At 39.2% G+C, this 139,049-nt stretch overlaps 2 protein-coding genes and 1 long non-coding RNA gene across 5 annotated transcripts; 2 read left to right on the forward strand and 1 right to left on the reverse strand.

Moving 5' to 3' along the window:
* The first annotated feature begins 1,724 nt into the window (after positions 1-1,724).
* On the forward strand, positions 1,725-3,444 carry LRAT (lecithin retinol acyltransferase). Its single transcript, XM_064652301.1, has 2 exons — positions 1,725-2,387; positions 2,857-3,444. The coding sequence occupies exons 1-2, from the start codon at positions 1,842-1,844 to the stop codon at positions 3,007-3,009; spliced, it is 699 nt and encodes a 232-aa protein (XP_064508371.1). The 5' UTR covers positions 1,725-1,841; the 3' UTR covers positions 3,010-3,444.
* Positions 3,445-10,437: 6,993 nt separating this feature from the next.
* Positions 10,438-17,930, reverse strand: LOC135413103 (uncharacterized). Its single transcript, XR_010430089.1, has 2 exons — positions 17,736-17,930; positions 10,438-10,612 (listed from the first exon to the last, which is right to left on the reverse strand). It is a non-coding gene; the product is annotated as an uncharacterized LOC135413103 (long non-coding RNA).
* A 171-nt stretch (positions 17,931-18,101) lies between these two features.
* On the forward strand, positions 18,102-61,651 carry RBM46 (RNA binding motif protein 46). Of its 3 annotated transcripts, XM_064652299.1 has the most exons (6): positions 18,102-18,265; positions 20,461-20,622; positions 24,273-24,740; positions 26,249-27,031; positions 33,738-33,797; positions 35,155-35,406. In XM_064652299.1, exons 1-6 carry the CDS (start codon positions 18,235-18,237, stop codon positions 35,178-35,180), a joined length of 1,530 nt encoding a protein of 509 aa, XP_064508369.1. In that variant the 5' UTR covers positions 18,102-18,234; the 3' UTR covers positions 35,181-35,406. The 3 variants fall into 3 exon arrangements, with proteins under 3 accessions (XP_064508369.1, XP_064508368.1, XP_064508370.1); XM_064652298.1 differs by lacking the exons at positions 33,738-33,797; positions 35,155-35,406 and adding an exon at positions 59,305-61,651; XM_064652300.1 differs by lacking the exon at positions 33,738-33,797.
* The last annotated feature ends 77,398 nt before the right edge of the window (positions 61,652-139,049 follow it).

Raw genomic sequence — 139,049 nt, forward strand, 5'->3', positions numbered from 1 at the left:
CCAGCATCATAAGCCACATCTATAAGGTATTTTCTCTTTTGTAAGTGAAGTCGGGGGCTTGAGAAGGGTAAGCCTCTGTTGCGTAAAAATTTGGCTGAGACTCTCCAGACAAAATCCCAAATGCCTGATCACTCTGTTAAGTAGTGCTGGGGCTCTGGCCTGTAATCAGCAATGGAACAAGAGGTTATGGTAGGCCTCCCTCTTTGCAGATGAAGCAAGGTGAGGATTATATTCAGTTTCCCAGGAAGCTGCTCTCTGCTTCAAGCAGGAGGAAATGGGAAGGCACCAGCCATCATTTTTGTTTACAAGCAGTGAGGTAACCCACTCCCCTGAAATATTTTCTTCACCAAGGAAGTGAAAAACTTGGGTTGGGTCATTGATAAGCTTCACCTTTCCTGGGCATAAGATCCTGAACCTTGGTTCTGTATCTATGGTGGTAGAAGGCTCTTGCCTGATGAGTACTTTGCATCCCCTTTGCCTTCCTAGTCATACCAGAGCCATTTGCTAATGGAAAGAAAAAGGAATGGTGAACTTTTTTTTTTTTTTTTTTTTTTTTTTTTTTTTTTTTTTTTTTGTGGTGTGACCAAAGGGGTTCTACAGCTCGAGGGTGGTCTAGGGATCTCATTAGTGATCCACAGGCTCTCGGATTTAAAGTGACGGAGGAGAGAAAAATAACCTACTGTTCAAAGGCAGTTTTCCTGTGGAGAGCCGCCAAGCTGTTGCACACCAGCAGATATCGCTTCCCTGTTTCCCACTTGGCATCTCGTGTTTGCGATGTTTTCCTGAGTTTAAGGGAAGATGCTCCAACAAACTTTTCTAGCATTCTCACACGCATATCCCCTCACTCCTGCGCCCGCTCCGCGTTTCTCACGGAGGCGAAAGCTCCCCCCTGCAGCCGGAGCGGCAGGAGCGGGGCAGGAGCGGCTGCGACACGAACAAAGGTCCCGGCGGCGGGGACTCGGGGAAAGGCTGCAACCACGGCGGCGGGGGGGCGGCCCCCTCCTCTGCCACTCTCCGGGCCCTGTCATCTTCCAGGTAAGATGAATGCCTGTCCCATCCATCATTCCGCCGTCCCCGAGGGGGCGGGAACCTCTTGGCTACTGAAAGTTCCGAGCCTCGTCCGGGGCGGCATTGTTGACCTGACAGGGCTGCTCTTTTGTGGGCTCCGTTGCCAGGATTTGGCCATTTGCATAACGGATTAGCATGAAACTGAGCGGACGGGAATGCCGCTCCGCCGATTCACACTCTTTCTTAGCTGGCGGACCCTTCGAGCAAGTTAATTTATAAATGTGACTTCCCGCTCTCTCTCGGAGACCTGTTTTCTTTCCAGGAAGAAAGACGCTCCGCTCCCTTCTCCCGCCCCCCTGTGAGCACTGTGCCAGCCCGCCCGCCCCGATCCCACCCGGGTGCCGCTTGGACCCCGCGGCTGCCGGGGCGGCCCCCGGAGCCCCTGGGGTTCCACGGGAGGGGGAAGGTGAACGAAGCAACTGCGGCCCCGGGCGGGGCTCTCTGTTCCCTGCTCTCCCTAGGGCGGGAGAAGGGCTTCGCACGCACTTTTCCTTGCACTTCTACCTGGGCAGCGCCGAGGGAAGGCGGGGCGGGAGCTGAGGGTGGCTCCCGGCCCCGGAGTGCGGGCTGTGGGCACTGTGGCGTCGCCCCGGACAGGCCAGGGGACAGCGGGACGGCTCGGGGGCCCGCCGCGCTCCCCAATAAAGCGCAGCCGGTCCGGGGCAGGCGGTCCCCGCACGCCGCTCAGCCGGTGGGCCGGCCCCGGTGCCTGCCCCGCCCCACCGGGAGCCTAGAAAAGCGGAGCTGGGCGCCGAGGGCTTTGCCAGCCGACCATGAAGAACCCGGTGCAGCAAGCAGCGTCGCTGCTGCTGGAGAAGCTTATGATGCTCCTCGTCCACGTCCGGCCCTTGCTCGTGGGCTCCGGCGGGGAGACAACGCCACCGCCCCCCGGCGACTACGACACCAGCTGCTTCAAGCGGGGCGACCTTCTGGAGGTGCCCCGCACCCTCTTTATTCACTTCGGCATCTACCTGGGCGAGAACCGCGTCGCCCACTTGATGCCCGACATCCTGCCCTCCTTCACCGACGACCTCCGGCAGATCCAGCAGGTGGTGACCAACAAGCGGCTTATCCTGGGTGTCATCGCCAGGACAGCCAGCGTCCGCGTGGACACGGTGGAGAACTTCGCCTACGGCGGCAGCATCCTGGTCAACCACATGGACCGGCTCTTCGAGGACCAGGTGCTGAGCAGCGAGGAGGCGGCGCGCCGGGCGGAGAAGCTGATGGGCACCACGGCCTACAGCCTGCTCTGGAACAACTGCGAGCACTTCGTCACCTACTGCCGATACGGAGCCCCGGTCAGCTTTCAGACCGACAAGGTACGGCCCGGCCCGCGGGGCGGCCGGGACAGGCGGGGGGCGGCGCTGCCCTTCCTGCCGTTCCCCGAAACTGGGTCAGCCGCGGCCCCGGGGCGGGGGTTCCCCGCCCGGAGCTGACGCCGCTGTGCCCGCGGCAGGCAGTGCCGCCGGCGCGGAGCTGCCCGGGGCGGTGCGGAGCCGGGCCCCGCCGCCTTCGAGCGGCGAGGAGAGCGAAGCTGAATTCGTAGTTCGATTAGTACTCTTCTAAAATGCTCCGAAACTACTGGCTTCAGCCCGAGCCGCAGGCAGCACTGGGGCTAATGCTGGGGGTGATGCGGTGCCAGCCCTTGTGCTGGGCTCCGGAGAGCCCGTGTGAGACTTGGGAGAGCAGCTGCTGGTCTGTCCCGAGGGAGTGGGCATCGCCAGCTCTCAAGCCACAGCTTTCCTCTTCAACTCTCATCTTTTGCCCTTTTTTTTTTTTTTTTTCCAGTTCTGTGAGACTGTGAAGATGATTATTCGGGACCAGAGGAGCGTGCTCGCGTCAGTGCTTGTGGGACTAGCATCAATAGTCTGCCTAGGTTTGGCACCCTCCACCACGCTCCCCACTATCTTTATTCCCTTCTTCCTATGGATGGCTGGCTGACAGCCTTCCTGGAGGCGTGCAACTGGCATCTGTATATAGGATGTACACTACTGTATTTATGAAAGCACAGATTACTCATTGATGTCGTGTAAAGTTTCTTAACCTTGTGCACCATTTTAAAATACAACTCTGTCTAGAACACAGTGCACAAGGCATAGCTTACTGTGTAAGCCAAGTAACAGATTTCCTGAAAATCTTGGTATATTTTAACACACCTTTAAATCGTGAAAAAAAGTAGGTTTGCAATGCAGTTCTGTTCCTTGTCTTTAGCCATAAGTGATTCTGACTACATCCTTCAGATTCTTCAATTTCTTAGCTGCATACCTGGGTGCCATAACTATTAACAAAAATGGATGATGGAGTTCCACAAAGTGATGGAAATGGGAAACAAGCTGCTTACCTCTTTCTTTTATAAATATAGTATATATTCAGAAATTACTGTGTCTTAAAATACTCTTTAGTGGAAATGCAAGTAAGTAAACTGACTCTTTTTGATAGCAAAGAAGGAAAACCAACCCCTGTGCTGCAGGAGCACATCTGGCTAGACTGGCTAAAGTAATTTCCCTTCTGAGAAATGTTCACAAATCTGTCAGTTGTATTAATTGTGTAAATGCTTGCTACAGTATTGAACAACTTTTTAATTGGGTTAGTGGTAAGGAAAGATGGCAACTCCTTGCCAGTTTCCTTGCTACTGATAGTGGCTAGTACGGCTAATATAAATGGGGACAGAGGGATTTAGGAGATACAGGAAGAAACTGTCTTGCCATATGACAGCTAGTGACCTACAGATGTTGGACATTCCCAGTGTTCCAGAAAACATGGCAGTGAGGAGGAGGACAGACACCAATTTAATTCCTGCCTTCCCTCAGCAGTGGAACCTGTGTGAGTGCCATGAAGTATCAGGGATTATCGGAGCAGTTTCTGTGGTGGCTATATTGTGATTTTGTATATTGCCTTAAAACAAGATGCTTCTCAGTAAAAGATAAGGTGTCTTTCTATACTCATTTCTTGTGAGTAAGTATTCACTTGCAAGCCAACAGATGGTGCTAAAAATGTTTCATCTTCAGTGTTGTGGCTTTTTGGTTTATCAAGAATGTGTAAAGTTGGATTTGAAATCAAGTTCATGTAGCCAATTGTTTAAATGCCAAAAACCTTTGCTATTTTTTTTTCTTAACAAGGTCTTTTATGTATGCAGAGAAATTGTTCAGCTCCTGGAATGTCTTGTGTGCATACATGCACTTACTTGTTCACACACTGTGCTTGCCTTCCTTTCTTGTCAAGAGCCAATACGACGGTGTCTTGACCAAGGACTGAACTTCAGATATACTTGTTTCTCTAAGTGGTATGCAGTGTCCTGTTATCAACTCTGTTACTGAAATGGCCACTTCCCAAATTTTTACAGAGACTCATTTTAACTGTGCTATAAACCCCCTCCTCCTCCCCCTAGACCTTACAGATGCTTGAAGATTATATTTTTGAACTGTGAGTCTACTTGGCTGCTCTTTAATCATTGTCTTCTGGCTGCTTCACTATAAGCGACAAAGAATGTAAAGACTGGGGTGAAATTCCAGCTCATAGGAAACAGCAGCATGACTGCTGCTGCCATCAAGTGAGAGGGGATTTCAGCCCAGCTTTCAGTACATGTTCAATCTGCAGCCCAGCTCCAAGCAGCTGGATATCAATTACTGCTGGATCCTTGTAAACAACTTCTGTTCTGCTTTCAAAGATTACAATGCTCAGTGTAACTGTTTCTGGTAAACTTTTGAAATTAAGGTGTTTTTTAATTAACAGGAATTACTTTTTCATAGTGTGCATTAGTGACATTTACATAAACTCTAGTTTGTTGTTTTTTTTACTTGCTGTGCATACGGTATGAACTGTAGTCATTACTGTAATTATATGAATAGATTTTATTCAGTTACAAAGTCTACTAGCCTCTTGATATTTAGTATAGGGCTGTAGCATTACTGTAAGATATCCCAGTAGGGCACTGAACAGGCCATTAACATGCAGTTACATGGTGTCTGATTACAGGTGGGCTTTTCTTTACCCTTTATTTAATTGGGATTTATAAAAATTCCAGTAATTCTTACGATTTACATATACAATAAACCACGGGGTCATGACCAGTAACCAAACTACAAGTGGGACTGTTGGAAGGCAGAGAAATGTTCCTGCTCTAGCTTCAGTATCAAAGGACCAGTGCTCCTCCACTGCTAATGCTGTTGAGCAAAAATCATCCAGAGTGACTAAACTGGGATTTTCATAGGTGTCTATGAAATAAAGGAAAGCAGTTCCTTGCAGGCTTACAGCTGTATAATAGAGAATGTTCCTTCAACGTGTAAAGTTTTAAACTTATGAAATGCTATGAAATAGTCTAGAATGTCTTGCGGTATCCTTTCATCAAAGACAAATAATAATGTGGGCATAGGAACAGAAATTCAGCTGCATGTTTAGGCATTTTTCCTACCAACTATAATTCTAGCAAAGATCTGGAAATTTTGTTAAAGTCAGGCATGAGTCAAATCAGTCATATTCTGAGGGGAAAAACAAGACTAGCAGGCATGAATTGTCCTGTCCAGCTCAGTGGGTGGTGGTTGTGCTCTGAAATATTTTGGTAAATGTCAGTATCAACTTTTTTCTGTAATTACTTGAGTAAAAATAAGCACTTGCCCTAGCTGGAGCATTGCATTTCAGACTTGAGCTCAACTGTGATGCAATTGAAATGAAGGGGCCAGTTACAATAAAAACACAGAAAACTGTGAAGTAGTTCAGCTGTTGGGGAAATGTGTGCGATTAGACGTGAAATTGTTCATTGGTAACTGTAAGTGATGACGATGGGGAGTGTAAATCTAGAGCTGCAGCTCATTTTAGTGGTGGGGCTGTTTTGACAAGCTGTGTGGTTAAACCAGAATACGTAATGGAGGAGTATAACCATCACCCTTGTGCCACTGGGAAAGGCAAGTAGCGAAGACATGCAGTTTAAAGGATAGATGTCTCACTTCAGGCTTTCCAAAGAAAACAAAAACAAAGTGAGCATTCACAAGGCTCAAAATGTTTTTACAAAACTTGTTTTTAAAAGAAAAAAAAAAAGTAAGTTGCTAAATGAAGGCATTAGAACAGTGTGCTTTCTCTTTTTCTGTTTGCATTTATTTTAGCTTGGAACATAAATGATTACTCGAATTTTGGTGAACAATCATCTGCTGCTTGATTTCACCTTTCCATCCTCCTGTGCTGAAGGAGAATGCTACATATAAATGCCATTGAGGCTTTTAATCAAAACAAAATCATAGCAATACTTGTTAAAGTCTGAGGGGGTGGGGAACACGGAATTAAACTGCTGTGTGACTTGACATCATCCAGACAGGTTTTAGAAAGCAAACTGCAGCAACAAGAAACATCATAACTGTGATCTCTACAAATGATATGGTGCTGTATTATTTATTGCATGTTCTCACATTAAATAAAGCATCACACATGATACAGAATGATACAGAATGATACAGAACTGTGTTAGACAGTCATTAGTTGGCATCTCCTTTATCCACAGAAATGAAAAAAAAAGTTTTTTAGTCACCTCGGGTGACTCTAGGAGCCATTTGCTCACTATGCTTTGTAATAGCTTCGGACCTGATTCATCCGAGTACTTAACTGCCGTGAATGGGCTTACTGATGGGAAGTGAAGATATAAAAGCTAAGTAGTTTTGGGGCTCTTTGCTGTAGTGCATGGCAGTCTTCTGTCAGCCTTACAGAAATCTTTCAGAGCACTGTGCTAGTAGAATAAACAATCTCCTCTGCTATAGAAATAGATCATTAAAAGGATTTGAGGCTATTTTGGCATAATTTCCTAAAAAATTATTCTTACATGATCTATGATTTAGCTTCACTTCTGAAGTCAAGAGAACATTTAGGATGTGGTCCAGAGTGCTCAGATACTGTGGGAGAAGGGGAGCAAGTGGTGAGATCTTTAGGTAGTTTAAATCAGAATTACATAGATTGCAGTACCACAGTTCTGTCTGTCACAAAACTGGGGATTTACGTTTACTGTTTCCATGTCTCACAGGGTAGAAAACTTCCCTTAGATGTTCTGTAGCTTTCCCCATTTACAAGGGAACTTCACTTAGTGCTGTGGCTTTGTTTCAGTAGTTGCCTCTTCTGTATAGTTTATCTGTGAACTGGAAAACAGTCGGTGGATGCTCTGTGCAATTTGGAACAAATTAGCTGCATAGTCTCCTACAACTACATCACAACACCTACAAGTAGATGCTTGGTCTGAACAAAGCAGTGGAAGTATGGGAGGCAGACAGCATGGGTTTATTTTACTTGCAAGGGCAGGGTATATTAAGTGTGGTGTAGTGGGTTTCTGTGGCTAGGTTTGGTAGCAGAGGGGCCATAGGGGTGGCTTCTGTTAGAAGCTGCTAGAAGCTTCCCCTGCCTGGTGGAGCCAATGCCAGCCAGCTCCAGGATGGACTTCCTGCTGCTGGCCAAGGCCGAGCCAGTCAGGAGCGATAGTAACGCCTCTGTGATCACATATTTAAGAACAGACAGTTATTGCTCAGAGAAAATTTCAGCCAGGAAAGAGTGGAGTGAGAATAAGTGAACAACTATGTGGACACCAAGGTGAGTGCAGAAGGAGGGGCAGGAGGTGCTCCAGGCGCCGGAGCTGAGGCCCTGCAGCCCGTGGTGCAGACCATGGTGGAGCAGCTGTGTCCCTGCAGCCCATGGAGGACCATCGGGGTGCAGAGACCCCCCTGCAGCCCATGGAGGAGCCCATGCTGGAGCAGGTGGATATCTGAAGGAGGTTGTGACCCCATGGGAGGTCCATGATGGAGCAGGGTCCTGCTGGAAACCTGCAGCCTGTGGAGGGGAAAGCCCACGCTGGAGCAGATTTTTCCCAGGTAGGACTTGTGGCCCCTGTGGGGGACCCATGTCGGTACAGCTCATTCATGAAGGACTGCACCCCATGGAGGAGTGACCCACGGGACAGCAGTTTGGGAAGAGCTGCTGCCCAAGGGATGGACTCATGCAGGAGGGACCCCACAGGAGCAGGGAAAGGACTCCTCTCCCTGATCAGCAGTAGAAACAACGACTGACCATAACCCCCATTCCCTGTCTCCCTGCACTGCTGTGGGGGAGGAGGTAGAGTTTGGAAGGAAGGAGAGGTGGGGGGAAGGTGTTTTTAAGATTATTTTACTTCTTGCTCTTTTGCTCTGATCCCGTTTGTAATAAATTCAGTTAATATCCCCACTTTGAGTCTGTTTTACCCTTGATGGTGATCAGTAAGTTACCTCTCCCAGCTCTTAACTTGTGAATCCTTCACTGTTTTTGCTCTCCTCTGTCCAGTTGCAGAGGGGATGGAGAGAGTGGCTTTAGTGGGTACCTGGTGTCCAGCCAGAGTCAACCCAGTACATGTGGTGAAGGACCAGTCAGTGAATGCAGAGGTGTGTGACTGAGACCCAAATGCTACTTAGTTGGATATGCAGGGCACAGGGATGTGTCTGCTCTCCTGTCCCCATTTGATTTTGGAGGCTTGCATGTTACCACAGACATAAAAGGATTAACTTGTCTTCTCATAAATTGAGAAGTGTGCCACAGGCTGTAATCTAACCTAGTAAATAGAATGGGCTGTGGTCCATCTTCTGACTCTGTGGTGGTGCCCTGTGACTCATGTCTGTATAGCTGAACTACCTCACTGCTGCAGGGTAGCTTTACCTCTAGTGGTTATTAGTAGCACTCCCTGCCCTGCCTTGACTCAAGGCATGTGCCAAGAGAGCACTAGTTACCAGAGGCTGCAACTGGCATCATGCAAACAGCATCCCTGCAAACATGGATGCACATGTACAAATGTTCAAACCTATTCTGTGACCTTGTTTAGCTGATTAGGCTGGTCAGAATTTTAAGGTAGATCCCCATTTGTTACCCAAAACCTCGAGCCCCTTCCTGACTGAGCAGCACTTCAAATGGAAACAGCAGTGCCATTTTATAAAGAATGCAAAAATGTGGTGGTTAGAGCATTTCTGGGGATTTGGGAGACCTCTTCATAGGACCTTCTCAGTCCATCCTGCAGGAGTTTACTAGACTTTGGACAAGGCTATGAGGTGGCTACTCTTCACCTTTTCTATTTTTAATCTCATAGTTAGGACAGTGATTATTGAATTTATTTTTTTTTAATCAAGTCAGGCAACACCCATGACTTTGAGTTAGAAGAAAATAGCTCTCTGGCCATTTAGAGAACAGGCTTTGTTTGGGCTCTGTGTATTTGCTCCCTCCAAGAAGGGTGTCACTTCTCATGGCCTATAGGCCCCAGTGAGGTTCTGAATGCGAACCAGATCCATAGACGTAGTCAGGAACTGTTAAGATTGGGCCATTTCTGACTTTGAGACAACACAAACTGCAGTCATTCAGAAAACTTTCAGGTAGAAATAAAGGAGAGACTATCAGGTTAGATCAAATGTCTGCTGCTTTGCTGCACTGTTGTTTTCATTAGAACAAACACTTAGATAAAGCAGATACCTGATGTACCTTCCAAACTATTGCCTGAAGCGTCTCCTTTTTAATTCTTTCCCTTTTCTATAATCAGAATAATAATCATCTCTTTGATTTCTGGCCAGCTCCAAGACTCGGTTAATATTTGCATAGGGTTGTGGGTTTCTTGCACTGGACATACCAAATAAATAAAATACATGGTTCCTCCTCAGAAGGCATCTTCTCTGCCTGTGAAACCAGAGTTTTCTGTGAGGCTAAGGAGGCATACTATATTATGTAGTTAAGAATACGTACAAATGAAGAGTCATGCTCTCCTAAACTTGCCAAGCCACCTTATCTTCTGCTTCTGCACAATCTGAGACCTAACTCAAATTTGCATCCATTTTCCTTGCAGTTTTGCAGAAACTACCTGCACGTTTCCATTGAGTACTGTAGGAAAACAGAGGGAGTGGTAGGTCTGCTACTGCTAAACAGTAGATAAAAAGTTAGTGATTACTTCTAATCAAAAGTGAAGAAATGTGAATATGAAGATAATGAGGGCTCTCCCCCACTCCTACTGGAAAGATTATAGTTAGATATTAAAGAGAGTAACTTTTGCTACTTCTGTGTGCAGACTAGATTACAGGTAGCTCCAAGTGAATGTTCAAGGGAAGGGAGACACCTGGTTTCAACCACTTCTTTTAGTGTCATTTGCACTACAGCCTAGAGCCAAGGATGACTTGGTTGCCTCCAGAACCAGAAACAGCATAGTTGTGAAAAACGTAGCAGAGCATTTAGCCCAAGGGGAAGGCGGCTGTTTGGTTCAGCATCGTGCTATCCCAGCTCTGTCTCTTTTGGAGCCTGAACAGACTGAACCTCATCACCCTGTCTTGTATTGCAGTCCCGTCAAATCACCTGAAGCAAGAGATCTGAATCATGCAGATACACTCCAGACTGTTCAAATTCCATCCCAAGCTTCGTTTTATTCATGGTTGACTTTTCACAGGTTCCAGCTCTGACAGTATCTCAGGAGTCCCTTCCACAGTATCTGACTCTTCCCACTTTGGAAGAGGAGCCTGAAGGTCTCATTTAGAGCTGAGAATCACCTCAGACTGACAAGTGTGTAAGGCTGCAAATCCTGAAGTATACATGAAGATATAGCTGGTGATATCCACAGTCATGTTACCACATCCCATTCCTCAGTTTTTCATCAAGCTCAGGATGTACACAAACCTCAGCTCCTCTGGAAATCTACATGTGTAATAAGCTAGGACGTGGCCTTAACAAATAGGTAAAAATAACATTTCTTCATCCAGTACATCAGCCATTTAGCACAGATGACTGCATGGTAAAGACAGCTTCCTGTATTCTTTTAGTTATTACTCCCAATTTCTGACAGCATGTATGTTTGATCACACTGTAGTTAAGAAAGAATCACTCCATTGTAACCACTCCACAAGTAACTATTTTAGAAAGACGATTTGATCATGTATTGACAGACAGGGTGTAGGCTGGGAATAATGTCTTTTCAAAAACTTGCCCAGAGAAAGCAGTAATTCTGCTTGGCCAATTAACTGAAATTCCAGTAGGAACAGAGTGTTTCTATTTCTGATGTCTTTGAGCAATTCCAGTAACTAATACTGTTAAAGCATTGAGAATTGCACAGGCAGTAGAGCTGATGCATAGTCATGAAACATTTTTCAAAATTATAGTGAGGCTTTTATGACTTGCAAATAGATTTTTACAAGCAAACTGAAAATATCTACCCAAACCAGTTACAGAAGTTACTTTCCCTCAGTGAATTTCTAGTTTGCATTTTTCATTCTGCATTACAAGCTCTCTAACAGACAGGACTCAATCCTGCAATTAAATACAAAATTGCGCTTGCAACAATAGTCTGTTCTTATGGGAAAGAGAGTGGATTTGTGACATTAATTGTGAGCTCACTGTATAATTGAGTAGGAAGGGAACATGGGAAGTGAGCAAAATGTCTATTTATACAAGAAACATTTGATCCTAATTTAAAAAAATAGTAAGAGAAGTTACTTAAAAAAACCCAACTTATCCCATTTCGTCTGTCATTCAGTAAGCAGTACTCCAGGCTTCTTAATTACAACAGCATCACTGGGTTATGTGTCTTTCAGCTGAAAGCAACAGGAGCTTTGTTTCTGTCTTCATAGAGAGCAAGAGGAAGTATGAAGTATTCCCACCAATTCCCTGACCTCCCCAAAAACTTGTACCTGTGAAAATTTAATAACGATGTTCAGAAACGAGCCCCCGATGACTGAACACAGAGTTACACAGAATTAGGATTTGAAGAATCCTACAGGTCATAAACTGTGCAGCTTTTTTTTTTTTTAATGTAGATTTTCAAATCTATTCAGGCAGCTGCCAACAGATGGTTGCTTTTGTGCTGCCACTTCTGTTTCTACCACCTTTTTGCTCGTCTCGGCAATGCACTGTTCATCTGGCTTCTGAGATCTGTTTCTGTGAACAAAACTACTCCCATTAATCTTTAGGAAAACTGGACTCTCAGTCCAGAGCTGCAGAAAGACAAGCAGACACTGTTAGTAACTTTACTACCTTTGAGCACCCTGAGCTTATAGATGAGGGCCAAATTTTTCATCATCACAGGAAATCAGTAATGAATTTGGCAATATCCAAGGAGTTTAGCCCCGTATCATTCTCCACCAAGAAGCAACAGTGAGCACTCTGGGACAGGGTACGGGTACAGATGGAGTATTGATATGTTCTCAAAAGTTTATGTAAGCAACAATTCACAAACTTCCAGCTTTAAAGCTTGCATTCATTTAATCTTGTTTAATATTCTTACCCTACGTGAACTTATAGTACTCCTATTTTAGTTGCAGAGCTCCTTCAAAATAACCACTGCCGGGGCTGACCAAGCGTCTTTTAAGATAACATACTCCCACCTAGTGGCTCTCTTACAGTCAGGAAAACGCACCATCTCCAACAGAGAAGTTCACTGTGGAACCCACATTTAAAGAACAAGCCAGATATTTACAAAGTCGGTGTAACTGCTCAGTAGGTTTAGAAATGTTGATTTTGAATTCCTGTTTCACTGTTTTAACATCTAACCAGAAATCAGGAAGGAATAGTTAAGCTGCATAACACTGATTTTGTATATATATATAGTTGCCCACAATGTAGTTTAGTTTTTCACCGTAGTTTTGGTTGTGTCACTAGACTTTGTAGGAAAGACAATAGCTAGATACAGAAAAGCATTTAAAAACCATTCTGTTAGGTGTAGTAAGGAACACCATAAGAAACCTCAAAGAGAAGTCATGGGATTCTGTGTGTGTATAAGACACAAATATATAAAAATATGGGTGTATGTGTATCAATGAAACACACAAAACAACAGGTAACATTGCTTCAGACTTTCCTAATTGTTTCTCCAAGCAAATCACTATATCCTTAAAGCCTCAGGAAAAATATAAAGAAAATTACATTGAAGCATTGTAAATTGTTTAGCTATAATTGGCATTGAGAGTCCAGAGTTTCCTAATTTAAAAGCTAGTTAGCAGCTTACAGCAGCTGGATTAAAAATTAAGAGGATGTGATCCTGATACATTGATGACTTTTGAGATTCTCAGAATCAGGAGGAATTCAAAGCCAAGTATGAGCAACCTAAAGAAAGAGTTGACACTCTCCATTTTTCAAACTACTCAAAAGGTAATTTAGATATTTAAATCTAGGAAAAGTATAATGAAATCTTGTTCTCTACTGTTTCACTCAATTTAATTTATTTCCAGAATTATAAAATATTCAAAAGCTAACGTGATATAAAAGTATTTAGCCTCCCTAATAAACTTCCATTTAATATCTAGGTCAGATCAGGTATAACCAAAGACTTTACAGTCTGACATCTGATGTCTGGTTCCAATACTGAGACATGCTCTAAGACTTTCACAGAAACCACCACAAATTCAAATATTTTTTGGCAATATTTGTACAGAAATAAAAAACTGAGCAGTGACTGAGTGAAGACTGTCTCTGATCTTTCCAAACCTCCCAGCTGAGGACTGAGACACCAGTGGTGTGACAAAGGAAGCCTGCTTTGTAGTTTTTTGTGCTTCACATACTTGTGTAAAGAAAACTCTGGTTTCAAGGTTGTTGGGGCAGTAGCCATTTTCTCAGCAATCCTCTTTAATTCCTATTGCACAGAGGTGAGGAGGATATACCTCTGTTTCAGAATGCATTTAAAACATCTGCCTAAAAAGCAGACTGGAAAGCATTCTGCAATGGTGGAGCATCAAAAGGCTGCAGCACTATAGGACAAGATTCCTTGTCTTCCTTGGCCCTTCCCTCTTTCCTGTCCTTTCATCACTTCTGTTTCCTGACATCCACCTCTTCTTCCACCAACCCTTGGTGGTGTTACTTTTTCCAGCACTTTCCACCTGCTCCTTCCCTTTGGGAGTTAGCTTTATTGCCAGAAAACTGCCATTTCACTCAGTGGTAAAAGGTATGGCTTTGTCGTGAAGGGCCCAGGTTTTTAGAGGGAACAGAAAGCAATAGTTCTGGAGGTAATGGGGTAAAAAACATTAAAAGGTATTTTATACAATCTTAATGCACATTTTGCACTTGGTAATATTGGCTTAAAGTTGATTTGATTCAATTTACATCAGTGCAATTGTTGCTATTCATACTTATCAAACCGAAGACAGAACATGCTTCAGGATCCATTTTTCCATATTCATTGCATATGTGCGTGTTAAAATCGTGTGGCATGTCTCTTAAAGTGGTTTACAAAATAATGGAATTCTGTATGATGTTTTTTCTACAAGTAATAGTCTGTACCTCCAAATGCTTATTCCAGCAATATCAGATCTTGTAATTTTATAATTAAAAAATATTTCAACTCTTTAAGGCAGAAAGCTGAACAAGAGCAAACTGCACCTTTCAAGAAAAAAGTCCCTTTAGGCACTACAGGCTAGGATCCTCCTAACAAACAAGCATTGCAGTATTTGATAAAATGAAATCCAAAATAAAATGGACTGATTGACTGAAACGAAGTCTTTCCAGACAGCTTACTATAATTAGATTTACAATCATATTATGTCTAGGTTTTCTGCAGAGACCTTTGTCTAAACTTCAAAGGATGTCTGCTTCCTTTTAAAGTATTTCTACTACCTACATATCAAACCTGTCAGAGTGCAGAGAAATACTACATGCCCTCTTTTCCTGCTCCAGGCCATAGTAAAATTTACACTGACCAAAAAAAAAGCTAATGCTTCTATTAAAGTATATTACAACTGCAGTAATAGCCCACTCCAGGAATATATATGCTGGGGCTTGCTAGCATTCCAATAAAACAGAAGTTAAACATCAAGGACTTCTATGTTACAGCTACCTAAAATAACTTAGAAGGAAAAGCACTGTCTGGTGCAGTGCTATAAAATAAAATGTGTAAGAAAAAGACCTCTTTCACATTTTCAAATCTAGCCAAAAGAATATGTGCATAATTTTGGCAAGACTCTGCCCGCATTCCTCATCCATTAGATTTGTGAGAGTTTCAACTAGACATTAGTGAGGAAACTAACTCAGTGTTAATAGTTTAAAGCTTTAGGGCAAATAGTACATTATTTGCAGTTTTAAGTAATTTCCTAACCAGAACTGGTGCCAAATGCTTTTTGGTAAATCATGCTGTAATTCTCGTAAAATAATCCTAAAAAGGTTTCTGTTTATCAGGTTTGAAAGCTGAACAGCTATGTACTAAGGTACTAATTCAATAAAGCAATAAAAAACCTAAATACCGTGATAAATACCAAAACATTGTTTGGGGCCTGGTCTTCTTTCCCATCCTTTAGCAAAAGTTCATTATAAACAAGTGAATTAAAGCTTTCATGTGTGTAAAATCTCTTCTGAAAATATGAAAATTATCTACTATACTGCTTGATTTAATAAAAAATATTGCATCTTCCTGTAAATCTTGTCTTATCAGAAAAAAAAAATACAAATATTCAGCTCAGAGTTTATTACGGGTCACAGCAAAATCCAAGAAAAATACAGGATGGAAACAGTTGTTCTTAGTAAAACCTAATTATACTGAACAGACTGTCAGAGAAGAAAAGCAGCTAGCACCTGTGGGCAAGGGTGTACTGAGAACTCCAATACCCAATTACCACATGGGGAGCAGAGGAAGAAACGGATCATTAATTTCTTCTAGAAAGGCAGGGGTCACCAAGAAAACCAAATGTGTTTGGTCCCTATAGTTCCTATGTCTGTCTTTGATGCTTAATAAGAGGTAGTAAACATTGAATACTTTTTGGGTTTTTTGGATATTCTCTTTTGTTCATGCCAAAAAGTGAAAAATCTGATTGCAAATCTGTATGTTTTCCTTAAGACTGTCTGCTAGAGCAACACATTGTACTCCAGAAATGGCTGTACATGCAAAATATCCAGCAAGATGTCCCTTACATGACATACAAAGAAAATGCTGAGGAGTTGTGGGTTTGGGTGTTTTTTTCTTTTTTGATGTAAAAGAGATTGCCTGCATTCTTTCAGTATTTCCCACCAGCAATAACAACTGAGACATGTGGAGTTTTCTGCCAGGGAGTGAGCAGTCTCCAAGGTAACAGGGACACAAAGCCGCAGTCAAAATGTCACAAACTTAATTTGATGTAATATACCCAAAATTAATTCCTGTGAAAGCCTTCGTGGCTGATTTGGACAGGGGTGAGGGGGAGAGAAGGTGGGAGAGAAGAAGGCACCTGAAATGAAAAGGTGGTGAAATTTAATCTTATTTTGCTAAAAACAACTTGAAGTACTCACTAACTAATCCCACACTCCTTATTAGCCCTGGTACGCTTGATGTGTGTCTACTCACATGAGCCCTAAGGAGTTGTGATGGGAGTTCAGGAGCAGTGCCAGAACTGCAGGGCCTCCGACCCAACCGGCTTTATAAGCGTCTGTAGTTGTTATGAAGTTCACGGGGTTCATTTCCAAAAGACTGAAGTATTAACTAAGCCAGCAGAGATTGAAAACAGACATATCTTCTCCCAGGCAACCAGTGATAGCACAAGAGGACATGCAATCATAGAATGTGCTGAGTTGGAAGGGACCCACAAGGATCGAGTCCACCCCTCAGCCCTGCACAGGACCATCCCCAAGAATCACACCATGTGCCTGAGAGCATTGTCCAAATGCTTCTTGAACTCTGTCAGGCTCGGTGCTGTGACCACTTCCCTGGGGAGCCTGTTCCAGTGCCCAATTACCCTCTGGGTGAAGAACCTTTTCATAGCATCCAACCTAAACCCCCCCAACACAACTTCAGGCCATTCCCTAAGCTGCATCAGGGAAGGTTTAAGTTGGACATCGGGAGGAATTTCTTCATGGAAAGAGTGATTAGACACTGAAGTGGGCTGCCCAGGGAGGTGGTGGAGTCACCATCCCAGGGGGTGCTTAAGGAAAGACTGGACATAGTTGACAAGGTGGCGTTTGGTCATCATCATCATGGCTAGGCTTCACAAATGAAGATTTAGGAAGGCTCTATCCACATTTGTTACAAGCACGCTGGTGGCTAACGAGGCTAATATGAGATAGACATATCTGATTGCAAAAGGCACAGCAGAAAGATTCCTTAGGTGGTGTATTCTGCAAGGCACGATTCTTTCTGCACTGTCTTTTCTCCTCAAGAGTGATCCTGCGTGCTTTCTCAAGGGCATCAGCAGCGTTATAGATGGTGTGTCTCCAGACCTCCCGATTGGAGGCCTGAGTAGACCAGTTATGTTGGTCAATATGGCCAAGGCTGAGATGTTGTTTCAGGGAGTCCTTGTATCTTCTCTTTGAGGCTCCTCTCGTGCAGCAGCCGGTGGCAAGTTCACCATAAAGCAAGATCTTAGGGAGGCGGTGGTCCTTCATCCTTGAGATGTGCCCTGCCCAAGGCAGCTGTGTTCTCAGTAACATGGCCTCAATACTTGTGACTGCTGCTTGTTCTAGAACAGATGTACTGGTCACATAATCTGACCAGTGGATGTTTAGGATTGTACAAAGACAGCATTGATGGAAGCGTTTTAGGAGACACAGGTGGTGGTTTGGTCATAAGTTGGACTCAATGATCTGAGAGGTCTTTTCCAACATAACTGATTCTGTGATATTTCACTTAGATATTACTGGTCAACATGGACCTGCGCAACACTAAATGCTCCCTAGGGCACAGATGTGCACCAGACAACATCCTAAAGGCCCAAACACACCTTTTCAGAGCAGATATAAGCAAAAGGACACAAAAAAATTACCAGCCAAATTCTGAAAAAGCGAACGGTGCCCTAAACAGCTGACACTCCTTTTGGAATGGAGGGGAAGATCGGGCATTGGGAGCGGGATGGGAGCTGCTGAGGCAACGCCGCGTGCGCGCCTCGAGGGCGGGCGGGGGCAGCGCGCGCCGCCCCAACCGCCACAGCGGCCGCCGCGCACGCGGCGGTCAGACCCCTTCGCCCAACCGTCGCCGCTTTTAAGAAGCGCTCGCGTGCCGGGCACGTTTACCTCGTCGCGATTGGCTGACGCTGCCTGTCGATCGCTCCTGTGCCCGCCCCCCGCGCCCGCAGATTGGCCGGGCGGGCCCGAGCGAGGGAAAGCTGTGCCTGCGGGCCGGGCGCGTGAGGCGTTGGGTGGAGGGGCCGCCGCTGCCGCTGCCCGGGGAAGGGGAGGGGAGGGGACGCGGAGTTTGCTGCAGTGTGTCCGCCGTCCCGGGCAGCGCTTTGAGGTGTACGGCTCCCGACGGGACAACGGGCAGTCATGCCGTGGCCTCGTCTCCCTGGGGATAGCGGTGGGTTCGGGTCCTTGTCATGCCGTGGGGAGAGGCGGAGGTAGCGCGGTGAGGGACGAGGCGCAGTGGAGAAGGGGCCTTGCCATGCGAGTCGCGGGAGGAGCGCTGGGTGATTCCGGGGATGTTGGGCTTCTCTTCCCTCCCTGCCCCACATGCTGCCGTGCCTCCTGGCGTGACGCTGGTGCCCTCGGGCCCGCCCGAGGTTGGCTCGCTTCCTCCATGGGCCTGCTGTGGCTCCTCAGGGCTTCTTCGCCCCTGTGGGCGTCAGCTCCCTTCATTCCAATCTGGTGTCCCCTTGCTGTGCGTACTGAAAACGGCGTTCTTTCACGTGTGTTTGAACTCAACGAGACAGAGGGAAAAGCAGTTTGCCTCTCCCTTGCTCCAACTCTGTTGTTATTTCCGTACCTTGTTAGGCCTGAAGCTGCCAAAAGATTTCCTAATTACGGAATTATGTTTGACAAGGTGTCTCTTCCGTGCAGCTGTGAAAAAAGTCTAATTCACTTGCTGGAAGGAGATGGGACATTTTCTGCAGCAGAAAGGAGTAGTGCTGTTACAGCTGTTTCCTACTGGGGAATTTTTTGCGCTCTTCCCTGCTTCATTTCTGGAATCTCATTTTGATGTAGCCAGGAGTTGTTAGGGGTTTGGTTTTTTTAGTGTCCGGTGACAGATGTCATATAAAGTTCTCCAGAGTGGTTGTTTGCATGGATTCCTGTCCCAAAATGAATACCAGCTTTATAGAAAAGACAAAATAGATCTATTCCCACCAAAAGTTGTTTTTTTCTAGGATGGGAAAAATCACAGTTCTCTTTATTGCCATTCTGATGAAGAGGTTTGTGGAGTCTGTTGTAATGTCATAAGAAGGCTGTCGTGAAAAGAATGCACTGAAGAACAGTTATTACTTTCATTCAAAGCACATTTGAAATGACAAAGCTGGGTCATGATGGGGGGAGGCCACTTCTGGACAGTAACGTTGCATAGCGTGCGTAAATGCGGCAGGGGAGCAGTCACTGCATCACTGCGGAAACCTGGTGTATAATATTTTGAAAACTTCAGCTTATGCAAAATCATTTTAACTTGAGATACTGGGGTAGTTTTCAGTGGAATGTGTAAGTGAAGAATAAAAGCAGTAGTAAGCATAGGTGTGGTTACTGTTTTGTGTGTGGAGGCAAAAGCTTGCTTAGGGTGACCAGCAATCATCTGACAATGTATTATATATAAGGATGGGTGTGATAACATTTGGTATATTAGCTACTAATACTTTTGCTGGTTTATTTGGCTTTATTTTTACTAGGTCTTCTTTCTGCTACTGGTAAGGGGTTAAATAGTTAGCTATCAGGTAAAATAAATAATCTGCGTAGATAATTTTTTTCATTTGAATAATTGAGCTCAAAGTAGTAACTTGAAAGTTAATTTTTTAGGGGCTTGACTAGTAAAGTTGGTAATTACCAAATGGTGTGATTGTTTCCCATCACCTGGATGATAGAAACCTAAAGCTGTTGTGTGAGATCTTGGCATGCCAGAGGAATAATGGACAGAGCAGCAGCAATCATATTGATACACTTGTTTAGTTTTTGGAATTGTGAAAATGGATAAAGCCATGAAAATAGGGACTCCAGAGGTGGGATTATTTCAAACCCGTAGTTTTGCAAGAGAGTTCTGCTAAATTTTATTACATATTGGTATTAATTAATTTACTTTTGTTAATTAATTCTTTGAGTTCTTTAAATTAATAAGGCATGTGTTTCTTTATATTTTTGTACTAAAATACAGTTGTGAAATAATTGATATTTTTATGGAATGTATTAATAAGAAAATATCACTCTGAGTAGTTTCTCTCTTACACAACTGCGATAACATGGTTGATGGAAGAATTTATTCTTCTACTTAAGGGCAGCATTCTTAAAAAGTAGCTATGATACTTATGTTGTGATAGCTGTGATACTACTTGTGAGAATTGGAATATAGAATATATAGTTGCTGGTTAAAGTTCAAGATTATCACAGCTACAGAACAATGTCTGAAAGCAAATACCTAAAATTATAGTGATTGGATTTAGGATTGAAACCTTATGCTAAACAAAGTAACAGTAAATAAGCAGTATAGCCTGAATTGTTTTTCTGTGTTTTGGTAGCTTCTGTGTGCATATAACAACTTAGCATTAGCTGAATTGGAATGTCTGCAATGTTCTGTTAAAGCTGTTGCAGATATGCATGAAGAAAATAAAACTGCAGCAAATGGATGTGGCAAAATCCGAAGTGGTGCTCAGAATGGGGCTGCTTTACTTGCCCTGATGGAGAAGACTGGATACAGCATGGTTCAACAAAATGGGCAAAGAAAATTTGGTGGTCCTCCACCAGGTAAGCATTTCTTTCGAGATTATGAAGTTTACTTTCTGTAAGGAGAGCTGTACTAAATCAAACTGAAAATTTGTGTAGCCTCAGGTTGCGTATCTTGACAGTGACCAGTAGTAGAAGCTTAAGGAAACTGTAAGAAACACAACATGTGCAGGGTCCTCATACGCTTTACTGTTTAGAGCAGTTCAAGATCTCTTGAGCTAGACTACGTTGAATGTTTGCTTTTGGTGGATTTAAGAAGTCACAGCTTTAAAAGCAGCTAAAGTGGACAGGTAACAGAACAAATGTGGAGCTGAAAATGCAAAGCATGTTCTGTATGACTGACAATACACTTGAAAATGTTTAGTGGCACAGAAGGGAAAAACAAGTTGGTGATGGAAGCGTAACCTACTTTATTTCTTGTCTTACCCCTTACCACTTCCATTGGCCAAAGCATTTTTGTTTTAAATCTGTGCTCTGAGAGAACACCACTGAAGATAATCTAACTCATTTTGTTTTCAGAGTTGACTATGAAACCTTTATTTTAAATAATTTTTGCAGTGTCCTTGTTGACATAAGCAATGTACAGGAATTTTGCTATTGCCATTAATCCTGGTCCTATGAAATGCAATACAGTAACTCTTCTTTTGGAATCAGATTATGCACTTAAACAGAAGGCAGACAAATTATTTGTGCTGCTATTTCAGTTCATTCTCACTTGTGGCCTGTGATCCCATGTCTTTATAAGTCATGCTCATAAGCATGAACTGCATTACTTATTGCTATAGTTTAAGATATGGCTGCATCAAAATTATTTCTCTCTGAAAGTTTTTTCCACCTAAGATTTTGTATATACTTTTACTTAGCCTATGTAAAATAGCAAAAGGAAGCCTTGTGAAACTGTCACCGGGAAAAGAACTGCAGGGCATCACTAGCTACTTCCTGAGGGTTCAGCCTGTTCTTAAATTATTTATACATTTTTTACATTATAATTTTGACTTTTAATTAGAATATTAGACAGTGTCACATGTATTTGTTTAGCAAAGCAACTTTTATTAATCTGTTAATCTTTTCTGAAAGTAGATGTGTTTGACAAGGTATCTCTTCCATAAATCTACTCATTGACATTAGTTAGATATCTTTCCTTAAAATCTTCATGTATTTTCATACTTGCTTAGGTTGGAAATTGCCCTAAGTTACTAGAAATGGTTTTAGGCGAGATGAGACTTGAATGTTTGAGACAGCTTGTAAGTAACTACAATAACCTTGTAAATTAAGAGCTTCACTATGAATTTTGCCTGTTTAAGATGTGGTTTCTAAAAGCTTGTATTGCTGCCAAGGGATAGACCCAATGTCAGCTCTTTTTTCAGCAGATTTGCCTGAAAATTGTTGTAAAGAATTACAGGTTTTATTCCACCTGGCAGTAGCACACTTCTTGTTCAGTTTATGCTGATTGTGGGAAATGTATCTGTGTTTAAAAAAAAAAAAAAAGTGTGTTTAAAAAAAAAAAAAAGACAAAATTGAATTTTCATTGTTTTGTTTGGGTCCACTGTTTTGTTTGGGATGGCTGCAGAGATAATGATGTCATTAGGTGTGTAAATCATTAGATTACATGGAAGTTTAAGATGGCATGGATCTCACTAACAGTGAGAGGATTATAACTGTAATGTTGATTGAAGTTTGATTACTTGAACTGTTGCAAAAATAGGAGTCCTATTTTCTATCATCCAGTGATGAATCAAATACCCAGTCAAGGAAACTCTCTGGTCAACTACTTGAGGATTGCTTTTGATTAATTTTCCATGTTTGCTCTGCTAAGTACATGACACTCTTTGGCAAAAGAGGCACAGACCAGTTTTCTTTATGTCAAGAGTCCCAGCTTGCTCCAGTTGGCTGTAATGTGCTGTAATGCTAAGTTAGTATGCAGCTTTAAAATTAGAAAGGGAGCTTTTTATATGGTAGATGGCTTTTACTTGCTGAGAATCACTGCTACTAGGCTGAGAATGATGTTGAAATTTGTGTAATTAATGAATGAGGATTGTTATTTAATTTCATGGCTTGTCTGCACAATCAAGCATAGCCTCCTCCCTTTTTTCCCCGACTGAGGTGTGCAGTTGCTTTTGTCTTTGGAGCTCCTAAGTGGTGTACAATTGGTTTATTCTTTTTAAGTGGGAACCGACTGGCACGATGTGAGTGATGGCAGTACTGGCCTGCAAATATTGTTAGTTTTTGTGTCTGGTCAGACCTCAGGTGAAGTGGTTTATAAAGCTAAAAATGGTAAAGATGTTGAATGCTGTGTGGAACAGAGGACAGGTTTTTTCCTAGGTAAGTCATGGCGGTGTGGCTCCAAAGGCATATCAGTTCTGATGCCTTGGTAGCTTCCCTGTATACCAGGTAGTTCTTAGTGTACAGTTAGTGTACAGTTTATAGATAAAAAATTGTTCTGTGAGAAGGCAAAATTTTCCCAATTCTGTTAATTTTTTTTTTTCACAAGTAAATTACAGGCTCTTTGACAATACTTAAGGAAAAAGTGTTAATTACAAAATTGTCTAAATATATTTTATTCTGAACTTCAAACCAAAGTAAGTTATTTAATTAGCTTCTTGTTTTAACTTGTCATCAGTAATTATTTTTTCACCTTGCTTCCCTTTGCTTTGTGATTCCTTACTAGTACTTACTAGTACTTACTGAGTTTTGTGGGTTTTATTTTTTTGAACCTTCTACCTGATTTGTTTGTCTAATTTAAAAAAAGAAACCAACAAAACCAAACAAAATTTTTAAGATTTTTTTTAATTATTTTGGGAAAATGAAGTGCTGTTATTTTGCAGACCATAACTCCATATTTTTAAATTCATGAATTCATTTTTACATTATCTGTTGAACATATCCTTTAGCATATATGACAGAGATATAAAAGAATGTGTGAATGTCCTTGGCTTAAGGAGAGAGGCATGGATGTTCTTGTTTTCAGATGTCAGCCTGAGACTGACTTGTTCTGTGGATTTTTTTTAATTTATTTCCTTTTTTCCTACACTCCAGCCTGTGAAAACTGTGGTCTGTTTTTAGATGATAACTGTTCAGTCTTTTTGGCTGTTGAGGAAAGGATGGCTCCATATCCCACCTTCCTTAAGGAGTCCTGTTTTATTGGATGAATGAAAAAGGTGGAAGCAAAATGTTTGGACTTTTTGAATGATGTCAAGGATGAAAAAAATATGCTGCACTTGGGACCCTTACCAAAATGTCTAAAAATATGGGCAAGAAATGCAGAGAAACTTTGTGCAACTTTAAAATGTTGCAGTAGAAAATACAACTGAAGTTCTTTCTCAGTTGTCTCTGTCAGTTTCATTAATAACTGACATAAAATTATAAGGGACAAAAAATGATTGAAAGGTAGACTCTTAGTAAACCTGTCAGTATTTTAAAATACCCTAGTTCACTGTGTTGTCACTCAGATTCCATTGGGAAAAAAACCCAGAAGATGAAATTAAGAGAAATACAGTCTGTGGGCTTCTGGTATTTTTTTATTTAAACATAATAAAAATAAGAAAGAATGGATGAAAATGTGCTAGTTTTCAGTTGAGATTAAAAATAACTTACATCTTCAAATTGGGTGTGGGGGAAGTGTGCCTATCTGGGATTTGTACTAAGATTGCTGTTGGACAATTTTTTTTAAGGTTGGGAAGGTCCTCCACCACCTCGTGGATGTGAAGTTTTTGTGGGTAAGATTCCTCGTGATATGTATGAAGATGAATTAGTTCCTGTTTTTGAGAGAGCTGGGAAGATCTATGAGCTCAGACTGATGATGGAATTCAGTGGTGAGAATCGAGGCTATGCTTTTGTGATGTACACCACTAAAGAGGAAGCCCAGCTAGCCATCAAGATTCTTAATAATTATGAAATTCGTCCAGGGAAGTTTATTGGTGTCTGCGTAAGCTTGGACAACTGCAGGCTATTTATTGGAGCAATTCCTAAAGATAAGAAGAAAGAAGAAATACTGAATGAAATGAAGAAAGTTACAGAAGGAGTGGTGGATGTCATTGTTTATCCAAATGCCACTGACAAAACTAAAAATCGTGGCTTTGCTTTTGTAGAATATGAATCTCACAGAGCAGCTGCCATGGCTAGAAGACGACTAATCCCAGGTAAAACTGTAATTCAACTGAGTTTTTGTGGGGAGTATCTGTCTCCAAATTGTGGGGAGCGAGGTGGTGGATCATCCCCGTTTTCCATTTTTAAGACATTTTCAGAAGTACAAAACTGCAGTAGTGCCTTTTGGCTAAGGAGGATTTTTTTTTAATTACTATTTTTTATGTTTTGTGGTTTGGTTTTTTTTTTTTTTACTTTTTTTTGTAAGAAACTGAAATTGAAGCAATTCTAACTATCAAAAAATAGACATCAATTTTATAAACACAAGCTACTGTAATTTACACCGATATGTATTTGCATGGGCACACATGCGGTTTTCATTTACATGCACGAGGCCTTGCACACAAATTCTCTTAAAACTGAGCTTAAAAATTATAATGCTTTGCATGTGTCCCTTATTTGGGTGTCATGAGTGGTGTTATTGGTGTTTTATTTAAGCATATTGGAAAGGTCTTTAATCTTTTACTAGAAAATAATTTTAAGAGTTTAGCAAGTAGAAGATACCTTTTTCTTTGCACCTTATTTTATACATTTTGAGGGAGGGAAAGTAAAAGGAATTGAACGTGCTGAAAAAGGAGGGAATAGGTAGAGTTAAAAAGCAAAATTCTGGAAGAGAAATTAAATAGACGGGAGATGAAACAAAACAATAGAGTTGAAGAAGCAAAGTCATGAAAACAGATAATACAGCATCGGCCTTGCTGAAATGAATGGCAAAACTCCCTGTATTTATTAAGGCCAAGATGTGGGCAAGTCTTGTGTTGACTGCTGACAGAGTGTTAGGAAGACGTGTTACCTAAGATTATATAATATGTATATTATATATATGCAAATATAAAATGTGCAATGTATAATATGTAATATTTGCAATAGGTAATAATAAAATATATAGTATAACACATAGAATTACATGTAGAATGTGTATGCATATATAATTATTTATACATACATAGATACATACATATATATATACATATGCAAAGTAGTGGGAGAAATACCTCCAGATCACTGAATATAAAATAAACTAGTTGTGTGATATGGAAAATGATGGGTTGATATGAGTATCAAAGTGGGTTTGGTTTTGGATTTTTTTTTTTTTTTTTTTTAGTTTAGGTTCTGGCATCTGCTATAAGATGGAGTAAGGGTTGTGCTAGTGATATATATTTAGATTACTTTTTCCAGGTGTTGACTATACTTTTTAAAGTGGTAATATTATTGAAGAGGCTGTGTTTACTAGCTGGTAAAATACACTACTTTTAGTCTCTTTATGTATGTGTGAATATGCACGTCACAAAGTCTTTGTTTTGACAGCTTATGGTGCTTAATGAGCCCTAAGGGTACAGATAGAACACGTAGGGTTTTTGAAAAATCTCATTAACATTTCCAAGTTGCTTAAGCAGATGCAGGCAACAAACCCCAGTTTCATGTGGTATACATCATGTTTGCTTTTTGTAGAGGTAGTTTTCCTTTACGTGTTTCTTATTTACATAATGCTTCTTTGCTGTAGGAACGTTCCAGCCCTGGGGTCATACTATTCAAGTAGACTGGGCAGATCCTGAGAAAGTAGTTGATGAAGAAACTATGCAGAGAGTTAAAGTATTGTATGTAAGAAATTTAATGATATCTACTACAGAGGACAAAATTAAAGCTGAATTCAACAAGTTCAAGCCAGGAGTAGTTGAACGTGTAAAGAAGTTGAGAGACTATGCTTTTGTTCATTTTTTCCACCGAGAAGATGCAGTTGCTGCTATGTCTGTAATGAATGGAAAGTGCATTGATGGAGCCAGTATTGAGGTAACACTGGCAAAGCCAGTTAACAAAGAAAGTTCTTGGAAGCAACATTTTAATGGTCAGATAAGTCCCAGTTCTGAAAATCTCTTAGGGTTTCCTAACAAAGAAGATGGTACTCAAAAATCCTTGGGGAAACCGGCAAGTCTTTCAGTTCGTCTTAATGGCCAGCACAGTCCAGGCTCCCCTGAAGTTGAAAGAAGTACATACCCTTTTTTTCCAGGAATAAAGCTTACTCCAATTAGCATGTATTCTTTGAAGCTGAATCACTTCAGTTCTGCAGTAATGCATCTGGATTACTTTTGTCATAAAAATAGCTGGGCACCGCCAGAGTACTGCTTGTATTCAACAACAAGTCAGGATGGGAAAATACTCTTGGTGTACAGGGTGCTTATTTCTAGTATTGCAGATGATTCCCAGAGTTATTTCATGCCAGAAAAACTCTGTACAACGGTAGAAGATGCAAAGGAATTGGCAGCACAGTTCACACTTTTACATCTAGGTAAGCATTAACAGTTTTGATTAGTTCTGAAGAACTGAAGCTATTGCTTTAAAGTTGTTCTTTGTGTATATATCTTGGCATGTGGGTGTATTTTCATGTAAAGTATAAGCTAGTCTGCAGAAGCATTGGTTCTTGGATCAGTTGACTCTAGACCATCAGATGAGAGCACTGAAGAAACACTGTAAATGTCTGAACAGTCCAATGCCAGGGTCATTTTTGATTGCATTTGTCTACTGTAATGATGTATAAGGGAAAACTAGATGACACTTAAGTGACTTAAGTCATCTGTGTGATGATTATGGTGCTGAAAATTTATTTGAAAGTCTGTCTGTGTTTTACCGTCTTCATTTATGTATATTGCATTTTTTAAAATTAGTATGCAACTATTAGAAAAGGGAAGTTTTTATCTGATAAAAAGGTATGTTAAAATCTGTTCTTTTCATAGCTAGGAAGACAGATCACTGCGGTTCTGACAGTGTTATCCCTGTTGCTCTATAAAGTAAAATACATAAATAATACAAAATATAAAAGTTTTGCTATATAGTTCCTGCCTACCATTTTTCAGAACATGCAACACACATAAAAATCCATTCAGATTGCAGAACTAATTTCTACAGCCACGTTGTTTATTAATAATTGTAGTCATCATCTGATTAAATTTCGTGCTCAAATCAGAATTTTATATCTGTTACTTGGATTTGAAGGCTTTTACAGAGCCATACCATAATGGTTTGATAAATCATACTCTCAGGCACAACTGTGTATATACCACTTGTTATTTTGAATAGTTTCTCTTCTTAGTTCTTTTTCTGGCCTTTACATTCTCTAATATTTGAAGATGAAATAGGACTGATCTTTATAGTTTTGCAAGTTTTATGAACCATCATGTAATTTCTTTGATTTGCTGAGTAATGTTCTTGTGCATTTGTTGCACAGTTTCTTACAGCATGTCTACATCAGTAAATGCTGTATCATGAAATGAATGCTCACTAGTCTTTTTCCAACAAGGTATTTTTCTGTAATTACAAAAAGAAGTTTCTCATGAATCCTAGAATCAGGTGTGTTTTCCTTGCCCTGCCCCTCCTTGATAGCCCTTCCCCTGTCCCCCATTTTTTGCCCCTTCCCTGTTCCCCTTTTTGCCCCTTCCCTATCCCCTCTTCCTTATACCCTTTTCTTCGCCCTTTGACACTTTCCTGTCCCTCCTTCTGTGCCTTTTCCCTATCTCCCCTTCACTATCCCCCCTTCTTTGCCCTTTCCATGTTCCCTTCCCCCTTTATTTACCCCTTCCTGGTCCACCCTTTTCTTGGCCCTTCTCTGTCCCCCTTCCCTGTCCCCCCTTCTTATTCTTTGACCTTCTCTGCCTGACGTTGCCAGTCTCCACCTTTCTTCAGCCTTTTCTGCCTTTCCCTTTTGCCCTTTTTCTCTGCCCTTCTTCACCTTCTTTGACTGGTCAGACCTACTTAGCCTGTCTTACCTTCTCCCTCAAGTTCTCTGCCCTTCTTCAATGTTTATTGCTCTTCTGCTCTTCTCTGCCGTTCTCTGTCCCCTCTCCACCCCTTTTTCGTAGGGGTCCCCCCTCCAACCACCAGTGTTTGCCCTTCTCTGCCTATCGCTGTCAGTATTTGCCCTTCTCGTTTGGCCTCTCTGTTCCTTTCTGCTTGTCTCTGCCCTTCGCTGCCACTTTCCACTGGTCTCTACTGTACTTTATCCTTGCTTTTCACCTTGCTTGTCTGTCTTGCTCTCCCTATCCTTCAAACTTCTTTTCTTTACCCTTTATGTCTTTCTCTCTTTGTGTTTCTACTTTGACTTCTTTATCTTCCTGTCTTCTTGTCCCATCTTCTCAGCCCATTTTTTCACCTTTTCTGCCCTTCTTAACCCTTCTGCTCTGCCCTTCTGCTCTGCTGACTCCCTTTCCCTTTGACTTTCTTTGCCCATCTTCCCCTTCAGCCCTTGTCTGCTCTTTCTCATTCCACTCTATTGCCCATCTGTCTTCACCCTTCTCCTTCACCCATCTTCTCTGCCCTTCTCTGCCTTTATTTCTACACCACCCTTCTTTTTCCTTCTGCTCTGCCCTTCTTTTTTGCCTATCTCTGCCCATCTTTGTGAATCTCTTCTTTTGTGTGCCCTGCTCTGGCCTTCTTCTTTGACCTTCTCTGTCCTTTTCCTTTGCCCTTCTATGCCCTTCTGCCCTTCATTCTCTGCACATCTCCACTTGTCTTAGTCCATCTCTATCTTCTCTGTCCCCCTTTCCCCGTTCTTCTTTCTTCTTTGGAATTCTTTTAGTGAAGAATTATGTTGAAGAAGATAGGCTTGTTCAGGTAATACAAACCAGTTTCTTGTCTAAGTGTGTGTCAGAAGTTGACTGGATTTTTTTTATTATTACTATTATTTTACTTCAGAATTGGAGCAGTGCCAAAGTTTTTGGATTTTAAGTGTTTTAGTTTTTCAGTGGTGGTAGACAAATTTTTTCTGAGTTTCTTATAATATCAAGGTAATACAAACAGGTTTGACTTCAATTACTGTTATTTCCATTTATTATTATGCCAGGCAGTGTCTGAGGCATCAGACTTGGTCATCCTGTATAGTGCAGCTCTGGATAGAAACATAATGAAATCATACAATACAGGAAATAATGGTTTTCTGATTGGCTGTGCATGCATACAGGGCTCAGGACTGCATCCACAAGTTTAGTTTGAGTCTGCTTTAGGAATGCAAGGAGGAGAAAGGAGAACAGATAAAGAAGTTTATATTAGAATACATTTAATTCATAATTTTGGCCCAGTGAAACAAAATTTTCAGGGAAATGGAAGCAGAAATAGTAACTAAAAAGTTACATGAAGTCCAGTTCTATTGGTGACTGCTTCACTGCTGTTCCTGAGAGGTAGTTTAAGAAAGACTTCTCTGTTCCCTTCTGTTCCCCCTTCTTTCCCCCCATTTCTTTGGGTTTGGGTTTTTTTGGTTTGGGTTTTTTCCCTCACGTGTTGTAGTTTTGGTTAATTGGAAAAGCTGTTGCTGATAGCAAACTGTTAAAAGTAGTGTTGCCATCCTTCTCATCCTCATACTGCTACTTAAACTTGTTCTGGAAGTCTCTTGATATGTAGGCTGTGGTGAGATTTCTTCTTTGGATGAATTTATAGCAGACTTACTGCAGCCTTAACTATGATACCTTTTTTTTTTTTTTCCCAATGCATGGCTAAAATGTAAATAAGCTTTTTCTTTTTGCTTGAGTCCTTGCTTCTCCTCATTTTTTATTTGGCGTGCCCAAAGGGTCTTGGAGGAAGAAGAACCTCCAAAGGGCAAAAATTTATACATTGTCTCCAGCAGTGGTGTCTTTGGTTTGCATTAGTAGAAGGTGGTGCTTTCAGATGGTCAAAGTGATGAGATTATTTTCAATAATAAAATAGTAAGTATTTCTGACTGGTTTCGTACACAATGTGAGCAGCACTTTGCTGGTTGAGCATCTGTTTCCCTATTTTTCTAGCTATTAGGGGCCACACTTTTATAACCCAGATAATCCTGAATACAAAAGATAATAAGGGTGCTAAACTCAAAATAGTTGTGTGAGGCTTTCCTTAAAAGAGGAATGAAGACAGTTTCAGGTTTTATGCTTGACCATACATGCCTGCCTATTTTGTGTCTTACAGATAGTGTTGTCTGAAGATAATATTTTCTCTCCTATACTTCTCTGGGGAGGAATCACCAGAACAATTAAAAATGTTAGATTAAGAATGATTATTCACAGTTGTGGGCAAATCCTGAATGCAACACAAGTTTAAACAAATGAAGAAAGTATGTGTTGAGATTCTTCTCTCTTCAGTTATAATTAGAAGTGCTGTAGGGAAAAGATTTTAAGGTGGATTTAAATTATCAGCATTTTAAAGCTTTTTAGCCCTTCAGTGTGCCATACAATCACAATTAATGTGAATTGTTATTTAGCAGAATTCCCAAATATCAGGATTGGTTTTTGACAGCTGTCTACGTAATGGCCCAGTGCTAGTAATGCTTTCTTGTTATCTTTAACTATACTTTTTTTTTTCCTTCTTTTTATGGCCTCTGTGCATTCTTGTTTGTGAGGATTTGGCCTTGCAAAGAGCATACAGAGCCCTGTTTTGAAACAAACATACAAGGCTGACTTTTGAAAGATTCACATCTTTCATGTTGGTAAAAGGCCTCTTTTTGATGTTGGCACTGAAACAACTTATTTTGCTTATCTAATCTACAGCAGTAGTTTTTGTTCCAACTTTATATATATATATATATATACACTATGTTGAAAGAAACATCTGCAGCTCAAGAAGAGTTGATGCTAGATGTGACAGAGGATCCCTCCTCACTGAAGTGTCTGTTGCATGCTTTGATGTGTTGATTGAAGCTGCACCGATCCATGTGTTGTGGTTTTTCTTTGGGCTTTGGCGGCTTTGTTTGGTTGGTTTGGTTTTTTTGATAAGTAGCAGTGATTTGAGGAAAGTCTGACTGTGCTTCTTCATGCATGTACAAAAATGACACAGGGAGTAGTTCTTTCTGGTAAGTAACTTCTTTTACAGGAACCTAATTTTTTGGCCACTTAATTTTTGCTAATGTGTACAGGTTAGTTTTGTTGGTGGTTTTTTTTTTTTCTGTTTTTTTTTTTTCCTGTTTTTTTTTTTTTTTTTAAATTTATTTTATTTATTTTTTAAAGCATATAGGCAGACTAAGGTAAGTAAATGAGAAAGGGCTGCTTTGATGGAACTTTAAGATTGGACTGCTATGATTAATGATCTCAAGGCATTCTGGTTTTTGTGGTGTGTCTTTCTGTATTTCCTATCACATAATAGAATACTTGTTTTTTACACAGTATATACAGTACTGTTATACAGCAGTCTTGAGCAGACAGCAGTACAACAATTAACCACTTGGTGTCACCTGAATATTTTGGAAAGGATGCTTCTTAGAAAGTACAGGAACCTATGGTTTCACTGAAAGATGAATAAGCTGTATTTTAATGTTGCTAGATAAAATCATTAGCAAATTAAGGGAGTGAAAACAGTCAGGTTTGCTTAAACCTACAGAAATTGCATGTCTGCATGTCCATTTGTGAGAAGGAGAGCAGAGTTACATGTTGAAGTTCCAGAAGGTGAATGTAGGTGGGGTAGGGCAAGAGGGGAGCAGAATAGAAGAAACCCCTGAATGCCCCGTAGAAGTAGTTGATACATCTTCCATTCTTTCGGTTCTCATTTCTACACAAGTAAGTCTGTGCCTTTAGAAGTTACACAACTCCTTAGTGTCATTTGCAGAATGGTGCTTGACTGTTAAATGTGGCATCCAGTTAGAAAAGCATGGAAGACTTCCTATTCTTGCCTGTCCTGGAGGCTGACTAAATTTGGCTGGAGGCTGACTAAATCTCAAGTTTGGAGACTGTATAGGTGTGTAATTAGCATACACTGTATATTCCGCCTCTGGTTCAGCAGCAGTGTTAGTGCAAATCCCAAAACAGGAAGTGTTAGTTATCATTCAGGTCCTTTGCATCAGTAATGTAGATTTGTAGCTTATGGAATCAATCTGGCTCGTCCATATGACTTTGAAGAACAGGCAGAAAAGAACTTGAAGTTCCAGAGATGTGCTCTGAATTACACAACTTTCACCTCTCTTTCTTTAGTAAGAGCAAGCATCTGAACCCTGGAAAAGCAGAACAATCTTTAGAAAATTATGTTTTGTTCGTTTGCATGTTTTAATTGCTGCTGGTGGAATTCCACTGATTTAAGAAAATACTGGAACATGTCAGAATCTCTTTCTGCTAGAAATAAATAGGTTAAGATAACACCCTCTGAAGCAAAGGCTGAGTTCTGAGAAGTTCTCTTACCTCCTGAGTTTTACTTAAGGGTGATGGGGAAGAATGGAAGAAGTTTTGGTAAAGCTTCCTTGGTTTCAGGGATCTGCCAGGCTTTAAATGGGTATTCCACTAGAGAGTATTGTTTGTTCTTTCACACATGCTATTTTGTGTGATGTCTCACTTTGACACAATTTATGGAGTTAATTTTTAGGTAGAAGAGAGTATTTAAAAGTGTTTAATACAAAGCAATTAAAAGAAAAATATACTGGTAAAACTCTAAATCTCTAATAAATCTCAAGAAAAAGCATTTTAATAACTAACTATAACACATAAATAAGTTTTATTCCAGTTAATCATATAGAATTTATATAGTAAATGGTAGTGAAATAGGTGGAGCAAACACTGTATCTTACTACTATGACTTCACATCTTAAATATTGCATGCAGTAGCAATTTGCAAGTCAAGGATAAAACTTGTATAAACTAGTTCAAAAGTCTGTACTCAGCATCTGTGTCTCAGAACAAATGTATCTGTAGGCTGCTGCCCTAGATTTTCGACATTATACTTAAAGTTCAAATGAAGTGTTTTTACTTTAATGTTTTGTTGTAGGGATTTTCTTTATTTAAACATTGCCTTGGTTTGCTTATCAAAATTAATTATGTTGCTGTTGGAACAGTCAACAGCCTGGTACAAATTGTAAGATGTTTCAAAGAAACCCCCAGAAATTGCTGGCTTTTTTTAGCAAATACAGATGATAAGTGGTGATTTAGTGGGTTTGGGTTTTTTTAGTGATTTTTAGAAAGGCTCAGAATGTCGTATAAGAACTTTCTTAACAGTAGAATTTAGAAGTCTTAAATATTTATCAGATGACTTACACATAATGGTTTTTATCACAGCCCCCGAGCAAGCATATATAACTTTGCTGTCCCTGAATGCAGCATGGTGGGATAGTAAAGGTGAGTAAACCTCCCAGGATTGTTTATTGCAGGTTTTTGCCCCCTCGAAGACGTCGTCTTAGCTGTATTGTTTGCACTGTTTGTTAGAGAAGTTGTTCTTTCCCCCACATACACAGCTCTAAGAAAGCTTGTAGAGATTTTCTGTCTAGTTGTTTTTTTCAAAAGAGACCATAGCTCTTCGGCTGTGGACCTGCTGTTGGATCACCCAATCTGATATTCTTGTCGATTGTGCAGCACAGAAGAAGGTTATAGTTTTTACTCCTAAAATGATTCTGAGTCATTTTTCAGTCATTTCTCAGTTATTTGCTGTTCCAGGTTGGGTTTAAATTTATGTTCAGGAGTGGGAGTTACTCCTCTGGGTACTTGGACTATTTCTTTGGGCAGTCAGTTTCATGGGAGAGACTCACGTTTCCTTCTTTGTTTTTTTCCGAATATGCTATTGTGGATGAATTTAAGTGTGTATATCTGTCACTAATGAGGCCTCTTTCATTTTTTTAAAATTAGGATTACCATTTTTGAGTGTCATGAGAATGGTTTTTAAAAGCTTAAAGGGCAGTTGGAAAACAGTATTAAATCTGTGCTCGGTGTTAACTTTACTGCTGGAAGCTTCTATTCTGAGGCACACTGAATTTTTCCTGCAGATTCAGTTATTTTTCTAATGCTGCTGCTTATGGACAGGGAACATAAATTTGTAAATTTTGGCCTCTGTAGGAGAGCTTGGAGAAAATAAGTAAGAAAGATACAACAATGTTGGACTATATTTATCTGTGAAATAACTTGACTGCCTTCAGTAGTAGAGTCAGTCACTTCAAAACAGGATGGAATTTAGTGCCCTTTTTTTTACTCCACTGATGATCACAATGAAGTTGGGTTTTGTTTATGCAGTGTACATCAGGCAGAGCTTGGCACTTAGCTGATAGTACACTGATCTAAAGTGTTACATATGCAATGTGAGAGACTACTGCTATGATACGTATGATATATGTAACTTGTCTATGTTAATATTCTGTGTTTAGTGAAGGTGAAACAAAGGGTCATTACAAACTTTGGTTAAAATTATATATATATAGGATGAGGAAATACTTATGTTCAGTACCAAAGAATGGGTTTTTTTTAAAAGTATAAGGCTCTTAGGAGAAAAAAACAACCTTGAACTGTTGACTAAACAGTTTCTTAATCATTTGAAGTAGTGCTGCAGAGGAAAGGGAAGGACACAGCACTGGCATAAGACTGTGAATGCCTTCATTATACCATTATCTTAAGTTCCTTAATAGTTAAGTTCGTCTTGAAATGGGTAATGCAGTATGTTTGTTGAAATCAAGTCTCTCTCATCTCCCGTCCACCCCTTTTTCCACAGCCAACTGTACACCCTACTTGGCTTGAATTTCCCTGAAGAAGAAAAGTTTGGAATTTATTGCTTTGGATCTTGTCATGAAAGAAAAAAGAATACCACGCGGATATATAATTACCGGAAATTCACGTTCCATGTTTAACGATGAATAATTCTTCGAAGTGCATGTGTGTATTAAGCATTTCAATATGAAGATTAGTGAAATTGAATGTTAAATTGTTTTGGTTAGTTTGATTAAATTTGGGTTTTAAAAGATAATTTGTTTAAAAGATTTTTATTACCTGTAACATACACTAGTAACTTATATTCAGAGTTAAAATAATTTGCCACAATTCCTTGTATTTCAAGTGTCACACAGAATTTTTACAGCTTCTGTTGTAAGTAATGAATCTTAAGCAAACATTAAAAAAACCAACAAACCCAAACCACAACATCCTGGCAACCTTGCCTTTTCATACATGAACATACATAATATGAAATGAATACCACACTCAAATTTGTTTCCATAATTTGATGCAAAATTTTATTGGAAGAACATGTCCAATAAAATCTTTGCTTCTGGTATAGCAGTACATCAATGGAGGAGTGATATTTTGAAGGACTTTAGGTACCATCAGGCTACATGAGATTGCTGTAGTCATAACATTGAGGTTCAATACCTTAGTTATTCTTTGAAACAAAGGCAAATATCCTGACACATACAAGTTACATGTATTTTTAAGTACAGCTCACTAGGTTGCATTTCCTGTTGTTAGCACCTCTCTGTTGGGACATGTGTGCTTTCATATTCACAGAGGCCTTACTTTTATCCAGGATATCCCTTGAAACCAGCACTTGTGCTTGCCTGTGGCAGCCATGTGAACAGCAGCTTGCTCACTTTCTAATCAGGCCATGTTCTTCTTAAAAAACATTGTTTAGCATTAAACTGAAAATAGTTTTCGATTTTTAAAATCAGATATATGTAATTCACTTTGAGCCATCTTTATTTTTATTGTGACTATTTAGCATTTCTCAGTCAAGTGCTTTATTTATTGAATGACAAAAAAAATAACGGCCTTTTTTTTCCTTTTTAAAAATCTGAAACAAATACTGTAGACCATCCTTATTTTTGGAATTTTATATATAATTTCAGTTCCTTGTCGAGGAGTGGGCCAAATGGCATAGTTAAAGCGTCTGAGGGCCTCACCTATGCAAGCAATGTTTGTAAGCTGTTGTGTCTGAAAATTGTTTGTCCAAAAGGAGTATTATGTAGACAGAAAACAATGCAATGGAAAGATTCAAAGTTGAATAATTTTTCTGAAAAGCAATCAACTATTGTGGTCCACTACACATTTTGGTTAGGTTTATTTCATCACCATATTAAATTGTCCTTCTTGCTGTTAATTTAGGTGCAGTTATAGCAGTTTCATTTTATTTGCATTTGATATTAGCTAAATAATAATTGTTTTAAATGTTGCAATTTTTAATGTTGAAATAATGTGTTTGACTTCTGTACTTGAATTAACATTTATATTAAATTTATGCTGTTCATATTCAGTGTGTGTAAACGAAAAATAAATTATTATTTTACACGTGGTACCTTCAAGACTCACTTTGCAGGGTTCACTTCGCTTTGTCTAGCAGCAAGCTTTGGCCAGAGGCTCCAGTGCTCCAGTGCTTTGCTGAACAAGAGGAAGTGTATTTAAGTGGCTTCATGAAGCCTTGAAAAAAGAAAAGTAGTTCTTAAAAAGCAAGTTGCTTAGTAGCTTCTGTCACATTTGAAAGTTGTTTAACTGTTGGGATTTCCTAAGAAACTCAGTTGGGAGGAAAGAAGAGGGGACTTGTTTAGTCCATGTTTAAATTAAGTGGTTTTAAGGCCAAGACAAAAATCAGTGTTTGAGATAGAATAATACAGTATCATGCCAATAAGATATGGGTATGATAATTTAGAAGTATTTGTAACTGTTAGGATGAGAATTCTAGTCTACAGAGTGCTGAAATAAGCTTAATTTTTATTTTTCAGGTATCTGGATTAAGACTCAGTTTTTTGTTTAATTTCTAATGGAAATCTGGGCCAATTCTACCTGGGTAGGATTGGTATTGTTAGCTACATAAGGGAGCTGTGGGACAAGGTGCACAGAAGTTGCATAACGATAAAATGAAAGACAGTATAAGAGCTGTGAATAAAAGTTCCCCCAGTGCTCACTGACCAGTACTGTAGAAAGCCATGGGATTGTATTTTTCAGGTGTGTAACATCCTTCTTGATCAGATTTCTAACTGTGCTCCCTTCTTTGAAGTAGTCTGGTGCAAAAAACCCCACCAGTTTTCTACAAACTAGCAGCTCCTGTGATTATTAACAACTAGCCTGGATCTTGGCAATTATTTTCAGTATTCCCAACACATATGACTGTACAAAACCATTATGAAGTGTTTGAGCATAATGAGTACTGGGTTCATGTCAGCCAATTAAAACCCTTAGGCAGAACTTGCCTTTGTTTTGCAGATAAGAGCAAAGGTGTAAGGAATAAGCAGCTGAAGCAGCAGTAGCACTCGGTGTAATTCAGGGTTTTTGAAGTTTATTTAGAACACATCATTAGAAATCTCTAATCAGTGTGCAAAATTGCAAGCATATTTTTCATATTTATAAAAATCTCACTGGAGCTTATTAACCTTTGAAAAATAAACCACCATGTATTTCCTGTATAAAGGTTTTAGCAGAGAGGACATGGTGTTGCACAGTTTTTACATTACTGTTGCATAATTGATAAAAAGTAAATTGGTGTACCATCCTGTTCTGTAATTGGTGTAGAAACTAGAAGTCCCTCTGAAAATAGAGGTCGCTGACTTCAGTGAAGCAAAATTTTGTTACTTTGTGCTAAACCCACCGCATTAAAAACTTGCCCTAAATAAGAAAAGGAGGTCCTTATTCTTAGTTTCATCTTGCCTTTTCTTTTTGTTTACTATTACTGCCATGTGATTGGTGATAGATAAGAAAGCCTGTGCTGCGGAGAAAGCATATTAAGAGTCAACAGCCTCTATCTTCCAACCCCCCTTTTTTCATAGGGAAAAACAGTAGGTGGGCTGGGGGAACCGAGGCTGCTTTTCACCCGGAGTTAGCATCCTAGATAATAATATGAATAAGAGTTACTAAATTAATGGAAATTTCTTTTAAATAGGAAACAGCATTAAAGAGCAAGTCGCCTGGGAGATGTTGGGTTAACGCACACTCTTGAGGTAAAAGTAATCCCTGAGAAGTCAGTTGTTCCAAGTCTTCAGTGAATTTCTTAACACAGTTGCAGTAACAATGAATGACCAGTTTCGCATCTCTTCACATTATTTAGTGTTGGGCAACCACAGGAAGGAAAACAAGTAATGATCCAGCAGTCTTAAGTATAACATTCCCGACACTAGAAAGAGCCCTAATAGGCCTCGAAACAGCCAGGAAAAGGGAAGGTTTAAAGCAGTCATTCAGAGCTCCACTTTCTACCTGTCATAGTTGTTCACCATGCTAACAAGGAGCCACCACGACTAGAAATCATTCCACCTTGTCTGTGTCTAAAACTGTTCAGTTTAAGAGACAGAGTAAAATGGTTTACCCTGCTCACTACATCACAGGCTGCATCAGTAATAAAATTACACCCTTAACCTTCTCAGGAGACAGAACCTGTGCTGCCATGAAAGGGCAACTGAAGCCACCAGGATGGCACCTGGTATCAGGAATGGCACCAGGCGTGTGGGATTCAGCTAGAGGCAGGCCTTTTCCAAAGATACAGACACTGCAGAACTACCATGAGAAGCATTTAACAATGCAACTGCTGTCAAACCAGGTGGAATTTTTAGGATTCTACAATGAAAATAGCTGCTCATGGGAATTGAAAAAATCTTAGGTACTGCGTGAAGGTGAAATTTCAAGAAGTATAAGAACATTTAAATATCTTCCAAAAGATCCCACTTCAGGCCTTGAACATTTTTTCTACTGACAGAAGCTGTGGCTGCTATTGACTTAGATTTTCCTGCAGAGGGAAGTATTCGCTAGTGTATGAAAATGAAATCCATGCAAATACATATTGGTCCCTGCAGCAGTAGGGCCCTTCTGTCCCAAATCCGGATGTCTCCCTTGCTCTGCTCTACAGATTAAACAGCAACGGAGGGGAAGAACAATTTTTCCCATTTCCCAGTACCTTTTCACAGGCAGAACTTAGTATTTGCAACACGTTCCTAGGGAAGACAAAAGTAGTAGGCTGGATTCAGACTGATGAGGAAAGAGACCTTTAACTCTCCCCTACTCTCTTTTTTTTTTTTCTGTGACAACCATCATTGTGTTGTCTGTCAGAATAACATCCATTGGGAAGGTGTATCTGGTTTCAGTGCAGGAAGCTACCATGATCAGTCTTTGAGGAATGAAGTGTTTCTGACTGAGGAGAAACTTCAGCCTCGGAAACTTCAGTAGCGAAGGAGAGCTTGGGTGCATGCAAAAAACCAACAAACCAGGATGCCTACAAGATGACACAGATTTGGAATACCATACAACAAGGTCTAAGTGCCGAATCTAAGTTCTCCTTGTAGAAAACTGAAGGTCAAATTCTTTATGGAATCCAAGGAGGTGTTTGGGTTTTAATGTATTATTTTTAAACCAGGGGTGGAGGTGTGTCAGAAAATGGTTAACAGCTGGTTTGTAGCACTAGCTTTCTAAGGATGGGTGGTGAGCAGCTTTCACTCATGAAGTCTTAGGGTGAAAGCTGATCACAGGAAGACAGATTAAAGGATTTGGTTTTTTTTCTTCAAACTAGACAAAAATGTAAAAAAGACAACCTCCCATGCCCCCAAAACTCACCTTCACTAACTAAAGCAACAGTCATGACAGAAAGCTACCTGAACTTCTAACACTACAGCATGTATTTTGATGAAACTTTCACTACATATTTGTCCTTAAACCCATGCAGTTCTCAGCTATCATGAAATCATATTTATTTTATCCATTCATCCTAGTCAAGGAGGTAAGCTATGAAAGTGGTACATTAAGGCCAGAGAAAACAGTCAAATCACCCAGGCTGTCCAGCACTCCAAGCACATCACCCAATTTCATTATATGCCCTTGGAGCAAGCCCAATAACAGCTGATAAAAGCACATCTTCCAGAAAGGCATCGAAGTCCGCAAGGAGCCAAATCTCGCAACATAAATTGGATCAGGGTGTCCTAGCTTTAATCAGACACAGTACTTCATTGCAAAAATACTTGATTTCTCCCACATAAAGAAGGTATTTCCTAAGCTCTTAACATCCGCTCTTGCTTTGAGCTTAATATACCAAATTACCTACCAGCTCTGCATACTGGTAATAGCTATCAGCTGTATTTTGCTGCTTTTCCTTCACCACCTTGTGACACTTTTCTTAATATTTGAGTAACTAGTGAATAACTGTGAATAACACTATAGGGAGACACCAGCAGGCTGTGAAGCAGGTGAAGTTCAACTCTATTCAGCTCTGGTGAACTTGCACAAACAGAGCTCACAAGCTGGTCCTGTTCCACAGCTGGAGAGAGCTGGGTGTTAGCACAGCTCCACTGTTTTTGGTTTATCTGATCTGAGGGAGGGACATGGCCTCCAATTTACGAGGCCCCAGGGGCTGAGCTGCTGGTCTCGAGTTTCTAGGAGGAGTGGAGCCAGGTGCTCTCACTGGAAAGTTCGGGATAAATATGGATACAAGGATTCCCAGTACAGTATGTCTTTCTGCCTGAGAAAGTCTTTCAAGGATCATCTGGACAAATATATGTAGTATAAAATCTAAGAAATGAAGTATTTTCATCCCAATGTAGAACAGGAATTCTTTAAGAGGATCAGATGTTGTCATTTGTGTAAACAATTCTCATTTGGGCTCTTCTAATACTAGGAGTAAGGGACATATGATGATACTGTACCAGTTAGGGCAAGCATTTAGTGAACTCTCAGACCTAGCTTTTCTGTACAGAGCTAGCTAATGGATTAACTCTACAGTCTTCAGAAAGCTCAGCTTCCAGTTTCCTTCCCCCATATTTCCAAGCATGATAAAATCAAGTAGACATAGCTGCTTTTAGGGTTGGTCAAAAGGTCAGCAGAAGATTCCTACTGTAGTAGAGTCTGCTGAACTTTCAGTGTCCTACTCTAGAATTCTTTGCCAGAAAAGTAAATCTTTCTGTATTTGTGCTTGTTAAATCCATTTCAATTGCATGCTATACCAGTATTTCATAATGGAAAGAAGCCACTCTCCTGTATAGATATGATTTCACTTTTTCTAAGCTATTCTTCCTTAAATTTTATTCCTTAAATATTCTTCCTTAAATTTTCAGCAATCCACTGAGATAGGGAGAATACTGTATTATTGGATGAAAACTGGAAAAAAAAATTGTATATTTTAAGCATTACTTTGGTGCTAAGCCTTCCACATCACTTCCTCACTCTGTACTAGTTCTACAGCTTGTCTGCTTCAGGAAGAAGTGAATACATGTTGAACTTCCGAGATGCCAAAAAATTCTGGATAGCCTTCAGTGCAGAGGACAACCTCAGACACCCCCCAGGGTTTTAAAAGCCTCATTAATTAATACAAGCAAACCAGCAATAATTTAAAAGCCTTTTTTTTTTCTTTGTTAGAGTAGAAAGATTCCTATTCTATGTATTCACATCCTAGTATACTGTTTGTTAAACAGGAGTCAGCAGAGATAAGAGAGGCATCTGACTAAGGGAAAATGTACATACTAGCAGCCTGAAAAGGAGAACCAACATAACTCAAGGAAACTTCATGTCATGTTTAAAACTTTGTGACAGAAACATTTTTAAAATTCCACTTTAAATGAAATTTACTTATACTCTTGGCAGTTCAGCAGTTCATTAAAAAAAAAAAAAGGCAATTTAATTGCATGGGAGGGAGTTGCAGAGAATATGAGAAAAGTAGGGATAAAGATCTGAGTACCAGTAGGCATTTTTAATTGCATTACATGGACAACTGTTTCATAACTGTTGAAAACTTGTTGGATTATTAGGATTCATAATGCTTGGATAAGCAGATGTTTGACTATAAATGAGAATATCCTACCCAAACAATCTAAGTCAGTGTAGATAAGACTCAGATATATTACTACTGAAATTGAACTATGATCAGCTTTTTCACTGTATTGCATGTTTGCTCTTTTTGGCCTAATTTCCGTGATGGTTCAGCAGGCTGTATCTCACACCGTACTGCCTTTCTCATCAGCTTTCTCTAAATTCTCACTTCATTGCTGCTTCATTATTTCGTGGGCCTTGCTTGGCATTTCTCTCCCCTCAGATGTTTTTCTGTGTCGTAGATGTATTGAATATCTTGGTTTGGAAGGGACCTTTCAAACATCATGTAGTCCACCCTGCCCCACACTGAGCAGGGACTTCTTCAACTAGATGAGGTTGCTCAGTGCCCCATCCAGCCTGACCTTGGTCATCAATTATTCTTCAACAATAGGCTTCGGTCTACTACTGTATTTAAGTGAAAACTATTTAATGTTTTTTCTTTGTCAGCTCACATTGTTTTTTCTTTAAAAAGAAATCCCAAACCTAGCACAGTCCTCAACCAAATCTATTGTGATTCTTTTAATTTAACCAGTGCTGACTTCTCTTAGTTACACTGTTTTGTATCAAAATATTCTCTTGTGTTTCCAGACTATTTCCAAATTGACTATGTCCATCTTTAAGGGTGCTTTTGAGATAAGGTGCCAGAATATCCCTTTGAATATAAGTTCAGCATCACTAGCACGTGGGCTCCTGCCAGCTCAGCTGCATCTGTCACTGGTTATGTTTTCTCATATCCTTAGCAAAGCCTGCAACAGAGTGCTGTTGGAAGCTTACATTACAAACTTCTGGTAGGTATCAAATGTAATCTTGGTTCTTTTCATCGTGAGTAATCTTTTACAGATGTGGTTTTACAAAGGAGGAATTTGATGAATCTACCACTTCTCTAATTCTTTGGCAAGAAGATACCTACTTAGTGGAAAAATGGTCCCATGTGATCATTGCCTGTATTTTATAGTAATATATGTTATAAACAGGTATTGTGGTAGTAAAGTGTCTTCGTAGAATTATATTGAGTGTGCAAACACCATTGACTAAGTACCAAATGAACTTTCAGCATTCATTATCTTATCAGTTCTGGGAGATGCAGGGAGTGGAGGATGTATAAAATAAACTCAGGCCGAGGCAGCCAAAATCTCTACTGAAAATGGAGTGTTGCAAGAAGTTAGAAGTAAAGTACAGAGGAAGTATATGAAAGTTCACAGTTCAGTTGGTCTCCAGGTGGCAGAAGTATATGGGATAAAAATCTCCAAAGTGAAGAACAGTTTTCTAAAGTGAGATTTTGAGCAGAAAGATGCAGACTGTGCATGGCCAGTTCACTACTAACACTCCCAGGCTGCATTCTCTAACCCAGGATACTCCCAAATTTCCACAATGTCCATCTTAACTACTCTCATCAAAAAGCACTCTCTGCACAACAGGAATCCCTTCTCCAGAGAACTAATTTTATGAAGGACTGTCAATCATAGCAGAATTTGTAATGGCAAGAAATGGCTATTTAGTTTTAGTATTGTAAACTCCTTTCATGTATAATCACTCTGTAAGTGGTAGCCATTAAAGTTTTTAAAGAGTAGATGCAGAGTTATGACAGTAGGGCAAGATCTCTTGGTTATGGAAGAGAGGAAGTGTAATAGTGATCTCCCTTCACTGCAGATGTCCCTTCCATCCTGCAGCGCTTCATCTACCTGAGCTGTCCCCACCACATTGTCAATGCCTCTGCCAGTCTCTTGCTGAGCCTGGGGGAGAGCAGCAGCACTCTCTTATCTTCTTGCTATTTCACATACTTTCTTGTGTGATGTCCAATTAGTCAGAGTTGGATTTTTGGTTTTAGTGTACAAATTGGGAAGTCAATACATATGCGGTTTTTTGCCTCTATTTTTTCATTTATTTTTAGTTTCCAGTCTTTTTGGGTATGCCTGATGCTCCCCCATGTTCAAAGGCATTACGGTAGGCTACCCAGACCTGGTTAAACACAGTCCTTGATGCACCACAGAGTTCAGAGAAAGGAAGGGAGAGGTTTCAAGTATCTGACTGCAGGAAAGGCAGGGTGTTGAGGAGTTGGGATAATTCCAGATCCCCTGCTGAATAAGATTAACAGAGGACCCGAAAAGCCCTTGCCAGCCCTCAAGGTAGATCAGCCTCTCTAATTGTTCTGCTAAGTTAGCAGTGGAGAGGAAAAAGGGCTGTAAACAAGTAACATTTAAAGCAAACACCAACCCAAACCAGAAGCAAGTATTTGGTACATGTATTTGCCAACACACATTTCTAAAGTCCTGACCTATATGGGAAAATAAATGCATTATTAGGGCTAAAAAGTGTCCTCAACCTGGAAATGCTCCAGCTGTCAATGAGAAAAATTTACAGTTCCAGGGCAGACAGTAAAATGATATTTTGGCTTGAAAATATGAAAGTATTACCTCTGAGGAGAAATGACCTAAAACAAAGACGTTCGCAGAGAGTTCAGAAAAATGTCTAAGGGATCGTGATTCCAGAGGGACAAGTGCTGGAGAAAAGATTGTGAAAGCTAAACATGAATATTTGGCTAAGCAATAATTTAATAAGGGATAAAGAGGTAAATCTACAACTATTTAATTCACAGAATATTAATGTTATTGGTGAAGCAGACCTTTTTTTTTTTTCTTAAAAAAAAAGCACTGAAAAGTTTATTTTCCAGGAGATAAACATCACAATTTTGGAAAGCAAAATAAAGACACTGATTTCTTACATATACCACTGAAACATTAAAGCCAGTTCTTAACCAAGTTCTATCTGAACCAAATATTAAAGTCTTGTTAAACTATAACATGGACAAAAAGAAAAGCAGAGGCTTGCTTGTGACTTCTATGTTAGGTTCTTCTAGAAATTTCTGTTAGGTTTTTTTGGAACTAGAAGTTTTACCCCACATGCTGACTTGTGCTGGAAAGGCACGTTACACCTCAGCTGGGAAAAATGTGAGTGCAAGCCTGACAAGGGAAAAGCCCATCTTCTACTTTTTTCAACCAGCACAGCTTTCAAAACCTTGTTACCATTAAACTGAATTTCTGATATGACTCCACTATCCCTATCGAACTAAATCCTGATGGAAATCAAGGGAAAAAAGTCAGTAGCTCAAGTTAAACTTTGAAGGGAGCCGAGCCCAGTAATAGCATTAAAAGCAGCAGTTATGTGAGATATGAAACATGGTATCATAATTCATCTTTGTACGTGCAAGGTACCAGACCGAGTGCCATGTGTAACATCATTATGAGTACCAGCCAATGATGACAAGATGGCAAATGGTAATTTAAATGACAGAAACAATGAAGGCTCTGATTATTCAATTAACTTGCAGCTTTATGAAATGAAAGATAGTCTGATTTTTCTAATGCTGCTTACTTTTATCTCCAACTTTGCAATACCTGATACTAAGTGAAGAATTTTAGAGGCTTTCAAGAAACAGGTTCTCATGAGACTATGAGCTTATTTAATATTTATTTTTTTTTACAAAGTACTTATTCATACTATCATAATCAAAGACACTCCCTGTGATAAATTTTCAGAATAGATTTTCACTGAACAAAGCCTCTGTTCAGCAACTAATTCATCAGTTTTTACAACTGAATGTCTGTCACAGAAGGACGACAAGATCAGTCTCAAGTTTGCCTTGGCTTTGTTCATATGTGATGGACCAGAGCCTGCATTCAGTAGAACACCTCCAGAGCCAAAACTCAGGATCAAATGTTTAAAATGACAGCTGATTTTGAAAGATGTGCACTCCTAATAAACCTCAGACGTGCTTATATTTCCTTACCCTGAAATATCCAGGCAGAGGGGAAAAAGTGGGGCTTGGCTGAAATTTTTTTTTTTCTTGCTGTTGAAGACAAGTTTAGTGGAGAAAGCTGAGGGACAGGACAGTGCCACCAATATCCTAACCTATGCAGTTGAAACCCAGGGCATGGAGAAGGGTGCTGCTCTCCCAAGAGGGGAGAGCTATTGCTGAGGGTGCTGCTATTGCCGGGTCTCCAAGGCAGCCAAGGGCAGTTCCACAGAAATACCTGCCTTAGTGGGAACCTCAGGGGGAAAAAAGGGCTGTAAATATGCAAAAATTCCCAGCCACACAGTGAATTTCAGCATGCTTTAAAGGTAGGGATTTGGCTAACTTCCAGTTTTAAAAGAAATTAAAACTGCCTTTCAAGGCACTAAGGCAGCTAGATCCTATCAGTTCTCACTACATTTTGAATAACTCCCTTGCTTCTCTCCAGCGGGAACAACTTGTTACACTGCTGTTATTTTGAACCATGGTCTCAACACACAGGCACAGAAAATGAGTTTTTAAAAGATTAATATAAAAAGTAATAATTCTAACACTATGGCTAAGAGATTCATCTGACTGAAAAAAAAAAAAAGCCATTCTAATTGTCAGACTTAACTGGCAACTAGTCCTACAGCATCAGCATTGTCTCCTGCATCTCTTCCCTCTCAGATTTTATCAGGAATACTTGCGCAAGCCAGAAGGATTTGATTGATACATTTTAGCACAGATACTGCAAATTCAGGCTTCACATGTAGATAATCTTGGCAAGTCCTAGCTCAGTGGCCTTAATAATTTACCTCCCCTCCTACATTTTTAGTCTGCTGTAAATGGATTACCAAAGACCTATCCAAGCTGTTGTACTCTGAGGGACAAAGCCTATCCCTGCTTCTTTTTCTTTCCCCAATTCTCAGTCCAGTGTTCTCAGGCTTGAAGTATGTCTAGTTGTGGAAGAAGACAGCCACTGCCATAGCAGAGAGCAGTTTACTCATAAGATTCAAGAGTCAAGGAAAAAGGCGTAAGGCTGCTTTCTGTGGCAGTGTCCATTCTGTGGTACTTCTCTACTTCCTCCCAAGTCCCCCCTAACTCATTAAGGGAATTGGAAAAGATCCTCCCAACCTGATGGATTGTCACCCAGTAGTGACAGGTGTGTTTACTGGTGGAAGCATCCTACATCCTAATATGGAGGCATTTCTCTGGTATCACACTTGCATAGTTTCAGATCATTTATGCAACTAAAATAGACTAAAAAATGGGTCCAAAACAGGAGGCAAGACAGAGAGAGACTTGTTCTGTCTCAGGGAAGAATTTCATTGAATTACATTGCTTTCCCCATAGGCAACACATATTTCTGACTGATTCAACCTTCTTTCAGCAGAATAAGAGTGTAAAAGAAGTGCAGCAACAAAATTGCTAGCATTGACTTCAGTGAGCTGGTATTTCAGTGCTGAAATTTTATTACTGGCATTGGATTAGAAATATGGTCTTTGGTAGGGTTTTTTTCCCCCAAAAAAGGAAAGAGACTGTTTTAAACTTCTTCCCTCCTTACTTCATGAAAAAAAAAGTTTTAGGAGAGACCTACTGGAGAGTATTTTAAAATACAGTATTATTTTTTTCATTAGTCACCATGAGTTCAGAACTAAGTAGTAAAACAATGAGTAAAACTTTAAACAGTACTCAGCTTCAGCAGCTGTAATTTGTCAGATGTTGGCTACATTAAATTAAATCACAGCCTTTTGATCTACTGAGGGAACATCATCAAGCCAGTGTATACAAGAATGCTAAGTCAAATTTACACTTAGAATGCCAACAAGAGGATGGCAGAGCTCAGTCATTCCAAATCACCCAGTTATCACTCCAAAGTACTTATTTACTGTCAAGTGTCATGCTTAGGGGCACGGAGGCACTAACATACACAGCACAGTAGTGTGTGACTGAGGAAAATGTGGTTCGTGCAAAATGGGATTCAGCATATGGGGAAGAGGATTATGTGTAAACTGGAAGACAAACTGTCCTGCTGAGTAGCTGCAGCATGCTGGCTGCACACACAGCACAGGATTTTCTGGGAACCAGCTCTGCAGAAGAGCACAGGCAGGCAGACAGGTCAGTGGTGATGAATGCTAGCTATGAATGGGCTTAGGTAAGAATTGGCCAACAGGTCAAGGGAAGTGTTTTTCCCCTGCTACATATCACTCAAAGCTGCACCTAGAACAGTGTCTGGCTGTGTTTCCCCCAGCACAGGGGAGAGGGAGCTCAATGGAGAGTTACTGTGACAGCTGAGTGCAGGAGCACAAAAGGCACAAAGAGCTGCAGGAGGAGCTGGATGGGAACTAGGAACTAGGATGGAGAGGTCTGGACAGAAGACAGACAATTCCTCCTCAAAGATGCACTGTAAAAACACAAGAATAAATGGTCATTGGTAGGAGCAAGGGAAATTCCAATTAACTTTTCTTTCCCCTCTGTCCAAATGAAGATGGTTTAGCACTGCAAAAAGATGCCTGAAGAGTATGTCTAATCCATCCTTGCAGATACTCAAGACTGCCCTGGACAAGATCCCAAGTGCCTGATTTGACTTAGATGTTGAAGCAAGGGTTGGACTAGAGACCTCCCCATCCGACTTGAATGAGGACACGAAACTAGAAAGCATGCAGGATAAGCCAAACGAAGTCCATTGGTTGCCTGGATGGAAGATGACAAAGGCTGGCCATGCTCAATATCATCAGCATTTCCAGAAGGTAACTGAGTTGGGAAAGAAAACATTTGTGAGAGCAGGAAGACCGGAGAGTGAAGGACATCCTTGCATCCTTCTCTCCCATGAAGCCATGAACCAGAGGCATGGGAAACTATCAGGCATCCCCTTGCCCCTGTTCAGGCATACAAAATTACAACTGTGTGCTCCTCCTTTGTGCTCCAAAAAAGTACAAATTGCATCTCTACCTAGCTGCTCCACAGGGTGAGGAGTTGGTAACATGGTAGTGCTGGTGTTTGTGTGGAAGACTGTGTAGAATTTTCCAGTGAAGGACATAATGTAGAAAGCTGCAAGGGTGTCCTTGCAGTAGGCTGACATGGCAGCAAGCAGTGCACATCAACCCTGAAGGTCTGGAGACCTGCACCATTTTTTGTAATAACTTGTTATAGCTTGGTGACAACTTGGGGTGAGGAGAAATCAGCTCATGTTTTTCATTTTACTATGCACAGCACATATATCAGCTTTTCAGAGCAGTACATTTTTGAGAGCAAGCCTGTGAGGTCACTTTTGAGTCACATCACAATATTAATTGCATTTTATTACACTATAATTTGAGGCAAAGTATTGTACAAGTCTTCATTTAGAGGGCATGACTCAAATCCAGTTTCTTTTTTCACAAGGTATATCAATAATATTTGTCTGAGATGACCAAAAAAAGAAGGAAAACTTTGAAATGCTTAATGATTTAAAAAAAGATTTAAACACAGAACAGCAGCAGAGCCACAAGCTAGAATTAAACAAGTTAGAATAATTTTTCTTTGGTCCTTCTTACATCTCCTGAAACCATGCCTGGCCAGCATGATCTGAGAGATGCTAAGAAAAGACTCAATCTAACATATATAACTGTGTCTTTTATTAGATACATAGTTAAGTATTGTATAGATCATTATTGGTTTGCACCTCAAAGAAAATTTCAGTCTCTTACTGTGGAGATAAAATGAGACAGTTAAAACATATTGGACTTGATTTAGCAGCGTCAGGGAGCTGCCACAGTAGATTTCTCTTTTTAGGAAGACCAGGAAACCTCTAAAGATGCTCACAGAAGAAGCGCGTTCCCTCTATGACCCAAGTCACCTTCCTCTTAGAAGACAATCACCACTGCTCCAGTTACTGTGATAAGCATTTATCCCAGAGCTTAGCTCTTCTCAGTTAGGACTTTCTCACATTTTGCAACCAAGGTTTACTCCTGGCCAATTTTACTCCTGTGCTCTTCCTGAGACCACTCACCAGGTAACATAGCTGTTTATTCACTCACATTCACAGGAAGTAATCTTGCCCCTTCCTCTTTACTAAAAGAAAGAAGTACCCATTCTGTTTTCTAATACATTCATCACTGATTCAAACCCCAACACCACCTGATTTCATCAATTTGTTGAAACTTTTTGTCATGGGGTTTACTTTGAGCTCTGACTGCTGGAGCTAAAAAAAAGCCCCTCTCTAACCAATTAAGTAATGTTTTCCTACTGACACTAGTTACAAAGGAAACTTGTAAATATGGCTCAGAGGAACTCTGGCATCTCAAAAGTCAGAAGACGAATAATAAATTTTTATCAAGCATGTTGTATATTAGTGCGATTTGAGGTGTCATCTCAGGAGTTTGTAATATTGCAGTAAGTGCATTTTTTAAGGGTTAGTGCAAGCGTCAATGTTCTCTTTCAGGTGGTTGTTAAAAAGTTATAAATTGCATGAATTTGATGAACACAGGACTCGCTGGGTATTTTTCATTCATTTAGTTTTCCTCCCACCTTTCTAAGACCGTCTCTATTTGCCTTTACAAGTTGTCTGATCAGAGCCATCTGTCAAATGCAGCAGCAGGGTCACATGAACACAGAGAAGTTCCCAGGCTTGACCTGCCTTGGTCAACAAGGGCACTGCTTCAGACTTACCAAGTCCATGACTACCTTCAGTCTGTTCCCAAGGAGGAGCTGTTGGCCACCACCAGGCCTGCTTAAGCAATGCTGTTCATCTCATCTCAAGCAGTGGCTCCCACTTTCTTAGGGAAAACCTTGAGAGGAGACTGAGGGTAGTGGTGTATCAGGTTAGCTGTTCTTCAGTGCAAACAGCTTCCAGTCATTCTCCTCCTTCATGACTTCTCCAGTTTCCCTGCTCTACAACTGGATGTGCTCCTGTCTTTGTACAGTCAGACAGCCCTCAGGATCTGGAGTATACTGCTGCTCCAAAGCTGTCACCTGTGGCTCATAGCTTGTTCGTGGTGGGCCCAGGAAAACTGGCAAGCTATCCTGGATAATTGCTGAGGCACCTTTGTTTCTGGAGACCTGCTATCAATCTCATTTATTGGTGCAGCGCTGCACTGTAGTGCTGTAAAAAGCAATAAAAGGAAAACTACTTGGATGGAGTTACCTGAAATATGTTTTTCAGCTTGTACTTCTATTCACTGCACAAATGTATCACAGAGGCAGCAGTAGCAATTTCATGCCATCACTGTCCCATTTGCACTAGGTGCCCTCAATATAATGTCCCCTTCCTCTGTTTCCCCATCCACATCTATTTCAAGTCTCGCCTCATAGCAGAATTTTTAGTAATGCTTTGCAAAACCCTATGACAAATGCAAAAGCAGAATCCTTACCAATTTCACCAACATTCCATATTATCAAATGAGAGGAGCTGATGATACCTCAAGTGGACAAATTTTAGCTGTAGTTACATTGCATGACTCACTCAGCACTGGTATTAAAATCCCAGATTCTTCTCCTGTGCGTGCAAGTGTTCCCTCCTCCCCACCCATGACTGCCAGCATAAACCACAGCAAGACACAAACACCTGCAATTTTTATCTTACTTCATGTTATATAATGCCTCCTGAGCCACACAGTTACTTGTGCTTATCTAAGGCCTGGTGGAATACACAAAGTAGAAACCTAAGTACAGGGATGCCTCCACAGACTTGATGTCCTGTGAAATCTGCTGCAGCTACACCCTCCTTTTGCAGTGCAGACATCAAAAGGATTGCAATATGCTGGAGACCTGCTAGGAAGGAACACTGCTTGCATGTAAGCAAAGCCAAGACAACAGAGGACAGAACAGCTCTGGCTAAAGCAGGTGGCAGAGAAAGCAGGAGTCGTGCTGGAGCAGGACATTGATGGCCATCCTCATGGATCCAGATACACATCATCTCTTGGGATCAGGGGCATGGTGAGCGTGACATAATTCGAATGAGTATTTATAGTTAATTAGTAAAGCAGATGAAATGGAATGAGAATTAGAAGATCCCAACTAATCCTCTTTGCAAATAACTTTTTTTAAGATGTAAAACTTGTATATGATTTCTCACATTCAGAATTAAAGACAGTTATTTCTGACGAAGTTTTATTGGTACACTCAAAATGAACTTAGTCATGATGAATTTTTTTGTACTAAAAAGATATAAAAGTGCAAATCCAGGGGAATTCTTCAGCTTCTTAGCATTAGTGGCCAACTATGAATTCAAATAAGTTAAAATTGAGTTAAGGGTCACTCTTTTAGGAAAAAGATGTGTCTATTTTTCAGTAGCACAAAAACTGTTATAACTGTCCTGGCTAGTGCAGCTGTCGTTTGAGATGAAAAAAACTATCATCTCAACAGTCATCTTCAAGGAAAGAAAGGCTGCACATGGAAACAGCTAAAAGACCTTAGCTTTAAAAATATATATTTATTGAAGTTTGTTAAATTCTGTTAAACTTATAGTGATTATAATATATCTGTCACTAAGATAGAGCTTAAATGGCAAGGTTAACATTAATTCCCATTTTCACACTGGCCAGCATCTGCTATAAAACAGAAAGTGGGTTGGACTCCCACTGTCTAGTGGGAGTCCAACCTGCAGCAAAACCTCTTATTTCAGGTTTGTATTTTCTCACACGTTGCTCAGTAGCAGTGAGGCTGAGGTGAGGCCATAGAGAGACACAAAATACTGTAGCTTGCTCATCCACAGTTCATCTTATGACATTATCAGAAATACCAGTAAGTGATATTAATTTTCAAGTTTTCCTTCAAGAAAACAAAATCAACACACTTTCTTGGTGTCTGATTGGTCTTTTAGGGTTTTAAAATTGTGTTTACTGAGCAGTGAGTTACAAATTAAGCTTAGCTTAGTTTGCAGAGGTGAGTCATACAGACTTCCAGGAACCAGCCAAATTCAGCATTTGACTGTGTTCTTTGCTTCTCTTGGGCTCTGGAGAAAAGCGATGGTGACCAAAAAAATAATAAAATAGAAGTCTTCATAGAGTGGCAGAGCTGAGGACCCCACATTTTGTCCTTTTCTCTGCCTATTCCATGCCATCAGTTTGAACAGCTGCATAAATAAATGCTTTACACAGACATTCACACAAGCTCTTTTATTGAGAAGCAGAAAAGGCTTAAATGAAAACCTAAACACTCAGGTTTGAGGCAAGGGGTGTGATGTTACTGAAAACTTCCACTGTTGGACTAGGTTTCTGCCATAGCAGGTCTTTGTTATTAAAAGTTCCATACAGAACCTGAATGCAAAGCATTTACCATCACCCCTTTGATAAAAGCATTATGAAATTGTTCAAAACCACTGACTTTCTTCCTTGCTTGTAAAGAAACTTCGCATTCACCAACAAATTAACTTCCCACTTTGTAAGACTTGTGTTTAGTTATGGCCAGATAAATTTCACTTATAAACTGAAAGAAATGCCCAAACAGTGCCACCTTTAATCATAAAAACTGCTGTGCAGAAGCTAATGAAGAAAGCCAGACACTGGCCTACTATAAATGAGTCCCCTGGTCCAAAACACAATCCATCACAAAGTTGAGCCTCATTTCCAAATAAAGCAGAAGAGACATGTGAACATACCTTGCTATAAACATTTCCCTCTCCAGCATTTCCCAGAAACTGTAATTCAAACAGGGACCAGATCTAGCAGACCAGATTCAGGCAAAACAAAATTTGCATTTAAATCAGCAAGAGCTACTGGTGACTAGCATGCAGCATGTACTTATTAGCATCCTAACAGAAATGTGTATTTTAAAGCAGATGGTAGGAGCTGAAAGAAAATTGAATCACAAAATAAGATCATTAACATAAGTGCTTCCTCTTCTAATCAGCTACCACTGTGTTACTATCAACTAGGGTGTTGGGGAATATCATTCATTTCCTCATCTCAGAATGTAAATATGTGAATTGTTTCACTCCCCGTTTCCCCCCTCACCCCCATACCCACTTTGCACTTTCTTTCCCCTCAGTGTTTCCCCCAGTTTGACAAAAAATTAGAGTGGACCATTTTCTTGTCTTCTCTCCTTCCCATCAGTAGAGTTCTCTGCATCTACTGAAAAAACCTCTAGATTTTGACAGAAGGGGGTATTCTGGGACAACATTTCACACTTATTTCTCCACATAGCTGCTTCCCACACCAGAGCAAAACCTTTCAGGTGCAAGCATAGTAGCTTGGGAAAACAGCTTGAAAAGTACAATCATGAAACAAAAAAACCAGAGCATAGTCATTCTATCTCTCTCAGTTACATTAATATTTCTCAGTTCACATAGCAAGTAAACTACCAGTACTTTGGGCTTAAGCCACTCAGCTACAAACAAGCTGGTTTTTCTCCCCTTCCCCATCACCTTCCTCAACAAAATTTCTGCAACCAGAATTTAACCACCAGAATATTGGTTAAAATGCTCTTCACTGGCAATGGCTGTGAGAACTGACTTGCTGGTCAGTTCTAGATAGGAACTAGAGCACCAGTAAAACCCAGTCATTACAAGAATCGAGGATGCTTAAAATATACTACAAGAATCGTCAAAGCTACCTCAAAAAAAAGTCATAGAAAAATGGTATTTCCTTACCTGACAGAGCTTTCAAAGGCACTCATCCATCAAAAATACATCCATAGGAAATACACTTCTATGGCTTCTTTTCCTTGAGGAACACAACAGCTCAGTGCAGGATCCTGCCTACCCTTTTACTCAGCTGTAAGGTGTTAGACCTACCAGATCCTTACCCAAGCCCCAGCTGACAGCAATGGGTAACTTGTCCTGTAGGACCCTCAGGGAAGTAAAATTTCTTTGGTGCTGAGGACCTGGCATGGTGCTTTTTTATTCTTGGAAAAGTAGCACACTCCTGAGATTATCACAAAATTCCTGAAAGGGCTTTGTGCAAGAGGGCTGCTGGGCCACAGCTGCATGAACACCAGGGGCATAATTTCATTTTAAGCATGCCTGAGCCAAAACACTGTAGAACTGTTACAGGCATTACTTTGAATTTCTAGGCAAGGCAATCACTGATTTTGCTCATTTCCAGTGTAATTCACAGTGGCTACATAGGATTTTGATCTGCAGTAGTTTAAATACACTGCAACAGGGCATGGAATTTTAGCTCCAAGCTTTTGTTTTTCTTTCTAACATCAGGTGCTGCAAATATTGCAGCAACCTAGAAATAAGATTCCAGATAAAAATTCTCACTATATTGTCACTTTTCTGCTCTTTCTAGGTTGAAGGAGGCCAAAAGATTAAGCATACAATGCTGCAGGTGCAGGGCTGAGTTGCAAAATCATTACCACCTTGCCCTACATCAAGTTATCACTAATTATTTATACACAAAAGAAATCGCTACCATTTGACATAGAAATATCCATGTACTTGCTCTCCCACATATAAAGGAACAAAACTTCTACCTATTATTTTCCCAGCTGGAAGCTAATCTGCGCTAAATTTTGCGGCAGTGCTGAAGATTTCTGAAAAAGCTTCACAGATAATTGAGTTGCAGCTTCAATACATAGGATCCCTCAGTAAGCAAAAGAGTATCATCCTCTGTTTGTCATAAGCCTTTTTAAAGCAGGAAGAAGATCAAGAAAAGAACAGATGAACCTGTTGAGAGGTTCTGACAACGTTACTTCTCCCAGAAGCGTTACTAACTACCCTACAATTTTCCACGGTTATTTCAAGGCCTTAAGCATCAGGCAAGAGTGGTGTCATGCTATAAACGCAAGTAAAATTGAGTACTTCCATTTCCACTGCAAGCCTGTTTCTGTGGAGCTGTTGGTTTCTCCATGCAGCTATTTCCAATGACACCTGATCTTCAAGGTGGGCTAACAGGCTTTCCGTGTTGCGGGACCTACAAGGCAGCTGCCCACTTAATAAGAACCTGCACTAATTGCTTGGGCAAGCTCTCATCAGGCTCAGTATGGATATAAAGTGAGTCTAGAATGGATTTAGGTTTCTTCTGGGACTTTTTAGCACAGTTTTGAGCCTTTTGTCCTACCGAAGTACTGATCAACAGAACAGAATGACACATTTGCAGCATAATTGTACAATCTGCTTTTCTGTATTGTTTTCAAGTTCACCTGAGCTTCTGAACTGGTATCTTTTCCATTCTTTTTTTCCTGTTAGCTTAAGTGACTGTTTCATGGCACAGCGATTTGGAAAATGCTCATTTTATAAAGGCTAGTGTTTCAGTCATCTTTCAGCCCCCAGAGACAATTATAACACCAAATGTTATAAGCTAAGGCTGCTCCCATACAGATGGCAAAAACTGTTGGTGCAGCAGGAAAGGAATGGTAAGTATTTAATCCTACCCACTGCTCTGAATCCTGTGCATGTGCAGGGGCAAGAAAACACATCAAAACCTTCTTCTTGCACAAGACTAGCTGTGAGCTTCTTGTTGAAGAAAGTTCAGCAAATATCCTTCCAACTGCCTTGCAGACAGATATAAGGCTAAAACAGTCCAGTCTCACCTTTAATCTCTCTCGATGCCTTCTGACAAGGGATCTCTGCTTTTAGAACTGCAGTTTGAAGCTTTCTCTAAGACTGGAAAGGTGATAGAATGATCTTGTGCTCTGTGAGGAGAGCAGCTACCTCCCCAGGACAGATGTTGCAGTTCACTGCCTGGGACTTTCGCTGTGCTCGCCTTTGCCAGCACTAGATGACCTCTAAGAGCTCTGTCTCTGGAAGGCTATAGCTCTGGAAACCAAACATCCAACCAACAAAAATCACCTTAAAAATCTGCCTCCTGCTTTTAATAAAGTAATACAAAGGATGGAACAGAATGGAACATCTGCTGATCAAAACTGATTGGAGCCATGATTAATTGGTTTTAAAATCAGAAATGGCAGGTTCATTTTTGGCTAAACCAAGAAAGTAAAACAGTTGGCTCTCTCCTCCCAAACAATTATAATTGTAAGTTTGACATGATATTCCATTTCTAAGTGTTTTGCTTCCCCAACGTCCTAAGCTGACACAATAAAAATAACTTACACTGCACAGGAAATATGACTGGACACAGCCTGAATCCTGTGCAGCTCAGGTCAGAAGTCTTTACTTTCCTGAGCACCTTGCTCCAACTGTATTTACCTGAAGTACCACTGCAGTTCAGTCTTTGGGGTAAGGCACTAAGGAGAAATGAAGCATCTAAAACTGGGTAACAGATTTGTTGCATTGTACATTTTCCTAGTGAATTGCTTTTTACTGATGTATTACTACTTTCACTTTTCTGAGCTTATGAAGTGTGACTGCCATTTAGCAGCACCTTGTTGTCCCAAAGAGACAGGCTGATAGAGGAATTTGTTGCAGTAAGATGACAGGCTTTGTGAAAAAAGATTGTCCTTGTTCACTTTCATGGGACATTTCAGATAGGGACCATTCAGGGGCATTTTTTGTCACACAGGGATGCTTGGAGTTGAGATTGGTCTGAAAACCTTCCTGCATTGTACGATGTCACTGCACACATCATTGCCATTATTATAATTACTGCAGTTATTAGATTATTCTTCCCATGAAATATAGAGCTGTGAACTATACGTGTGTTCCCAGTGCAGCCATGGCTACTGCTCTTCTCCCTTCTGCTGCAAAGCAAGCTGTGTGTACTGCAGGCTGCCACCTCCTTTGTGGTGAAAATGTTATCAAGACAAAACAAATTAATAAACCCCTTTCTTCTGGTAAGGCAGAGCCAACAAGGCTGTCAAGAGCATGGTGGAAAATTATAGTAATAGGATAATGGAAAAATTACAGTTTGTGGAGAATGAAGTCTATTACTTCTACATTTAACAGCCCTGTGGAGAATAAAAACAGCTTTTCTGCAGAAAGATTTGATTTAGTGCCAAAAATTTGAGTTTACACCTTAAAATAAACTGCTAAGGGAGAGTGAAAAATAACCTTTCTTCTTTAAATCCTGTAGCGGAATTAGCTCAAATTAGTACATTTTAGCCCAGAGGTATGGGTTGGGGAAAGAGTGACTTTTAACTGTGGATTTTGGTCCAAGTTAATGGAAAAGCTGGAGAGTTATTTAGGAAGGATAGCTGTTCTAGGTAATTCGTCTGGAAATTTTAAAATACTGACAAAAAAACCCCATAAACTTCTGCTCACATGGGGAGAATTTCACCTTCTTCAAACAGATAAATGAAATCTGATTATTCTGTACAAGAACTTTTTGAGAAATTCTGAAAGGGTACTTCTTATTTTGCATGTATTAAGGCTGTTCTTTTAAGTTATATTTCTGAAAAATAAAGATGAAACAATGCGTCAGTTTCTTAATGTCTGAACTAGTCTTATAGATTTTGATGCTTAGCCCTGAGATACTTAAAACAGCATCAATACATTTGCATTTGATTTCTTTCCAATAAAGACTCATATTTATGTTTTTAATATTGACAACAATGCTGAGTGTATATTTCTTCACAGTGCAACTAAAAGTAGCAATTAGAATTACACAGGTTGCCTTTGCATTCAGCTCATTTGCTTTAGTTTGAAGAAAAGTCTGTAAAAGAAGTAGCTGCAGACATAGGAATTAAAATCAAGCTGTTAAGATGCATCAACATCTGTGTTTTCGAACAAATACAAATCTGTAAAGAAGTACCATCCAAGTCTGATGAGGACTGAGCAGGTAAGTGGATCTGTAGTCTTTGAATAAGGAAAAACAAGATCTTTTGCTGTGCAGGTCGTGCCTACCAGTATTCATACAGAGAGTTTATCTTCCTGGTATTTTTTACAGAGGAACATATTTACTTAACACGGGGTCTTAATCCACTGGGATCCAGGAAAATTGAGAAATCTATAAATGCAAAATTCAGAAAGAAATTAATTCTGGAAAAGTTCTGTGACTACAAGCTGTTTGCCAGTTTTGCCATGAATGCTCCCAGCTCTCCCCACCCTGCTCAGGGAAGCAGACTGAGAAACATCTTCAGGATGTGTCCAGGATTGTGACATCTCTGCTGGTGGCTGCAGGAGTTTTGATAGCTCTACACTGTGTTTGAAAGGTCTTCCAGGACAAGAGGAAAGATCCCAGCTGCCCCATGCAGCCAGACTGTGAGCATTTGTTGGCTGCTGCAGTCTGCTGAGGTACAGGTGTCAAAGCTTCACCTCAGGAGAACAGGTCTGAGGAAGAGCCAAGGCTGCACTTTGGTACAGTCACTTATGGGAGATATCTGAAAGCTGTTTGTGATTGACCAGCAAGATTTACTTCCGTGATGGTTTCTTACGTTCAGTTGAAATGAAAATCTTGGAGAGGCCATGAGTGGCACTGAGTATAAACAGAGGTTAGTTGTAGAGTGTTGTGCGTCTTCGCTGAAAGAAGCCAGTTTTGAACAATATTCCCTTTTTCTTTTTTACAACAGGGCTCCTGTTTTCTTGCCATGAATTGATCACACATCCACATCAGATATCAAAAATCAGTAAATCTGATGCTGGAGAACAGAGTGGCTCAAGAACGGATCCTGGATTTTCAAAAGATGCTTCATGTCCTGACACCTGACTTGAGACCCATCACAAAGCCTCCTCAGCACTTCAGAAAATGTACTGCCTGATATAAAATGTGCAACAGCCAAACATCTTTATTGCTATATGTTGGTTACAATTAGAAAATCTTTGGCAGTTGCTATCACTTTAATATCTGTGTAGCTACAAAATCTAATCTTTTGGCAAGAAACTAATATGACTAATTACATTTTGTGATCTGCATTTCCCCCGAGGTCTCAGTATTTTGTGCTTCCTTCCCAAATTGTAACATAAAGCAACTTCTACTAGTTATGTAATTTGTTATTAATTTAAATAACATGCAAGCTATATTTTGGTTTCTCCAGGGGACAAAGCATCACCATCTTCTTTGACATAATGGAAAAACCCCAAATTTAAAAAATTTAAATTTTAAATCATGTGTTTATAGAAAATCAGCATCAATGCACAAGTTAGACTAGTTTTCACAAGTTTGGTGAAAATGTTTCAGATGTAAAGTTTTAATTGTGTTTGTGTGGTAAGGTTTTGGTAGCTGAGGGGGGCAGGCTACAGGGGTAACTTCTGTGAGAAGCTGCCAGAAGCTTCCCCCATGTCCAATGAAGCCTGTGCCAGATGGTTCCATGACAGACCCACCTCTGGCCAAGGTGAAGCCCATCAGTGATGGTGGTAGCACCTCTGAGACAAGGTACTTAATAAAGGGAAAAAACCACCAAAATATTGATGAGGGAAACATTGGGATTGACCCCAAATGCATTTTTGTCTCTTTTTATTTTGCCTTAGGAACCCAAAATCGATTCCACAAGCCAGAGCTCTGCCAAAAAATTGCAGGTCTGTGCCTCACACCACAGTGCCCACTGTCACCCCTCGTCTTGGGCTGCACTCTCTCACTGTATGTGCACAGCTAAAATTACACAGAAGGGTTTGCTGGAATCCAGAGGGGTCTGACATCTCCTCTGAAAAACCTGCTGATGATTTTAAGATAACAAAAAGCTTTGGCAGCTCAGCTGTTATTAATGGAAGAGGCTCCCTGATGTGCAAGGAGGCAGTTGCTTCCTTGAGTGACTCAGCTGAGGCAAATTCACCTCAACAGCAGCCCTGACCCCAAAATTTTAGCGACCAGAGAAATTGCTTGTGGGTTTTGCCTAACTGCTAGAACTGCCTAACTGAGCTAAAATGCAAGTTACTAAAGTCAGATGAGAGGAAGTCTTCAACAGAGGTTGCCTTTGGTGAATATCTCCATCCACAACATACAAAATCTGAAAAGTTTTGGCTGTTGTCTATCTTCTTAATGTGTGGTGTCTATTTGTTAAGGTCCATTGTTGGGGGAGACCTAAGGACCACCTAGTGTTGAGCATCCCTCTGTAATGAAAGGTTTGATTTCTTTCAAAGTACCACGGTCTTGAAATGAACTACTGATACATGTGGGAGACCATTAAGCCTTGTAACATCATGAATATTTATATTCAAATATCTGAAAGTGACTTATTTGGAGTATATATTATATGAATTAATGTTCCATTTTCAAAGATTTGCTGCTTTTGCCATGTGTATAGTTGTGTCTGTGATCACATAGTGCTTATAGTCATGATCGCATACTATGGCATGTTCATTGCCATAAAATTACTGTATCTTTAGCATGGTAAGTGCACCGAACTCTTGTGTTTGTAGCACTTCGAAGATTATTTACAATTTATTCATTCCAGAACTGGGAGAAGAAAATACAGAGGAAGCATACATTTGTTTCCTGTAGCCTCCCAGAATTTAATATATTTGAAAAGCAGAGTATCTTGCAGCCTGAGGGAAGGCTGGCTCCTCTCAGGTCTAGGTCCCTGTTGATCGTTTTTGTAGAGCACTGGATTGCCTTTTCAGGGGTACTGTAAGTTCTTTGGATTCTGTTGCGGAAAATCTAAAAGTGCTACTATTTTTAAAAGGTACTATACAAATAATATAAATACTATATAAATATGAAAATGTAGTGTTATCATTCATCATCCTGCAACCATTTAATTCATACTGCCACGTCAAATGACTTTTGCACGTATTACCTTCCTGCTAAGCTCCATGAGAGGTCCTATGAAAATGCATTTAATTCTGACAAATCAAACAATCTGTTGCCAAGAAACACAGAGAGCTCTTTTAATAAGCCTTTTTCTATCTTTATGCAATTTAGACAAGAATGGCTTAAATATTTGGTTGAAATAGGTGATTAATAAACAGTTCTGTTGAAAAGTGGTCTCTGTCTTTGGTAAAGGGGTTTAATTTCAAGCATTTTTTGAATCCACAGAAGTTAACTCTCAACAAATTTCTTGTCTTATAGAAAGCCTTTTACACCACATTCTGTAAGAAAGCAAAGGGCTTTAGAGTCTTAGTCCAAGGTATAGGCAAAGCCCAAGCCCCTTTGTTTGCCTCCTGCTAGCTGTAAATAATTTTCATCAATATAACAACAGGTCTTACGTGAGCAGTAATCATAAACCAAACTAAAATGTGGATCTACAGTGCTCTAATGGTTCCCTGGTAACTGCTTGAGTATGCTCTTCTACCCAGCAGTGTGTGCAAGGCATGCAGCCTACTCCTTACTCTTTTTCTCTCCTGAATCTCAAATTTCTGCAGGGTAGGAATGGGTGAGTTCATATGGTCATTCATATAGTCACTCTTGCCAGTCATAAACAGTTGTATGGGGAGTTCATGTTCTTTGCCCTTAAGGTTATATCACTGCCTATCATTTAGTTTGTCTGAGCCCTTCCAGTTATCAGATTCGCAACATGAAACCAGTGAGAGGGTTAACTCACTCTTGCATGGACCTGTGGATGCATGAGTGGATGGATGGCTGGGTGGATGGATTCTGTGGCACTGTGTTGCAGGAAGGGACTGCATGGTCACTCGCATGTTTTGCTTTAATTATGACAGAAAATGTGAAACAAAATGGCATAGTTTTCATTGCAGCTCAGACATACTAGGGTATTTTGCCTTATACTAAATAAATATACTAAATAATATGGATTAAATATATACAGTTTAAAAATACTAATGTTTAAATAAGTATAAATATATTATTTAAGTAAAACCCAACTTCATTAAATACACTAAATACTAAGGTTTTGTGTCAATCACAGTTGGACTCATGAATCTGAGGACAGCTTGTCTCCTGCTTTCATGCTTTTTCTACTGGAATTTCTTTTTTTCTCTTTTAAGTGTGTTTATTTTGGTTTTTCGTCAGAGGAAGAGGTGGTAAGTCAATTCTCTTATAACAGCTGATTTAATAGATCTTACTTTGAAAGTTCTTATACGCTAAACTGATCATTCAAAAAGCTGTGTCAGAAACTTGCAGTGCTCCTGGATAAACTCAGATTCAGATGCCAGTCACAGGAAAAATTAGTATGTACTATCCTATAAAGGACAGTTGAACTGGTATTTATAATGACAGTATCTGCAAATGAACTTTTTCAAACCATTTCTTCCATGATTCTTCCAACATTTCTGTGAAAAAGGATTATCAACAAAAAAAATCATGTTTTTGGTACCTGTAGTGCAAAGCATGCCATTATCATAGAATCATAGAATGGCTTGGATTGGGAGGGACCTTAAGGATCACCTAGTTCCAATGCCCTTACCATGGACAGGGACCCCTTCCGCTAGACCAGGTTGCTCAGAGCCCCATCCAACCTGGCCTTGAATACTTCCAGGGATAGGGCATCCAGAACTTCTCTGGGCAATCTGTTCCAGTGCTTCACCACCCTCACAGTAAAGAATATATTCCTAACTTCTAGTCTAAACCTACTTTCTTTCAGTTTGAAGCCTATTTCCCTTGTTCTGTCCCTACGTGCCCTTGTAAACATTTTCTTTCCTTCTTTCATGTAGCCTCCCTTCAGGTACTGAAAGGCTGCAATTCAGTCACCCCAAAGCCTTCTCTTTTGCAGGCTGAACAAATTCAATTCTCTTAGCCTTTTCTTGTAGGAGAGGTGCTTCATCCCTCTAGTCAACTTGGTGGCCCTCCTCTGGACTCATTCCAACAGGTCAATGCCCTTCCTGTGTTGGGGAACCCAGAGCCGGACACAGCACTCCAGGTGGGGTCTCACCAGAACTATGTTTTTTGTAAGAACATAATAACTTCTTGAAATGTTCCCTTAAAACATTTAGAATTCCCATACAAAGTTTAAATCTTTCTTTGTGCTAGACATGGCATTCAATTATTTTAATTCTTCAAAATCTGTACTGGTTCTAGAACAAGTATTCCAAAAAAGCCAGTGGTGTAACTGCGGAGTGAACTCAGGAACAAACTTAAGGCAACATAGATTTTATGTAATATTCTCTTTGTAAAATATCTTAGCCTCTAGGGTTGTGTATTGGGCCTGGCTGAGATGGAGTTAATTTTTCCACAGCAGCCCTCACAGAGCTGTGCTTTGCATTGGTAGCTATAAAAGGTGTTGATAACACCTGATGGCACAGCATCAGCACTGTCTCTCAACATTCCTTCCCCCCACAAAGGGGCTTGGGGTGAGCAAGATCCAAGAGGGGTCACAAGTAGGCCAGCTGACCCAAACTAACCAAAGGAATATTCCATACCTTATGACATCAGTTCAGATAGAAAAGCTAAGGAAAGGCAGAGGATGGGGGAGCATTCCTTGTTTACAATGCTTGCCTTTCAGAGCAACCATCACGTGAGCTGAAGCCCTGCTTCCTGGGCAATGGCTGAACATCACTTGCTGATGGGAAATAGATAATAAACCTTTTTTTTCCTTTTGTTTGTGCATGTGCAAACTTTCACTTTTGATTCGGTAAACTGCCTTATCTCAGCCTACAAGTTGTTTTCCATCTTATTTTCTCTTCCCTCTCCAGCTGGGAAGGGGAGTGGGCACTTGGTGTTCAGCCAAGGTCAACCCACGGCAGGTCGCCTTAGGCTTTTGTTGCTGTTAAGAAGTGCTGTGGTCTCAGGCACTAGATGGCAAAGTTAGGTAATCTGTACTCATACTATCAGGTCAAAATAAAGGATTTAAAAATAATCTGCAATTAGTCGGGGAAAAAAACAAACAAGCAAAAAAAACCCAACAGCAAATGTCCTCAGTATCCCTGGGATGCAGAAAAGTGCCTGGACGTCCTAGTGGCAGCCCTTCCTTCTCCACAGCCTCTCTAAAAGGTTAAAAGTGTGTTAGCTGTGCACCCCTTTACTCCAAAGGCACAGTACTCCAGCAGAGCTTCTGTGCAGAAAAGCAGCCATCAAGTAACTCTCAGTGGTGGTTTTCAGCCTGTCTCCTGTGGAGTTTACAGTCCTTCTTAGTAGCAGCCAGGGAAAGCACTGTTGTGATGGAGCAAAAGAGGTTATTTAGTGAAATAATCTTAATGCACTAATTGTATTTCCATTGCAAATTACTGCTGGACTTCATTTTTCCTGCTGCCTCAGAGGTTTTGAAACTTTGTCAGGAGCCAGAATGGAAAGGACTCTTCATTGCATCAGTCCTAGTTGTGCCAGTGCCCTGCTCTCCCTTTCCTCTCCTCTTGCTGGTATCCCACTGCCTCTAGCACTGTCTGTTAGTGAATAACAGGACATATAAACTCAGTGTGGACTTATCAGCCATGGAAAACTTGGAGAAAAATTGCACTTTGGTCAGTAACTCTTCCTTGCCCTGTTGCTTCTGGACAGAATCCAGCCTTCACATCAGGTGTTTTTGAGGGAAGGCAAGTGTGTGTGAATTGCAGAGATGGAGAAGAAGGAGAAAACATGATTCTGCCAAATCGGGTTTTTGGAAGGGATGGGAGCTGCTAGAATTAGTTGAGTGGTTTGAAATTCTTAGTGGTGTCTATGGCAGACGAGTCAGGGACTTCAGTGCAGGTATGGGGGTGAGTTGAGCAGCAAATTACACCTATCTAATATTATCGCAAGGCTTTGCAGTCTATACCAAAGATACAAGCATCGGAAATTTGGATGATGTATCTGTATTTGTGCATATATCTATAGATACATGATAAACTTCTCAATATCTCCAATCATTATTGAGAGCAGTGATGAGATCTTTTGTCAGAGGCCTTGGGCAAAACCCATGGAAAACATCCTAATTAAGTGTTGGTCCCATAGTAAGAAGCCCTCAGAAAAGCACATCAGATGTTGCTCTGAGCACTGCTCTTTGGCCAGGCAGTGAAGCAATATCAAGCACAAGATGCTTCTGGAACATCCCAGAAACCATTTTGTAAATCATGCGATCCTGATATTCTGGCAGTTGCAGTTCTATTTCATCTGGATGTGGCTCACTGCTGTCAAAAGCTTAACACATCTTGAGCTTTCAATGGATTTCTTGGAAACATCCTTAGGACTTTTTTATCATTTTAGCACCATGCTTTTTTTCTTCCTGTTTTTGGACCTCCTTGAGATATACCTTGAGGTATGGCCAGGCCTGGTATTATGTTTCTACTGGAGATATGGGGACAGGAGAGATTCCTGAGGGCCAGTTATTCGATGGCATGTGAATGTGAAAGATGTTGCTATGTCTTTCTATGTCTGGAGTTAAGTGCTGTAGTGCCTTTCATGAGGGGTCTGTTATCTGCCTTGGCAGTGCACCGAGCAGAGAGAAACCCTCTAGAAGAATACTCTAGAGGCAGTTTCTTGCTCAAAATTTTTCCTGTGGGACTTTCCACAGCTGGAAAGTTTTCTCTGGTGCATGACAATAATTGCTCTGATTATAGAACAAAACAGAGTGGAAAAAAAATAGGAAGAAATTCTTGCCCCGTTTCCCACACCGAGCATTAACTGTACTGTCTGGCCTTGAACCAAGGGCCAAGAAATAACACGTTACCATGTAACATGTTCAGCTGGGGAAAGTGCTCTGACATTTAAAAGAGATGTTTTAAAATCATCTCATACAAAATTCTGTAGCGGAGCAGCGTGAGCTGGGCTCCTCCCCAGGGGAAGGCAAGCTGGGATATGAGGGCAGCCAGGAAGGGGCCGGCAGGGCCAGGCATTGCTGCCATAGCAGTGTGGTCCCATGGCACCAGAGGCAGCCAAGAGCCCTGACAAATCCCTTCCAAACTCCTGTACTAGATTTTTAAGCATCCAGATAGATCCCCAGGCTACATGTTTAGTACTCTGCTATTACATCTTTTGTTGGGCTTCACATGGTGGCAATCGATAAATGTACTGTCTGTCAGTAAAAATCCTCAGCCAGAAATTGCCTGCCACTGGGATCTGTAATGCATTTCTCCACCAGGAGAAACACAAGGGTATCGTAAGCATTGTATTTTCCTCTTCTCACACCTGACTTCGCGTTGTTTTTAACTGGGAAGATTGATTTCAGCAGCAGGCTCTCACTGCGGTTCATGTTAGAAAGCTTATTCTTGATGTAAAATACACAAAAGAAACTCTAGCAACAATTGCTACTGTCAGTGTTGCTATTTATGACATTAATCAAAAGTTAATGTAATTAAGCTGCTTCTAGAAAGAGGAGTGATCAGCCAGTTTTTGCTATCTGCTTGTTTGGGTTTTTTTCTTAGGGGAGTGAAGTGTCAATATTTATGAAATGTTTCAAAGGGGTGGCTTTTGTTCTGGCTTGTCTGACTTTTCCCAAGATTGCATTAGGGATAGCTAATGTTACTGGTTTGTCTGCACTGATCATTCTGAGGTACTTAATTTGGTCTGTGGTTGACCTGTCCTATGTTTATTGTAAGTTTTTTTAAGTGACTGCTTTTATGACGTGGGACTGATGTTTGTTTCCTTTTTGGGAGTCATTACTGTAGACTGTTAATTGCGGCAATTCTAATCACTTAACTGTTACAGGGAGAAATACATACATATAGACATACATGGTTTAGTAATTGTCTAAAAATGTAGCAAAGGACGTTAAGGGCCAAGATTCTGGATATAAGAACTTAATAAAAATTACTAGTTTAATCAATGCAGTATTGTAATTAGCAGTTGAGTGGTCTTGTTGTTTACTAATACATGGTATTGATTCTTACTTAGACAAACTTTTTTCAATAAAAAAATCATTATGTAAGAATTAGCAGTATTAAGATAAATATCTTTGAAGCAATCGAAAAGGTACTGTGATTATTTTGTAATTCTGAAGGAAGTTACCAGTACCTATGAAGTATATATGGCCTCCAAAGGATCTCTCTCTTTTGAAAATCGTACATGCATGTTCAGATATTATTGGTGACACTACGATGTCAGCGTAAGTATTTTACTGCCCTTGCTGCATTTCTTTCCCATGTTAGATCAAGAGGATCTCTCAGGAGCTCAGATACTTAAGATATTGCATCTGCTGTATTAGGGTCACTACAGGCTTCTATTGGAGGTACAAGCATGCAAGGAGGGTCTGCTTCCATGGCTAATCTAGGGTAGGGCTTGCTCCAGCTATGGGTGAAGTTAAGGAAAGGCTGAATTAAATTTCTGTGATTCCTCTTTTGCCCAGAATTATTTTACAAATGAGCTTGACTCTCTGTCCCCTTATTTTACAAATGAGTCTGACTCTCTGACTCCTCCATGGAAATGAAAGAGTAGAAAAAGGTTTCAGGTTAATCTTTAAAATAAAATAATTCTTCTCCTGGATAAAATGTCACGTTTTATTAAAATACCCTGAATTCTCACTTATAAAACTAACAGTCAAAGACAAATACCAGAATCCACTGATCATATAAGGAAAATTAAACTTCTGTACATGTAAATTAATCTATTATATTTGAAAAGATGTTCTAGGGAGAATGGAATAACTTGAAATCATATGGCCTTATTTAATGGTGTAACCATCGCACCACTTTTTTTCGAATTTCAATTACATTGCTTCTTTAGTCCAACTATCTTACATATTGTTGCAAAACTAAATTGCTAACAGGGCCATTCCCTGTGCAGTGATTGAAAGGAGGATGTTACTGCTGCTCATTCTTACCATAGGATGCAGATCATAGGAAATGATTTGCAGAATCCTTTGAAACATCCTCGTACCTTCTCTGGGGAGTATGGGTATCTTGGGTTTGCAGGGGCTAGGTTTCAGCATTCCTTTATTTACGTGTACAAGTCAGAGATGCTAGTCCACAGATCTGAAATGGTGTATGGCTCCTGGAGAGCGCAAATGAAGGTCCTAATCTTGGGTATGTATGTCAGTCCTCTCATGGGCATCAGGGACCAAGCTGGCAGAGTGGCTGGGTATCCAAATGTTTATGTGTGTGAGATGGCAAGCCAGCAGGCTGGGGAATGATACAGATAAGTTGTTCCAACACATTTCAAACTGGTGATGGAGCAGGGAAATGTTAGTCATCTTTTGCCAGGAAATGTAAGAGCCAGAAACCTCCTCAGCTCTTGGCACAGACAGAGGTGTAAAAATGCCCAGTCTCTTCTCTAGAGTTCTCCAACCAATTATGAATAATTCACACCAGATCAGGAGGGGAGCAGAATTTTGTTCTCAAATACCAAAATTTCAGAAAACTCAGAGAGGAAAAAACCTGAGTATAAATCTCAAGCATGGACTGAGCTCTTCATAAAGCATGTTTCACTCCCAAGTCACAAAGCTGAAAGATTTATTTTTCTACCCAAAACACCACTTGCTGCTGCCATAGAAAAATTGATGACTTCTGCAACGGACTCTGGGGAAGCTGATGGACATCGTTCATTGCTTCCTTCGTAGGTACTGCTAGAGTATGTAAACACTCACCCGGGGGCTGTGCACATTCTTCACATCCACACAGATCCCATGAATCACATAAGAATAGAGGGCACAGAGTTCAGAAGGAAAAAATAATGTCAGCGAAACCATTTTGCCTAACAGTACAGTAAAAGTCAGTTAGCAAAAGTCGTTCCTTTGTAAAGCCTCAGAATAAAGATGACTTTCATGTTTTTGAGATGTTTTTTGGTAAACTTTTTTTTTTAAAAAAGTATTTACTATTTACAAGAACTAGTCTTAATTTTTAGTTGGCTGAAAAGAAATGGTAATATTTGCAGGTAAAAAACAAGATATTTGAAGTAACATAAGGGAGATAACAAACTGATCCAGGGAGGCATTGCTTCTATTGAGGCAAATGTTACCATCTTTATAACAGCACCACTCAGCCCTGAATGTTCTTAGAATTACTTTTTCTTTCTCTGGTAAAGCTGGGCTTACCGAAATTTTTCATTTTTTCACAGCAAATGAGCTCTGTGATTATAAGGGTGGTGGTTTTCACGCTGCACTGAGCATATACTGCTCTGCCTGCTGAGGATTTGACCTTAAATCATTTCACACTTGCCGAAGTTGGAGAAGCGGCAGGGAGAAATGTCAGGAGTTTTACTTACTGTGATTCTGAATTTTGCATCTCTCTTTTTAGAATTGTCTCTTCAGAAGCTAAGTATTATGATTCACTGTGCCAGACTGTGTTTGCTCCTTCATAGCTGTAAGATCAATAGGGGAATTTTATCCCATGATTCATTAACAGAAACAGTTTAAAATCGAGATTTGTGGGAAATCTGTTGGGACCAAATAGGAAAACATGTGCACATACAGAAACAACATAATCTTAAACATTGTCTGCTTTCTTGGTCTTTACAGAATTTACGAGTCTGTGTACTTGACAAAAATGGGAAGATGTCATTTGGATTAGCTATTTTCACAGTTTGTATTGCATGTATATTTGCATGGTACTGCCAATAGAGCTAACTGTTTACATCTAACAGTTCTGAAGAATTCCTAAAAGACATGCTGAATAGCAAAAAACCCCTATTTGTCAGAAAAGGTTGGAGGTATTTTGGTTTTAACCTTCCCTCTGCTAGATATGCAAATATATATGCTGTGTGGTTTTTTATTTGCACTCATAAATTCTTATCCATTACATTTTTTCCTCTGTCATAGAGGATGCCTATTTTTGCTGCTACATCTTATTCTCATTTAGAAGTATGGTATTTTGAAAATCTCATTTTAGAAGGTTAATGCAGGTACCAGAATAGCACAGACAGATACTTTTTCCTCTTATTTTACTGGACATGGAAATACTTTCAAGGACAGACCTTGTTCAGCTGCAAGGACTTTCATTCAACAAGTGAAAATGGACTCCCTCGCCCAAGCCATCTACCACTCCACTTTTTATTTTCCCACCATCTTTACCTGCTACCCACCTCTGGTATAGCTGCACCATGTACCTACACGTTTTCTTATGTATTTTTGGTTGTTTGGTTTTGGTGTTTGTTTTTGTTTGTTTGTGGTTTTTTGTTTGTTTGTTGTTTGTTTTTTTTTGGGGGAGGGAGAGAGGAGGAGAGAGGATAGGCAGTGAAGTGGGGTGGGGTTTTTGTTTGTTTTTTTTTCCCCTCCTCCTTTAATTGCTGACTACATTCCAATTTGGTTGTTACAAAAATTTGCTTTAATCTGACCCAGATTCAATGTCATAAATAGTGCAATGAATATCTGTAAGAGACCACACTACGAAGTGAAGTGGTCAACAAGGACTCCACCAAGGGAAAAAGTCCCAGGAGTCCCTGTGGCAGCTTCCCAAGGAATATTGGATATGAGATGTAGCTTCGGGGGAAAACATGCAAACCCTTCAAAGAACAAAGGTCCTATAGAAAGCTGAGTAAAGTGCTATGCATTGCATGTTGCTACACCACCTACAAGTGCTCTCACAAGGAAAGACAACAGAATTTCAGCCAGTGTGAGCAAAGAGTCTGTCGTTGTGGAAAATATCACTGAGAGGGTTACAAATTGTGCGCTGAATATGAGAGGTACAAAAATAACAGAGGATTGGGATATTTTGATGTATATTTTAACTATTCTTGAATAGAAAATACTACATAACAAAAAATGCTTATATTGCTTAGAAAAACAATTCTTTGATAATTGAGCAGTGACTTGCCTCACAGCAAGAGTCATTTCATCTGTGAAGTCTCAGAGAGACTAACATACAAAAGATGCAGTAAAGAAACACTGTAAGCTGAAGCCTAAGTATGAATGAGGAAAACAGTGTTATTTCTGATTATATAGGAAATATATTCCCTATTAACAATTGAAAAACTCTTTCAAATGAAGGATTAGATTATTCAGTCATGTGCAAGAATAAATTACCCACCAGTACCACACATTTTCTGAAATTAACTGTGAAGCTGTCAGCAGGCAAAGTAAAATTGCTTTGAATATTAAGATATTATTTATAAGACACTATCTGTCTGCTAAAATAACTACATAAACTAATATGGTCCTTTGCCTCCAGGAACCAGTATCAGCATCAGGCAAGACATGATGTTGAGCACATTTGCCCTCAACTGGCCCTACCTGGAACAGTGGTGGCAGACCTGAGGACAGATAGCTAGACAGAAATCAGTTGAGTGCATAAACAGAACTGCTGCTCAGCCTCCACTCTTTGGATCAAAGTCTGGAAAGACCTTTGTTAATGTTGTGCCGAGTAGAGAACAGTCTGTATTCATGCATCTTGCATAGTACATGAGAAAATTGGAGCATAAAATTGAAGAAAATTCACATACCTGACAAAGTAGCATGTGCCTGTTAGACTGATGTCTGAAGACTTCTGACAGACCTACCAAGTATTTGGAGTGTGAAGATGTTTTGTTTCCTTGGTTACTTGACGGTTTTGTTTGTTTATTTTTGATTTTTTTTTCCCAAATATCCTAAGTTAGGTGCCCTAACAGGGAGCTCAGCGTTCAAGAGACCTGTCTGATCTTGGGCGGATATGATACTGCCATGAGATCCTTTCCAACTAGACAGAGTTGCCTTGATGACAGTTTTGTTCCTAAATGCAATGACTGTTTTCAGTGAGTTCCAGGATCTGTTTTCCATGTCAAAAGGTTCATCAAGTTTTAGGAAATATGAAGCATTAATTTGGAGAAGATCCTTCAATGTAAGTCCACTGTGCAACTGCGCAAGGTCAGGAAGCTGTGGCTGATCACAGAATCATAGCGTACACCAAGTTGAAAGGGACCCACAAGGATCATTGAGTCCAAAGCTTAGTCTTGGACAGGACCATCCCCAGGAGTCACACCATGTGCCTGGGAGTATCATCCAAATGCTTCTTGAACTCTGTCAGGCTTGGTGCTGTGACCACTTCCCTGGGGAGCCCATTCCAGTGCCTGACCACCCTGTGGGTGAAGAACCTTTTTTTAATACCCAACCTAAACGCCCCCTAACGCATCTTCAAGCCATTCTCTCAGGTTTTGTCACTGGTCACCAGCGAGAAGAGGTGCAACCTAGATGGGCAAACTGGTCATAAAAGGAAATCAGGTTCAACGAGCAGGACTTCCGTTTCTGCTGGCTGTGACCGATGACTGCATTGTCTTTCAAGTGTTCTTCAAGACTTCCCAGAATAATCTCCTCTATAACTTTACCAAGCACTGAAGTGAGACTGACAGTCTTGTAGTTTCTGGAGTCCTTCTTCTTGGCCTTCTTTAAAATCGGAACAACATTTGAGAGCCTCCAGTCAGCTGGGACCTCTCCCAGCTCTTTGACGATTCTGGGATGAATCCCATCAAGCCCCGTAAATTTGTAGGGATCCAAATGGAGCAGCAGATGTCAACAGGAACTGGGACATTTGATGGGTGACTGGATCAGCAGTGCCCAAAGCTATCTCATATGAGAAAGGCAACCAATTGTTTCTGTCTGACCCATGGGTCTTAGGAGTTTTTTGGACAAAGTGATTTAGGGTTTTTACAGTCCAGAAGATGTAAGGAGTGGATGTAACCATATAAACAATGATGATTCTAATACAAATTATTATCATAAACCTTCACTGTTTTATTAGATTAACATTTCTATGGAAAGAAGGGAAGGAAAAAGCTTCTGTTAGAGAAATAATATACTGGGAAGAGAGGGACAGGTATGGTCAGCACATGCAGGGTCAGAGAAGGACATAAGCAGGGTCTATATGTTGGTAGTAAATGTTCTGTGGAAAGAATTAAACCACCTAGACTAGGTTAAAGGTGGATTCTTGACACTGAAGAGAGGACTTGGAGGCATGCAGGTAAGGAGTAGGATTTCATCCACAGAGATAAAATCTAATGTGGTAGATGAAAGAAAGCCAGTGAAAGGATTTGAAGAGGCATTTGAAGTTTTTAAGACAGCTGAAAATGTATTTTGTTAGATTTAGGCAAATAGGTTTAAACAAGGACAATCTCAAATAAATCCTTCTTAAAAAAAAAAAGTCAGCTGTTTTTTCAGAATAGTCTCATCCTCCTTTGGTTGGAGCAAAAGCTATTGTATGACTTTTGCCAATGAGAAGCTCTCCTTGTATTTTTCCTTCTACATTCCAGATTAAGAAAAGCCTTTGAAAGTATATCATCCCAGTTGCATTATATATTTTATTTTTGACATGTTCAAAGACATTCCAATAAAATAGGAAGCTGGCTGGTGGTAGCTAATTGCATCATAATTTTATTCATAACCACAATGTTGATACCATAATTCTATTTTTTAACTACAGTGTATAATAAAATTTCAATGTAAATGGCCTCATTTGCTCTACTAAATTATACATTAAAGTTCAATGTTAAAAGCTTTAAAGATATTTTTGCATTTATTTTCCTGTCTAAACTGAAGGGTTGACTTAGAATATTTTTCAATTTATTTTCCTGCGGACAAGAGTCCTGATTAAATGCTAGAACACCAGACAATTCCACACATGCCTGTGATGAATTAGGCTCACTCTGAATTACCAGTTTTCCTTTTATTTCCTCCGTAGAGCTTGTACAGTTTGTGTTCCCCTACTTAGCAAGTTGCAGATAAGACAGTAATTTATGCTTTCCACTTCACTTTTAATTTTAATTTATGGTACTGTAGTTGATAACTATAAATCGAAATATCCATCTGATATATATCAATTAAGGACAGAAAAATGTGAAGCACACACAAACCATTCAAGAATAATGATTCCACTTTTATACTGCTACACTTTTTAAAACTTGATTTTTGCAGTGAAGGAGGGCTGCTCAACCCTGGAGCAGAGTACAGTGCTTGGAGCTACCAGCAGTATTACTTGTCTCTTTCTGGTGTTTACTGCAACAGGCAAGAAACCATTGGAACAGATCACTGAGCTAAAGCCTACACTGTAAGAGACCTGGAAGTGCTTTTGGGGTCAGGGTCCATGTTGCAACCACACACCAGGGCATGGCCCAGACCTGTCTCATCCTTACCACACTCAGTATCCAGAGAGAAAAGCTGGGCATTTGAGCCAGATGGATGCAGTGGCCAGATTATCAGTCTTGAGGACCTGAATGAGGAATGTTTGTTGTGGCAATGTGCTCTCCCATACCTTCTGAACCCTTTCCCCAGGGCAGGTGTGATGGTGCACACCACGCAGCAGGGAGTTCCTCTCTCCAGGAAGACCTCTGTTTTAATCCTGAGTGGCGACAGCTCAGTCATTCACCTTCCTGCCTGATAAAATCCACGCTGGAAAAAAGGACTCAGGGCATGACAGCAGGTCTTTGTCCCACATTTTCCATTGGAACAAAGTATGTTAGAGATGGTTTGGAGTCAGAACAGCCATTTTACTACTCCCACAGCTTTCAGGAAAAAGGAACACCAGATCAGGACATCTGAGTAGCAGGAAAGTAGAGGTCTGCAACACTATCCTTAAAAAAAGATTCACTAATATGTATATATATGTCTATCTATCTATCTATCTATCTATCTATCTATCTATCTATCTATCTATCTATCTATCTATCTATCTATCTATCTATCTATCTATCTATCTATCCACCCAAATAAAGTATCTTCTGCCCATCTCTGGATTTGTTCTAGGACTAAAAATTTGACATTAATTTGGCATTAAACCTCCTATATAAAGCATGGTCACAGAGAGAAGTTGCATGAAAAGCAGGAGCCAGAATATTCTTTAACAACTAAACTCAAGTATGTGAAAATTCTGCAAGATTTCAAACCACACAAAACCTTTGGAGTGGATACCACACTTGCAGTGCTGTTCCTTTGTTGATTAGGGTGATGGTCTTGTACATGGAAAGAATGACTGGCACTAAACCTGGAGGTTGATAATAACTATAGTAAAGCAGATGTTTTTATTTTTAATGTTTTACAGAAGGATATTATGAGTTTCTTGCCATTCAGTTGCTGGACTTAGTCCTTTGAATAAATTGCTTTTTGTTCCTTCTATGGTGCTTAATTTCCAGCAGTGGGATTTAGTTTTGTATTTAAATCACTTCTTTTCCCGTCTGTTACTTTATATAATGTTACTCAGTTTAATTTTGAATTTTTGGCATTTTCAGTCTAGGCTAAGGCTGCTATGGGTTTTAAATGAATTAACAAAAGCAAACACAAAGCAGTTCTTCAGAAACTGAATTAAATATCTGGATAAATATTTATATCTTTGATTAAATGTTGTTTCTGTATCTGCAATACAGGATTTGTTTTCATTTAGTTATTACGCAGAAAAGTTGTTTTATGCTTACCCTGGACTCTATGAGTGAAATGGATTCTTTAAACTGAAAAGACTGAAAATATGTCTATCTTGAAGAAGATATCGTGTTGATCCTTAGTTCTGCCTATAGCACAGACTTGATTGGATTCCAAATCAGCATCATTTCATGCTGATGAATTAAAACAAAAACAACCAAAAAATAATTTATTCCTTCTGGCTGGTTAATTTTTTTCTATATTGCAACTTCCATTTCGCTGTTTACATACGATGGAAGGTGAAGAACTTTAGTTGGCAACATTTTAACTCTTGCTTCTCTAAAAAGAAAGGGCATTCTTGAGGCAGAATCTGGGACTTAGCTTTAATTAATGCTGGAAAATCGGCTTTCATTTTAATTATTAGTAGACAAGTGAAAGCTGTGAATTTTCTTTCTGCAAAACCAATGATTTACTGGAAATAAAGCATCCCTTTAGCACCTGCTATTGAAGTCTTTTACTGGATGGGGGAAGAACTTCTTATCTTTTGCTTGGATTGTATGGTTTACCAATATATGAATAATGAAGTACAGAATAATTCTACTGTATGTAAAAGCAATGCAGTGTCTTGTGGAGCAGAAAATAAAGTGTACTTCTGTGCTCATGGAAGGAATCTGAGCTCCTGGAAGGAATTCTTTCCAGCTGCTTTGTTTTAGGTTCCTCTCAGGTAAGGCACTGGGACAAGGATTCACAAGAACTTCTCAAATGTGGTCTCAAAGTAGTCAAACACTAAGATGGAGAATTCTCTAAGAGTAGGTGAATTTTCCTGAGTAGATATCAGCACAAGAATTGATTTCTAGCCTATGATAAAACTTTGCAGTCTCACTGGCATGCACAGCTTTCTACCTTGCAACCAGAACCACTGTGACTGATCAGTCTGGGTGGCATTAGGCAAAAACCCGTACAAAGTTTCAGAATTCAAACACTCACCTCTCTCTCCCATGTGTAATTCTGGCAGACTGTGAAAAAACCAAATATGTGGAGAAAGATGACAAGTGACTATGTACGATTTCATTCTAAAGCTAAACAAGGCATACTACATTTCAGGAAGATAATGAAGCAATGAAGGCTAGGAACAGAAGGTTAATAATAGTATTATTTTGGGCTTAATTAGACAAGAGAAAAACAGCAGGTGGGTTAAAGTGAATATCAACTATTTGAATATCTTGGTTTTTCTAAGTTCAAGTGGTAACCCTAATTAAGTATATCTTTTCTCACCTAAATACCAACAATTTTAATGTCTCAGTGAATATAGGACCATCCCTTTCTCTTGGTAACAAAACTTTATGCATCATTTATGGAAGGAAAGAGAATAATTAATTGCATGATTATATAGCTTTTATCACTACATTACTTGTATCAGATATGATGAAAGCTCATTAATAGAGTGGAACAAAGTCTTCCTTTGAATTTTTTTCAGTCAGCCTGATAAGTGTATAATTGCTGGAGATAAACAAAGATGGTACAGATTAAATCTGAAGTACTTTGAAATGAATGGGCTCTCAAAGATACTCCTGCAACTGTCAGAGACACAGCAAAGGAAAGAAGGTGAAGACAACAAAAATAATTTTTCTCTTCTGTTTCCTTGCAAGCTCAGTGTCGAGTGCAGCTCAGATGAATTTGGGAAATTGGTCCAGCAAGTGTGTTAAATTTTAAAATAATTTAAGTATTGTTTAAGAATAAAGTGAGTTTTATTTTTACAGTGGTATGCAGAAATTCACAAGTATTTAGAAATTAAAATAATATTGTGTCAGACGGAAATACATGGTAAGTTCCATGGTGATACTATCACAAATTTTAAGCAAAGCAGCCCTGATTTACTGCACTAGTTTATGTCTCCGTGGTGTAGTCCCTTTTTCCTGTGATGCTGTGACTGCATGAGAATAAGAAATGTTTGATAAAAACAACAAGTTTCAAATCTAGGCTAAGCTTTTATTATTTTGCTAGTGAAGTTGTAAATACTCAAGATTAGCATGTGATTAAAATGCTAGTTTATGGCATCTATAGGTGGGAAACTGTTACAGTTGTTTGATTTGAAAATTTAGTACTCCTTTGGAGATTTTCACATCATGTGTTTTCCTTTGTTGAGTCACAGTGAGCTAAATTCATTATTCATTTATCAACCAGAGGAGCTTGAGGATATTTTCCTTGTAAGGATGATCGAAAAAAGGAAGCTGTACTTTCTACAATTGGAGTTACCAGTTGTATTTGCTTATGAAAATTGGAGTTTAATGTTCCTCATCAGAAAGTACCTTGAGTAGTTTGAAAAAAGGTGTGAAGCAGCCGCATTTCAAATTGATATATAAAGTGGAGACATTCTCATTAAATCAGTCTTAATCTGTTCTTTCTCTTGTACGTGAATAAAATAACTGAACAAAACTGTTCATCATTTGCTCCCAACCTGTAGCAATTCTTTTGAACCTGGAGCACTTTTTTTGCTTAGTCCAACTCTATAGAAAAATTACATTTATAATTAGAAAAGTTACTATGGGATGAAACATACAGTGGTTGGATTGACATTATAAGAAGAAAGGCAAGTTTCACTCTATTTTCTGGAAGACTGAAAAAACCAGACCTTATCTCAAACTTGGCTATTACATTTCAGAGAACTCTGCTGAGCCAAAATTCGTGGCTGTAATTTAGTTTCAGGCTTATGATCTCTAAAAATGAATTCAAATAATTTCCTCTGAAATGTGGTTGTTCTGAACATACCAAATATTTAGTTACGTTTATCAGTTTGGTGCTCTGTATCTAGGTTACTGTTCCCATGAAGCCGGCAAGACATAATTAAATTCCCACAACACAGAAATATTTGGTACTGTGACAAGCCTCCCTTACAGTGTTGTTGTGTGAGTTAAATATGGATGGGTTTACCTTCTTTTGTACCAACATCTCTTATTAGGCTCCTGAAAAATAATATAACTAATCTGAAAGGAGAAGGAGATTTGCTAATTCCTTTGCTCCTGTGAAGGAATGTATTATTTCAATATTAGGGGTATTTTTAAGGCTTCTCCAAATATAATAATTTGTATTTGGTAGCAAAGGAGATTAGGTTAGGACTAGAGGCCTGACTGTGCTAGGCACAGAACAAAATCTAAAGAAGATGGGGCTTGAAAAAAAGTGACTTATGCTTGAAATCTACAATAGCTGACAATGCATGATGTGCATGAGGAAGATGGAGGAGCAAAAAAAAGGGAAAAATTATATAAGAAAAAATTCTATCAGATCAGCCACCCAGCCACAGCATGCTTGTAGTGTAACTGTGGCTAATTGCCTTGTTAGCTTCTAGACAAATTAAAATTTTAAATAGGTAGTTAAAGGGGAAGAATGGCATAGCTGTGTTTGTGACCTTCTAAAAGTGAGAAGCACCAAGCAAAAAGGCATGTAAATACTTTTATCGAAGTGTAACAGGGGATGTTGGAAATGGTGATCTTGTGAGGGGCTGGTCAGAGATAGCAGCCAGCAGCCCAGCACCAAATGAGGAATGTGAGGTTGGATGGGAACAAGATCTGAAAGGTTTTTTTAGTAGAACAGGAGGATAAAGGAGATTATATTTGAAATAATACAAGGAGAAATTTGAACACAGGATTAAAGGGTTTGAATGAGAAATCAGGAAATTGTATGTAAGGTCTTATCTTTACCTCCCCTGGTGAGCTGCACTGTGGTGGATCAAGAGGGTAACAGAGTCATAGACTCTTGGGAACCAAGAAAATCAACGAGCTTAGCAGTTCCCTTCTGCTGGGTGTACCTTACATGACAGAGTATGACATGTATGGAGAATACATTTTAGAAAACCCATACAGAGAACAGTGAGGCAAGACATCTCCAGCTTAAGGTGTGAGGAGCTGTGCATGAGCTTCACTATAGATGGAGCTCTACTTCAGGAGCCACTCTGGCTCCACTAACAGGGCCTGTGCTTCCTGCTAGAAGACAAGGCACCCCGAATGTATACAGCTGTTCTCCTATACAGACAAGGGACTGTACTTCAGGAGCTCTGCCCACAAAGAAGCATGTTGCTTTTTGTCTGTGTAGACAAGGGGATGAAAACCAGCTTAGATCTCTGCCTTTGGAGGAAGCCTGAGTGCAGGAACTAAGGACTGGGATACAGCTTACACTTGCTGGCATTTGCAACCAGGAACAGTGCCAAGGTCCCCACAGACATGGCTCCATCTTAAACTCTCAGAATTTGTGGCGTTTAGCTGCACAGGTATGTCATGCCACAAGCAAGATGATGACTGTCTTATTAACTCCTTGTTAGGCCCAGCACCAGGTGTTCTCTTTGCCCGTAGCTGCATGGCAACACTTCAAAAATCCCTCTTCTCCCAAAAGTGCATGCCTTCTGCCCATTTCCAGCTCTGTGCTTTGCAAATGGTTGCTGGAAGAAAACTTTTTCCAATATTGCACAAATAGCTGCATTTTACCCTGTCACTCTCCCTAGTACCTCTGTCTGCTATGTAAGGTCAGAGGGTTACAGTGGTGATGTAGAGCTTGACAAGGCTGGAAATGAGCTTTGGAAGAACAGACGCTTGGTAATTTTTTCTTCCTTTTCATAAAAATGATGGTCTTTCTTTTCAAGGTGCACACCGGTAGCTGTTTTTTCTTATTTTACGACAGTGTTTTTAGACTATGTGTTTTTGCTGACTTGCTAAGTCTACCATTTATTTCAAAAGAACAAATTTTCCTTCCCTTCAGTAAGACAATGGATAATCAAGTGGAAGATAATTATACTTCCTTGACGAAGGCACAACTCAAATTTTAAAACGAATTATTAAAAATTATTATTAAGAAATAAAATTATTGTAGAAATATAAAATATTCAGTAAAATAGGTCAAATTATTATATGAATATTCATTCTAATTTTATCAGTTACTGAAGTCTGGAAATCTTAAAAATAAGATCTACACATCTACACAGCATGTTTACATGATTTTGTCACAATACCAGTTCATACACGGCTTATTACACTACTAATCCTTATGTGTGCTTACTCTTCCTTCTTAATAAATACAGCATTAGCTGTTCTTCTTCAGAGGCAATTATCTTTCATAAGCAGGTCAGTTATCTTTCTTTCATAAGCAAGTCAATTATCTTTGCTATTATTAATTTTATCAGAAAGACAAAATTTACATACTAATATGGTTCTTTTGATCTTAAATTGTTTGTAATTTTGCAGTTAAACAGTGAAATCCTCAAGGAAACTGATTATAGTTCAGTACAAAGTATTGATGATCATTTTCCTTGGAGCTTGAGCAGGTGTAATAACATCAGAAAATATTTTATAAACTGTCCCACAGTATGGACTATTCATGTCTCCATCCCAAATGGATAGGCTGCTTGTCCTCTTTTTAACAACGATTTAAGAATGATTACTACTATTATAATTATTATGGATCTAGAAGAAGAATCAGATGGACATGAGAAAGAAAATTTATATTTAAACAACAATACAGTACACAATGTGGTCTCACATGCCCAGAACTGCTACAACCTAACTATATGTAAAACCTTGTGACACAGACCTTTAACGATTTAACGTTTCTGTCTTGTCCAGAAAGTACTTAGGAGTGTTTCTTCTTTCTTTAGTGCATTAAGAAGAGACCTTAAAACTTTAGGATCTGTCCTCAATTTTCAGAGCACTGCTAGATTGATATTGTTCTTTGAATGCATGCTCCATGACTACCTAGAGCGGAAGCTTGGTTATTAAAGACCATATTAAAACACTTACTAATGTAATTGGGAAGAAGGCAGACTCATTTAGTGAGTAATTTATCTTCTACTTACTCTCAGGTCTCAGCGACTGTAACATCACAGCTTCACATTATGGCCTGTTGCACTGAATTTGGTGAGACCCATGGAAACTCCTTTATCCTTGATCGTCTGGCCATTGCCTTTGTTTCAACCACAGACAGATTTAATCACATGCTATGTGTTTTCGTACACATGGTCACGTGCCTTTGGGTATCTGAGTATGTCTGTAGGCTGTAGCTTGCAACACCCACCCACTGGCACAAGCAGATACAGGGAGCAGAGCTGGGGCAGATGGATGTCTGATAGCTAAGGCTTATGGAATACAGACTGCCAGTTTGCTCCTGAAATCCAACTGCCCCAGTGAGTCCAGAAAGCCTGTCCTGAGCTGGATCTCTTCTGGAAATTTAAATTTTATTCTCCTGTATTTTCTGAAGCTGCCAGGGACTTAACTAGCTCTGGCTCTTCACAGCCCTGAAAATATGACCTTTTTCAACTTTAAATGTTAGTGTGCCAACTTTCTGGTAATGCCCAAACTGAATTAGAGGGCTTTATAGCTCTGGGTAAGGCCTCCAAGAAAGTGTGATGCTAATTCTGGGGCAAATTTTTAGTAGAAGAGACCATTCATAAGGAGTTTTTACAAAGTAAAAATTCAGTATTATTACAGACATGTTATATTTATGGAGCACTATGACCCCCGCAGTCAGAGGTCTTATTAGAATTATTCACTTTATTCCCAGTGTTCTGTCACTGCTCAAATAAACAGCTCTGTCATCTTCAGACTTTAGTCCTTGGATTTCTTATTTATCATTTCTTCAAGTACAAAAAAAAAAATAAATAAAATCACACTTTTTTCTGACACATGATTAATTAATTTATCGGTCAGGTATTGTTTCTATCAGCCAGTGAAGTTCTTCCATGTATTTAGCTGTAAATGCAGAGAAGAATCATCTCATATTTTTCCATACTTGTATCTTAGCTTTAACTGTTATTGACTTAGAACAGGAGGAAATGTTTATAGCAATGAGGTATAATGTGCAGAAATTTCCTTAGCTGCAGCAGAGTACTGTATTTGTCCCTTATCATTTAATGACTAAACATTTGTAGAAGTATGATTTCATGAATCTTCACTGTATAAAATTTCTCTAACAAGAAACTACATTATAAGTTTTTTATTCCATTTCCATGCAGGTTTTTTTAACTTTTTATTCCTGGAAGCTCTAGGGGTGAATGAAAAAATAGGTGTAGATTCTGGGAACTGCCCCACACAATTTTTGCTGAGATGACCCCAGGGTTACACTAAAGTAATAAAGGCAAAGAACTGAAAATCAATGGAAAAATTTGCGAGTGGGTTTTGATTTCCACCAGACAGTCAACTGGGAATTTATTCGGGCCCAAATCAGTGAACAGCACATAGCTGGTAAGCAAAGTGTGTTTGCAATTGGGAGCACAGCCTCTCATTCATTGCCTTGTTCAGCTTCTTTGATGAAGCAGTGGGGCTGTCAGAATGCTTCGACTCAAGTGGCTTGACATTATTTGCACATCTTGCAGTATCTACAAGGCACCTTCTGGTAGCAGGATAAGCAGACCTCTCAAAAAGAGAAAACTGCTGACACAAGAGAGACAAACTGAAGAGTTGCACATGATCTTTTTCTGAGACTTCAGCATGTTTATTTTTTGTTTCCTTTTAGTAAGAACTTCTTCCAAACTGAACCCATTTATTCATTTCTAACTCCCCGACTTTTTCTCTCTGCCTTCATACATTCCTCATGTGTCAGCTTCATTTCTTATACATCAGCTTTGAAATGCCTGCTTTCACAGACCAAGGTTTGTGACTGGGTACTTGCTATGCCAGATTTTCATATTGAAATTCAGGCCTTAACATAAATTCTAGGCCTGTAGAAGCAAGACTTCAAGCACAAGTGTTTGGTCAGAAATACTGCCATTCAAAATTCAACAGGAACATATAAGTGTTTCTACTGTGTTTCTTCTGGTTTTGCACATAAAATTCCATGTGCAAATTTTTAGGTCCAAGCAGAGGCCATTTTAAGTTTACCATTACTTGAAGTTTTGCTGTGAAAGGACAGTTACATTCACCAATTTAATGAAATGGCACTTTTCTAGAGAAAAGGTCTGAAGCTTACCCTGACTCTCAGGTCAACTATGGGTCGCCAAAGTCATATTGTAGTGAGCAAGGCACACGCTGCCAAGTAATGTATAGCCAAGGGTATACTCAATGTAGCATGTAAAAGAATCCTACTCTATCTAGCATATGCTGGGTTCTCAGTAAAAAAGAGTGCCCATTGCTGAATATCCAAATTTCAAGAAACACATGGCAAGCTCTACAAAGCCTAGATAAGATCTCCAAGGGATCAGTGTCTTAGAGAGTTTATTCTTGTCAGGAGTGACTGAATGGGAGGGAAAAGAGAGGAAACGGTGTGAGAACAATCTTTCAGTATATGAGGGGCTGCAGTAAACAGTAAGAGAACAACTGGGTTTTAATAACTGGTTTTTGTCCTGACTCTGATAAGGACAGGACAAAAAATGTTGGCTTTTAATTGCAATGAAGACTTGCCTTACAGATTTAAGTCTTTCTACTAGCAATGGTAGCAAAGCATAGGAGTATGTAGCCTGCTAGGGTGGAGGAATCCCCACCATGAGAAGTACTCAGCAGACAAACGTGCAACAAATGACCTAAAGATAGTAGGTCCTGGCTTCGAAGCAGTGGGTGGACCTTCTATATTTGTGAGTCTGTAACCATCTCTCTAACTGTATAAGATAGTAGAGATGCAGAGTTAAAACAATTGGCAACCTAAAGGAATTAATTGTATTTTTCTGAATTGCACAATAGTGATGACTTTCGCAAAGAGCATATCAGATTGTATAATTTTTGCTTTCATTCTAAACTCATATGAAAGGGACAGGAATACTAGATTCATTACTTTGTTTTGATTTGCTCTGTGTTCCTCATACTCCACTGCCTATTCCTGTCTGCATATATGTATGTAATTAGGAACGTGAAAAGAGGTACTTTTGTCTTTTTTCTGCTGCCTAAAAAGGGATATAATACACACAAAATAATTAGGTAGTTTGGCTGCTGTAGTATCTACAGAGTAGGACTTCTGCAAAGCAACAAACTGGGGTATGTGGAAGAAACGCTGAGATTGGCTCAGCTGGTTAGAGCCTTGTGCTAATGCCATCAAGGTTGTGGGTTTAATCCCACTATGGCCCATTCACTTAAGACTTGGATGCAATGATCCTTGTGGGTCTCTTTAACCTCAGAATATTCTGTGATATTCCATGAAACTCAGTGACAAAGAGGTCTCCGTGAGAAGGAAGTCGTTGATAGAGGAAGATAGCATTCTTAGTAACCGAATATTTAATTCTGTGTTAGATAAATCAAGGATGGTATTTTCTGAAATTAAAGAGTTGAACTAATTGCCACTGAACAGAGAAGGTTTTGAGAAAGAGTGTAGTGTTTTCACATGATGTTTACTGCACTGTGTTTGGAGAAATGGAAAAAAATAGTAACATAAAATAGTTCTGCAATATACTTTTAATGGCAAGGAAATCTACTTATTTGAATGGGGATTGCTATACCTAAAGGAGATGTCATGCATGGAGTCACCTAACAGCCACATCATCCACATTCTTACTTTCTTGTGTTACATGATCTGTTTCCTCTCATCTCCAAATTGTAACACTGGGGCCTTTCCCTTCTAACTCAATACCTCAATACCTCTACTTCCTTTTTTTTTCTACCTGATTTGGATGTGTCAGTTCGACCACCAAACTTTACACAGTTTTCAGCAAAATCATTACATGCATGATCAAACAAACATAATATCGTAGTGTGAAAGGACATTCCAGTTGTATTATGAATTTGCCCATGCATACCTTCACACCTTTTCAGATGAAAAATGCTCACATCTCCTGTATGCCAACAAATGAGGACATGAAAAATATGCTGCAATGATGCTGACTGCACAAAAAAATATATTGGAGAAACAGTCATTCATCTTCAAAACTGTTTCTCTCTTGCTGGTTATTATTTGCCTGAAGGTAGCCAGTAGGGCAAGCAATAAATGCATCCTCTTATTTTCTTTCTTTAATACTGTGAACACTTCCTTTAATCCTTACAGATAAGGTCTGCTGAGGACCTTACACAAAGGAGAAAAAGGGAGTTCCTCCAGCACTTTAGGTTTAGTTTGGAAGTGTATTTTGGAAGCAGATCTCCAATCATCCCTATTTATTGCCTTGCATTGTAAAGATTTGGTCTTGATTTTCAAGACACATAGTCAAAGGCTGTACATAGGTTTAACCATGCACATGTTCATGGGATTTCTATGTCAGCTTCAATTCTACTATTAAGATGAAATTAGCTGTCATCTTTAAAATCTGTGTATTATACTAATCTCACAAGTGGTTATCTGTATTTGTATTTTGATGGACACTAATTAATGTGTAATTTTTTTGTGCTAAAAGCATATTTAAGTCAAGGTATTTTCATGTAGGAAGGATAGAGGATGCTTCTTTTCATTGTATCATCTTTTCTGAATCCCCAAAATAACTGCAGGTAGTTGAAGTGTAATGTCTCCATTTTCTAGTGTCTTACAGTTACTACTTAAAATACTGAGCTTTGGCAAGTATCAGGAGAACAAGCCATGCTCACTTCTTATTGCAAGTATACGTGGATTGACACATCCATGCCAAGTGTTTCTGAAGTTGCTGCTGCATATCTCAGTGTAACACTTCCTACGGGAGACTCACTCTCTGGTTAACAAACACTGGTTAAAAAGTTGACTGGAGGGGAGATACCAAAACATAACCCAAGTGAGATAATCAGGTGGAGGGAAGGTTTTGCTGGGTCTGCTTGTGAAGATGTAGGAGGCCCTCAGCTGGCCCATTAGTCTACTCTGAGCAAAGTGGGATGTGCCACTATGGCCAGTTCTCAAGATTTTGTTGGCAATCTCATGACTCATGGGCGTTTATGACAAATTCTGCAGTCATGAGATTTATGACTCTCAGATTTCACTATAAGGAAGGAAATTTTCTAGTCCTTCGGGTTGCAGGGAAAAATGGGTGAAGCCAAGTAAAACGTGCATCTGGAAACTCAAATCCAGGAGCACACAACATGTGGGTTTTTTTTAGATGAGGCAAAAATTAAATGTTTAAGAAATTATTTGATCTGGGGATTTTTGAATGATTAAGAAACTACATGATGTGGGGATTTTTCTTCAGCACTTGGGAATCAAAGTTCTCTCAGTCACATTAATAACAATTTTCACCAATAAGTGATGCTGTGCCTCTTAAATAGTGAAAGACAGTGTTATGACACTGGGTTTCTATTTTTTTATTTTTCAATGTATGAAATAACTGTAGACAAATGTATGCAATAATTGTAAACAGAGATCTAAGAAGTGCATTTATACAGATGCATAAAACTATATATCTAGACAATAGAGAGTATATGTGCATAATTTAATGAAGAAAGCCAAGATGGCATTTTTCTGTCTTCCTCCTTCTTTTAAGAAGGTCACAGTTGTCTGTCTTACATTATAAGGCTTAAATGATTTAGTAGAATAACAATTTTTAGTTGTTTCAAGTTCATTCATCTGCATGAAGTTGCCATTAAGCTGCAGAGAAGTTATCTTCATTAACACTGAACCAAAAATGCAGATTGTTATTTTAATGGAAACTGAAAATAACGTCCTTCTGTGATACCTGTTCTGCCTTTCATACTTACATACTATTCTTTAAATGACTGCATGTCTCTGTAGCCTTTCATAAAGCTTTCAAAGGATCATCTATTTTTCACATTCTATTTTGGCTCACTGACTTCATCTAAGGTTTAACGAGCATAAAGAAGTGATAGACAGCTGAATACTTGATACCTTTCTGACATAGCAGGGTGGGGATTATGCCACACAGATGACTTGATGACAGACTGTACCAAGTAGTGGGTTGCATGTCGTCTATTTTTTAAGAGAAAAGCGAGTACTTTACAGCAAGCTGTCTGGCTTAGGGTAGAAGAAGCTTTTGTAATATGATTTGACTGGCAGGAGGTAAGAAGGAGGAAAGTAACTGCATTCAATAACTTGACTTAATTGCAAAAATATTAAGTTGGATTATGTAGGAGGCACCTGAGGAAGCATGTACAATGGAAACTTTTAAATGAATATTTTCCCCAAAGCAATGTGTTTCTATTTTGTTCGAGACAAATTAGTTTGGCATGGTGCTTGGAGTATTCTATCTCTTTGTGATTAAAATAGTGCAGATTAGAGAACGAATACAAAAAGTTTGCTCTCTGCAGATTTTTTTGCTAGCAACAGAAGCTAAAGTTTATCGAAGCTAAAGTTGTACTTAATATGCTGAAAATATCTTTCAGAAACTTCAGGGTTCATGAAAACCCTAAGGGTTTGTAGTTTATGAACAACATCTTTAGGGTCTAGATGTACTTTAGCTTTCAGAAATGGATGAGTGTGAAAAATAGCATAATATCTATATTTCTGGCTGAAAAAAGTGAATTACTAACTCAAGTTCAAAAAAGCAGACTAGTAACAGACCCGGGAAACAAATGGCAGGTGGACCTCAGTTTTAAACAGTGTATCTACTGAAACATATATCGTACAGAGACAAGAATTCACAAAAAGACTTAAATTTCTAAGAGATGGCACAAACGCTACATTTTTAAGTACAAAATTAAATCCCCTGTACCCTAAATCAGTGCCACCTAAAATTTTGACCTTGGAAAGCTGTAAAATAAGCCAAGAGCTTGTAGCGCTGATCTGATTATACACCGAATTAGTAGGGCCCAGAACTCTCTGCATCTGGAGCAAGATGTGGGTGTAGTTTGTTGCCTCTCAGGACAGTGCCTAAACATTGAACTACTAGTTGCTCTTAGATGGACTTCAGTTTCTTTTGCCAAAGCTGTGTCACTTCTTTTAAGTTTATAAATGTTTGTTTGGGAGGAGAGCATCGAAATGACACTTTGATCCAATGGTTAACATATTGACCATGAAAGCTTGGTCTAAATTCTTATTTTGGGAATATTTAACTATTTTATGCAAAGCAGAGCAGCTTCAGTAGTGTTTTCTTAGTAGATGTAGGCAAGATTCACAGAGTTAGTTAATTAAGAAGCCAGTTCTTCCCCTCAGCAGTGTTGAGTGAAATTAAATCAAAATGAAATGAGGGTGCAAAGGGAATTATCAACAGATTGCTACATTGGTCTAAATAATCCCTTTGGTGTGGCTGTAACAGACCTCTCCAGTGATTTCCTGTAAGTCAATTAGAAACTAACAACTGAGTTTGGAAGACATAAAATATTAGAAGAATCATAGGACATCCTGAGTTGGAAGGCACCCACAAAGATCATTGAGTCCAACACATGGGTCTTCACAGGACAGCCCCAAGAATCATACCATGTGCTTGAGAGTGTTGTCCAAACATTTCTTGACTGCAATGAGGTCTCCCTCTCACTCTTGCCTTCTCAAGGCTGAACAGACCAAGTACCCTCAGCCACTCTTCATACGGCTTCCCCTCAAGGCCCTTCACCATCTTCATTGTCCTTCTTTGGACACTTCCTAAGAGCTTAATATCTTTCTTTTATTGTGGCACCCAAAACTGCACACAGTATTTAAGGTGAGGCCACACCAGTGCAGAGCAGAGCAGGACAATCCCCTCCCTTGATTGGCTGGTGATGCTTTGCCTGATGCCCCCCAGGACAAGGTTGGCCCTCCTGGCTGCCAGGGCACTGCTGACTCATATTCAACTTAACATCTAAGAAGCCTCCCTTACATCCCCTATTTACATGGGAACTGCAATAATCAGCCTTTAAAAGAGTAGATGCTGAATAGACATACATAGGAAGAACTATGCTGATTTATTCAGTTAGTTCAGTTCAGAAGCAGCTATGGCTAAAATAGCCTCTACTGCTTGTAGAAAGTATAAACTAAATCCCAGCTGTTCTAGGTATTCTACAAATTATTTTACTTAACATTTAAGATATGAAAGAAAGCAAAAATATATAATTTCAAGTGATAGTTGTTTCTTTCAACACTATGACTTTAAATGCCTTTTCTGTTGCCGTGTCACATGCAAGACTCTTGTTCCACTAAATATAAGAATCATAGCCTCTGTAACATGGAGTTAAGAAAAAAAGTAACACGGTTATTCCATGTTTTTCAAATCTTGCAGCTCTTTCCCAAGAGTTCTCATGCTAAAAGCAGTCTTGAAAGAAAGAAAGGGGGTCTTTTACATTTTTGGTTATATTGAAGATATATATTAGGTTTGTTCCAACTCTTTACTTTCTCCCCCACCCCACACAATAATATTCTCATTGTATGTATATTCTAGGCTGAGTTCATGCTCTGAGGCACAGCCTGTCTCTACTGTGTGTTATGAAGTTATTAGCATGGTGGTACACATTTTAGGTTAGTTTTTGGGCACTATCATTACACAGTTCTATACTACTACTAATAATGATATTACCTCCAAGAGTAGGTGTGTGGCTTGTCCTACTAAAGCTTTTCTGTTTTTCTCTAACTCTCCTTCCCATGGAATAATTGTCATCTGGGGAAAGGAATGGATAGAGATAAAAATGCTGGTTACCCTTCTGTCTCCCATAATTGTTAAGTGGAAGAGTAATTTAAGATCTCTCAAATGCCTGTGATAGTCCACTAAGACATGAAGACTCTCACTCCAAACTGACACCCGTCCACCTAAGAGTAACAACTGCATTTATCAGCTCAAAGCCTGGAGGCCAGTTCTATCTCTGTAGGGCCTTGTGTGAGAGATAACCAAGTGAAAAGGTAAATGAAGGATGCCAGGAAACTCTGGATTCTGAGTGAAGATACTTATGACATGCAATTGAAGAAAATTGAATGTTTGGTGTGTTGTAAAAAAGTGTATGTTATTCTTTTCACATTCAGTGAACACTATAGAAGATGAATTCAAAAGGGATTTATGTCTCTTGCAAAAAAGAAATTAAAAATTCGTTAGGTGATAGGATTCTCAGATACAGCTGTATAAATCCAAACAAACATACCAAACATGCTGTCTGTGAATTTTCTTTCTGGCTGATAATTTTTGGAAGTTAATCCTACCCCAGCACTCCCTCTGTGAAAGAATGATTAAATGGGAATAGAAGCTGATGGTGGTGGAGTCTTATTTTATTGTATGTACCAATGTATGTTCAATGTTGAACAAATGCCAGGCTTCATTTCTTGCTAAATTTTTAAATTTTTGCTTATTAAAAGGGTGAGTAAACCATTAAAGCACACTCCAACAGTAAACAGAAAAAAACCCATTATATTTTGAACAAATAGGAACTATTATTCCATCAGAATAAGGTATAAATATCCAGTTGTAGAGTTTCCTTTAGGGAAGCAGTGTTCCATTGCACCGTTCCTGGGGAGATGCTATGGGACAGAGAAAGCATGAAATACATAACCCAAAGACATCCACAATCAAATAGCTCTGCTGCTCTACAGTCCAGGTGCAGGAGATTTAAAACCAGCCTGTGTAACAGATGGGCTCTTCAGTGACGTAAAATGAAATTAAATCGGTTAATAAATTTCTAGTATTTCCATGACTCAGTCTGGAAAAATCAACCAAAATTTTAGCCAAACTAATATATTGCAGGCACAAAATAGGCAATCTAGGAATCTAGGAACTGCCTTTATTTTAACTGTGCACATGAAGCACCACTCTATTGTGTTTCTGTAAAGTCTTAATATTCAGTTAAATTACATAGTAAAATATTAATCTTGCACTGCAGATTAGTTAGATTGTGTAGTGGATTGCTCCATTGCTAGGCTCTCATCCCGCTATGATCTAGAGGTCGAATGTCTCTGCATGTTTGGGATAGTTGAAGGGTCTTTCACCTGCCTTTGGCTTGAGCCCAAGACCCAGGAGTTCTGTACTTACTGCTGGGGCCATGTTCTTAAAGCTGTGTTTCCAGACAGGAAAAAGATGGAATTTTTGACTACAATTTGTATTAGGACTTGACTTCTAAATAATTTATAAAATTTAACTAAATTATTAATAGGTGCTAGAAGTGTGCTATAGATATAAATAGGACTGTGTGATGCCCATTAAAAGTGCAGAGCCGAAAGGGGAGTGGGACCAGATAATCTCTGGATGTCCTTTCCAATTCCAACCAGTCTGCCATTCTGCACTGAAGAGGATTTCCAGGAGTAGCCAACTGTACCTCTTAGAAAGAGCTTATCAGCTTGCACCAGCAAGTATATCCTGATTGCTGATTGACTATGCTTATGAAAAGAGCACACTGCAAGGGAGACATCCCATGGGGAGCCCAGGGGACATCACTTCTGTGAGGATGAAGTGAGTTGTACTTACTGAATGTTCTATCTTTTTTGCTTGCAAGCAGCTTCAGTAATTTTTCTTTACATGGTCAAGATATTTCCAGACAAATGTTCCTGAGAAAACATGATAATTACAAATTGCAGTTACTGCAGGTCTTTCAGGCTCTTATTTGCATTTTTTTACACTGTGTATATTTACATTTTCCCTGAACATTATTCCTTAAACCCCATCATTTTCTATTTAACCATTCCTCAGCCTATATTTTTGAAAGAGGTCAGCCAGCCTGGACTGCCCATACAGCGGGTAGTCCCAACTTTTTATACACTGTTTTGACTCTGCACATTGAGTTCCATTATGTGGTAGAAATTTTTTGTGTTTCCAGTCCACAGTGAGCAAAAAGATCAGCTTTATAAGAATATCTGTTTTCACGGTAGCAGATGCCATTAGCTTTCATTCATAAAGGTGAATTCTCAGCAATTTTGTTATCAGTGTAACTCTAAAGGGGCTGTATGGGGAACATACAGGCAGGTAAAAACCAAAATCAGATGCAAAATTATGTCTAAGAGATCAACTAGAAATTCACTTCTTTTCTTCCAGACCACAGGCATATGCATCATGCTAAAAATAGGTAAATTATTCTGATATTCTTAGGATTAATCTGAATTATTTGCACTGCACCATCAATTATTGTTTAATGATGTGTAAAGAAATATCATGAGGCTGATTACAATGTAATCAAAATTAGAATTTGCCTCTTCTGTCAGGGTTTCTGAAAATTATTTACTTGATATAATAATTATAATTTTAAATTTATTGTAGGAATGTAAGAACAGCAGTAAGTAGTGCAATTAACCTCACATTTGTTATATTATATTGGCATGTAATTATTCACACATTGACATACTTACTGTATTTTATATGCATAGTTGATTTACCATGATGATTTCCCTCCTGATTTTTTAATTTAATCATGAAATTGCATTTAGCAAAACAGATCCTTTTGAAAATGAACTATTATAATGGTTACTTGGCATTTAAAAAAATGTATGCTTGAATTGGTTTTTGCAAGATTCATTTCAGCAATGCATAGTACAATCATTTCACTGAAGTTCATTGCAGAGTTCTGTGTAAGGACATCCTTTTTTCCAGGTAGCTATTTCACTGGGATAAATATATGATGGTTAAATTGTGAAAGTGTTTGATAATTACTAATGACAACTATATGATACAAACTGTTTTATATCACACTGATGCTTTGCTTTTCAATTGCTACAGATGTATATTGAGGGATGAGTATCAACACCACTCTTTTTATTTTGGCCATGTTTGAGCGAAGATTATAAACCCTTACTGCATTTCCACATTAATCTAAGAGTGTCTGATTCAGTTCTTTTTAGACTTAATGCCCTTTGATAGAGAGAATTGCCTTGCTTTCAGTAACCTGAGTATAATTTAGCAAGTTGGCTGAAGAACAATCAACAGTCTTTTAAAGGAAATGCATTCTGTTATTTTATAAAATCTGAGAATGCTCGAATATATAAAGAAATATACTTGGATCTGTAAATGTGGTTATGTGTGCACAATTGAAACCCATGTAATATTCACACTTGTTTTCCTATCTTCCCTTTCTACAAAGTACCACTAAAAACTATGCCTAGACTTTCAGAGGAACTGAATACCATAGAGCCTATTCACTTCTAGGGAATTCATGATGAGACTGAAATTCAGGCACTAGAAGTGTATTTATAAGCTATTTGTGGTAAAAGGTCACAGGATTTTACAAAGTGTCTTTAGATGTGCACTTCTAGTATGTCTTGGGTCAGGGGAGGTATAAAGGCCACCTTACTCTTTTACTTGATAACCATATTCAATCAAGTGTCCTGCCAGCCCTCTGTACAGGAAACACAATTCCTCAATCTTATCTGTACTTGATGTGTAAGGAATAACAACACTTATGACCTGGTCCTGCCCATCAGCATTGCAATACACTTTGTGCCAGCAGAAAGATAAATGAGCATATACAACACAATTTGACAGAGTAGGCCAATCTCAGAAACTTTTGATTTTTTTATCCTGTGTCTAGCTGGATTTTAGCTAAGGCAACGTTACAGAATTACTTCATTCGGCTTCATGACTTAGAAGGCAGACTAAATCAATACACTGAGGGAAAGAGCATCTTAATATGAACAACTATGAGCACGTGTGTGCTGTTACTCCCTTCTTTCCACTGAGCAGCTCTCTGTGATCCTGAAGTGCTGTGCCAGGGAAGAGCTTCAAGGTGCACACTTCACAACCTAGCAGTAAGACAAAAATGTCAGTTCCAAACCTGACAGTGTTGGAGGGTATCCAAGGGCTCTGTGGGAAAGTGAAATACTTGCAGAGTGGTTGATAGACTGATGCTTAGTGAACACAAATTTTAAGAAATTTTTGGGGTAGAAGGCTTGCTTCTATTCAGCTTAAAATGTTAGATAATGTTCCAGAGTCCACTCAGCACTCTTACACACTTGCACCCCCATGTATCTGCAGGTTTTATTTACTTTATTTACTTTATTTATTTTATATATATCAATATATACACTTATATTGATTTGTTACAGGGAATGTATATGCAAATTAATAGTGTAGTAACTTATTCCTAATTAATTATGTTATAGAAACATTTGTTTTCTTGGCAGCAAGATGAAGCTTTATTTTGCTTTTCAAAGTGTAACTTTGACCCCAGTCTTTAGTGTAACTTGAATTTTAATATTCATAATTAAAATTTTCCTACAAAAAAAAATTACAATTATTTTCAATTAAATACCTAGAATTGGAAAATCTCAGTAAGAAGCATAGATCAGGTGAGATGAATATACATCTGGAAGAAAAATCTTGTAAACAAAATTAACACACTTGTTGCTTACTAAGTGCAAGCAGTCATATAGTTAGTGTGTTCCAAGTGATAACAGATTTCTGGAGTATCTTACAGACACAAGATTAATGTTTTTGGTATTAGACAGGTCTAGATGCCTGGGGAATTCTGATTACCAATCTTAAAGTATACTGCCATGTGCTGGGCCAAGATAAAGCTGAGGAATAGCTTTAGAATGTATCTTTACTCTGTGGCTTTCTCATAAGTCTAAGATCGATCTTCACCTGATTGAGGCATTTGTCTGCCACATCAGTATGACAAATATCCATATGATTAACAGAACAGAAGCCAATATCTCTGCAAACTGTGAGATCTTTAAAGGAAAAGTTACAAACTTGGGGCTAGGTCCCTGCAAGTGTTGAATGTTCCTTAAAATAAGCAAAATTGGCAGTTTCATGAAGGAATTGTGGTTACCCAGTGCCTGCCAAAGAGGTGATTAAGGAGTCTTGGTCCTGTATCCTGGAAGTGCAGTTCCTGTCTCACTCCATCAGAAGGGTTGTCAAAGGGGTGCTCACAGGTTCTCTACCTTTGGTCCTCGCAGCAAGGTGAAGGGATCCCTGCCAGAAAGGGGGGAGTTAGGGAAGCACAGATTTTCTATCTTCTGTCTAGTGTCAACAGCAGCTGGAACTGTAAGATAGAGATGCTAGATTCTTTTGTCAGCAACAGACATGATGTGAAGATAATGGCGACACAGTGCGGAAATTGTTCTTGCCATAATGTGTGTCAAATCATTATTATTACTGTCATTACACATATCTGAATAAAAGAAGAAACTCCTTTCATCTCTATGTCGTAGTTTAAAAAGAGGACACTGAAGAATAGCAAATAGCTTTTCCTCTGACATTTTGTATTTAGTTTGATTACGGGCATTGTGAGCATCCTTCCATATATCCCTCACATTCGGCTTCCAACGGCATCAGCCCCGTGATTGTTATTTTTCTCTTTCATCCTCCCTGTCTGTCCTTCCCCTGTTTTGTCATCAAACAGAGACTAATAATAAATATTTCTACAGTAGTTTTCTACCTCACTGTAGTTTTCAATGCTTCTTCGAGAATTTGATGGAACTGGAAAAGATCTCAGTGAGAGCCTTCTGCCCTGTCACCCTCAGCAATACTGAGGATAAAGGAAAAAAGTACACCATGGCCCAGATTCAATACAACATCTGCAATCTTAACTTTTATTTAGGTGCTTAATTTATTTCAGGAAAAAAATTAAAGCTGAGGTGCTTTATTGAGTCTGGTATTCAGATGCTAGAGAATTCAGCTATTTCAGTATCACCCCAGAGACTAAATATTGGATATATGGTCTCTCAGTCCTCTGTGTATACATACATTTCAATCTGGCCTCAGTATTAACAGTGGATAAACAACTAATTGTCTAATTTTCCAAGCAGTGGTCCTTACACCTCCTATTACCCAGCCAGCATTTTTCTGCTGGTCCACAGTTTTACATTGTGAATTGAATGGGCTTATAAGAAGGAAGGAAGGAAGGGAGGAAGGAGGGGAGGGAAGAGAAATCAATTCGATTTTTTTATGTCTGTGAATCAAAATCTCTAGCTGTGGCAAATTAATGAAAAGTACATTAGTGCCAACATCAGCAGCCACAGAAGTGTCAGCTTCCAGGATTCATTTAGATTTCAGCAAACACATGCTGCACTGAGCTTAGTGTGTTAACCCTTGTTCATAACAAGGTTGATAAAAAAATATAGGCACTCATGGCTGGTAAAATGCATTTTTTGACCTTATCTCTGCCATCTTTGTTCTGTAATTTTTCTTCCTTGAAAAATTCATTAAAATCGCTGAACCAAGGAAACTAACTGCAGGGAAAAGTTCAGATATAGTACATGAATAAAAAATGACACTCTTTTGGTTAAGATTATGACTGATGAAAATGTCCACCAAATAAGCCTATGAAATTCAGACAAAACGTAAGAAAATAACCTAGCTATGACCTGTGTTATATCATGATAGTGTGTCTAACTATGTAATGTGCTGAGTATCTTGTGTTTAACCTGGGCCAAAATACCCATTCCCTCCTCCAGCAACTTTTTATTGTATTTCAGTATATAGTTATTTAAAATTTTGAGAGAAAATGATTATTCCATAGAAAAATAATTCTGGCTTCGGTTTTTTTGGTTTGGTTGTTTTTGTCTTTTTGTTGTTTTTTTTTTAATAAAGTGTATCAAGAATCTTAGGCTGTGTCTCACAGGTGATCTCAGATAATCTCTGCGCTGCTGTCATATATATTTTTTTTTCAAAAAATACTGATGCATTATTCTGTTGGTTGATATTTATTTCCCCTACTATGCTGACTAAAATGCAATTCTAGCTTCTAATAAATAAGACTTGGAATTTCCCTCTTCTCCATAATTAATTTTCTCTGCATTTTTTCCAGACTAAACTGATATTTTAAAGGATTAATACCCATATCTTCAATAAGGTTTCATTAGAGCTTTCTACAGTGTCTTAACAGCCTCTCTTTACTGAAAGTCTATACCCTTGCACATTCTAGAATTTCATGAATCTTTGTCATGGTTGTATTACCTTAGTAACTCAAAGGGAAGAATTTCTTTTTGTTAACTTTTTAAGAACTGTCAAATATCCCCCAAATTACTCAGAAGTAGCTCTCCCAGGGCTATCTATGCCATCTAATCCAGTGCTCCGAATGTAATCTCTTCTTGTTTCTACAACTAATCTACCCTGGTTTATTCATAGAATCCCACATAATCTGATCTGGGCTAATTTAACCTATCTTTTCTAGCTCATGTTATCTCTGAGGTCTCATAACCTCTTGCCAATGCAGACTAAGTTCCTGAAGGATAAGACCCAGAGACAAGCCAGCTGCTTAAGTATACAAGTTTGCTTTCTCACTTTCTCTCCTTGCACTCAATGCCACTGTTAAATTTCAAGTCCACTGATAAAGGTGCAAAATTAGGCTGTTACTGTCTCTTCTTTCAGAAATCCCAGGAAAAGGAGGACAGGTCCGGCCACAAGCAAGGGAATCTAGTTATCCTTTTTTTTTCTTCCTGAAAGACTATGAAAACTAAAGTGAAAGATATTTAATATTATCTTTAATAGGTTCTGTCTTATCTTCTTTTCAAAATTGATTTGGAAAACCTGCCAGTAACAGGAAATATCCAGAGCCAAGAGGGAAAAAGGCAAGCATTGCTTTATAAATCAAGTGCTGTACTTGTGTGACTTTAGAAGCAGAAGACTTAAGGCTTCAATACTTTTGACTACTTTGAAAAATAATATAATTCATTCTTCTAAAAAACACACCAGAAAACCATGGATGTTCACACAGAAAAAACAGGAAGGTTCGAGGATATTATCTTGATTAAACATACTCTGCAGAATTTTTAGTTCTGACATTAGAAGAGCTAAAAACAGCTTGACAGACAAGAAATGGGGGCAAGATGAAAATTTTGGGAATATTCTTATATAAAGTATAACAAAACTGAATATTTTTTTGCTATAAATACACTCTTACCTATGGAAACTCTGGAAAGGAAAAGCCAAATAATCACAGGCTGACTATGAGAAACTCAAATGATGTGTGTCAGAGATGTTCCAAGATGCATCAGTTCCTACTAAGGGAGAGGGGCAGCTGGGTATTGACAGACAACCTGGCAATCATCAGCGTTGCTGCTCAGGTATGAGTATCCTGCATTCCCCTTCTCCCAACTTGTTCCAGCCTGCTCTAACCCTTTGTAGTCAGCACTACCCACTTATGATTTTTATGGTATGCATGTAAAAGAGTGTTACACGGCAAGGGATTAAGCCAAGGAAAGAAGCAACTATGAAAGGTATTTCATTTGCATGGGATTTAGTGCATGAAGGCTAGATATATGTGCAGGAATTTGTATTGTGATGGAAAACACTAGGGAAATGCATATAACTCTTAGCACCACAGTCAGGAGTAAGCAACTGTGAATGAAACAAAAGGCAGGATGGCCTGCAGGATGGAGAAGCCAGGTCATGAGCCTAACAAGCATAGGAGATGCCTGTAACACTGTGGGGACAATTACTTAAAGTGAAAGGTAGTCTCGGCGTAAGAACGGATGGATACAAATTAGTTACAAATAAAAGTGGAGAAAATAGAGAAGGGAGCCTAACCATCAGAACTGCCAGTCTTCCAGGAGGAGTTTCCTGAAGGTGGAAGTAGAGAAAGACTGTCTCATTCGATTGTATATAATAACAAGGACTCAGTGATTCAGGACTGTGCACCACCCAATCGACTATTAATGGTATTGTTGGCTTTAATAGGTGGATTTGGATCCCTTCTGCCCTTTAAGGTGTATATCAGCACCCTAACAATAAAAAGCAAACTCATTTTCTGTGTGTAGGATTTTGGTACTATTACTCTAATGAGCAGATGACCAATTTAGACAAAATTAAATCCTGACTACTGAAGGTAACCACAAAGGTTCTGCTGCATTCAGTTTTATCTCAGCATCTTCTTTCTTTATTTCAGCAAGCCCAACACCAATGACTGAAGAGTTTGTGTCTGCGGTCTCTGTGCACAGCATCTCCTGGTTTCTGAAACTGCAACCTCCTGGTCACATTACCTGAAACAGCTCTCAAACTGGCATACAAGAACAAAGCTAGTCTGGAATCAGCCCAGGCTCAAGGTGCTGGAAACAGCTTCTTGTGTACCCATAGGGTACTATGTGCTAGGTAGAAATATAAAACTGACATTGAATGGCAAGGAGTTTGTAGTGTTCATTTTTCTCTTCAGCTTTCAGTTCACTTTTCTTCTGAAGTCCAACATGTCAGCATGAGATGCTAGGGTTTGAAAGACAAAAGTCCCAGGCAAATCATTCCATATTCACTGTTTGCTAGCAAGAGGTGGGAGTGTTTTCCCCAGCACTACAAGAAATCCAAAGCAAATACCTCATTCCAGAGAGATTTCTGCCTTGCAGCATTCTCAGGGATTTCACTTTAAACAAACAAGTTGTTCTGGTATATCTGAGGGATTTGCACAGAGCTTAAACTCCATGCACAGCTGAACGGCATGTGATTAAAAGGCAACATTCAAAACAATGTGGAAATAGATCCACCCACACTGGAAAAAAAGAGTATTATAATCCTTTGAGGGTTGCTCATAAAATCACTAAACAGCAAGCACACCATAAATAAGCCCACAAAAATACAGAAGAAAATGGAATAACATTTGTCTTTATCACTCTACATTACACTGTTATCTTACCTATTTCCACTTTGTGTGCTGATATTTCCTCATTCTCTACTTACTGGTCCTTACACCTCTGCAGGGCTACACATTTCTAGAGCAAAAAAATATCTCCCCCCATTCCATTCCCCATGGAAGTGGCAGAATGAAGAATAAGTGCTAAGTTACCTGGACTATCTTGAAGACTATTTTAATCCTTGCCAAGGTCTTGGCCAGTTTAAATATGATCCTGGCTTCAAAAAGCCATTTAAAGTTTTTCTGTGTCCTTCTCACAGCTATAGAAGGCCACTCCTTTAACAGGGAGAACAAGGTTCTGTACATTCAGTCACTGGTTTGGCAGGAGTAACGTGTTTGCAAAGGACAGTCCACATGGCTGCAGCCCAAAAAAAAAGCCTTTTGGCTACTGGCATCAAGGGATGACACGTACTTGCTGCAGACAGAGCCAGCCTTCATCCAGGATTCAGGCTGGTGTCTTCCAGCTGGACCATACAGTCCTATATCCCTTACCAAGGAACATTAGAGAGATCTGGTCTACAGCAACCAGTACATTCCAAAAATCATCAGCTTGTGTGACAGAGAGATATGTGACCTTGCAAATACATCTACAACAGGATCTCCTTCTCAGTACTCTCCCACTGTATCGGTGTGGATGTCTGTACATGCTGCCGCTCCTGTCTGTATAGCGGAGAACAGAGAAGAAAAGAGTTCCTAGGAAGAGGAATGAATTTCTGTCCCTATCTGCATCAAGTTCAGATAAGTGCATAACTTCTGATTATGGACAGGAAGCAGAGAGAGAAATTAATAACCTCAGAGTTGCTACTCATGATGAAAATTGGATGAAAGCTACTGGCTGAGAATTTTTCTGAGGCAGAAGGTAAATTACAAGAGACAAAACTGGTGGCTGAGGCAAACTGTGCCTCTTTTTGATTGAAAAATTACCCCTGTTGTCACAATGAGCATTTTTTCTTTTAAAGAATATGCAAAACCCAGTGGCTGCTTTTAACAGAAGTTAACTTCTTTTTGGTTAGTGGAGAAGAATCCTTTGGAATATGCACTGAAAGAGCAAGGAGCAATGAGGAGTGGGTGGGAAAGCTAAGATGTCAGTGGTCTTTGGGGCATTGACTCAGAAAGAGGGTATGGGAAGATAAGCAGCTGTGAAGTTTGGCTGGGAAGGAGGCGTTGGAGCACGTGCCAGGTCAGTTTTAGCAGAGTGGAAGGCAGCTGGAGAGGTCATGAGCTCTGGAGTGAGGAAACATCACAGCTAGTGAGGCAGAAAGTGAAAATAGATGGCAGGAGTGCTTAAAGAGGAAAGGTGGTCCAGATCTTTTTAAGAGGAGAAGCTGTGGTATGCTACACATAGACTGACAATTGCTAAATAAACAAAGGTGGATGGGTACTGAAAACAGCAACAATAATCAGTGAGGAGCTAGAATACGTCACCAGGGATAGGAAGGGTGAGAAAATCTGTTTTTTAGTCTGTGAGCAAGTTGGAGGAGTGAACTGAAGATGACAAAGATAGATGCTATTACTAGCTGGGCAGAGGAAGGAAATTCACTTGTTAGAAATTGTCATGGTCTTCTACTTATAAGGTATACTTCTGAAATTATCCACTGCATTGTGAAAATGTTTTAGAGTTTCATTTTATTTTGTAGTGCTGCTGGTGCTATGAATAATTTGTTCCTCTCCTCAAAAATAATTTTGCTCTTCAAGATGGAAAGAGACTTGCTCTGACAACCCTTTTCTACTCAAACACTGCATTTCATCTTTTTGCTATGATTAAGGATGTCTGAAATAAGATATCCATATACATCCATCTGTCCAATATTTTCATTTGCAATTTTCTCCTTTTTTTACTTGATTTTTGAGATTGTACTTGCAAATGGATCACATGGTATTGTTAGATGATTTTTACCACAGTCATCTTAAGAAGTTTTTAATGCTTGTGAAGTATTGATTTTCAAATATTGATTTGTTATGCTGGAAATAAACCATAACCATGTTTTTTGATACTTTCTGCTTAGGTTTGGTCTATGTTGAAGATGGGCCTTTCAGTGAGGCAGAAAATACTTTACAATTCAGGGAACCTGATTTGAAACACTTCGTAACCCCATCCATAGCACGTAGAAAGAGAAAAGTTAGAGATAATTTATTATGTTGCCAATTTCTTATCAACAAAATAACCTCTGTGAATTAAAAAAAGCACATCGTTCGGTGAACAGAACAGCCCGATCTTTGTGAGCAATAATGACAGTCTTGCTAACAACTGCAAATTTCTCTCACAGTAAAAAAGCCATCAATTAGAAAGTAAAGACCAGGTTGCCAGGTTGTATTGAGCTCTATTCCTTAGAGGTCACTCCTCACAGTCACAGAGCAGAAACCTTTCAAAGCTCCCTTCTTTTCTCCACTAAAAATCCAATATATAATATAATTAATATAATATAATATAATGTAATATATAACACTATCTGTGATGGACATCTCTTTAAAGGGAATGATCTTTTAAAGCAGGATCCCTGGAGAAAAAACTTCAAGTACCTCAGTCTTCTGATCTTGACATGCTTCCTCACTTTGACTGGGGTAGGCACCATCTTGTGCTTGAAGCAGAATTTCTACGAAAGCCTGTAGAAAACACTGTGAATTGTACCAGCTACTGCTTATAAAACTAGGGAACATACCAGGCATGTACTGCATTTTCTTATACTTTTGTTGTCATAGAAATGTTCGTTGGAAGAGACTTCTGGCATCAAGTCATTGAGTCCAACCTCCAACTTGAAGCAGGACTAGTCCCAGTCTAGATAAGGTCATGTGTGGCTTCTTCTAGCCACATCTGACAGTCTCCATGGACATATTTTTATAGCCACATTAGCAGCCTGTTCCAGTGCTGCAATGAAGACATTCCTAACCTCTAATACGCTCCTCTCAAATTGCAATTTATGGGCATTGTCAGTTGTTCTGCCATTTGCTTATATCAGGATCCATTTTTAGAAGAGTTTGGATCCATTTTAGTCATAATGCTCCTCCAGGCAACTAGGGAAACCACTCCACTTCCTCATCTAAATTGGTCTGCTTGTCTCCAAATGAAAAGAGCCCAGTTCCTTCAAGCCCTACTCTCTGGGCATTCTGCTGGATACTCTTCAATTCCTGAACAACCTTCTTGGACTCACCACTGAGTGAGTAGATCACTCTAGGTGATCTCTCCAAGACTTGAGTGCCCTATTGTTGCCTGTACAGTTCTTCTGTCCTTCTTTTTTTCTGTCCAGAAAGAACCTGTACAGTTGTTTCTGGCCTGGGCATAAAAGTAACGTCTATTGAAAATAATTGTGAAAACACCCCAGAAGGTACTAAAACACAATAATATATCCTTATTAATGCACACATCTTATGACTTAGATCAGCGATGCTCAGCACCATATCACAGTCATTAAGTAAAATGCACTTTTTTTTTCTCCTTAGAGTACAAAGACTTAAGCACTTGACAGGAGACAGAAATATTATCAAATCTGAAGTATTACCTAGTGAGAGAGTTTCTAGGGTAGTTGTCTGCATCCCTTTTCAAGACTTCACTTGCTCTTACCTCAGCTATTTCTTTGTCTATTAGGGATGTTAAAAGTCACATCATTTGTGATAAAAGTTTCCCTATGTTAGGGAGTGTTTCCTTTTTGGTTCTGAAAGAGAAAACAGACATGACCTAATTCTTGATGAGGCTAATGAAAATAGCTTTACTGCTCTTACATAGAATTAGAGAGAGCTTTCTGTGAGCATTTATATTTCTGACAAAGACTTGCCCTACATATGGCAAGGTTCCTCCTCTGTCTGTTTGGGGGATATGTGTGTCATAGTGTTGGGTTTTCTGGGTGGTAGAGTAGGGTAGACAGAATTCAGGGCAGAGAGAAGGTTATGTAAAAACTATTCAGAGTGAAAGAAGAAAAAAATTTTTACTGATATTTTTACTGAACACCAGAAGATAGTATTTCCTTAAGAAAGAATATGTGAAAAAATAATCTTGTTTAGGGAGCACGGGATAATGCAGCATCTCCAAGAGGGTTTTTACAGAACCAGTAGCATTCTCTGCAGTTTAGAAAAGAAAGAGGAAACTGCCTCAGTCCTTGCTGGTGCCTCTTCAATGCTGCATGGAGTGCAGCATGTAGATCAACTAAAACTTGCAAATTAAAAATTCATGCTGAAATGTTTCATGAGCTAACACTGAAAGAGAAGGACAGTATTGATGAAATGTTTGAACTGCATACTGTAAAACATAAGGTGTTCTCTTTCATACTTTATGTAATAAGACAAGTCTGATATTTTAATTTTTAAAAGGTTAACAAAACCAAATGAGAGGCCCCATTCCTCCCTTCTACCACCCAGTATGTCGCAGGTTCAAGTTCTGCCACAAAACACACATAATATTTCCTTGCATACGAACACAAGACCTGAAAGATAGTAATACAGAAAATAAATCCTGCAGTGGCTTGCATTCTTGGATAACTCTCAGTGGTATAGGTAGGCAGGGAAGGGAACACAGAGGAGTAGGCTGTGAGGTATCAAGGAGAAGAATCTTCCACATAAATAAATTTCTGCTTGTATTAACTGTACCTGCACAGTAGATCTAACTTGTGCTAGATCAACATCATGTTGCTCCCACTCTGCATTTAGAAGTGTGGAAACATGCCACGTATTTTGGCAAGAAATTCAGTGACTTGCATTTCTGATTAAATTTTCTGGAGAGGCACCTTTGAAGATAGAGGCTGCAGTTTTCATAAACCATCAGAAAGATCTCAATATTCCAGATGTCTTCATACATAATCTATTTAGTAAAGTACTCCATAGTTAAAATTGCAGGAACAGATCTAGCCTGGGAACTGATGAATACTGCATTACTGCTAACTACCACAGAAGAATGTTATAATTTCTTTTAGGTCCTTCCCTGACCCCAAATTTGCATGTTCTTTCTTTTGTTCTGTGCATTGAGGCATAGAGATTACAATAACTCCTTTTTAATCTTTTCAGAAAATAGTTTTCACTAGCTATAGCAGAACATATGAAAGAAACAGAGGTTATTTAAATGTGCAACTCAAAAGAAATCATTCTGAAATGAAGATATTGGATATTAAAAATGGATTTGGATACTAAAAAAATATTTGAAGTAAAAATTTCTCAAAATGTATCACCATTCAAGATTAGAAATGTAGGCTATGTTCTTACAGAGACAGAGATGTTTAATTGTTTTGTCTCATTGCCCATACTTATTTCTGTTAAGGTCCTTTGGTCAGGAGTGAGAACAAAGATCTGGTGATGCAATTCTCTGTTCTACAGGTGAAATTCTGACTCTTCTAAAAGTTAAGCTAAAGATCTGATGGGTTTCAGGGATTGTATCTGTGCTGTAGGGTCTAACCTACTCTGTGCAGACCTAAGAACCCATGGCACTCACTCCAAGGGAGCTCAGTTTTGTAACCTTGGACTTCTAAGGATACTTTTAAGACAGGAGGAAGCTGTGAAACTCTCTGCAAGCCATAAGAAAGGCAAAATTTCAAACCGGTAGGGTTGTTATGGAGATGGTCTTGAGCAGCTCAAGATTTCAAGAGAACAAAACACTAGATTGGAGAGGTATGAAATGCTGAGAGAAAACAGAGTAGGTTGAAGATGGCAACTCAGCAATGCCAAGGATTTGATTACAGAAGAAATGGAGCGTGGCCATCCTCCTGACTGATACTTGCCTGAGCAGCAGAAAGCCCCTGGGAGTCCTCTTGGAGGTGTTGAGCATACTAATACTTAGCTCATTAAATCTCAACTGTCTTTTGTTCACATTTGGTAATAAATAGTAATTGTATGTATTTAAGCTGTATATGCAATGCATGCAGAATGTCGTTGTTTGAGCTAAAAGTGTTTGAATAAAGTGGTCCAAGCAAGGAGGTACCTGAAAGGGGCCAACAAAAAAGCTGGAGAGGAACTTTTTACAAGGGCATATAGAATAGAACAAGGGGCGATGGCTTTCCACTGAAAGAGAGTAGGTTTAGAGTAGATATTAGGAAGAAATTTTTTTAGTGCTAGAGTGATGAGACACTGGAACCGGCTGCCCAGAGAAGTTGTGGATGCCCCCTCCCTGGGATTGTTTAGGCCAGGCTGGATGGGGCTCTAAGTAAACTGATCTAGCAGAAGGTCTCCCTGCCTTGGAACTGGATGATCTTTAAAGTCCCTTCCAACTCAAGACACTCTATGATTTTATGACATGAAAACTGTCAGCATTCACTACAGTCCTGCTCCCTGGTTGTCCTGTTCAGCCTGTCTAAAAATGGAGGAGGAGGGTATGGTGGTCTTTGGGTCCATGCAGAGTTGAAAGTAAGCACCTGAGCCCAGAAATGGTACTCCCAATCCTTTAGGTTGGACATAGCCTTTGGCAAAAAATGTCAGTGGCATGTAACAACAGTCTCTCCATCCTGAAATACCTGCTACAATCTCATGTTTCACTCTGACAAGCTGCAGATAGCTACTCTTCTGCTGTGATTAGAATGTTTATTCAGTAAAGTTATGAGATACTTAACTTGGATAGGATTTTGATAATAACATATTATTTTAATATTATAATCTATAATGATAAGGTATTCTTTCAGCATTACATCTTGATAGATGAATTTCTCTCTCCTTTTGCTTTCTCTGCCATTAACTGTGAATGAACTCTTAAAACTTTTGGAATATGTTCCATTGCTGCACATTCACTATTTAACAGGCAAGATTCATTGCCTCCTCTTTGAGTAGCAATGAGAAAAAGTAACTGTTAAAAAGAATTAGAAAAGCTTAAAGTTTTATAGAGTGCCTGAGAAGCTGGTCTTGTCTATTCATTTTTGGAGTTAAACAAAAGCAACCTGAATATAAACCATGCTACAGATAAATATTTTAGTAGAAAGAGACCTGCACCTAACCACAATGCCACTGAAAGTCCCTTCAAAAAGGGCTGAGGAAAGATATGAAAGCAAATTATTGTCTAGCTAAAAATTGTTCAAATATATATAACCACCCCATTTTATTATTTCTAGTATACTTGCTTGAATTTCTGCCCATGAAATAAGTGACAACATACTTAATATTCTAGGAAAATTCAGGGTCCAGAGAGCACTGTGCGAAACATGCACAGTTAACTCTGAGAAATTAGCCTTTAGAGACACAAGACAATTTGTTAGTAGTCTTTATCATCCTTTCACTCCATTTCTTTATAAAATGCCCTCTGAGGAGCCATACCGATGTATATATTTGAGACCCTTGGGAAATACAAAATGTTAAATATTAGCATGTATTGAAAACTGATGATTATTAAGCACATGTCCAAAAACAATGATATGAAAGAATGAACTATTTTGAAAATGTTTGAGTTACGTGTGTGGCGACTGGTATTACTCATGACCCTTACTGTTATTTTTTTTTATTGTGACTAGTCTGTGTTTCACATGACTGTCATGAAGAGTGTAGCTAGTGTTTTAAAATGATGTTATTTTCAAAGTTACCTTTGGTAGCAATTTTATTATATATAACTACAGGAGTCTGTCAGTCTTTTTATATAAGATCTGAACATCCCTGAAACTTAATTCTTCTGTCGTTTAGGCTGGAACTTGTCAGCTGTTTTGTAAAACACACTGTCAGGTTCTGTTCTCAAAAATTGCAGACTTAGTCCATTTTGTACTTGGAAAATCTCATTGTAACTAGATCTTATAAAAGTGTCCCCATCCCTGAAAGAGTTGATATGGTTTTGAAGCTACTTGCTCACTTTGGTAACTTATTTATTCTGAGTATCATTATCATCTAGTGGCTCTAAAGAAATCACAGAAGGTGCCGTCTTGTGACCTGTATGGCTGTAGCTAATACCATTAGTGCCATAGATAAAATGATTCAAAGAGCTTCAACCTGTTCTGGTAGCAGCTATTTCAGTGAAAGAGTCATGATAACTACAGCACTCCTCATGCTTCATTTAAAATTGCAGCAGGAGAGGGAGAGTGTGAGTTTGTAAGAATAAATGAAATTGCTGTAGTGGAAGGTTTGCTCAGGCTTGGATTTTGATAAACGGCTCAGAGGAGTAGTACAAAGAAGCTGGTTCAATTTCATACAAAACACTTAGTGAACCCACAGATTCAGAACTTGGGAGATCTTGGTAGGGCTGTTTGAATAAAAATTGAGAAACCTGGAAGAAGTTAAGATTCCTAGAGAAGTTTTTCTTAGTTACAGAATTGTTAAGCTTGATTATGGCAGCTTAACAGGTCTATCATGACCAAACTGACGTTATCCAGCAATTTATCTTTAAAAATCTCTTAATTCCAGTGGTCTTTATAGTTATTATGGAGACTCTATATACACTTGAAAAACAGTTGCTGAAGCTCATCTTACATGGTCAAGTTTAATCTCTGACAACTGATGGAGGGTCAGCCCATAAATAAAAGGAAAACAGATTCGTTCCTCTATCATCACTGTCAAAATCCTATCATATCCAATACATCAGATAACAGCTAATAGCCTGCTAGCTGCTAAGTAAATCACAGTGTGTTATAATGCCCACTGAAGTAATGTGAGAAATTTTACTGACTCTCACAGCCTCTTGGTCAGAATTTTATTTAACAATCTAATAATTATCTAAATAGTATAATGAGACACACAGATTTGATGGTTGGACTCCTAGGATGAGGAAATGGTTGGATGGTCACACTCAGAAAGTTGTGGTCAATAGCTTGATGTCCAAGGGGAGACCAGTGATGAGTAACATTTCTCAGGGGATTGATATTGGCGACTAGATGATCTTTAAGGTCCCTTCCAACCCAAACTATTCTATAATTCTTTGCTTGAATCATGACTAGAAAATATTACTGAAATAAATAGATTGCAAACCTAAATTGGTTAGTTGAGCTCCCTCCTATATTTGAAAATTGACTAGTTTTCAAATTAGTGTTCTGTTTTACCAAATTGAATTTCCTTTTGAATGGGAATTATAATATTGATATTGAACCAGGGGAAATTGTGCAGCTATTCATTTTGCATATCTGGACATCTACCTGAAAGCTATTAATGTGAATTTTTACAACTGGGGCAGAAAAAACCCAAACAAATAAGGCATAAAATTAATGTTTAATACAGTCAAAGGAACACTAACAAGCAAAAGGTATTAAACAGTTGGTTATTCATTTCTAGTGAATAGCTGCTAAAGATATTGTCCAAGGAAAATCATACCAAAGAATTAACCCCTCAAGTATGTTGTTTTATACTCCCTCTTCATTTGCTTTGCAAACATTTTTTTAACTACATTTTTGTTGGCTAAATAACCGCTTATATAATTTTTACATTAAGATCATTAAAACAGTTCTGTTGATACAGTTTAACCTTAGTCTTCTCATCGAAATATCCCTGTGGCAAAATAGCCTTGAGTTCTAGCCTGCAAACAGTCCAGTCCAGCAAAAAATCAACTGAATCTATTCACTCCCTCCTGAAAAAGCTCTATTAGTCCAACTTGATCATCCTATGTGTAACATGCATACCCAGTACATCCAAATAGATTTAATACCTTTAGCATAGGCAACCATGTAACATTTCATCTTTGTTGATAACAATTGGTGTCACTTTTCAAAGACTGGATTAAATTAGGTGTCAGTCAGACTTCCAGGAACAATGTACCTGAGCCATCTCCTATCTCTGAAGGACAAATAGTAATTCTCAGCTAATTACTCTCTGTTCTAACCCTCTGACTCACAGTTAATGGCAAATGAATCAATGGAAAAACACAGGAGTTTAGGGGCAGGACAGCTTCCCAAGTAGGTATCCAATGCTGCTTTAAATTCCTAGGGTATCCTACTTGGCATACAGCTGATACTGCAGAAGGGCATAGGTTTCCCATATGTTCTGTGTCATACCTGCGAGCTCCTTGCAGATGTCTTAGGCACTCAGGGGAATCTAAAATGTCACTGGATACCTTAGTTTAGCCATTCACTCAACTTTGATACCAGAAAAATCACAAAGAAGTGGACAAAGTACCTTTTTAGTTTAACATTTTCAAGTACAACTCTTTCTGGCCATTGACTAAGTTTTAATACTAAACTCTTCAGGATTTCTTATACATTTTCATAGTGTTGTATAAGGTGTTAGTTTTAAAATCTATCAGATTTTAAATGGCGTTGTGTGTTTAATCCCACACATAGTGTTTTGAAACTACATGGACTGACATTTCATGGTACAGTAACTCCAAAACCCCATATATTTTATGGTTTAGCTGCTGTTATTCTGGCAGAGCAATGACTGGAAAATAAAAGAAAAACGAATTTCACATTTTAAGGACGCAAAGCTTGTTTCTAGGAAGATATGTCAGAAATTCGTTCAATCTCTAAGGCATAATTGTAGGTTAAAATTAGGATGGGAATAATAAATATAAGTACAGATACATAGGATTTATTTCTCCATTTCCTGTTATCCACAGTGAGATTCATGCTTGAATAAAGACTAACCATATACAGTCAATATTAATCTCACTGAAATCAACCTTTCTATATGTAAACAATTAATAAACAGAATGAATTTGGAGATGCTGACATGATTGGATACATTCCTGTTACAGGCCAGTCAGCGTGGAGATTTTTTTCCCTTACCCTTATCACATCAGTAAGTCTCCCAAAACAAACTCACAGATTTCTTTTCCCACATCACATTTGGTTGTTTTTTCTTCAATTTTTTTCCCGGTTTTGTTGTCAGTAGGAGCAAAAATATGATTTTGTGCATGTTCACATGTGTAGTTTTTTTCCACTTCACCAAGCAAATGAGGCTCAAGAACTGCATGAGAAGCCTTTAATTAATTCATACAGTTAACATCAATTACATACCATAAGTTATTAACAGTAAGTTTTCAGGGTTCAGAATAAAATGACAGTGACACAATGAGGGCGTACTCACTAAAAAGCTATGCTATCAGGTTCAACATCCCTCTCAGACAGTGAAGAACATGATGCACTTGGTTCATGTTTTGAACCCAACAGAGCAGAAGGGTGTAGGTTCAGGTGAGAATGATGTGAAAGTTATATATTTTAAGAATTTAAATCACAGAAGTGTCTACATCAATCCCAAATTTCTTACATTTCCATAAGTCTACATCACGTCTTAAATTTCTCATACAAAATCATGTACACTTGGGAATGAAGTTAGTCCGTTGTTCTCAGACAAATCAGTTCTGCTGAATTCAGTGATGTCTCTTGGTACAAGAAATAGTTTTGACTCTGTGACTTGCCTGCTCCCAGACATAGGCAAAAATTGAAAGAAACCTTTTAATTACCTCTGTGAAGTTCTGTGTTATATATCTAAAATGATGGTAAGCTACAATAGGAGCCAGTTTTGGCAAATCCTTTACATTGGCATTGTATGATTGCTTACAACATGCAAGTTTATGAAATGGTGGGTGCGCCAAAGTAGAAGTCTTATTCAAGCCTTGCTAAAATAACAGTTCTACAAACAAAATTCTACTTTCACTCCTTTCTTTGAAACTTTTTTTTTGGAAAAGGAAGGGCCACATTTACCCAAAATATATTCCATTATTTCCCAATATAGCTGGAAGATCTGTTGTTTAATGAGTCCTACAAATTACTGTCACCAACTTAAGTAAGTGGGGTTTTCTTTTGGTTAATTTAGTAGCATGTAGTGAGACTTAAGGGCATACAGCTTTCTTCCTGTCATCCCCTGTGATGATTTTAACCTAAAACAATTAAGTCAGCAGATATATAAATAGCTCTTTCTGCTTTAACATTATCTATTAGAACTCCAAACCTATTTATGAAACAATTATAGGAAAAGCTGGTTTATGCCCTAAATTTCACCCAGCAGCAAGGCTGTGTTCCCTGTGTGTTCCGGGTGCTACTGACTGCCCCCAGATCATCTGTGAGATAACACTTCTTCTGCCCCAAAAGAAAAGTAGCAAAATCATGAACAGGGAAGATATTGCTCCTTCTAACCTTCTGAAATAGATTTGAGAGAGGAGAACAGGAGCTGAAGGCTTATTTTTCCTGGAGACAGAAGAGTCCTTGCTTTGACTTCAGTGTCAAGAGAGAAGAGGCACTAACCAATTCTAAGCCTCGAGTTCTTTACAGGCTCTGAATAAATCACAGGAAAAAGCATTTGATGTTGCAAGATGCTGAGAAAGTTTAATCATGAGCTATTCACAGTAGATTAGGGAACACATCACTCCCAGATATCTGTATTTACTATACCTCCTACAAGTAAAAACTGCATCTACACATACTGCAAGTGTTTGTGTTCTTTTCCATCTTCATCCCAGCAGGGTCTGACGAACCCCCGTCCCACCTGCGCCCCAGCACCCTGGTACCCCAGTCGGCTGGGGACTGTCTGCTGTAGGTGCCTTAGCAATCCAAGAGGACTTTCACAGCATCTGGTTACTTAGGCTTTATACTGGACACCAAGGCAGCACATCTCCATTGGGTCATGAACCTCAAGAATGAGAAGAGGCAGTCTGCAAGGGCTCCCCTCACATCGTCATGAAGTCAGCCATTAAGAGCAGCATTGTTACTTGGTATGTCTTATAGTTTTTTAATTAGTCTCTTTATCAAAGACACTGAAATAATGGGTCCAGTGTCACAGAGGATCTGAAATTCACTGAGAAAAGCAATTTTAGTTAAAGCAGGAACACTCCCTCCTGCCCACATATACACTTGCACTGTATATGTGCCACACCTGTGGCTCCTTGCCCACACATCAGTCCAACACAGCTGCTACATGTGTCTTCTACTTTCTGAAAGCTGCCCCAGTCACATCACTATGCTAAACCAGCCACATCTCCCAGGTTTTTTTTATTTTCTTTTTACAGGCAAAGGGCAGAAGGATGCATACCATAGCTATAAAAAAAAAGCATATCAAGAGTTGTCTGCTATTCCCTTATCACACATCAGGGAAGAAATGCTTTCCAGAGCAGCTGCAGCTGAGACTCTGCAACCCTGGAGGTACAGGTAGCCATTAGAGTCTTCTTCCACATGGACCTAAAATCTCTGAGTACATTTGCATATCTCCTCTCATCCCATCAACAGCTCCAGCTGACATCCTCTCCCTCTGGACAATTCCACAGGGGTTGGCAATGTTCCCTGTGCCTTCCGCTACAGATACTCCTGGTTAAGTTACTGTTTGATGTTGATTTCATAAAAGATTTTCAGCTTGGAACTGAAATTCCGGAGGTCTCAACCTCTGAGTATGCTTGACCCACATGTCCCCAAAACTGGCTATCTTTAAGCCAAACTTGAAACTTGGTTTTGAGGGCAGAAGCAGTGGGGTTGCAGCTACAGAATTTGGACCTAACATTAAATTGCTCCTGGATTTCAGCAGATAAATACATGTAATACTGCAATGAACCATGCTGGCTTGAAGTTTGAGATGACTCCGACTCAGATATGTCCACACTGAATTTCACTGCAAAGGAAGTTATGTTCTTTTACTTTGAGTTGCGTGTGACAGGAAAACCTGTGCTACAAAACTTGTACCCAGTGGCCTTGTGAAAGCTGATAGAACTAAAAGTTCGTGCCTTTTGTCTTGAAACCCCTGCAGAATGAGCTATGAAAGGAACCACTCCATGCTTGTGGCAGACAACTGAGGATGTAATATCCTGCATCGAGAACTCAGGGCTAGATAAGCTGGCTAAAGCAGTGGTTCTGGAGATCTGCTGGAGCAGGCTTGGGAAAACATCCCAAGTCCAGAGAAAGCTACTGCTGATATTCCTTCTTCCTTTACAGGAGCCAGTGAAACAGCAGATCTTCTCTTGCATTTAAAATGCCCTGTAGGTTTTGACAGACCTGCTGCTTATAATAGGTAATAAAATGTACACAGTAACATTTCATTCACAGCTCCCAACTATTTTATTATTACAAGACAGCTGAAAAAATCCAGTAGGGGAAGATAAGGTTACTCTGACCATGACCAGCTAGCAAATCAATGGCTAGCTGGTTCGATAGTAATCAACAGAGATAATAACCGTGTGTGCTGATTCACAAGCAGCGATCATGATGCCTTTCAAGCTAACTGGGGTTATTTAAATTAGAGGCGTGTAACAGAAGTAAATGATAACTTATCTACATAATAGCCCTCCAAAACAGTGTGTTTCAAAGCCTTTATTCTTGGGTGAGGACCATTAGTGAAGTCCTACTTACTGCAGGGAGAGTCTATTGAAAATAATTCACCTGAGAATCCGGTCCCCACTCATTAATTTTACCTTTTAATTTTATCTGTAGACAGATTTAATTTTTAATTGCTAACATAATTTCCTTGATTGTTTTTGAGGTGATGAATTAGATGTGACCAATTCTTACTTATTGAAAGGGCTAATGTTCCTGGCCCTTAATAAAATTATTCAATAATAATTTAACTGCTCATGGAGCAACCATCTATTATGTATTTCCTGCTTTTAAAAAGATCTTCTTTGACTTAATATACAGGAAAGAGCCAAGTTACAAGTTACGTGATGCATCTTTCAAACTAAAATTACATTTCCCTCTTAAAGCTAACACAGTTTAAAAGCTGAGGTAAATCAGAACCATTTCAATATAGCCCATGTATTGAGCCAAGTCCTGCCCTCTCCACCAGTGACCTACAAGATTCTTGTACCTCTTTCAGTCACAATGCACTCTGTAACTCTGTGTCATGGTTTGAGATAGTCCCCAAATCCAATTCCCTAGTTCCATCCCCCCTCCCACATCGCAACCTAATGTGAGATGGGCTTTTCCAGACAAAACACACCAGACTCAAAGTGGGGGAAAGGGAATATATTACAATGACTGTACAAATAAATACCATATCACATTATACACATGATCACAAACTATCTCTACCATGACATATAGTATTTACAATGATCAGATCTCTTCTCCCCTCCAAATAAAAGTCCAGGAGGGAAAGAAGGACAGATCCCTTCCAGTCTTTAAACAGCAGCATCTTCTGAGGCAGCAGTCTGTCTGTCTTCTCCACATGCAGCAGCTGATAGCTGGCTTTCTGCCAGCACTCAACGAGGGAGGTATCAAACTCCCCCGGCCCCATCGCCTCAACCGAGGGGTCTTCCGTGGGCTTCGTAACCCCAGACAAGGTCGTATCACCACGTCATATCACGAAGACACAGGGGGGTCTTCGTGAAGGTCTGGTATCTCCAGGAGACTCAGCTCCTTCTTGCAGGGTCTCTGTGCCACTGCCTCTCAGGCTGCCACCGTGGCAGCAGTGCAAGGGGGGGGGGGAGCCAAGGTCAACTCCCCCCGCATTCCATTTGGCCGTCCCGGTCCAGCTCCCGGGACGCTCTGAGTTTCTCAGCTTCTCTCTCTCTCTGGTGCTGCATACTCCAAGGCTCCTCTCAAATATGAGGGAGGAGGGTCTCCAAGGGAGTTTTGGGGGATCTGGTACAGTCTCTTACCCCAAACTCTGTCTCTCAGCTGCTGGTTCTCTCTCTCTCCCTTTCCAGGAGTCTTTTCTCCGGTGCTGCATGTTGTTTCTGCTACTCCTTCAGTTCAGGTTCTTATCTCTGGCTCTCTGCCACCGTTTCTCTGGTCAGTCCCAGCTGCTGTTCTGTGCCCATGGAGAAAACATTCTCCCGGCATAACTACAGGCACCTAGCCCAGCTTTATGCTGTTCCAGGTCCCTGCAGCCCCCCAGCTGGGGCTGGGAGGGGGCCAGAGGCCCCAAGGGGCACAGAGCCCCTTCCTCGTGGCTCACAACATGGCCACCTCTTCTATAACAACCAAACTACAACTCTTCTCTTCCGGTCTGGTTGTGATATGTTTACATTTCTGCAGGAGCGCCCATTGGGCAGAACTTCAAAACTTCTAGGGGTTTCCACCCCTTGGGGTCTACCACTTCTCTCAGCCCTCTGGGGGAAAACAAGGTCCAAACCACGACACTCTGGCATTAGGGCAAGAGTTTGGTGTCTTTCCCCTTGCCCTGTAAGTTGCTGGAGCTCTTTATCATGGTTAGCTTCATACAATGTTAGAATATTCACCTGTATTTCTTCTTCTGTGATGTAAATATCAGAGTTACAAAACATTTTTCTACCATTGAGATGCTTGACCTTTTCTTCATCTTATTTCATAAATTCTCAAGAAAGGAAAAGTTTAAACAAAATATATTGCAATTGTGGAGTAAGAGGGAGAATGGGCTGATTCATGCCAATTTATGCAAGACTATTTCTTGCATAGTCTTCAACGTATAACTTCTCTCATGAGTTTGGGTATTTTGATTGTTTTTCACCCATGGTTGTGAATTGTTTTTAAAACATCTCAATTCCACTGACCTATTTTAATAAAATTTTATATCTCCTACTACTTATGTATTCCAAGGAACCTAAGAGATGTTTCTGATTGACAGAAAAGCTTTACATCTGCAAGTAAAGAGTGCAGTTTCATCTATCTAGTTTGGATGTGAAAGACATGTCCTTAAGAGTCACTGCAGTTTCTATTTGAGATTTGAACTAGTTGTAGATTGACAAAAATCACAGACATTTGCACAACATTAAAGAGAAAGGCAGATTTCATGCAAACCCATGAAAACATTAGTCTCCTCAGTACAGAGGACCAGCTATTTATTTGGAATGCTTGGTATTATAGAAGTGTTCTATACTGTCAGATGTAATTCATTGTTTCCTTGAATATTTTCAATTAATATCCTGGAAGGTAGTGCTGCATTTCCCTGACTAGCCATCCCTCTTTATGCATTGAAAGGTGTTCAGCTGCTGACAGGAATCAGCAATGTGCTATGTTGCCAGGGCAGGTCTGTGCAGCACTGGTCTGCTCTCTATTTCTAAAGATAGCCCTGTGATGACACCAAAATCTATTGCCCGTTATTTTAAAATGTCATTCACAATATCTATGTTCTGAATATTTATATTCTGAACATTTTCTCCTGTTGATTTAATTGCCAAAAAGTGACCATTTGCCCTTTGCTTCTGTCATGCTGACTTAATTAAATTTCTTTTAAAAGATGCATCTGGATTTATGTAGAAAGTCAGCCCATAAACTGTAAAAGGAGACTGTGCCGAGTTACGCCTTCTGACAAAAAAACCTGGACTTTATGAAAAGAAGACGTTCATCTACATTTAATGACTGACTTGGCATGTACTGAAATGCCAATCAAGAAACTGTCTTTTTATGTTCTGTAACAAATGCACTGTATTTCTGCATTTAATTGGATTCATCCTGCTGAGTTGTTACTGTTGGAGGCTCTTGTGGAAGATAAAGCTTATCTAGTTTTGATCTGTGGCACGAAAGCAGTCCCAGTGTTGACAGAGGAAATTATATTTCACAAAGGCAAAGGTGAAGTGAGTTCCCTCCATCTAAATAAATTCATGTGATGCTGTGCAGAACTTCTCCCCTTCCTGTTGCTAGAGATGAATAAATATTCCCTTCTAAGATGACTTTATCCTAGGAAAGATAAAGTGATAGTACTTCAAAATGAATTACTTTTGTACCCCAAGTCACTCAGTATATAAGCCTAGGGGGGCAGGATTTATGTACAGCATGTATTTAGGAAGTATAAATAATTGTAATACTGAATTGCAATGACCTTTCAATTACAGAGGCAACAAGAACACCCACAGCAAAGAAAATAAGAACAGCAGAAAGTAAACATTGAAAAAATGCTTCATGATGTTGAAAAACAATAACCTAATGCTGAATAATACTAAAATCATTCAGACTGAAACTTTTTTCCTTGCCTTTCCTGAAAAGATTAGTTATCATTTATTAAGACATATGAGATGTAAAAAATTCATGTCCTGTGTTTATGATGGTTCACATCTGTTTCTGCTGTACTTTCCACAAGAACTAAATTCCTTTCTCATAGACTTTGCCATCAACATTTTCATTGTTATCCTTTATTCCAGCCTGTCTCCTGATCATGACATTTCTTGGGCAACAAGGACTTGGGATATCATTCCATACCAATGGTATTAAAAAACTGATAGTTTCCCTTCAGTAGCAGTTACTAGGCTTACATTTTAAAAACCAGACAGATCAGAACTGTATATTTGAGTTACCTAGCAGCTTAGACATATCTCATTTCTAGTGATCAGGTTAGCCAGATATTCTCAGACTGTGCTGAGATTCACACAAAAACATTAGGGACAAGGTCTTCTTCATGCAGGTACTATGTTTTGTTAAGACTCAATGTTTACAGGACTGAGGAGGTGAATAATCTTGGTTTACAGCTTCATTTTGTCTTACATAAAATAAGGAATTGGATGCAGGTTTCTTAGAAATAAGAAAATTCTCATTCATTCAGTCACCAGGAACTGTTGTGCTAAGAGGAGGCAATCACAATCTTTTCTGCTGGAGATGGTTAACTTTCTACTAGTGATTGCATACACATTGAGTCAGATGAAAAAAAAATCTGCAAGGAAGAGATTGAGTCTGTAGACCAGAGAGTTGTGTTCAAGCCTCTGACTAAATGGATCTCCAATTATTTGCACAAAGTAAACAAAAACTCCAACAAAAACAACTGAGGGAGCATTTACTCTAACTCCCCCAAAAGCATAGGTGAAAAGATGTTCTGCTGGCATGTGGGGACCAATGGCTAGTCCTGAGGCTAACTTAAGCAAAGTGAGGGCTGAAAGAAGGCTTCAGTCTCTGAAAAGTGTCTTCATCAGTGTCTCCAATTTTCTTAATCATGTCCTTTCATGCCTCAAGGTCAAGATGGTCAAGAATTCTCACCAGATGCTTGTCTCTCCTTATGTTGGTGAAGCCCACCTGAGCTTCCATGGCTTCCACAATGCCAGTTCTAATGAGCCCAAAGCTACTCCAACATCACGCAGGGAGCTGAGGTACCCTATGCAAGTCTGTTCCAGGGGAAGGGGGACATAGACCTCACATGGTGCAATAATGACAACATCACAGAATATGATGAGTTGGAAGGGACCCACAAGGATCATTGAGTCCAACCCTTAGCTCTGCTCAGGACCATCCCCAAGAGCATGTCTTTGACTTTAGACCTTTCCTCTCCAAGATGGAATATCTTACCTAAAAAATATTTTGTATTTTTTTGACATGTATTTTTTCACATAACAGATGGGAATAGTGATTACTGACAAAAGGGAAAAACAGCTGTTCCAAAAAGAACCTATCTGAATACTATCATATATACATGTAAGGAGACATGGGGAAGTACCTTCTGAATAATTTAGCATATGAAAACACTCTTCCAAAATAATTTTGGATAAAACATAAAAAAAATGCCTTGCATAAAAGCAACATTATTTAGCTATAATTTTCTGCTATTTCTGAAGAATTCAAATTATCAACACTCACTATTATTTGCAACCTTTAACTGGAAGCTAAGAAGTCAGTTATACAGAAGAGGAGTTTTAAAATTGCTTGTGTAAGAAATTACTAGGGTTTTTTTTAAGAACAATCCTTAGCTAGTCTTTCCTTGTGAAGCTTATTTTTTAATGCAGATGAAACACTAATGCTGCCTGGCTTGAAAGACTCTAGTTATGGACATATGTTTAAAGAAAGATGAGTTTCTAAAAAGTTATGGTAAGAAGAATTCTCAGTTTTCACCATAATAGAAATGCTTTGATTTACAGAGAAGCAGTTGACAACAAATCTTTATCTTTTCTTTGCACTACATTTATAATTTTTTATTTGACAGATAAATGTAAAAAATATGTATGTTTTACGCATTAAATAAGATCAAGCATGGTCTAACTTTATTCTGTAAACAATTTGGATGGAAATTTGGAAGAGAGATGGAAACTTGAAGAATATCTTCCCTATAAAAACATCACAGTTACAGTCTGACTCTGAAGAAAGAAACAGATCCTTAGAGAATAAACACAGTTAATATATTTCCAGGAGCACACAAATGTAAAAAGCAAAATGTAAAGCTTGTGATAAGCATTTTGCCACTCCTGACTCACCTAGAAATAATTTGGTACAAAACCAATAATAATGTCAAACGTATGTTTATATCCAGCTTTGTGTCTAAGTTATTAGGCATTACTAGTAGTGATTCAGATAAAAAGTTCCTTTGGTGTGTGTTATTTGTGGTCTCATTTGCAAACAGCATGACTCATGAATAAGTCATGAAGCTGTATTGCAAAGCTTTGAGCATTTATTTGGTGAGATTACTTCAACTCTAGGCACATGCGTATGCCATTGCAGGAGTGCTAATACGACATTATGCTCGACATTATGCTTATCAAAGTGAAGAGAAAAGCATACATGCTAAGCAAATACAAAAATTCAAGGGTAACTAATGGAATGACAGTTTGTATTTGAATAAAGATTTTTGACCTTTTCTGAGCCATTAGTATTCTTTCCACCTGGATTTACTGAGTAAAGCATTCTGTCACTCCTTGTGCGATATAATTTTCTGTCAGATGACCTCATTTTTTCATTGTAGTAGAAATCCCTGGAACTGTAGATGAAATCGTGGCAGGCAAAATTGCTGCCATGCTATTGCGATCCTGTGACTTCATTGTATAAAAGAAGTAAAAACCTGAGTCTCATGAAGTCAAGGGCTGACTTCAGAGGGATCCAAACAGCATATGACTTTAGTGCTTGCTCTAGCAAACCATACACTGGCAGAGCAGCTATGGTGATGGCTGGAATACACTCAGGTGTACTTATATTTAGGCACCTGTTCTGTCTTCACATATATTTCAGCACCTCTTCTGAATCCCTTGTTTGAACCGTACACTGCCCACTTTGAGGATGTGTCTGCAGACGTATTTCTAGTTTCTCATGTGAAGGGGTTGAAACATGACAGCAAAGAAATTGCTATGATAGCTTATGCATTACAAAGGATATTTACCAAATTGTTTTACTTGTTAGAGTGCAAATCTTAACTAAAAATAAATCCACAAAAATTTACTAACATGGAGGATCTGGACAATACTTTTCACTGCTGATGAAATTTAGAGGAAAAATCATTTCAGGTGACCAAAGCTTTTGAGAATTTACAGTAAATGTAACAGTTATGGCCACAGATGATGAATTTTTAAAAAATGTCCTCAGACTTTCTATTTCAAATTTATTAAAACTATTTTTTTTGAGTTTGGATATGTCATGCATTATTTTGAAATTAATCTATATTAAAGACAAAATATAAAATTATACATTTTATAAAACAATCTGTCCAGAATGAAATAAATTATTACTCTGAAGTAAAACGATATATTTTAGGTTGACCTGAAACTCTTTCTGTCCTTGATATCTTTTCATATTTCCAAGAGAAAAATGCTACACAATTACTTTTGTTTTTCTGGAGAGCATGAACATATCTACATCTTCCCATAGGTTTCAACTGTTGATCTCCATGTTTCTTTAAAAAAAATGTGTCTCTTATCTTTATGATTCATCAACTGAATTGAGATTCAACTATTTCTATTTGTGTTGCAGCACCTCTGGACAGTTCAAAAGCAATCATCAAAACAGGCATGTGAATGTCATGGAAACACAGCTTTTCTGAACCATGAAAAATACATTATTCTTCACAAGTCTTGCAATTCTTCACAATGTCTTCATAACTCTTTAATACTAAATCTCACATTTAAAAGGTTGCCAGATATTTTTTCTGAGCTACATACAGGACATTTTCCACCACTGTAAAGTAGTTGCTCTGGGACAGATAATGGGCAAAATTGCTGTAGCATGCAGCCAGCTCAATGAACAGTTCTAATCCTGAAAGATTGGTGTTATGGCCAGGTCTCAGTGCTGGCTGGTTGCTCTCTGCTGGGAACTTTTTCTGCTGGAATCTCTCATGAAGCACCCCCCAGCATCAAAATCAAAGGTGGTGGTGAGAGCCCAAATACCTACAATTACTGTAAAAATGTGGCTCACCACATACACATCAAGCCCTCTGAGCCATGACCCTCCATGAAATGATGCTGGCAGGGAAAATTGATGGTGTGACAGGGCACATCATGCTGAAGGTAGCTGCAGAAAGGGAAAGAAACACTGTGATGTAGGAGTTTGCTTTTAGAAAAAGTTTGGAGAAGGTGTTTTTTGACAAGCATGGTAAAACTGTATTGACTAGGTCCCTGGCCTTTTATTCTCCTCACTGCTTTATGTAGTCATAACATGAAAGAATCAGCTAATCAAGGCTCCCAAGACTGTTCCTCTTATAGAGTTTGATTTTCATTACTTATGTTTAAATGGCATGGCCATCTTATGATGATGAACAGAAATGCTGTTAAAGCCTACAGAATTTTGGTGGAGTGTCAGCCTCTGGATTTAACATTCAGTAGTTACTTGCAGGGGATTGAGAGTCAAGTCAGGTGCCTCCTCATGTAAACGCCTAGTGTTTTCCACAGATAAATTGAAGAGCAGTCACAGCAGCAGAAACAGGACTGTAGAGCTGTCACTCATGACAAGAGTGAGGCAAGAACACTTCTGCCTCACATTTTCTAGGGAAGCTACTAATAAAAGGGAGATTTTAAAAAAATATTTTCCCTTTCTTGCTGCATTATTAATTTGCTTGGGGCAGGATGTCTATTAAAAAGTAAACATGACATGATATACACATGATCCACAGACACAAATTCATGCTGAATATGCTTCTACTGGAAGGCAGAAACAGGTTTGAGGCTATTTCTGCTCTGAGGTTCCTATTCACTTCTCCAACAGACAAGCTGCAGAAGGAACCTCACTTCCACTGGGACCAAAGGTATAGTTCAATGCCAGCATTTTCTCACTGCTTCCTTACACCATGCAAAAGTGTTGATTTATCACAATAAATAATTAGACTGCTTCAGTTCCTGACAACATGATGATTACTATGGAGAAATAGCTAACTGAAACAATTTGTGGGAATATCTTACTCAGCAGCAGCAGCTCAGGAGCATCAAGAAGAGGGTATTATGCCTGACAACAGAAGAAACATGGTTTCAGGTGGGAGTCACACAGAAAGGATATTTTTCTACTGGTACTTGCATGCTTCTTTAGCACTTACATGTGGAGGATAATAATTAATCTGCTGTCATTAACTAATGCTTATCCATAGCAAGGTTGAGCTGGTCTGAAGATGCCAATGTGAGAAAGTAGCAGAGGAGAAAAATGGTTCTGTTGTCTGGAGTGACGTTAGCTCTCATGAAGACAATGTTCTTAAATTTAAAATACATCTGTTCAGAACCATATAGAGTATTTGTAGTTTTACTGGGCTCAAAACATGAGCTTAACATTTGTTCCATAGTCTTAAAAAAACCACAAAATAAAGCAACCTCCCCCACCTCCCAAATTTCCCCAATTAGTGACTGTCAGATTTTTAAAATACACCTTAACTTTTCAGAAGCAGAAACTTGAATGTGTCCATATCCTCTAGTGACAGTTCCTGACCTGCTTTACCTTGCTGCATGCTGAAGCACTTTGATCTATTCTGCAGCACAATATAGGATCCTCCAAGTGCTACTGTAGCAAGAGATATATTAAGAAACAGCTAATTCTGTCTCAAGCTTAACACTTCACAATTTTACATCCTATCTTGCATGATAAGTCATAAATAATGGACCTGGAAATCAACAATGAGAACATTACCCCTGTGAAGTTAATGGTAAGCAGGGATTTAAATTCCAGTTCATATCCGCAGCCCTTGCTTTTCTTCAGCACATCCCTTCCCTCAGCAATACTGGAAAGTGTTTACAGACAACTCAGTTTCACTATCTGGAAACAAAACATGTTATGCAACATCCAGATTTCATAATGTTTTTTATTATTTTTCTGGTCCTGCAAAATTGCTATTATGACTTTGCAAAGGCAAATAAAAGACCCACTCCTAGCAGGGCAGGACAGAGTTCTGCTTATCCAATTTGTAGAAATGGAACTGATACTTGCTAGAGTCAAAGACTGAGTAAGGTGAGATGTACAGCATCAAAAAGGGCTTATCAAATACCTCTTTGAACAACTGTCAGATAGATACAGCACAAGAGAGACAGAAAATCAAGTTACTTTGGACTAAAATGTTATTTCATGAAAGCATCATTCAACAGTTCGCCATCAGGTAGACAGGACAAACTCTTGAAAAACTATGCAGACTGAAGAAAGCTTTTCAGTCTGAAAAAAATTGAAATACCCAGTTTTTCAGACATTTATCCATCAGCTCCAGGCAGTATAAAACTTTCCCTGCTATTTCCTCAGGTTTTCTGTTTGGTAAATCTTTCAAACTGGGAACTGGAAAATAGCTGTGAAGTTATAAGTCATAAAATGCAATTATCTTTTAATAAACTCATAAATTGTAAGAAGCATAAACTCATTTGACCAGGTATACAAGCATCATTATTATATTGGTTTTCCTCATTAGAGCCAAGGAGCTGTAGAAACTGTGCACTATGAAGCAGTGAGCTGCTTTCAGCACAAGCAGTCAGTACATGACGTGTTCCTGGGCATTTATTTTTTAAAAAAATACTTAGCTGATGTGTCAGAGCATTTGAAAGGACAAACACACCCATAGATCCAAAACTTCACAATTTGGAAGGAGTCTGAATCATGATTTGTATCCCTGTTTTACAGCTGGTGCTCATTGAAATGAAGAGGAAAAAAACCCCTGAAACATAACAGAACACTTTCCCTACCTTCAGAGAGAGCAGAGGGAGCAGGGCTCCCTCTTGGCTTCTTCGATGCAAGAAGCTGTCAGATTCAAGCAGCCACCAAAGTAGTGTAAATGTTGTCAGTCCAAAACTTGGCAAAATCTCTTGGGTTTTGCTTTCCATTTCAGACTCAACATGTAAATCATATCTGAAAAGATTCTCAGCTCTCGGCCACTTTTTCATTAGAAACTGATTATAAAGGAACTGATTTGGGATTGTGCTTTGAAATTGCCATGTACTTGCATTTTATTTCTTTGTTTTTGACATGGAAGCAGGTGAAGCCTAGGGGTTTTACCTGAATTTTATTCAGAGGTCCTTTTTGAACCTAAAAGAAATGCAAAGATGCAGTTACATAAGATTTTTTTGTGAGAATTTTACACCATTGGAAATATGATATAATACAAATGTTATATTTTATGAAATTTTCTGGTACTGCAAATTCATAGTTTCCCTAAACTCAAGAATTTTTTAATATTCAAATAACTTTGAAATAATTGCAATTTTCAATAAACCAAGACATATGCCTAGTTTCCCCTTGCTTCAGCAGAAATCTGCAATCTGTCCTTTTCCATCTGTAAAGGACAAAAGCACACTACAATGGAACTAAAACCACTATGTGCTACTGACAAAAATATGTCTATAAAATGTATTTGTTCTATCTACTTAAATAAAATGTGCTGATTAAACATGAAAACAGCAACAGACTGTCATTTATACATTTCTTTGATGATGCATGTTGTACGTTAAGAACTTATAAACCATAGCACAAAGCAAGAGACTTCAGCCTTCAGTGGTTTGTTAGTTGTTCTGTGTGCTCAGGATTCAGCAAGCATTTCCCTATCAGGACTCAGCAAGCATTTCCCTATCAGGATTCAGCAAGCATCTTCCCTATCTATGTTCTAAAATAGATACTTGGCTGCAGCTGGGATCCCCAGTGCTGAGGCAGGCTGGGAACAGGAACATCTTGTGGATGCTTCTGGGCCCAGGTCTCAGTTTTGTCATTGACCTGGCTTGTTAGCAAGTAAGGATCTATTGAGAGTGTCTGAGACAGAGACTGTCTCCTGCTGTACGTGCATTTGCATGGCCTTGCCCAGCATGATGGGATTCTAATTCACTTGGCTTTCTAAGTACTAGTAGATAATAGTATTGCACTAAGATAGGGTGATGCACTGATACATAGTACAGGCAAAGCTCTTGTCCAAGTTACATACCTAATGCTATTTATCTACTCCATGAGGGACTTACCAGCTAAACTGAAATGAAAATTTTTAATCTTATTATTGATATTTCCCTCATTTCTTCTGAATTAACTTAAGCAAAGTACTTTGTAACTGTACTTTCTGAACCTTATATTTTTGTCTGTTTATGCATTCTTTTGCAAAAGTTCACGATGAGTCATGTTCAGTGATTGGCATGAGTAAATTAGCTTTTGCTCTATGACTGTTCTGATCAGTAGGTTTAATTAGTACCTGTGTTTATTGCAAAGATGTGCTTTGATGCTGTGTACCTACTCTCCCATGCAATTACATTGGCATTAGTAATGAAGACAATCCTGGCAGAAACCACCCGTGAAAAAGCAGCATCACGAGGCAACAGGACAACTAAGCGACCTTTCTTGACTCCAGATAAAATCAACGATTTCCTAATGTGGCTACCATCAGAAAATAACCCCACTTCACTGAAGTTAATATTTCTTTGATGTTACACACCTCTTACCTGATTAGCTTTTAAGTAACAGTACCAGCAACCACGATCACTGTTTTATCTTTTATTTTTTTAATCTAAATTAGACACTTCTGATTTTTATATTAAAAATAGATTTGTTGCGTTCCTGTCTGTTGCTATGCCAGAAAAGAGAAAGATCACTACCTCATCAATAAAAATAGAAACAGCATAACTGTTCAAATATGTCAACGACTATTGGTGGAAGAGCTGTCATTGCAACAAAGGCACCAAAGTAAGTCTCAAAAGAACTTGAACAGGATGAAAAAGGTTTGTTTTGTTAATCCTGATCATTCTATTAGAAAATTGCAATGTAGTTGATGGTAAAGCTGTATGAAAAAAGGAACACACTACGGAGAAGAAAATATATCTATCAATATCTGTAAGAAAAAGATTATTTTAAATAAGAGGTAAAAAAAGAAAAAATAAACACAAAAGTACCTCTCCAGAAAAAAATGGTTTTCTATCCCCAAAAGGATTAATAATTGACATGTAGCAGCTTCTGAGGCAGCCACTAAGCAGATGGATGGATATGGCTATTCCCTCTCATAAATTTACTAATGGAAAGTACCCAGTATAAACATTAATGCAGTATAAATTGTTTTATGCTCTTGAGATTTTTAGTTCCATAAATATTTTTGGCAGCTTGGATAAGGGAATATAATTCCTTGGCCTTTAGTTAATTTCATACTTTTAAAGCATAGTTCTTGCATTTCCCACAGAGCAGTACACTGAAATCACAAACCTAACTGTTGCCTCTTGTCTGAGAACACTGTTTGTGCTGTCTCACTTCTTCACTGAGGAAACACATGATATGAAGATTTCCCGACTCTACTTGCCCGTGCAGTGCAAGAGCAGGATTTCATATAATTTCCTTGTACTAAATACATGCCTGTATTTTTATAATGTTGAGATTTTGCATTTCGTCTTGTACACTAGATTTTTCTTTGTGGTCTATGCACAGGTAAATATTATTGTCCAGTTATTTCATAACACTTATTATTATTTCCATAATATTTCTGTTATATTTCAATTGAAAAATCTGTTCTAGGAGTACAGAATAAATTGCTTGTAGCTTTCAGTCCGCTTTTGTGGAATACCATACTTTCAGGGGAAAATCTAGAGTTTTTGCAGGATTCTCATCTCTTAAACATCCTCTTTCCTCATACATGTACATTGTTGACCAAAAAAAGCTGGAAATATTCTCCATTTCATTAATTAAAATTCATTTAAACATTATTTGATTATTTGTAAAATTAATATGGATCCCACCAAATGTGATAAGTTCCCCCACAAAAAAAAAAAAAAAAAAAAAAAGTTGAAGCATGTTTCAAAACTCTAGCTCAAACAGCCTGATAGAGAAATAAATAATCTATCCCTCTAGCAATAAAGGTCTTATAAAACAGCCTATACTTTGGCTCCAAGTCTCAGGTGTATAAATACAAACCACAAGACTTTGGTCTGTAATCTTACTGTTTTCCTCTTAACAGAAGCAGAGATGAACACCCTCTGTTCTCTCAGCCCTCCTGATACATCCATCCCTGTTTCCATGATCAAGTTTTCTGAAATACTTCCTAAGCAGTGGATTATAAAGTTATAAAAAACCCAAACACGGTGTACAAGGGCAGAGTTGTACTCTGTTTCCCATTACAGCATAAGATTACCTCTTTTCCTGGTGTTATCCATCTAGTCAAAGCTCTTGTGGCACTACAAGATAAGCAGGAAGGAGGGACACGGCTTTTTCTCTCGGGGCACACACAGCCTCCCAGCCTCTAGCAACACATATTGCGATAACCTCACGTACTAGAGATGTCACCTGGACAAATACCCATCTTCGTGTTTTACATTTAAGAAAAAAAATTAATTCCTTCAATCTCTCTTTGAAGCACAATTTCTTACTCATTGGATCACCCTTGTCTCTCTCTTCTGTATCATTTCTAATTCGCCCCACAGGAGGAGACACATTAATATATTTTCTGAGCTGTAGGCAGTTAACATGCATATATACATAGGACTTTACTAAAATCACATGTGTAATGTTTTCTTCTGTTAAGCTAAATGCATTTTCTTCTCTTATATATCTTGGGTTATTGCACAACTGAGTTTACAAAGCGTGAGTATTCTGAAGATAGGAATTGTTAAGCTTATTGTCTGAACAAAAAAGAGGCTCAAATTAAGATGTGACTAATTTATATGATTACAAATATCAGAATATTGACTAGAGCAAGATTTTTCTTTCCTTCTTCCATCTAAGAAAGCATGTGATTCATTCAGTTAGGGACTGTTACTAAACTCTGATTCATTCAGTTAGGGACTATTACTCTGACTAAACTTCAACAGTTTCTTTCCCCTTTCTTTCACTCTTCAGCCCAGTGTTCTCAAAACATACACTGGTGAGGAAAGTTCATACCCTGGAAGTTCAGTGTTTCATGTTTGGCCAAAGCAAAGTTAGGCTATTAAAGTAAAATGTCAAGATAATTTGCTTTTTAATGATCTAACATAATTGGACGCAGGGCTTCAGACAGGAACTAACTTCAAAGCTGGTAAGAAAAGTAATCTCAGCACAAAGGTGCTGTTGGCACATTTTTACTTTCAAATACTTTTCATGAATGTAATAATGATGATTTGAAAGTTTACAGGGATTTGCTATAATTACTCATTAAAAAAGCATGGACATAATGGCTAATCTGTGACCATTGCAAAGTCAGGTTGGCCTACAGTAATGGGTAACGATTTTGCAAAACTAGGAAGATATGGGCAAACAAATATTCAGTTTCAGTTTTGTGCATTTCACTGCTTTCAATTTTTCACACTGTTGTTGCAGTAAACTAGTAATTTATGTACATGGTGCTTGGATACTATTGAGGTGAATGAGTACCTGAGAGAGGTTTTGTTATTAGTTATCAAGTAATCCTTCTTAACAGATTCAGCTTTTTAATTTTGTTTGTTTGAGTTTCAATCAGACCCTGAACTCGTGACAGATTCAAACACGTTTGTTTGTCTATTTGTTTAGTTATTATTTAGGTCCAGTTTTTGGTTTTGTTTGGTTTGGTTCTTTCTACACAAGAAGTGAAAAAAATTGGGATAAAAAAATCAGACACCTGTAAACAAAGAAATTTTTAATTTTAACCTTTCCTCCACATTTTTTCATTCTTTTAATAAGCTATTTTACTGGTTTCAAATAACTATATATCAATCCGTGACTTCAAGGATAAAGCTCGATTTGTTAAAATCGTTCAGATATAAATATTTTGTTATTTTCTTCATTGTTGATTAGGCCTGGCTTGGGCTTCCACTTAGACCTTCCACTCTACTTCTGGCAATATATACAGAACAGGTGGCATTTTCTCACATTAGTGGCTGGATGGGAAAACTGTCAGCCCTTATTTTTTTGGTAATTTTTTAGGGGAAAAAATGTAATAGCAAAATCCCTTTTATGCAGCCCCAAGTCAGTCTTCGTTCTGCTGTAGGTACATTTTTAGGAGGAAAATTTTATTTCTCTGATTTTTCCTCTTAACAAGGGCATTATTTGCGATCTAGTAACAGATCTAACTATCCACTCTATTACCTTTCCCATGTGTAAAATTCTTGCAGATTGATAATCCCTTTAATTTCCTGTTTTTTAATGAATGGATTTTATATAACTGTTCATTAGTGTAATTGTTGTTGATTTTTATTTTTCACTTCATTATTTCTCCAACAAAACTTTTGCCACTATTACTTTCTTAGCAAAACAGAGTAAATTAATCTCAGCATCTGGGAAAACTGTTTGGAGGTGAGCATAATAAGGTGTAAGACACTCCTTATGTTAGAATTCTTGCTTATGCTTACCTGAAAACTGAGGTCGGGATGCCTGAGGATACATTTAGGGGGTATTTAGCTGACATTTAGAGACATCAAGCTCTTTAATCTCTACAAGATACCTCTTTGACAAGACAGTCTGTTCATGCTATTAGTGTTCCCTGAGTCCTAATTTGATAGAAACAGATTGAGAGCAGGAGAGCTCTGTTGTGCCACTAACAAGTTTCAGCAACTATGAGCTTAAATGAGAGCTGAAATAGCAGTCCCGAATTAGTCCAATGCTAATAACCTCAGTTGTTCATTCATTTCTAATTGATAGTCTTAGAAATGGCTCCTCTTAGTTTGAGCATCAAGCAAGTACCATAAAGAAGCACTCTTATCTCCCTAAAGGCTTGTTACAATTTTCCCACTTGTTTTTAATTTACATATCAGTCACAGAGACACTGGTGCTGATCTCCTGAGTGACTTCTCTGCAACTTCAGAAGAGTAAAAAAAGGATGGTAGGGCTGGAATAAAGGCAGACACTTCAAAGCTGGCAGACCAATAAGATGAGGATGTATAATAATCACTTTATGTTAAGAGATTCTTAAGCTTCTGTGACACATTTATTGTGCAGTTTGAAGTCCTAGCATGAGCCTCTCATGGAGATGTTAAACCAGCAGCAAAAGCTCTATTAGAAGTCGTGGCTGTTTACTCTTTGTCAATAAAGGGCAGTGACAAATCCCACGAATTTCATATTGTTGGTCTTTCTAATCTGTAGTAGGGGATTTAAGAGTTTATAAATTGAATCAATTTATGCATTTCTAGTGAGGTTATTACAATAGAAAGCAGTAATAAAGTTGTATTTTCTGTTTTATTTCTATATTTTCTCAATTTTTCTCTCTATTAATTTCAGTCACCACTGACTTGTTTGCTTGTTATTTATTCTGTGTCAGTGTCATTTACAAATGCTATGCTGTATCTTTATTTGGATATCACATGGCATCTGATCCTAGGCCCAACTACAAAAAGCTACAATTATTTGAAGCAAAGCTAACATTTACCAGAATAAGACTGATATTAAAAAAATTGAATTTATTACTATCTAAAATTTTCATGGGCAATTTGTTAATCATGATTTTCGTCAAAATAGGATGGTTAATTTCAAAGAAATTCCAGCTATTGCAAGGGTATGGTTAACCCTATTCTTACTGATCACTAAGTAGTACATAACATTTTAATTTTGAAGCCTGGTATCAAAGAAAAGACTATCACAAAGGCAAGATACAGAAGGAACACTTGCCTTATGCAAACTTTACAGGATATCATTATTATGGGTTTCTTCTCTGCAAGACCACAGTGACAAAGAAGGGTAACAGTGAAATTTTAAAAGGTTTAAATACTGGAATAATCATCTTTGCCAATACACTTCTACAGGTACAGACAGAAGTGTATTGATTGTTTGGACCCTGAGAGAAGTGCAGTATATTGTAATGCTGGGACAGAATTTGATTATGTGCTCCTTGATCTCTGTGGTGAGCACTTACGCACGGGAGCACTTCAAAGGGCTATGCTGGAGAGAAAACCCTCCCCACCAGGAGGAAGGTTGGAGCAGTCACTGGAGCTCACCTGAGCACAGGACTGACAATCCCAGGGCACTTGGGTAGGAAAGACCGCCAGGGTGAGGAGGAGGGACTAGGGATGTACTACATGCAGACTGTAGGGGCTGTGATGAGGATGGAGCAGGGGGTTAGGGTGGAGAGGAGGAATGGGTTTGAGTAGATGGAAGGAGATCTCTAATGACCTCAGAGCTATGTGTGTAGTACTGGAAGGGGTAAGCGGAGATTTCAGCTTCTTTGAGAAAGTGAATGACAGTAAGTAACGGTCAATGAAGTTTGAAGAGCTCTGAGTGGATGAAGGCAAGTTATAAAATAGCTGTGGAAGCCTGGCAGGGCAGGCAGATCTCAATTCCGTTTTTTTCTCCCCTCCTCACCCATGTATTCCTCCTTTCTTGGGATCCCTGTCTGCTTTCCCTTTTCCCTAGACTCAGAAGCCATACTCCTTACTCACACCGACCCCAGCACCTGGCCTCAGGCAGCTACCCTTCACTCCTGCAAGACACAAAGGTCCCACTGCTTCCCTCTATCCGGGCCCTCCTTGATCTGCTGCACATTCTGGCCTGGAGGGAAGGGATGGAGTAGGGCTGGTCTGCTGGATGGAGACTAGAGAGTGAGTCTTTCTGCTGCTGTCATTCCCAAAGACAAAGCTATAGCAGTGACATCTACTTCTGCTGGGAAGAGCTAGTCCTTGTGCAGTTGCTGCTGCCTCAGTCTTTGGCCTCTGCTTTAGCAGCAACATCCAGAGAACACAAGATTTTAACAAGCAGGAGGTGGGGATTGGCACAGGCAAAGTTCAGTCTGTTGGCCACTGAATCTAGCCATTAACCATTAATGATCCATCTCAACAGAAATCAGCGATCATTGGAGTTACTCTAAACGTGGGGTAAGCGTAAGAATGGCAATGCAAAAACCTGCCAGTCTTAAGTTATTTTTCTCTGTATGATGCATGTGCTTAATTGGTTGAATATAATTAACAGTGCTTGGGTATTTCTGCAATTTTATTTTCTGTGTGGGAATGCCCAACCCAAAGAGTCTTTCTGATGTTACTAAACTCCACTTTTCTGCTTCATGCTAAAACCTCTCTGCTGAAGCAAGGTCATTTCTGGCTGTGGAAAAGCTTCACACCAGCATGGTTCAAAGAACTCATTGTGGCCCAGATTAGAAAGGCATTCAGATGCTTACAGATGGAAACTGGCACATAAGACATCAAAGACCCTAACTCCCACTGATTCACTGATACATTTTTAAATACCTTCTGATCAAAAAGGCTAAATCCACCAAGGAACCTAGATCCTACTTGCAAATTAAGATGTGTACTTTCAAAATTAAATTGCTATTAGAAATTTCAGAAATTCTGAGTAACTACTTTCTTATTCCCAAGATGCTTAAATTCTGCTGATTTGCATCCATAACAGCCCCTCCATGCCTCTTGCTGTCTGGGATTCACAAAACTCCAGGTATGCCAAGGAGATCCACATGTATTCACTAAATAAATACCCCAAACATCGCTTAGACTAGTCATTCTCAGACAGCACATTACTCAGGCAAAAGAGAAGGGGATGTGCACCTTCCACAACAGCACACCTCTGAGGTGACCTAGTCTCCTTGGCACATAAGACCTTCCCCTGCAGAACTGGAACAGATGGTGCAGCTGCATTCCTCTTCACTCAAGTGAATACACAAACAATATGTCCCAGTCGGTGGTGCTCTGGGGCTCCATGGTGATGCTAGCAAATCAACTGTCCCTCACTGCAATTTCTTTCTGATTTTTGGTTGACTTGGGGCCTCCTAGGATTTTCTTCCAGGTGCACAGTGTGGTTCCTACAGGTCACTGCACTGTTTAAAGGTTAGGCTTTGTTGTGCATATAACCGAATTTTCCAAATTCTCTCCAGGCATTTTCCCAAATGGTCAGCTTTAGCACTTTGGCTGCCTTAACTCCCAACTGACTTCTTCCAAGTCCACTAAACCTGTGTGTGCCTGGCCCTCTTCTGATTACCAGGGTTATCTGACTGTGCTGACACAGTGACACTGGAAGTCACTCACTTCCTTCGCCTGACCCTTTCCACGCAGTACGGGAAACAGTGCTTTGCAGCAACCCTCAGCTCCTGTGTGTGTGGGATTTGGGGCTTTCTCCTCAGTACCTGTGGGATTTGTCTATGACACGTGGGAACTGATAAACATTTTAACCACTGCAGCTATGTCCAGCAGGGATGATAATTCATGGAGTTCTGCTCCCTATTATGCTCATAGCCAAGCTGGTCAATAATGTGAGCTGAAATCAATGTGTCAGGTCATGAACAGTGCACATAACATGCCAGCCATTCAATTGTCTCCACTGTAGGAGCAATAATCTCTGGCAGAGAGAAAGGATGGGCAGCTGGGGATGATAACCTTCCAAATTGCACTAACATACATTTGGAAAGCCTATAAATTTGAATCCCTGAACACAAATTCTCTGCCATGAAGAGTAACTGCAAGTGCATAACAGAGGTTTTTTTTCTGAGTTGCAGGCTGCCAAAGGCAGACAGATCAGAAGAGGGACAATCAAGCCTTTTGACCTGCAGCTCAATGCTGTATGCTTGAAAAGAAACTGGCAGTGGTCACTGTTAGGACTACTGAATGTGATAACAATTTAGGGATCATAATACTCTCCACAGGCAGCCATTCAGTGTCATGTACCATGGGCCAATAGACACGTATTTCCTTCAAGTCAACCAACCCACAGCTGTCCTTTCTCTCATCTTTGCTTTTTTGGGTAAGAACAACTGAACTCTGGCTCTGTAGTCAGGTGAATGGCTTTTTGTTGTCTGGCCAAGACAGAGGCCTGATTTCTGTTTAGGTGGGGAATTCTGCTGTGGAAATGTTTTCAAAACATACATTAATTGAGGGGTGGAGCAATCTAACTGCATTTTGAGCTCACAAAATCTGAATTTTCGTATCAATTAGAAATTTTTTGTTCTCTGCATGTGATGCATATAAGATGCACCTATATTTATAAAAATGCATTGTGATGCCCTGACCTTACACCCCTTGAAGCAGTTTAACATCTCTTACTCAGATGTAGCGGTGTTCTGAAAGCAGTGATCAGTGACACTTTAGGTTGTGGTCCCTACTGTTCCAGCCCTGCAATAAAAGGATTAACATTGTGCAGAATCTCCAAGAATTTTAATTTCATTTGGGATAAGGCCCAAAGAAACTGTTCTTTAATGGGCTCCACACAATCCCCTACAATATCAAGATTTTTACTTTAAGGCCAGTTCAATAAATCAGAAATATTAATGTTTCAAAGTCTGCTTCATAGCTATAAAATGTTAAAAAAAGTGTGGATTTGAATAATGAGTTGATAAATCACACTTCTTTATAAAGAATAATAGAGTGAAGGTATTATTCAAGTAACAGGTCCATTACTTTCCAGCTCCTTGACACTTTTCATATCCAAGTGCCCATAGAATAAATACACATTATTATTTTATATTTAACAAACTCTTTCAGTTGTATGTTTAGGAAATTTCAGTTCATTTATGTTGTTTTAATTTCATTTTATTTGTGATTAATTCTATTGTCAGACAAACGTCATTCTTGATTTCCCTTGACATTACTTGTTTCTTTTGGAGTTTTATCACAACTTTGTACAATCCTGTTTTTGAAAGGCCCTGCTTTTTCCTGACTTGTCTTTCCTGCTACATAAAGCATTTTTGCAATGAAAGACCTGATAAATGGATTGTATGACAAAGTTAAACCAGTGGGAGTCCACCCTGAATATAGACTACTAGGGAGGCAATTACAATGTTACTCTTAACAGTTATAATTCATTTGATTTTGGTTTCTCTTGTGCAAAAATCAACTAAGCTATTTTCATGCTTCTGAGAGTAATTTTGATCTTGACTCATTCTTCTCAGACACCATGAAGTGCAATAAACTCTTCTGATATGTTGCCCAGTCTGGGGGAATTGTTTCTGTCTCCATTTTTATAGATGTTGATCATTTCCATATAACAAAGAGGTATAAAGTACAGCCAAATAACCCCATTTATGAAAGGGATAAAAATGGCCTTGTTGAGTGCATAAGGGCAAGCCTAACCTCCAATAAATGTAATGTTTCCCAAGGGCTGGAAGGACAAGTACAAATAGGAAAGTAAAAGATCGTATTCCACACATCTCACTGCTGGTAGCTACAAGAATGAGTCTGAGCCTATTTCAAATGTCCATGTTCACAGACATTTTTTGAGGAGGGATGAGATGTCTGGGGCAAGCCCGTTACTGTAAATAAAGAGGAACTCTGCTACCAGCATTTTTCTCAGTGTATGTCTCATTTAGTAGCCATCATTGTTGCTGAAACAAACTACAGTTACTACTGTCTTCAAAGGGAAACACTGCAACTGGGAGGATGACCCATTTGGGAAGGGTTGTAGGACAGAGGGTAAGGTGTTATCTCTAAGGTGTGCCTTACAAGTGCTCAGCATCCAAGAATAAAGTAGACTTCACCTCCATTGATAACCTGAGGGACAGTCAGGAGTCCTTCTTCAAAAGAGGATTAGTGTACTGCATGGCAGTCTGTAGAACATTTATTCACAGCTGAAGGCATCCTGAAGGAAGAATCTGGGCAATAGCCCAACTGAATGGTTAATGCTTCTCAAACTACAGACAGGAGAACTCCTGCCCAGAAGCAGCTGAGTGTAGCAGCAGTTGATTGGCAGTTTTCCTGGTGTATTGGAGAGGGGCCATTCCATGCTTATTTTTGCAAGGTAAACTTCTTTTGGAGTTTTGTTCAGGTTGTAAACATGGAAGGGTCTTGAATCAGGACAGTACCTGAATATAAAAGATTAAAGTAATTCTTAGTCAGGACAGTGCTTTCCTATGTTCTAAGTAGTACACCTAACAGGTCTATTTTCTTTAACTGGATTAAGGCTATGATGCACAGTACTGCCAATCCCATCTTCAAAATTCATGTAATTGGAAAAACATCAGAGTTGTTTAAAAGTCACAAGATTGTAAATCTTTCATTTTTTATTTACTTGCTATTCTATTCTTTAGGCTACATTTCTGAAGCAGCTTCAAACCTTTCCATGAGATCAGAAGGGTTCAAAATGTACTCAGAAATGAAGATTCCTTTGCAGTTTCTTGCTGCTAGCATTTGGGACTTCAAGAGAAAGCATTAACAGTTGTGATACTTGCAATAACTTTACAAGAATTGGCAAAGCTGCTTCTGCCTCTGTCTAAATTTCAACTTCCATGTTTCAAAATTTTCAGCCTAAAAGCAAAAATAACTAGAAAAAAAGGACACAACCATTTCACATATGTGGGTGTTTGCAACCTATGTCATAGGGTTTTCTTCTGAACAATTGCAGCAACCACAGCTGGCTTGGCTAATGATTCTTTTTTAACAGAACTATTTATTCCCCTCCCCCTATCTGCAAAAGGAATTTCAGATGTATCTTTTCTTTCTTTTTCCAAGATACATAGAGTATCTCACCCTATGAGAGAAGTAGATCAGCTGAAAAGAGGCAAAACATGTTAAATCTCATGTAAAAAAACCTGTGCTATTTGAAAAAGCCTGTATATTTCTTTGGTCATTTAAAATTAAAGCAAGACTGACAAAAGACAGTTGCAGTAGAGGAGAAGAAAAAAGAAATCAAAGGAGAGAACATGAGGTTGACTGTACAATGGATATATACTGACAGTGAGAAAATTTGGGCTCAGGACTCACACAGACAAAAAAGAAGGGAGGATCAAACTGATTGTAAGGATCATACAGTTTTACCAGTCTTTCCTTAGGATTCAAGCTGGGATTGATGCTCTGGACTGCATCAAGATTAGACAGGGAACAGAGAGATGTAAGAAACTCACTGATGTCCTGTATGACTTACTGGGTCTATGAATAGGTGCATCCCAAGAGCCGGCCACCACTCTCGCACAGTGCATAGTATTGTCAAGGATTTAAAAGTATATGCTCTTGAAAGCTTCCTAAGGCACTCTGCCAGTACTGCTGGCGATATAAAAGCTGGAGAAAGCTCAGAAAGTATGTGAGGGGGAGATGTTCACCAATTAATTTCTGTAGGCTAACTCAGGTCTCTGCAGTGATGGTTTCAGGGATGCAGCCGATGCTATGGATACTGTCAGTCACACCTGAGAATGTGAAGGTTAGTGAGCCTTCAAAGGCAATTCCAATACTGGATGCTATTTAATTTCCCCTAGGGGATACCAAAATGGGTATTTGTGAGTACTGATCCCAAGGGGAGTTGTGAGCAAAGAACGTGACGGGTAAACATTTTGCCTTCTACAGCACTAGAGGTCCTGCAATTCTGCCTTTAGATTTGCTCCTGGACAGCTTAATTCTATTCTCTCTCATGTTTCACGGCAGTGCCATGACTTATTTGGAATGATGACAGAGGAAGATTTATGATTATGTTTCCGGAACATCCAGTGCAGAAAAACCACTGAAAACAAATCGGAGGAGTTGAGCTGTGCATCTCAGCAGCCTTTAGTCAGTCCCTCTTGAAACTGAAAACAGACACAGAGAACAGCTGCATTTGCTTCAACTGAATTCACTGTGAGACGCAGGGAGTGCTGAGGGAGGGGAGCGAGGTGTTTATACTGTTTTTAGAGAATGCTGGCTTTCAAATTTTGATTCCTTATTTCATGCTGGGCAGTGATCCCCCTGTGCCAGCAGTGGGAAATGTCAAGCAACTGAGATCAATCAGGCATAATCAGCATTATGATTTGATTTTCTAGGGACAATGTCAGCAATGTGTTAGAGGAACTCATCAAACAAGAAAATAAAAAAGTTTATGCCTTGAGGGACAGTTCCTCAACAATCTCCAGCTCATCTGATCTCAGATTTCAACACTAACACATTCTAATATACCCTCTAGACACCCACTAAATTTCACAGTGTTTGAAATAAGCAGTGGATTTTTGAGCACATTTAAACAGAAACAAATTCCCATCCTTAATTACAGCAAAGTTTTTGGTTTTTTCCTCCTGTTTGTGGTTACAATAGATCAAGTTAAGGCTGATGCAACAGAAAATTAAACTTAAGAGCAGTAAGATAATAACTTATTTTGGTTCTTACTATTGCTGTTATATGTAGAGACATACAGAATCTAAATTATATGCAGAACAAATTGTCATCCATTAACTCAAATGCCAGATAAATAGACTGAGATTTCACCACCCCACCCCCCCCGATTACTTGCTCTTCTATTCTCCAGGGGAAAAAAAAAATTAAAAAATAGCCCCCCGATTTCAACCTTTTAGTCAAATATAGTACATTTATAGGGGATGTGATTTGTCCTTCTTCTCTCAGCATTATGACACAGCAAATGGATATCAAAACTGCAACTGATAATTATCTCAAGAGGTTGTGATACCTGATGAAAATAAGTAAGTGGTAATAAGCATGCCTTGGAACAGTTA

Source organism: Pseudopipra pipra, chromosome 4 (assembly GCF_036250125.1).
Source record: "Pseudopipra pipra isolate bDixPip1 chromosome 4, bDixPip1.hap1, whole genome shotgun sequence".
NCBI classification, from domain to species: Eukaryota; Metazoa; Chordata; class Aves; order Passeriformes; family Pipridae; genus Pseudopipra; species Pseudopipra pipra.

Bases quoted from the DNA above. Each gene is read 5' to 3' on its own strand.
- LRAT (XM_064652301.1), top strand. From the start codon at position 1,842: ATGAAGAACCCGGTGCAGCAAGCAGCGTCGCTGCTGCTGGAGAAGCTT. The intron at 2,388-2,856 runs GTACGGCCCGGC...TTTTTTTTCCAG, and splicing joins TCAGCTTTCAGACCGACAAG to TTCTGTGAGACTGTGAAGAT.
- RBM46 (XM_064652298.1), top strand. From the start codon at position 18,235: ATGCCGTGGCCTCGTCTCCCTGGGGATAGCG. The intron at 24,741-26,248 runs GTAAAACTGTAA...TCTTTGCTGTAG, and splicing joins TAGAAGACGACTAATCCCAG to GAACGTTCCAGCCCTGGGGT. The intron at 27,032-59,304 runs GTAAGCATTAAC...TTTTTACAACAG, and splicing joins GTTCACACTTTTACATCTAG to GGCTCCTGTTTTCTTGCCAT.